This window comes from Heloderma suspectum, chromosome 6, assembly GCF_057233095.1.
Source record: "Heloderma suspectum isolate Gila_16-S chromosome 6, 16-S_ref, whole genome shotgun sequence".
Lineage (NCBI taxonomy): Eukaryota > Metazoa > Chordata > Lepidosauria > Squamata > Helodermatidae > Heloderma > Heloderma suspectum.
Window position 1 is genome coordinate 43,633,647 of NC_139463.1, and position 142,488 is coordinate 43,776,134.

Sequence of the window (142,488 nt, forward strand, 5' to 3'; positions counted from 1 at the left end):
AGGATGAGTGATAACTTTATCAAATAATCTTCCTTTGCAAACAGTGATCCTGAGCGATCAGAAAGACTGTAAAGAAATTGACTCACGTGTGGTATATTTGGATTTGTTATTGTTCATTGTTACTTTGAAAAATTCAATTAAAAAAAGATGGCTTTCTCCCAAATATGCCTACCTGAATTGTAAGACTCCCTTTGGAGGCCCTGATCCATGTTCCCCCAACCAAGCAAAGTTAGGTGGATGACTACTTGGGAGAGAGACTTTTTGGTGAGGGCACCCTGGCTTTGCAATAGCCTCTGCAGAAAGCGTCACCACCAAATTCAGGGAATGCGTATGAAAACACGTTGTGGAGATGGGGCAGATTTTACACTCGGTGAAGTTTCTTTTGCCCTAATGCTTGGATAGGATGCACTTAGTACTGCCCCATATTCTGCAATGTCACTCAGTGGTGCTTGTTGGTTGTCGCTCACCTATGTATACCCATCTTTGTTTTTCCCCCTTTGCTTCCAGAGGGATGTTTCCACCAGCGATTTACTCCGAGCTGGCTATGTGTCAAGGTTGTTAGGGATACATGACGTCGTGGCCATCCAGCAGCCACCCCAGGGCTTATCAGGGAAAAACCGGGTTTCCTGAGACTGCTTAAAGTCCAATCCTTCTCTTTTAAGTCAGGTTCTCCCCAGTACCCCAACCCCCACATTGACCTCGGGTATGCTGGCCCTGCCCAGGGGTGTGCCTTTCACCGTGACCCTGGTCAAGGGGTGTTTCCCATCCCCACACAAACCAATTAGTGTCTCCTCAGAAATAACTCCCATTGTGCTGAATGAGGCTTGCCCTCTGAATGTCCACATCAGTACCTACAGAGATCCCCCTCAATGGACATGGCACAGTTTAAAGCCCAATTCCCTAATTGCAGGATAGCACAATTTCAAGGCTCCGATTCTCCTTTGCTTGGTTTATTGCCTTAGGAAGTAACTACTTTGACCCTTTGTTATAGAGATCCTGCAGGTTAAAACAGGGCCTGGTTTCTCGTCTTTGTGTTGTCCCCCCGCCCTTCCCAGCACAAGCATGTGTGTGTCTACTCAGAAGTAACTCCCATTGTGCTCAGTGACGCTTGCTCCTGAAATGCACATGCATCTGGACTTTCAGGGAAAAGGAGAAGGGGGGGGAGGAGGGAAGTCTCTCTTATTGGTTGAGCAGCCCCTGCCAGTCAGATGACAATCACTCCAACCCCCACCCCCACCAGGAAGTATGTTCTGTGAAGCGTTTTTACTGGTGCAGAGAACCTGCTTGTGGAGCCCTACATGGACCAAAGCACAGCAAAGCTGATTCTTTAAAAAAAAATAAAAATCCTGTACTCCTCCATTCACTTCTCCTTCTGTTGTCGTGGAAACACAGCCCAGGCCTCTTAGGGCCGAGTGTTCCTCCCCTTTCCTTAGTGTCAGATATGTTGGTTGCTAACCATGCAAATGGGTCTGAGATGAAGGTGAGGATTGGTGTAATAGCAGCTGAGGATCCTTAGGCAAGAGGAGGAAGAATGGCGCAGGCCCAGATGAAACGTTGCAGATTTCCCAAACACTGCTTGCTATCTATTCTCTTCTTAGCAATCAGGCAGTACCTGGAAGTGGGACTGTAGATTTTCTAAACCAGCACAATAGTCAGAAGTAACATTTCTTGAAGGTAAGTAGAGAGCGAGAGCTTATTTCCTAATAAACAAGTCCTTTATTCCATTTCTTTCACAGCTCAACAGTGGACAAGCACAGTTGGGACAACACAGCAGCTACCAGAGCCACTGTGGCCTCGGGGAGAGAATCTGAATAAAAACTTCTGAATGGGCAAGAGTTAAAGACACAATGATCACAGATCCTCCCGGTCTCAGCAAGAGGAAAGAGAAGGTGGTGGTGGTGACTAAATGGGGAACTGAATCCCCACCCCATCCCCCAGGCAGGGCAGGGGAAAAGAAGGTCTGTTGTCACCTGGCCTTGGATGACCTTTTAAAGCAGGGGTGGGCAGACTTCAGGCTTGGAGCATTTACTTCTTCCAAACCCATTTTGTTGTTGCTATTGCTAAACCACTGGGAGTCCAAAACCCTTGCCCCAGTCATCCAGAGGTCTACCAGTGGGTGCTGATCTACCTTCTGCCCACCCCTGCCTTAGAGTAGGGGGTCAGCAACTGGTGACCTCCGGACCAGATCTGCCCTCTACCCCACCCTGAGTGGCAAAACTTGAGTTGCAAGAAGAGGACAGGAGCTTGACATGAAGGCAGTACAGCACAGAGCTTCAACTTCCCATCCGTATCTCCCTTTCACACCCTCCAGCAAAGTTCGTTGCTGACCAGGGCCTTAAAGCTGAGGAATCGAGAACGAAAAATCAGCACAACATTGGCTTAAGAGTGGAGAAAGGAGGAGGTGATGCCACTACAGATAGAGAGAGAGAGAGATCCAAAATGGACCTTCTGGGTTCCTTGGCACAATCAAAGAGCAAGAGCAGCACTGGGGGTCCTCAGGAACGGCAGCTGACCCCAGAGCATGCCTGCAACTTGATTAGCCTCTGGTTCATCTGCTCCAGCACCGAAGGGTCCACAGTCTTGAGCACATTGAGCAGTTGGTGTGGGTCTGCAGTCAGATTGTAGACTTCGACAAAATTCTGCAAGAGACAAGAGAAGGTTGGGGCAGTGGTGAAGAGAGAGAATCCTCCCAAGGGGAGGGGCAGGAGTCACAAAATCCTCAACAACTACATGAGATCGGAAGCAGGGCTGCTCCACCAGCCCTGCTGAAGGACAACCCGCTTTTCTCCTCTTCCCTCCCCCTCCCTTTTTCCTTTTGTGTCATGTCTTTTTAACATTTGCAGTCTTGTTTTTATTGATTGTATGTAAGCCATGCTGGGAGCCTTTTTGGCAAAGGAGCAGGATAAAAATGATGAAACACCAGATAAAACAACGACAGATAAAAAGGTAGTTACAACAACAACGCATCTGGAGGGATGATACTTGAGAGGGGTGGATGATCTTGGCCAAATATGGAAAGAATCTAGAGCCAGGGCTCTGTGCTGAGGCTCCCAGAAGTCAGTGCTGATTCCAGCAACGGAAAGGACTGTTTTGAAGAGCTCCTGATTCCTGCAGCTGAAACGCGAGAGCCACCTCAGTCCCCAAAATGGGCAGTGCAAATGGGTCATCCTTCCTCTTCCTCTCCCCACACTCTGCCTGACAGTAGCATGCTGAAACACCAGCCCCAGCAGGAGAAATTTGCACAGACCGAAAACAAGCCCAGTTCACGGCAAGGGGACACAGCCATCCTCAAGGATGTTCTATGGAAACTAATGGCGGCATGTGGCTAGACACTGCCTCCTTTGCAGCGGCTGTCCTGCTGTGCTCCGCGTAGCCTGCCCCAGAAGCTCACTGAAGGTTCCCCAGGGAGATGAGCAGCAACGAATACTGTGCCAAGTGCCTAAGAGGGAAACGGCATAACCTTCCCCCAACCCTTTTCAGGCTACTGGCTGAAGGGTGCTGAGCTCCCCAGCAAGAAGACGAGGATGCAGTGACGAAGCAGCCATGGCATGTCTCAATGTTCCATTCGCTCATGTGCTATAGCCACATGTCCGTTAAGCAGAGAGCTCAGCACACACTGCTGTGGGCCTCTTCTGAATGCACGCCTGTCTTCTCCCTCAAGCTGATCCAGGCCAAAAGCAAGGGACATCAGGCCTGGCCACTGCCCCCTGTGAATTACATGCGCACCCTAGAATATGACCCAGAGGCCTCTGCTATGCGCAGAGGTTCCTCAGCAAACAAAATAGGCATGAACAGGATTCCTTCAGCGTCGGCAAGGTTTGCGAACAATGGTTTTGTTGCACCATCCCTCGGTGGCCCCTGTTCCCAGCTCGTCATGAACTGGGACAAAATGTGCAACTTGTTCACTCCTTCTATTTGGAAGGGGGGGGGGGGCAGAACATGGCCAAGCATACCTGGGCATCAGCAAATTCACAGTACTGCAAGTTGATGGAGCTCAGCGTGCGCACACAGGCATAGGTGTTATTGAAGGCATCCTCACACACACAGTCAGGGAAGCATTGCTGCCAAAGGCAGAGAGGGAGAGGGGGAAAGAGAGAGATTTTGTATGAATGTAACATCTACCCAAGACCTTACAACGCTCCCTCTAATAGCAAACTCAGCTGGTGGGTGCAGATACAATTGTAGCCAAAATGGAGCCATTGAGAAATGAAGGGGGAACCCCAAGGGGAACCCCAAGGTTTGCAGAAATACAAAAAGATATTGCGGGGGGAACTGCCCCCCAAAACAACCCAAGGACAGCGCATGTTCAGTGTCTGCTGGGGGGTGGGGGGAGAGGATGGAATGGCTTTCAATGCATTGTTACGGGCAAAGTGGATAGTTCTAATAAACACTAGCAATTGTGGGCATGGACCCAAGAGTGGGACATAATCTGGATCAATGAGTGTGCAGGGAGCAAGAGCGCAAGGCGCCGGCATGAAAGAGGCCAAGAATATCGCTTCCCTCAACTCTGTGGGAGGCTAGGGCTTGGCCCTTTATGAAAATGCGGGGAAGGGCTGGGAGAAGAGGCCTATTTGCATAGGCAAATATCAGGCCCAGTGAGTCAGAGGGCAAAACTCCCTAAGGCAGAATGATGCAACAGAGAGACCACAGCCAACGCAACCTGTGAACACTTGAGTTTGGGACAGCACATGGGCAGGACTGTGTTTTTATGCTGCACAAGGCAGCCTCTGTTCAGAAGTAAAGCTAGGCAGTGTTTACTATTACATTTGTATGCCACCCTTTCTCCATGGTTATCCCCCCTCCCACCAGTCCATTTTATTTACACAACAACCCTGCGAGGTAAGTTAGCTGAAGAGATTATGACTAGTACAGGGTCATCAAGTGAGCTTCATGGCTGAGTGGGGACTTGAACCCAGGACTCTCAGGGCCCAGTCTGACACTCTAACCACTACACTACACTGTTTTAAAAGCTCCTTGGAGCCGGAATCTGTCTGGGGCTAATAGCCTTTGCCCTGGAATGGGCTGTGTTGAACCTCTTTCACCCTGAGGTTCAATTCAATTTTGGGGAAGTGCTGGGGGGGGGGGTGGCATTCCAGCGTGGGGCAAGGCCGGGGCAAAAGGCAAACAGGGGAGGGGCCAAAAATATCAGCATATTTTAGGGTAAAGCTCTTCCTGCCTGTAACTGAGCCTTAGGAGAGGCAGTTCAGCCTTTTAGAAGGGCGTGGGGGGGAAACTGTGCAGAAACCAGGAAAACACCAGATGATTGGTGGGGGGGGGGAGAAAGGGGGGGCAGAGGAAGGAGGCATGGCCATCTGGGGAACCACAGAAAGCTGGACTGGAATTCCAGGCAGGCTGGATTCAGCCTGCGGGGCTGAGGATTGACAGCCCTGCCCTGGAAGCGCCCTCCTCTCCTCTCAGCTGCTTTGGGCTGCTACAGTTGTGCAGCAGGAGAAGGAAGCATTCCACGCCTGCTCAAGGGCATTCTCCTTTTCTTCCCTCTAAATGCTAAAGGGAGGGGCGGGGAACCTTTTTCACTACAAAGGCCCAATTCAACTGCAGAGCAGCTCTTGGGGGGCTGCATCCAGGGTTGGGGAGGGGGGGCTGAAGGCAAAGGGGGCAAAGACAAAGGCAGAAGGGGCCTGGCCACCCCCCCCACCCCCCATAGCAGCATATTTTGGCTTTAAGCTCTTCCTGCCTGTAACTGAGCCTTAGGAGAGGCATTTCAACCTTTTCGAATTGGAGGGAGGGGCTGCAAAAAAGCCAGGGGGTGGGGGGAGGGGGTGGGGCCAGGGGGATGAGGCGTGTCCCCCTGGAGAAACCCCAGAGGGCCAAATTGGGATCCCAGGTGGGCTGGAGTTGAGGCTCCCCACCCCTGACCTAGGGCAAAATGACTCTTGCCCAAAGGCCCATGAAACTCCAGAGCTGGCTTTGCACACATGCACGCATGGATGTGTGCACATGCACACACACATTGCAGGCCGCCGGTGTGACTCTTCGCTCTTGGGAAAGGGGAGCCACTGCAGCTTTGTGTGAAGACTTGCTCGGTAGTCAGCAATGCCACAGAATGGCAATAGTCCGTTCCACAGAAGTCACATGTGGAGATCTTGCGGCTGTGTGTGGGCAATGCCTGGTGAGGTGTTCAGAAACCTGGAGAAGGCGCTGAGCAGGACTGGCCCTTTGCATAGCTCCTGCCTCCTTTTCATGATTAGCAAAAACCGAACTCAAAGGGCTGGTCTTAACCTTTTACAGCTTGGGGCCAGGTCACCTGAAGGATCGCCTCCCCGCATATGTACCTACCCAGACACTGAGGTCCTCATTGGAGACCCTGTCCAGGTGCCCCTGCACGTGAAATCTGGCAGCTGGCTACCAAGAAGAGGGCCTTCTCAACGGTAGCACTCCAGTTGTGCAATGCCCTTCCCAGAGAGGCTCGCTCTACCCCTAACCCGTACTGTTTTTGGCACAAGTCCGCAATACCTGACGGAGCGCCTCTCCTGGCATGAACCTACCTGTACACTACACTCAGCATCTAAGGCCCTCCTCCAGGTGCCTCCTCCAAGAGAGGCTCGGAAGGCAGCAACAAGAGAGGAGGCCTTCTCGGTGGTGGCCCCTCAATCGTGGAAAAATCTCCCTGATGAGGCCCATCTGGCACTAACATTGTTATCTTTTTGGTGCCAGGTAAAGACCCTTCTCTTCACTCAGACATTTGGCAACATATGATGAGGTTCTAATCAGGTCTGGGACTTTTCTTATTGTTGATTGTTTAAAACTGTTGTAGATATATGTGTCTCTGTGCTGTCTTTGTATAAGTTAGTAAGTAAGTCATTTTTACAGCCTTATAATATATTTTAATGGGTTTTAATCTTTGTAAACCACCCAGAGAGCTTCAGCTATTGGGAGGTATAGAAATGTAATAAATGAACAACGTCAAAACTGTTTTAAAATTTACCCAAATCTTTTAATGGCCTGCTGGGGCTTTTACAGACACGATGGTTTTGGCTTTTTAAAGTTTAAAGATTTGTTTTGATTTTATTGGTTCATTTTATATTGTGATTGTATTTTTATTGTTTATAATGTTTTAAAAAATTATGTATGCTGTCCAGAAAACTTTGGTTGTAGGGCAGCACAGAAATATCACAACTAAGAATTGAATTATGCAAAATAAGCAAGGCTTCAACATTTATTTGATTCATCTGATTTTTTAAAACAGGCATCAGGTTTTCATACCCCTTTAAAAAACAATATTATTAATCATTTTTAATACAAGCAAATCTGGGGGCAGGAGGGAAGTGCCATCTGAGAAGAGGCATGCCTTCTCCTGATCCAGACAGGATGGGATGCCTCTTCTAAGATCATTTTTAGGCGTGGCAGCGGACACGAAGACTTCTTTTACAGAACTACCATTTTCTTCTCATGCAAATGAATGCAGATTTAGTCAATTAAAACTCGTATGGATTAAGTGACTAAGATTTCTTTAACAAGGTGACAGCACTAAAAACAAAGCAGATATATGCAATATTTTTTTTGGGGGGGGGGCTTACTTTATATGGTTCATATGGATGGCAGAAGCCCGCTTTGCTTGTTGCAGAATCTGAACAGTTGTTAAAAGTGCAGACTGTACACCTCTGTGCCCAATAGTGTCAAGAGATTCCCAGGCACAAACACCTACCGATACTCCTGGTCCCAAGGCAGGACAGTGGGGTTCTTGGCCAGTGCAGCCTTCTCCAGTGTACTCCACCAGGAAATCTGACCGCCAACCGTTACTGTGCGTCTTGTTCACCTGGAGCGAAGGAAACACATTTCAAGAAGCACCCCTTGCTGGAATGCTGCCCCCGCCTCTCTGCCATGGCCTCCAAACTTGCTGTCCAAAGGTTTAATTTATGGCAGAAGCTCTCAAACAGTGGTCCACGGCACCCCCAGGCAGGCATCACAAGAACGAGCTGGTCAAAGACCTGGCACTGCTCTGAGCTACAGCCCGAGAGGTGCATCTGAACCAGTGGCTTCTGAGTGGCATACCCAGAAATCCCAGGGCACCTCAGAAGAGCCCTCAGGCAGTGCTGGCTCCAGGGTTTTGAGGGCCCTTGGGCAAGCCACCCTCAACAGGGTCCTGCCCTCAATGAGGCAACCTTCTCACCACCATTGTCACCAGCTGCTCTTGCTCTTCCTCCTCCTCCTCTTTCTCAACACGGACACCCCCTGCTTGTTCAGCAAGGAGGGAGCCAGTAGTCCGTGGCATCTCCTGCTCCTCACCACCAGCACCACCACCGTTGTCTGGACCAGAGCGAGAGGCAGATTGCGATGGTGAAGAGGGGGAGAATGTCCAGGGCGCTCTTGTCAGTGTGGCCCTGCTGGGCTGTGGGCCCTCAGCAGATGCCCGACCATGCCTACCCTTGGTGCCATCAGGGGTTCCTCAATAAGAACATCAGTTCTGACAGATTATTTCCCTCAAAGGCAGCTCCCCCTGCTACTATCCCATGCCAAAACACAGCCTATGGGGAATGCTAAGGGGTGTTCTACCTTTGGACTTCAACTCCCAGCATTCCTGACCCTTGGCTGTGCTGGCAGGGGCTTCTGGGAGCTGAAGTCCAAAAAATCGGAAGACCTACCATCTGCCCATTCTTTTCCTAGAGAGTCCACTGAATCTATGTAGGGGGCCCAGGAAGTCTAGCTAAAACCAAGTGACAAGGTTCCCAACCTTTTTGGACCAATGGGCACATTTGGGAATTTGAGACAACGCTGCGGGCACCACCACAAAATTCCTCTCAGTGGATCGCTGTTTTGGCACCTACGTGTTGCGTGTATGGATCTTAGGCTGCGTCTTATTCAGCAAAAACGCTGTGCCTACTGAACACTGCAACATCTCTTCAATAAGGGATTGCCTAATTCGGCTCATAGCTGGCGGCGCAATATGGCTAATGCTCCTTTTAAATCTATGTTTTGGCAATGTCCAGTAGTTGCTTCTTTGGGGGAGGAGGCTATTACAAAGGTAATTTTTGTATTGGAACAGTCTTTAATATTCACTGAAGTAAATCTTCACTCTTTTAAATTATTTACCTGCTTCATGGAAATTACCCAACAGTCAGCGTAAATATATTTTCCACACCCTTTTGACAGCTAAACAACTGATATTACAACATTGGAAGGATAAACACTCACCTCCTATAATGCAATGGATTGAGGACCTTACAATGCTTTCAATATTTGAATGGGTGGCATATAGATGCCACCTTCAAATTGATACTTATACGGATATTTGGTCTGCTTTTGCTGAAGCCTACGTATAAATGCTAGAAAGTTACATACATTTCATATGTATTCATTGCTATGGATATATACAAATCCATGTAGAGTATTAAAACTGGAAAAAAATAAAATTGAAATAAAAGTTTGCGGGTACCCGCAGGTGCTATGTTGGGGACCGCTGTCCTATGAGAACTGCGCATGCATCCTAAAACAGTCCTAGAATGCTCTGTAATACACACAAGTTCCTCAGCAGGGTTCTGAGCAAAAGGTTCATAAGAAGAAATGTTGTTGCCAAAAGAATCTATGATGGAAGGTGTAGGCCAGAACATCTGGAGGGCCACAAGCTGCCCACCCTTGCCCTAACGTTTGAACATGACTTGTCTGCAGGAGTCCTTAGAACAGCTGTTTTAATTAGACCCCCCCACATACATTATTCCAATGTTCAGAACAGGTTATTACCAACAAGGGCAAGAAGGACTGCCCATCCATGGAGGTCTGAGATATATTAACTCCTGCAATGTCCAGGAAGGTGGGTCCCAGATCAATGTTGAGGATGGATTCCTGAGAGGGAGACAACATGGGGAGGAGTGAGAGAGGCAGTCCAGACCATCCAGTTCAGTGTAGTGGGGTTCCCCTACTGACATGACAAAATTGAAAGTGTACCCCCCCCCCCCCGCCAACATCAACACCTGTCTCCCTGACACACTGGCCCAGACAAACCACGGGTTGTTTATGAGCTCGCAGGGAGCGAGCAAGCATCCCAGCTCCCGCTTGCTCACTTCTGCTTTTTGAAACAACCCACTTCCTGGGTTGTTGTCATGATGTGTGAACGCAGAACTCTTGGTTGTTTAGGGTTAAACAACCCAGAGTTTTAACTAGGGATGTACATATTTTATTTAATCTGTTCCGTGTGTGTTTCACAGATTGTCAGAAGTCTTGCGTTCTGTCGTCTGCTCACTGATGGAACAGGAATTTTTTCCCCCTTTTGGAAAAGTCTGCAAAAATGTTTGCTGCAATGTACGCAACTTTTGCTGGTGTGCAATATTCTGTGTATTTTTCTTAGCTCAGCATACAATCAATGAGCAGAGCACACAACAAAAGAGTGCTACACAGCAAAGGCAGAAGAGAGATCAGAGATGTGTAAAACCTTGTATTACTTGTTTTAAAGAATGGCGTACATAGCATATTTTCCAGTAATTTTTGTATGACTAAATTTGACTAAAATTTGATTAAAATATGACTAAATTTGCATACAGTTCCAGAAAGTAAAAAAATGGTCCACAAGTCCACGAAATCTGAGCGACTCAGAAGATGCTAGTCTTCTGCGGAGTCTGCAGGTCGAATTCATAGAAATCCAAAGTCATTTGGATCTGTTCTGGATTTCTCTGACATCCCTAGATCCATGGGGCATTCCTGAGTTGTTTCGAAAACCTGATTCAAAGCAGAAGTGGCAAGAAAGTGGGAGCCAGGGTGCTAGCTCGCTCCCACACCAGTTCCTGGGCTGTTTAACCCAGGAATGGGTGTTATGTGCAAACCAGGTCACTGCCTTTCTTCATTCAACAACTACAGTCTTTGGGTTTGGAACGAACCCAGTTATTATCAATTTCAACTTCCAGATTGTGACCATGAAACCAGCCATGGCTTTGAATATAAAATATCCACAGAGATAGAGACTACAGCTGTGCCTGCAATAACCCTCCTGCAAAGGTGTGTGGCTGAAGCAGTCAGAGACTTATAGGGCAGCTCTACTCACATGCAGGAAGCTCAGACCATTGGTCCATCTAGCCCAGTATTGTCTACATTGACTGGTAGCGTCTCTCCAGGTTATCAGACAGGAGTCTTTCCTAGCCATCCTGGAGATGCCAAGGGTTTAACCTGGGACCTTTAGCATGTAAAGAATTGGCTTATGAACCAATCATAAGTTGCAGGCCTAGGAACACACAACACTGCCTTATATCAAGATTCATAGTTGGGCAACACCTTTATTAGGACCATCCAAAATCCCATAAAAATGTGCAAGCTTTTGAGGGCAAAAAACAGGGGATGGTGGTAAGAAACAGAAAAGTTCAAACATTTGGCCAGATATTATGAACCTGTGTATTTCGCCCAAGGCAACAGGAAGATGAGAATCACAGCCAGACTTAGTGTTTTCAAAAATGGAGATCAACCACTGTTGCTTCTCTCTCCCAAAATGCACTGCTGGGTCTAATCTGACGCTTGCAACACCTACCACTGACTCATTCAGTCAGTCAGTCAGTCTGCAAACTCCATTTTGAGACTGGGCCTATCTACATTACAGACCTCTGGCCAAATTTTTGGACCTTTCTGTTTCTCCCCCCATCTCCTGCTCTTTGTACCACCTGGCCTGATGAAGAATTCTGGAGAACTAGAAAGCTTGTGCATTTTTATGGAATTTTGGTTGGCCCTAACAAAGGTATTCCTACAAGCTAGGCTTCAGCAGTATGTGAACCGAGAACTACTGGAAGTACAGCTGGGTTCCAATGAGGCAGAGGAACTAGAGATCAAATCGCCAACATTCGCTGGATCATGGGGAAAGCAAGAGAATTCCAGAAAATCGTCTATTTCTGCTTCATTGACTACGCTAAAGCCTTTGATTGTGTGGATCACAACAAACTCTGGCAAATTCTTAAAGAGATGGGAGTACCAGACCACCTTACCTGTCTCCCGAGAAACCTGTTCGAGGGTCAAGAAGCAACAGTAAGAACCGGACATGGAACAACCGATTGGTTCAACATTGGGAAAGGAGTACGACAAGGCTGTATATTGTCGCCCTGCTTATTTAATTTATATGCAGTGTATATCATAAGAAACGCCGGGTTGGATGAATCACAGGTCGGAATTAAGATTGCCGGGAGAATTATCAACAACCTCAGCTACGCAGACGATACCACCCTAATGGCAGAAAACGAAGAGGATCTCAAGAGCCTCTTGTTGAGGGTGAAAGTGGAGAGTGCAAAAGCTGGTTTGAAACTCAACATTAAAAAAACTAAGATCATGGCATCTGGCCCCATCACTTCCTGGCATATAGAAGGAGAAGAAATGGAAGCAGTGACAGATTTTATTTTCTTGGGCTCCAAGATCACCGCAGACGGTGACTGTAGCCATGAAATTAACAAGACGCTTGCTCCTTGGCAGGAAAGCTATGGCAAACCTAGACAGCATAGTAAGAAGCAGAGACATCACCTTGTCGACAAAGGTTTGTATAGTCAAAGCTATGGTTTTCCCAGTAGGAACATATGGCTGTGAGAGCTGGACTATAAGGAAGGCTGAGCGCCGAAGAATTGATGCTTTCGAACTGTGGTGCTGGAGAAGACTCTTACGAGTCCCCTGGACTGCAAGGAGGTCAAATCAGTCCATCATAAAGGAAATCAACCCTGACTGCTCATTGGAAGGACAGATACTGAAGCTGAAGCTCAAATATTCTGACCACCTAATGCGAAGAGAAAACTCCCTGGAAAAGACCCTGATGCTGGGAAAGACTGAAGGTAAAAGGAGAAGGGGTTGGCAGAGGATGAGATGGCTAGATAGCATCACCGATGCAATGAATATGGACTTGAGCACATGCTGGGAGAGAGCGGAGGACAGGAAGGCCTGGCATGCTATGGTCCATGGGGTCACGAAGAGTCGAACACGACTTAACGACTGAACAACAACAACAAACAAAGGTATTGCCCAACTATGGATTTGGGATTTTTTTCCCTCGTGGACCAGCATGGCCATCTTTGTTTTGTGTATCGCTTATCTCAAGTTAGCCCATAGGCTGCTATTTCCAGCTGGCAACAGCTCAGAGAGCTTTGGCAGTCCTGTTGTAGCCAGAGTCCCATTTAGTCGGAGCTGCCAGGGGCGCACCCTGGGCCTTTCTGCATGCAAAGCGTGTGCTCAGCCACTGACTTACAAGTCCTCCAGCTGAGACACTCACGTGGGCTGGGGGGGGGGGGGAGGCAGAGAGAAAGGGTTGGAGATGCACCTACCAGGTGAGTCTGATTTGGCTGGATGCCTGGGCCTCGCACCAGCAGCGGCACCCGGATGTCAAACTCGTAAAGCTGCCGCTTGTCAATGGGCAGCGAAAACTGTCCTGCGTGGGAAAAGAAAGTTGCTGCTGTGAATTTTCAGCTCCAAAAGGGAAAATTATTACCTACAATAGTTATCTACTGAAAATTCAGGATCTAATGCCTTAGTCTGCGTTTTTCCTCCCTCCCAATCCCTTTTCCTATTGTGTCGTGTCTTTTAGATTACAAGCCTTGCAGGCAGGGCCTGTCCTATTATTGTTTGTAAGCTGCTTTGGGAGCATTTTTGTCCAGAGGGCAGGTAAAAACGTTGTGAACATTTTTGTTCGCCCCAGCATTTTACCTGATTTCATTGCTTCTGCTGGTTGTATAGCTTTATTGTTTGCTGCCTCTCCATTTTTATTGTTATGGTGGGTAATTGTTTTGTTTTTACGGTATTGTACTTGTAATTTTAAATTGTTATGCCTGCACACTGCCTTGGCATCTATTTTGGTTGAAGGGCAGCCACAAGTTGCCTACCTCTGCTGTAACCACTACACCATACTGGCTCTCACTGGATGCATCACTGGAAAGGAGTTGGGAGTGGCATCCAGGCCACAGATCCCTATTTGGATTGACATGCATTCCCAAATTTCTCTTAGGAAGACTTTTCCTCACCTTTTGCTTTTCTTTGGCTCCTCATTTAGGCTCAGAGATGGAGGACCAGCTCTGCCAGCAAATCTGGGCCATAATCACAGCTGGGCATTTAAGGGCCTTTTCGGTGATGGCCCCCCGATTGTGGAACATTCTCCCCACTGAGGTCCTCCTGACACCAACACTGTCATCATTTTGGCACCAGGTTAAGGCTCCCAGGCATTTGACAGTATATGATGGGGATTTTAATGTCAGTTGTCTTATCAGTTGTGGTATTTTATTGTTATTTTTTTTAGCTGTTTGAAATTGTTTTACATTTTTGTATGTTAAAAGATTTTGTATTACATTTTTATCATGTTGCATTTTGGGTTTAAATTTTTGTGAACCACCCCGACAGCTTTGTTTATTATTTTATTATTACATTCATATCCTGCTTTTTTCCTCTTGCCAGGAACCCAAAGCAGCTTACATGATTCTTCTCCTCTCGACTATCCTCACAACAACCCTGTGAGGTAGGCTGAGAGTCAGTGACTGGCCCAAAGTCACCCAGTGAGCTTCATAGCCAAGTGGGGACTAGAACCCTGATCTCCCGAGTCTCAGTCCAACAGTGTAACTGCTACACCACACTGGCTCTTAGGCAGTACAGAAATGAATAAAATGCGGAACTCTCCCTATTCCCAGAAATTAAGAAACCTTCCCTTCCAGCTTTCTTTTCTTTTTTCTAAAGTACGTTTCTAGACCCTTTACTTACAGAAATATTAAAAATTGTGTACAGATCATTCTACTTAAATGTAGAATGTAAGTATTAAGCAGGGGTTGGACTCGATGGCCTTGTAGGCCCCTTCCAACCCGAATATTCTATGATTCTATGATTCTAGTTAACCTGCTTCCACCATCCAGGGTTCTGGCCAATGAGTACAAAGGCAACGGGAGAACTGGCACTAAATTCTTTGCCGCAGTAAAATTTAATTTTAAAAAACTGAAAATTAACGAAGTGTGTTACAAAATGTTTAATGTGAGCCTATTAAAATTACTTGGCCATCATCCAGCTCCCCAAAATAAGCACTTTAAAAAGCCCATGGTTTTTAACTGGAGAATCAAGCACATGATTAAAATCTTCCCCACTGAAACAATGGGTTTTTTAAGTGCTTAGGCAGTGGCTACATTGCTGCAGGCAAACTGGTGCCCTCCAGATATTTTGGACTATACCTCCCCTAAGTCTCTGCCAATGGCCAGGGATTATGGGAGTTATAGCCCAAAGCATCTGGAGGGCTTCAGCCCTTGATTTTAGCTTTTTTGCCATTTCACACTGATTTACAGCGAGCCCACACTTCCTTCTTCCTCTAGGACAATTCTGGCTATAGGTCCCAAGTCAGGGATGGGCACACTTGTGGGATCCACTTTGTCTTTTACTAGATCCCCAAGACCCACCAACTGCAGCCTGGTGCAAAAGAAATAGGGGTTATTCACACAACATGCTAACCCACACTCAGTGGTTGAGTGTGGGTTGTTTGTTGAACTGTGGGTTGTTTGTTGAACTGTAGGTTAGTGTGTTGTCTGAACACAGCCAGGGTGGCTTGTTAACCATGCAGTGTGGTTTGTTAACCACTCTGAACAACCCAACAACGCATGGATTCTCAAGGTGGCTTATTCGAGAAAAATAAGCCACCCTGCATGGCTGACAAGCCATCCTGGCTGTGTTCAGACAACATGCTAACCCACGGTTCAACAAACAACCCACAGTTCAAATCAACCCACAATTACTACTGAGTGTGGCTTAGCATGTTGTGTGAACAGCACCAAATATTTAGAATCAAATAATTTCAAGCCAAGAAATTTGTTCAGAACTGAACACAGCTTGCAGTCCAGACAAAAATCCACTTCTGATCACTCCAAGCTTTCTTCATTTCAATTGTATAATTTAGGAAAGCTGGGGGAGGGGGGAGAAGAGTAATCTTTTGTTGCTGGGATTCAGAAATCCTTATCAACCTAAAGCAAACCGCCCAGAGACCTACGAACAGATCCTGCTCTACCTTCTGGCCTAATCACATCTCACCAGCTGCCATGTGAAACAGGTACAGGAGGTTCTGCCCAGCCCTCTTCCACTCCCACCACAACCCCCAACCCACAAGGTCTCTTGACAGCAGCAGGCCTTGGCTCACCTGTGTGGTAGCCATGATCGGACGTATAGAACACGTATGTGCTGTCCAGCAGGCCAAGGGTCTTCAGTTCATCCAGCACCTTCTCCACCATGTCATCTACAGACAACAGAGTCTGCCACCTGCAAGCAGAGATGGGCATACTATCTGCCTGCCCGCACATCACAGGGCACCCAGCTCACACAGACCAACACAGCCAGATAAACACAGACAAGCGCAGCACTACAAGTCTGTGTTTACATATTACTGATCCTGCAATCAACCCCATCCACAAAGAAAAGAACTTAAGAAGAGCCCTTTTGGATCAAATCAAGGGTCCATCTAGTTCAACTTTTCCTGACCTGGGCCTTCCAGATATTTTGGACTACAGCTCCCATCATACCTGACCAGTGGCCATGCTGGCTGGAGTTGAGGGGAGTTGTAGACACAAACATCTGTAGGGACCCAGGTTGAGGAAGGTGGATAGTCCAACATCCAGTTCTAACAGTGGCCCATCAGATGCCTTCAAGAAGCTCATAAGCATGGCATGAAAGCAATGGCCTATTGCTTTTAATAATTATTTTTAGGGCAGTGTGTTCCAGTGGCTAGAGCACTGAACTTGGAGACCTGGGTTCAAACCCTACCTCTGCCCATGGAACCCTGTGAAGCCTTCTGTAAATCACTTGGTCAGCCTCAGTTTCCCCACTTGCAAAATGGGAGACGGAGACCCACCTCACAGAATCATTGTTAAGGCAAACCACAGTCAGGAATGTTAAATCCTTTGCATGTAAGAAGCCCAGTTTAAACTGTGACTTACATTAATCACAGTCAGTTATTCTGCTTCAGGGGTGCATACCTGGGGTTCTCTCATTTTAGCCTCCCCCAAATGCTAAGCACAATTAACACCTGGAGAGCTTTTTGACTGAGCAGAGATCTGAACCAGAGTCTCCCTGGTCTGAGAAGATGAACACTCTTCTAGCCACTGCACCGCATTCTTTGGCAACAGCTGGCTGGTGGCGCGCAGGATAAATCCCTGCCTAATGTCCCTTAGGTTGCCTGTTCAAGACCCACTGCAGGCTAAGGTCCCGACACTGCAGTGAGAAGAGGTGGACAGGGAAAGGTTCCTCCTGTGCAAGCACCGGGCCATTACTGACCCCTGGAGGGACGCTGCTTGCGCTGGCGTTTTCGTGGCAGACTGTAGCGGGGTGGTTTGCCATTGCCTTCCCCAGTCGTGACCACCTTTCCCCCAGCAAGCTGGGTACTCATTTTTCCGACCTCAGAAGGATGGAAGGCTGAGTCGACCTGAGCCGGCTACCTGAGATCCGGCTTCCGCTGGGATCGAACTCAGGTCGCAGGGATAGTTTCGGTTGCAATACTGCCGCCTACCATTCTACTCCACACGAGGCTCTAGAAGAGGTGGAATGGTGTCCACTACTGCTGTACAAGATGCCTCACAGGGCTGCGAAGCTTTGTTAGTTAAAGATCCTTATTGGATTCATGCTTTAAGGGCGCAATCCTATGCATATTCAGACAGAAAGAAGGTCTTACAACTCCCAGCATTCCCTAGCCAGCCAAGTTGGCTGGGGAATGCTGGGAGCTGTAGGACTTCCTTCTGTCTGAACATGCATAGGATTGCACCCTAAGAAACAAAGGGCTACAACAGGGTGTTGATCTGGTTTGTGCCCGAGGGCCAAATTCAGTTTCGGAGAAGCTCTCGGTGGCTGCATCCCTGTGGTGGGTGGAGCCAAAGGCGAAACAGGGCACAGCCAAAGAGGGAGGGGCCAGAATACCCCGAACACCCGCACAGTTTGGCTTAAAGCTCTTCCTGCCTGCCACTAAGCTGTAGGAGGGGCATTCCAACCTTTTAGAACAGGAGAAAAAACTGCAAAAGCCAGGAAGCAACCAAGCAACAGGCACTCGGTGAAAGGGGGCGGGGCCACGGGAGGGGAGCACGGCCATCTAGAGGTCCCCAGAGGGCCAGCCTGGCACATCAGGCAGGCTGGATTTGGCCCACAGACCTGAGGTTCTGCACCCCTGGGCTATAAACTATAAACTTCTTCCAATCACAGTTCTTCCATTGAGGCAGGTTGGGATCCATTCAAGAACTCGGACCCTCCCCGCTGAGAACAGACATGCTACACCTAAGCCCTGTTGCCTCCACGGGCCTCTTCCCGTCCGTCTCTCCTAATTCCTTCTGCCAAAAGATTCCATCAATATTTTCTGCCCCTTGGCTCCCCTTTTAGGCGGCTCCAGAGAAATTGCTCCCGACATGCCCCCTGCCCCATTCCTGCCAGCGGTGTTCTGAATCCCTTCTTACCGTTGCCTGTATACATTGTCCAGGAATGCAACAGATGCGTTTGACATGGGAGTCTTCGCTTGCCTTACCAACCAATGCTTGTCCTATGAAAAGAAGAGGAACGTGAAGGCTAGATGCACAGACTCCAGATGGCTCATTGAGAAGAACTGGGGGGCTCAGAGATTACACTGATATCTTCCCCGCACTCCCGTTTCTCTTCCCATCCCTGCTGTGGCCTATACCAAGGGCTCCCCAACACAGTGCCCATAGGCACCTGAAATTATTTTTTGTGTCATTCCCCCCCATTTTTTCAATATACATACATAGATATGTATGAAATTCATGTAACTTTCTAGCAGTTATACATGGGTTTCAACAAAAGTAGACCAAATATTCAAGTAAGTATTCATTTGAAGGTGAGCCCGCCACCCATTCAAAAATTGAAAGTGGTGTAAAATCCCCAATGTAGTGCATTATACGTGAGTGTCTATCCTTTCAGTGTTGTATTATCAGTCTTTTAGCTGTCAAAAGGGTGCAGAGAATCCATTTACATTATTCATTTGTTAATTTCCCTGAAGGAGGTAAGTAATTTAAAAGAGCGTGTACATCAGTGAATATTAAAGACTGTTCCAACACAAAAATTACCTTTGTAATAACCTCCTCCCCCAAAGAAGCAACCACTGGACATTGGCAAAACGTATGTTTAAAAGGAGCATTAGCTGTATTGCACTGCCAGCAATGAGCCGAATTAGACAATCCCTTATTGAAGAGATGTTGCGGTGCCCAACAGATACGAAACAAAAGTTTTTGCTGAATAAGACGCAGCGTAAGATCTATAGACACGACAGGAAGACGCCAAAGCGGCGACCCACGGATTAGGCATTTTGTGGTGGTGTCATGGTCTCAAATTCCCAAATGTGCCCACAGGTGTAAAAAGGTTGGGGACCCCTGGCCTATACCCTTATCCTTAAAAACATGTATTGTAGGGTTGGTAGGGAAAAAGGACCATAAGAAAAAGAACCGGAAATTCATGCATTCATGTCCAGGATTTGAGACGGTTTATGCATGTTTAATCAGTACAAAGACACGGACTAGGGGACACTGTTGATTTCCTGATGTATTGTTCTTTTGTGATATGAAACTAAAAACTAATAAATAATTATTTAAAAAAAGAACATGTATTGTGAAATGTTTAAAAATTCACAAAAAAAGAGAGTCTGATTAATTTAAAACACATGTGACATTGCAGATGTAAAGTGATGTTCTGGTGCCTGTCCTTCCCTGTCCTGATGCCCTTCAGATCTGTGGAACCATGTTGGTAGGGGCTGATGGGAGTTGCGCTCCAAAAGATCTGGAGGGCACTCTTTTGCTGACTGATCTGGAAGCTTAGAAGGTATCATTATGGGGGCCTCCTCCGGAGGATCTTAAGAGACAGTTAAAAGAATGCTGGGCCTATGTCACATAAGGCTTTATGGGTAGACTTTCCCATCCTGGTGCCCTCCAGATGTGCTGGATTACATCCAGCGGTGTAGTGATGGCAGGTCGTGCCGGGGCTTCGCGTCGGCACTTTTCTTGAAGCCAGCCCCTAGCTGGGTCACAGTCTGCTAGGGAAGGAGGAGGGAGCAGAGGGAGTGCGACAAAGGGCGGGAGCGAGCGAGAGGGGGAGCCTGAGGGAGCCCTGCAGCCTCCTCTTGCACCCCCCCTTCTCCTCCTCAGCTCTTGGCTTTTCCGCCCGTCCCAGCTCCGTGGCTGCGCGCCTGGCGCTGCCCTTGTCTCCTGCAACACCAGCCACTCGTTCAGGGCTGCTGCTGCTGCTGGCCATGGCAGCAGCAGGAGGGTGGGGTGGGGGAGTGCTGCCACCATTATTTACTTATGGGGCAGGGCAGGGGGCTGGTTTGTGCCAGTTTTTAGGATTTATCACACAATCCTATGCATGTTTACTCAGAAGTCAGTCCCGCTATGTTCAATTGCCAATTGGGCTTTCTCCCAGGTAAGCGTGCGTAGGACTGCAGCCTTAGCTGCCTTCCCAAGATCTCTGTAAACTTCATTTGAAATAAACACCCATCGGAGTGCACTGTTAATTCTTGAACATTAATTTCTACAGTAAGCAGAGTTGCCAATTGCAACCTGCTCTGTCAGCTACACTTTTTGGTACAAAGTTGGCATGTCCCTGGGCAAACAAGCCCTGGTGGAGGGGAGGGGAACAGAAAAAAATCAGTTGGGGGGAGAGGAGAAAGAAGGTGTGTGTGTGTGTGTGTGTGGTTCAATCCAGTTGGGTATGTGGACGTTTCTGTTATGGGATGGGAGAGGTATAATGAAGGAGCTTAGGGAAGGTTAATGGGTAATGTTGGGGTGCTAAGGGAGTGTGCAAAGGGGCTGTTTAAATGAGAAGGGATCTGTCCATGAGGGTGGAGTGGAGAGGGTGAAGCTTCCACAGAGCATCATATTTTGAAAACCTAAAATGTTTGTGTGTGAGTAAGTGAGTGAGTGAGTGAGTGAATGAATGAAAAAGATTAACACCCCTGCATTTTTTCTTGGATGTCCAATTGAAATACCCCAGCCTTACTTTCAGCTGCACTGTTTTTGGATCCCAGTTGGAGGCTATATATCCTACAAGGCTATACAATCTTAGAAGGGGCGTGGCTGTGAGGGGGCGTGGCTGTGACTGTCAGAAAGGGACCCTGCACTTTTGAATTTGCCACTACACTACTGTTACAACTCCCAGCATCCACCAGCAAGCATGGTTGGTTGGAGGATACTGGGAGTTGTAGGCCAACACATCTGCAGGGCACCAGGTTGGGGAAGGCTGCTTTATCGCAGGGATGGGGAACCTCTTTCAACCCAAGGGCCAAATTCAGTTTTGGAGAAGCTCTCGGGGGCCGCATTCCAGTGGTGGGCAGGGTCAAGGCAAAAGGGGGCAGAGTCAGAATACTAGCATATTTTCACTGATAGCTCTTACAAAGCCTTTACAGGAGGCATTTCAACCTTTTAGAATGGGAAAGAACCTGTGCAGAAGCTGGCCAAATGATTTGTGGTCAGGAGAAAGGGGGCGTGGCCATATGGGGATCCCCAGAGGGCCACCCTGCGACCCCAGGATAGATTCTAACTAGGACATTGCAGCGTTCCTACAAAAGACAAGGAATCAGCACAGAAGTTGGAGTACCAATGTAATATACGCCCAAATAGGGCCTTATTCTGCCAACAGGTCATTCAGCCCACTGACCACCTCGGATGCGCTGGCACTCACGTTCCCGTGGATGTTGAAGCTTCCACTGCGTGGTGCTTTGATGGTGCTGTAGGCCGACCTATAATGGGGGGCTGCAGTCCATGGGGAGTGTGAGGCAGGCGGGGCTAACACCATGAGAAACGGCGGGCGAGAAAACTTCTGCAGGAACGCCAGGCTCCGGTTGGTCTGCAGCAGGGAAGAGATGGGGGGTGGACAGAGAAAGAGGCTGACAATGGGAGAAGGTGGAGAAAGACCTATGCAGTGGCAGTACACTATATATATATATACACACACACACACACACACACACACACTATATATATATATATATAGAGAGAGAGAGAGAGAGAGAGAGAGAGAGAGAGAGAGAAAGTATATATATGGTGGGGCAATGTGTACTGGTGGGGGGAGGGGGAAGCTTTGTCCCATATATTAGATTTCTGTAAGAGAAACAATGGTATGTTTCATATTCATACATACATTACCTCCAAAGTAAGTCCTATCAATTTTGATGGCGTTAACTTGCAAAGCAAGCATGCATAGAATTTAAGTTTCCAGTTTATGATTCAGCTGTTGTTTCCAGGTGCTGGCAGAAGCATGTGGTTTTTTCTGCCTAGTGAATAATAATAGTAATAATGGAAAACCTATTTCATTTGCCCCAGAGAATTGTGCGTGTGAAGAGGCCAGTCACCTCCATTTTCCATTGCCTTTAAATGCTCTCCTTCCCCTGAATTCCATCTCCTACAGCAGGCTTCTCCAACCCAGTGCCCTCCAGATATGTTGGACTACAACTCCCAGCATTCCCAGTCAGCACTCCCATTAGCCATGCTGGCTGGGGGTGCTAGGAGTGGCAGTCTAACACATCTGGGTTGGGGAAAGCTGTCATGCAGATTTCCTCACAGGCTGGGTGGGAAGGAGCTGTGACAGAGAAGCACAAGCCGCGATGCCAAAGTAAACAAGCCAGCTGTTTACTCTGGAAGGCTGCTCTCCAAAAAGAGGGAAGTGAGAGCCAGAACAGGGCGGGGGGGGGGAGGGAGTCCTAGAGATCCTTCCTCTCAAAAGGATTGCTGAACATCAGTGGCTTGGAAGGGTTTCTTCCCCACTCTCCTCCCCATGATAGGTAGAAGAATGAGCCAATGAGAAACTGCTATTTATTTATATTAACTGACTATACTAAAGGAAAACCTGAGAGAGTGCCTTCATAGAATCATAGAATAGTAGGGTTGGAAGGGGCCTATAAGACTGTCGAGTCCAACCCGCTGCTCAATGCAAGAATCTAAGTCAGAGCATCCCTGACAGATGGCTTCTCCCTTATGAACCTGCCCGGTCACTGAGGTCCTAAGAGGGCATGCTCTTGGTGGTTCCGCATAGACCTATGGCCCGATTGGAGTCCACCTGGAGAAGGGCCTTCAGTGTGGTGGCCCCCTTTCTGTGGAACTTGCTACCTCTGGAGGTCAGGAACGCGCCAACACCTGCTGTTTCCAGCACCTCCTGAGAACATCTTTATTTCAGGAAGCCTTCCTTAACTGACCAGTCACAGGTTTATCAGAATTCTGTTTCTTTTTAAAAACCAATGATAATTTTAAACATGGAGTTTTGTTCTTTTATCTTATCTTGTGTCTTTTATCGTTCGCAGCTCCAGACACTGTATATAAATGTTATAAATAAATAATAAAACATTCTGAGAATGGAAAAAGGTGCTTTCCTTCAAGTCATTGGAGCGGTCTAGCTACTTGTGAGGAGTGTAGCAGAGGGGAAGCTCAAAGCCAGAAAGGGAGGCGAAGCAGAGGAACTCACAATGAGATCAGTGAGATAGTCTTCTTCATAGAGCTCCCCATGTTTTTCCTCGCGTCCGTTGGCCGAAAGGGTGTAATTGTAATACTTGGAATTCCCCACCTGTGAAAAGGTTATTGAGAACACGGCTGCATTTGAGTCCAGTCACCCTAACCACAGGGGCCAACCCAAGACATTTTGGTGCCTAGGACAGAAATCCTGGATAGCCCTCTGGATAAGGAACCATTTGCTCTGTGATAGAGCACCCGCTTTGTGCACAGAAGGTCCCAGGGTCAATCCCTGGCATCTGCTGTTCAAAGGACCAGGTAGCAGAAGATGAGGAAGAGTTCTTTCTCTCCCCAAGACCTTGAAGGACCACTGTGGAAACAGAACGCTGGACTAGACAGGTCTCTGGTTTGATCCAGCAGGGCTCTTCTTATGTTTAAAGAAGACAGCAGTGGGCTACATGGACCAATAATCCAATCGTACACGACAGCTTAAGAACGTTTACAAGCTGAATATGAGCCAACAGTGTGATGTGGCTGCAAAAAAGGCAAATGCTATTTTGGGCTGCATTAATAGAAGCATCACTTCCAAATCCCGGGAAGTACTAGTTCCCCTCTACTCAGCACTGGTTAGGCCTCATCTGGAGTACTGTGTCCAGTTCTGGGCACCACACTTTAAGAAGGATGCAGACAAACTGGAGAGGGTTCAGAGGAGGGCAACAAAGATGATCAGGGGACTGGAAACAAAGCCCTATGAAGAGAGACTCAAAGAACTGGGCATGTTTAGCCTTGAGAAGAGAAGACTGAGGGGAGATATGATAGCGCTCTTCAAGTCCTTGAAAGGCTGTCACAGAGAAGAAGGCCAGGATCTCTTCTTGATCATCCCAGAGTGCAGGACACGGAATAATGGGCTCAAGTTACAGGAAGCCAGATTCCGGCTGAACATCAGGAAAAACTTCCTGACTGTAAGAGCAATACGACAATGGAACCAATTGCCTGGGGAGGTGGTGGTCTCTCCCACACTGGAGGCATTCAAGATGAGGCTGGACAGCCATTTGTCAGGGATGCTCTGACTTGGATTCCTGCATTGAGCAGGGGGTTGGACTCGATGGCCTTGGAGGCCCCTTCCAACCCTACTATTCTATGAATCTATGAAACGTAAGAGCCCTGCTGGATCAGACCCAGGGTCCATCTAGCCCAGCATTCTGTTCCCACAGTGGCCAACCAGCTGTCGACCAGGAAACCACAAGCAGGATGTGAGCGCAACAGCACCCTCCCGCCCACGTTCCCCAGCAACTGGTGCACATAGGCACACTGCCTCTGGTACTGGAGGTAGCACATAGCCATCAAGCCTAGTAGCTTCTTTTATTTATACCCCAGCTACCAAATCTTTCTTTAAAAAAAAAAAGTCCCAAGTTCTCAGTATCACAATATAGGTTCAGCTTCATCTCCCCCCCTTGGAAGAAGCAGGCAAGGTAGGGCCCGCAGATTATCATCTCTCAGCATAAGACCACCTAGCCAGCTTCACAGCTGCAAACAGAGGTGAACCTGGAATTCCCACATCAAGGCTCAGCCAACCAGATGTTTTGGGACTACAACTTTCCTCACTCCTGACCACTAGCCATGCTGGCTGGGGCTACTGACAGTTTGAGTTCAACAACTTCTGGAAGGCCGTGGCTTGCCCACCCCTGCTGGTCTACCCCATGGATCTCAGCGGATCATCCTGTCTGCTGGGAACTTAGAAGAGGGAAGAAATGCAGGAGTTCAACCGCGCAGGAATTTTGAAACATGGTTGCCGATTACTGTCAAGAATTTCTCCTTGTCAGACCGCTGGTAACTGCTAAAGTTACGCTGCTTCATCTTTTTGAACCTAATGACCCTGGATTCCTGCACAAAGACCTTCTTAAGCAATTGTGCACAGCTGCAAGGTCACATATTGCTCATAATTTGAAGTCTCCAAAGCAACTAACAAAACAACAGTGGGTTGATCAAATCTGGGAGGCTATGACTATGCATAAACTTAATCAGCAAGTGCAGCAAGCAAGGAACTCTAATTTTAAGGAAGATATGATGGCACCACGGTTTCCATTTATTTCCTATGTTAAAGCCTTTCAAATATTTGATCTGATTCCAACCAAGTATTTTTTCTGAGTAACACACAAAATAACAGACACTTGCACACTCCTTTTATATGCTGCATAACTTGTATTTTAATTCTTTCATGAGACAGCGAGCTCCTACTTAGGCAGTTTTACTGCAGATGTTCCCCTTGCATATCGGTGATAGACTAAGAAATAGAATCATAGAATAGCGGGGTTGGAAGGGGCCTGCAAGACCATCGAGCCTAACATCCTGCTCAATGCAGGGTTCAGCCGGAATCTGGCTTCCTGTCACTTGAGCCCATGATTCCGTGTCCTGCACTCTGGGATGACTGAAAAGAGATCCCAGCCTTCCTCTGTGTGACAACCTTTCAAGGACTTGAAGAGCACTATCCTATCTCCCCTCAGTCTTCTCTTCTCAAGGCTAAACAGGCCCAGTTCTTTCAGTCTCTCCTCATAGGGCTTTGTTTCCTCATCTTCGTTGCCCTCCTCTGAACCCTCTCCAGCTTGTTTGCATCCTTCTTCAAGTGTGGCACCCAGAACTGGACACAGTACTCCAGATGAGGCCTAACCAGTGCTGAGTAGAGGGGAACTAGTACTTCCCGGGATTTGGAAGCTATGCTTCTATGAATGCAGCCCAAAATAGCATTTTGTAAATTTCTTCATTTCTTTAGTGATCTTGTTATATTATGTATGTTCTTCTTTTTGTTGCTTTTACTTTTTAAAAACGTGATTTCACAATAAAGTTTCATGGAAGATGGGAAGAATGTCACGTACTCACCAGACCGAGCCAGTAGGACCAGCCCAGAGGGATATGTTGAACGCCTCCTGCTTTGGTGTCTCCATACTGTGAAAGAGGTGAATTGCCAGTTAAGGTGCTGCAGGCTCACACATGATCTTAAAAGTAAGGCATGATGGGGTGGGATCAGGAAATAGACCTGATCTATACAATACCTCCCACTTTCAGAGGGAGGTAGATGAGGAGAACACCAGACACTTGCTCCTATTCCAGCTGGACTCGTCCTGCCCCCAGGGCCATCTTCCACCAAATGCCCTGTAGGAAGGATCCTCATGGTTATTTCTTCAATGTTTGTTGATATTGTTTACTGTGATTGTATTGTTTTTATGTTACTGGTAAGCCACCTTGGAAGGATTTGTACCCTGAAAGGCAGCATCTAAATAATTGTAAGTAAGGGAGCAATCCTATGGCCCCTAGACAGTGTCTGTGCGGGGCACAGGTTATTTCAAATTCCTGGATCGAAGACAGCACTACAACCTCAGGTCCAGGAATCTGCACTCCAAACCCCTTCCCCTCGCAGCTGGCATGGAAAGAACTGTGCCAGCTGCCTCTCTGAAGTTGGAGAGGGGGTAAAGTGGGCAGGGAGGGGAGGGGATTGGAGAGGCTGGGATACGAGCTACCCTGAAGCAGGGAGGGGAGGGGATTGGAGAGGCTGGGATACGAACTACCCTGAAGCAGGGAGGGGAGGGGATTGGAGAGGCTGGGATACGAACTACCCTGAAGCCTCTCCAGCCTCCTTCCCTCCCCCTCTGAATCACCCCAGCTAGACAGGCAAAGAAGCCCATCTAGCGAAAATGCAGGGCGGGAGGAGCGGCAGAGGCGACGATCGCCTCCCGCTCTGCATTGGTTGACCATACGCCTCCAAGTTCAGAGGCTTATGAGCATCAGGATAGGATTGCACCCTAAATCAATACTATTTGGCCATATACCTGCAGAAGTTAAACTCTTATTTCGTTGATTTATACCCTGCCTTTCCACCAAGAAAATGGCACTCCAGGCAGCTGACAATAATAAGAACCAATATTTAAAATAAAAACTTGGTTGAAACACTCATAAAACTAATACATTAAAATCACACGAACAACACAAGAATAAAAAGAGCACCCAACACAACCGAGCAGCTTCCATGCCAAAGGCCTTCTCGAATAAAAACTTCTTTGCCTGCTAGCAGAAAGACAGCAGGGGGAGCCAACGTAGCCTCCCTCGGCAGGGAGCTCCACAGCCTGCGAGCAGCCACAGAGAAGGCCCTGTCTCACCTTGCCACTGAATGCACCTCTGGAGGTGGCACTACCGAAGGAAGGGCCTCTCCGGAAGATTTTAAACCCAGGCAGGCTCACATGGGAGAACAAGGTCTTTCAGGCAGTCTTGTTTACCTGGTTGAGATATTTGCCAGCATAGAAGGTCTGGTAGCCTTGCTTCTGCAGATAAACCGGGAAGGTGTATGGCTCCTGAAACTTCTGCCAGGCAGGACTGCTGCAGTTGCCCTCCAAAGAGTTGTTCCTCACCAGATGGTTGTGGGGGTAACTGCCAGTAAGGATGCTACTGCGGCTGGGGCAGCACAGTGGAGTGACTGCAAACTGAAGCCAGGCATGTCAGTTCAGGCTGTCTGTTCCTGCTCATCCCTTCCTTGCCCTCCAAATTAGCATCACCCTCCCTGCCACCCCCAGGGAGTGGGGGCTGCTCCAAGCATCTTCCTGGACCCAAAATGGCTGTCACAAGCATCCAAACAGCAGCTGTTTGGAGAACCTTTTCTTCAAGGAAAAGGCTAAACCTGTGGCCCTCTAGATGCTGTTGGATACCAAGTCCCATTAGCCCCAGCCAGCACAACCAATAGCCAGGGATTATGGGAGTTGTAGTCCAACAATATCTGGAGGGCCACAGTTTTCCCATCCCTGGGCTAAAGTCTTTGGGGCTTTTAGTTTAGTGGGGTGAAAAGAAAAAGATAAGAAAACAAGCTAGCAGGTTATAGCACTATGTACAGCACAAACAGGAGGGACAGGGGGACATTTTTCTCTATTTCTCTCATGAAACGTGGGGCCACCCAATGAAACTTATTTGGCAATTGGTTCAGGAGAGAAGGAAGAACTTCTTATCAACAGCACATAATATGCAGCACAATCCTACATATGTTTACCCACAGGTAAACCTCACTGTGTTCAATGTAGCTTACTAGCTAAGTGTCTGTAGGGCTGCAGCCTAACTTATGGAATCCATTGCAACAGTTCCCAGAGGGGCAGCTGTGTTAGTCCGCAGAGCGCATTTAGTCTGGCAGTATTTTGTGGACACTGTGGATGAAAGCTTACGGCTGGGGTCTCCAACGTGGTGCTTGTGCACACCAACGTGCCCCTGGACTCTTCTTTCGGAAACCGCCAGGCTCCCTATCCCTCCTGATTTTTATTTTATTTCTTAAGATTTTTCAAATTATTATTTTTTAAACTGGGAGGCTGGCATGCTGCAAAGCAGAGGCTGCCCTCTAGCACTATCTTTATTTGGATTCAGAAGAATGATTTTGTGTTATGGAGCTCAGATTGCACCTCTGCCTTGTAACCGGGTTCTTGAGCAAGTAACTTTTCTTTTAGTCTCACCAGTTTGCCTTCTGGGAAATGAGTGTTTTGTAATTGGCCGTGCCCTTCATAGCAGCCATTTTATGAATGGGCAAGCCCCACCCTCTTGGCAGCCATTTTGTGAGACTGCTTATGGCACTCCCTGAAAATTCCAAATGGGCCCACTGATCCAAAAAGGTTTGGGGCTTAAGGCAGAATAAATTTGTTAGTGTTTAAGGTGCTACAAGACTCTTTATTGTTTCTGGAATCCAGTGTTGCAAGAAGAGGTGAAGCAATGCTAGCTTTCACGGTCTTTTAAGAAGGTCTAGACAAATTCTTGAAAACCATGCCTATCAATGGCTATTAATCATGATAAATGGAGCCTCCATGTTTAAATGCAGTATAGCTCAATGCCAGACAAACAACATGGGGATGGCATAACTTTCATGCTCTGCTTGTGTGCTTCCCAGAAATATCTGGCCAGCTGCCTATGGGATACAGAATGCTGGACTAGGCAGCTCTTGGTTTGATCCAGCAAGGTGGAGGCGGGCAACATGTGGTCCTCCAGATATTTTAGGCTACAACTCCCATCAGCCCTAGCAAGCGCAGCCAACAGTGAGAGATCATGGGAGATGTGGCCCTCCAGATGTTTTGGCCTACAAGTTGTTCACTCCTGCAGTTCTTACTTTCTACATACAAATTGCAGAGGGGGTTCACCAGGGCTAGACCATTTCGTACTACTGGTGAATTTACTACTGATTTACTACTGTCATTTTCTTTTATCCATGTATGCTGGAATTGCCCTCTCCCAGCACCACCCATGCTCAGGAAGGGGGCTGCATCCTTCCCCCCTCCCTCCACCAGATTTCAATGACACTGAGTAGCATTATCGGGATACTTACTGCGTTTGCAAAGGAGGCACCTGACTGGCCAATCAACGACTGTGTCTTCTTCATGGGGGTCTGAAAGTTGAAACAAACACTCACGTCAGGCCGCAGTCTACACACTGAAAACAAGCCTACCAAAAAATACTTACTAGCCCACCGGCCCACACATGCTGTTTTTAGTCATTTGCAGAGACACCATGTAGGGCAGAACTATATGGGGGGCGGGAGAGAGATAGCCACCCACCAGGCCCTCCGCGGGCCGTATTTATTTACTTACAATATTTATATACCGCTCCACATCAAAAGATTTTGGAGCAGTGAACAGCAAAGATAAAAGAATAAAACACCATGTTAAAACAATTGAAGCATTTTAAAAAGAAAAAAGTTCTGATAAGACCAAATTTAATAAACTGCGACTGGTCACGCAAGGAGGGCTTCCTGAAATGACAATGTTTTCAGGAGGCATAGGAAGCAACGCAACGTTGGCACCTGCATGGCCTCCAAAGGCAGGGAGTTCCACAGGAAGGGGGCCACCACACTGAGGGCTCTTTTCCTGGTGGACCCCCCAGCCGGGTCATTGATCCATGTGGAACCACCAGGAACATACCCACCATATGTCAGTTGGTGTGGCCCTGCCCAGTGATGTCATTGCCCCACCCATTTTAGCCTTTCTCTGTGCAGAAAGAGCTACAGAATTCGGTACCTCTCTCAGTACAGAAAAAGGGACCGGTGCTGGGAAGCAGGGCCAGCCCGAAACGTTTTGCTGCCTGAGGCAAAGGACAAGATGGTGCCCCACTCTCCCAGTCCGTGTACAGAACTCTGTTTCATTGTAGGGCCAGCCTTGCTGGGAAAAGCAGCTGCTGTTCCCAGTGCCAGCAGAGTTCCTCCCACCTCTCTGTCTGCATCCCCACAGTTATCTCCAGTCTGAGGTTCCCCTGTGCACCATTCCCCCTGGAGGAATCTAAGCGTTGCCCCCTGGAGAAACCCATGGCTCTGTGGGCCGGACTAGGGAGCCTGGTGGGATGGATTGCGCCCACAAGCTGGGGGTTCTGCACTCCTGCTTTAGGCCATGGCGGGCAACGAGTGGGGGGAGGAGGAATCACCTTTCCCACTATATGTTTCAGAGCATATCAGGCACACCTCTCTCTCCAATGATTATGCAGAATTAAATATATATTTAATTTATATAAATATAAATATATATATAAAACAAACATTCTTAAGTGTATACCCTGATATACATATCTAATTTAAGTTTCAGAGCAGACTTTTGAACCTGGCTGAGAATCCGAATTCACTGAAAGCTCTTTGCCCCTCAGTCAGAAACTCAAAATGGCAATCTTTGCCAATTGAGGCCTAACACTAGCCTAGGTCTTTGACAAATAGGTCATGACCCTGGCCTGAACCACTGTTATTTTTATTTTTTAAAAGAGAATAAGAGTGAGAGGAAGAAAAGCTGAAAGTTGGGTATGTATACCATTAAAAAATTAAGACAATTTCGATCTGAAGTCTCCTTTCTTAAGTGACAATATATTCTCCCCCTTTCCTCAGCCCCATGACTGACAGTGATGTCAAGTAACACCGATGCAACACTTGAAGGATCACCTTCCCCAATAGCGACCACTCCAGAATTTAAGATCAGTTGGGGAGGCCTTGCTTATTGTGCCCTTGAGGAATGTAGCCTGTGGCAGGGCCATTTCAGTGGCAGCGCCCCAGCTGTGAACTCTCTTCCAGCAGAGATTTGGCTGTCTCCCATGTCGCTGTCATTTTGGCACCATTCAAAGACCTATTTATTTGTGCAGGCTTTGGGGGAATAGGAAAGTGCTCTATTCATGCTGTGCATGTGTGCGTTGACTGATTGTATTGATGGTTTTATTGTATTTTATTATATATTTGTGATTTTAGAGTCGTGGTTTTAATATTGCTTATGTGGTATATTGTGTTTTGTTAGCTGCCTGGGCTCTTTGAGGGGGAAGGGCGGGATAAAAATCAAATAACTAAATAGCACTGCTTTAGTCCAGATAAGAGAACGGAAAGTTTATACGGACTGTTTTCAGAGAGTGCGCATGCCAACAGCGCAACGCGGGTAGCCATTTCCCAGACGCTCAAAGGTCTGGTTCTTACAGTATTCTCCCTTTAAGAAAAGGCTTCAAAGCAGGTGGATTTCAACCCACAGTGATTCAGTGTCAACTGGCACAAGTCACCGCAGTGAAGGTCAGTCACCGCGTATCTGTGGTCAGTCCTGCTGATGGCACTTGCTCAAATGCTGTTGCTACAGCAACTCTCCAATGCCATCTGGCCTCTGCCTGCCATGGCTGTCGCCGCCCAGAATGATTTAGAATTAAAAAGAAAGGAAACTGTTTAGGACGTTAGTGGTAAACTGTGGTTTGAAAGATGCCAACTTTTATTTGCTGCTCCAAAACTGTGGGAATATTTCATGAAAGCCAAAGGCCATCAGACATATGAATTACACATCATTTGTGTAATTAACTCCAACAACAGTCAGAAGACATGCCTATTAGCACCATCTAAGTCCTGCTGTTTTAGCCGAGGTGGCGTATCCTCCCCCCGGTCACTACAGGACTACTCAGAAAGAGATTTGGCTTATCCCCCTCTCTCCTTGTAGGTTCCTGCCGTTCTTATTCTATTATACGATTGTTATTGATGCTTCTTTTAAAATTGTAAATTGCTTTCTGAGGTCCACCTGAGAAGTGGTATATAAGTACCATAAATGAGAAACTAAACTGCTGAAGGAAATGTTGGAAAGAACAAACTTGAGAAGCCCAGCTTTTATAGGCCTGAACCCCTCCTTCCATTGCATCACTTCCTGTATGTGAGAGAGAGGCCAAGGCAAGTCAGTAGCTGGTTTTTAAAAGACATCTATCAGGCATGTATTGCAGTAGGAACCAAAATGTTACGTGACTGGGAGCATGGAGGGAAGCAGCCACTCTGCCTGAGGAACATCAGCAGAAAATTGAAAACTCCAGCAGTGGCAGTTTTGAGGTCAGTGTGTTCTGGTAAACATTGCAAAACATGCAGTTTGCTTGTTCCACGCCTCAGTCTCCTATGGCATCATTTCATAACGTGTGCAGCAGTGAATATCACAATGGGAAATCGATCAAATAAAATGTGAAACTAAGTCCACACTGCTGCCAGGTGAAGCCAAAATCCTCCCCTTGTTCAGACAACCAAACGTGACCCAGAAGCTTATAAAGAATCCTGACCTTTCCACATGAGTGCCTCCATGCATATCACCCATGTGGGACTATTGTTCTCTCCTTAGGACAGAGTCAGGGCTCAGGTTGATCCTACTTGACATATTCTGGATTCATGGTTAACCAGCCCTTTAGGACAGGGGTAGGCAGTCTTCAGGCCTGCAGGATCTACTTTGGGTTTTTTTCCTAGAACTCCACCAACAGGAGCCTGGTGCAAAACACATCTTCGATTAAAACATTCTGAGCCCAGGAACTTGTTTTGAGTACCACAACTGAACAGAGCTCACCATCTTTCAACACAAAAATCCACTCCTGGTCACCCCAAGCATTCTTCATTTCAACAGTATAATTTGGCAGGGGGTGGGGAGGTGTCATTTTGTGGCTGCAATTGTTAAACAATTGGGAGTAAAAAATCTTTGCCCGTCTACTGCAAATCACGCAGAGGTCTACCAGCTGTTTTGAGCCACAGGATCTGAAGTTGCTGCCTGGAGGAAAGAACATGGAAGGAAGTGCTCCCGGGCATGTGCACCCCACCATGCACCCCTTTGGATCGGGGCCTTTGTCCTTTTTACTGAAACACACTAACAATAGCTAGTTGAAAAAACCAAGGTTGCATGGAAGTGCTATGCAGTTACTTTTGAGCAAAGTTCACTGGAGCTTACTTCTATGTAAAATATAGACCAGGTTCAGGCTGCAGTCCAATGTACACTCAGATGGGACCTACTCTATAGGCCAGTTTGCAGGATCAAACTGCTCACCGTGGCTTAATTAAGCCATGGTGGGCTGTGGCGTTTGCGGGTGGCCATTTTGAATACTCAACTTCAAGGGGATTGCTGTGTTGTCCAAACCAGGCAGGGGTGGGTTGTCTGAGGATTAAACAACCCCCTCATAACCCATGGCCTGTTTTAGGGCTATGCAAGGCTTGCTTAACCTTTGCACAACCCACCCCCACTGTGTTCTGACAACACGAGAAGCCATGGTCATGGCTTGAAAAGCTGCCCATCACATACCATAACCCACCATGACTCATTTAGGCCACAGTGATCATGTGAACCAAGTCTACATGTTAGTTTGCAGCCAAAGGGCCTGTTTCCACGTAACACTAAGCCACTGTGGGTTAATTAATTTGCGGGGCTTTGCAGTGTATGCCAGCTGCCATTTTGGAAATGCAAGCTGTGGTGGGCGGCTGCCATGGCTTGTCATGTCATGCAAACCCGGGTGTTGTGGGTTATATGAGGGTTCACCCTCACATAACCCACAACACCCAGGTTCACACAACATGACAAGCCACAGTGCCCACCTGCCACAGCTTTCATATTCAAAATGTTGGCCAGCATGCACTGCGATTGTGAGGTGATGATGTGAATCTGGTCAATGAGTCCTGTGGCCCCTCAGTGACTAGTTGAATGGCCTTCTGGGATATGACTGATCCTCAGATTTCCCACTTACTAATTATTTCACCGCAGAAACTGCCATTTGAAACATCTGGCAACGTCTTTATGCAACCATGCCGATTTTAATTCCTGCACAGTGCAATCCTATACACATCCACTCAGAAATAAGTTAGTACTTGGATGGGAGACCACCTGGGAATCAGGCTTCCTGCATTGAGCAGGGGGTTGGACTCGATGGTCTTATAGGCCCCTTCCAACCCTACGATTCTAAGATTTGATCTAAGTCCTACTGAGTTCAATGAGACTTACTCCCAGGTAAGTGTGTATACTGGATTGCAGCCCAAGGGCACAATCCTATGCATGTTTAGGCAGAGGAAAAGGCCTACAACTCCCAGCATTCCCCAGCCAGCCATGCTGGCTGGGGAATGCTGGGAGTTGTAGGCCTTTTCTCTGCCTAAACATGCATAGGATTGTGCCCTAACTGTATACTGGCTAGGGAATACTGGGAGTTGTAGGCCTTTTCTCTGCCTAAACATGCATAGGGTTGTGCCCTAAATGTATATTGGTCTACTTTGAAACGACATCCTCCATATACTTAGTGGTGAGAAAAATGCTCTTTGCACATGAACCGTTTTGTGTTGTCATTAGTTTCATCACAGTTAGGCACCCTGTCCCAGAGCTGAGCCCTGGCATTCAAAACAGGCTATAAGACAGAGTCCGGACAAACATTAAGGGTGCAAGCCTATGGAGATAGTCGGTAGCCTCCAAAATCGGAGGCCGCCGAGTATCCAATGCAAGGCGACAGGAGCACAGAAGCGGTCCTCGCCTCTGTGCTCTGGCCGCCCTGCATTTTTGCTAGATAGGCGATTCTGCCCACCTAACTGCGGCGCCTTGGAGTGGGAGGGAAGGAGGCTGGGGCGAGCACAGGAAGCTGCTAACAGAGCATCCCTGGTCTCCTCCCCTCCCCGCCCTGAGGACCACCCCCTTTTCCCGTCTCCACACTGTTTCTGAGTGCAGAGACGTAGCCAGAACAGCCAGAACGGTGCTGGCTACAAGGGGAAGGGGGACAGCATGGTTTCTGGGCTACAAGGTCGGAGCCCTGTTTCCAACCTCAGATCCCATAAACAGAACAATCCTATGCGCCCTCCGCCCCTGATGCTGTCTAGGGGGTATAGGATTGCTCTCTAAGTCCTGAACCACACCTTTTGCTTTTGCTGTCTGGGGTCTAGCTAACAAATCTATATTATTACTACTACTACTACAATAATTAACAGCATTATTAGTAATCATATCCTGAAGCTGGTGGTGTCGCTAGGACTGCACCTTGGGCCCAAAGTCCAGGGGCTCACAGGCCAGCCCCTGCCCCCAAATGACCACCCAGAAAGCGGCAGGCCACGAGCACAGCAGAAGCAAACTGCATTTTATTCCTGTGGTCGTGAAGGCGCTACGATTTACAAGTGCAAAATTGCACATGCTCAAAGTATTTTTTTTAACATCAGGGTTGGCAAACATTTTTGTTAGTCTCACATCTGGAACCGAGAAGCAGCTGTAAAGCATGGGATAGCGGTTTGGCTGGGGGGGTGGGAGAGAGGTGCTAGCTCTGTAATATACGGGCTATCTAAAGGGGCTGCCAACAAGATCCTCCAGCCCAGGGGCCAAGCCCACCGGGCCGCACCGCCGTCCAAAGCGGGCCGGCACCACTTACCATCCCCCCGAGCTCCACGTCCTGGTCGTCGGTCAGGATGAGGAGTATGTTGCTCTTGCCCCGGCCGCCCCCGCCGGCGTCTGCCCGCCCCGCAGTTGGCAGCAGCAGCCAGGGCACGAGCAGAGCCCAGAGCGCCCCGGGGTTCGAAGAGCCCCCCATGGGAAGGGCTGCCAGCCCCAGCCGCCGCCCCTCGGCCAGCTCTCAGCGCGGGCACCCGGGGGCTCGCTGCAAGCCGCCGACGCGAGGCAGAGGGGAAGGTGGGGACTTTCGGGAAGTGCAACTTCTCCGCGGGTCACATGAGAGCCTTGCAAACTCCACCTGCCTCCGGGGCGCTGCCCGCCCCCGAGGCCAGGAGGGGCGAGGGAAGGACCTCCCCGCCCCCGCGCGCGCCCCCTCTGCTTGCAGGCGCCGCCGGGGGCCGCTTTCAGTTCTGCAAAGAGCCCGGCCGGGGGCAGGCCTCGGCGCGCAAGTGCCGCCCCCGGGGGCTTATTTGCGTAAAGGGGCGGGGCCCGAGGAGGGTTCGCCGTTCCGACCGGACGCGGCGGCGGCGAGCGAGCGCGCCGGGGAAGAGGGTGTCTGGCGCGTCTCTGCGTGCTTACTCGGCAGGGAGCTTCGCGTGCAAGCAAGCAAGCGGGCGCGCGTGCGTGGGAAGTACAGCCTCATCTTCCTGATCCTGCGCGTGTTTACTTGGGCGTGCATGTTAGCTGGATCAGACCGAGGGTCCGCCTAGTCCGGCATGCTGCTCCCACGGCGGCCAGCCAGCTGTCTGGGAGAAACCCGCGAGCGGGGCGTGAGTGCAACAGCACCCTCCCGCCCATGCTCCCCCGCACCTGGTATTCAGAGGCGTATTGCCTCTGCTACTGGAGTTCTGTAGCGTCGTTGTTGTTAAGTCGTTCAGTCGTGTCCGACTCTTCGAGACCCCGCGGACCATAGCACGCGGGGCCGTCCTGTCCTGCGCTCTCTCCCGGAGCGTGCTCAAGCTCATTTCATTGCATCCGTGATGCTATCCAGCCGTCTCATCCTCTGCCGTCCCCTTCTCCTTTTGCCTTCAGTCTTTCCCAGGATCAGGGTCTTTTCCAGGGAGTTTTCTCTTCGCATTAGGTGGCCAAAATATTTGAGCTTCGGCCTCAGTATCTGGCCTTCCAATGAGCAGTCAGTGGTTGGGGCATAGACTTGGATTACTGCCTGTAGCTTTGACTCCCAGGCAAACGCATGCGATCGTTTGGGGCGATTTGCAGGACTATCCCGCTGCTATTTATTTATTTATTTATTTATTACTTGGAAGGAAGTCCTGTTCAGTTCGACAGGTCCTTCCTTTTAATGGGAGAATTCTAGCCTTCATTGCACACCTGGGCCTCTGATCAGCAGCCTGAACCTAGGCATTAATTAACTAAGGGCGCGATCCTGTGGAGATAGCTGTCGGCCTCCAAACTTGGAGGGTGATGACGCTCCAATGCAAGGAGGTGCAGCACGGAGGCAGTTCTTGCCTCTGTTCTCCAGCTCCCCTGCATTTTTGGCTAGACAGCTGATTTTGTGCAGAGCAGGGTGTGTGGGGGTGGCGCATTGGAAGCTGCTTAATGTGGGTTCTGTGGTCCCTTCCCCTCCCCTGAGACTGCCCACTTTCCCCCCATCTCTGCGCTCCATCTCTGAGCACAGAGATGTAGCTGGCACGGAGAGAACCGCACCGGCTACGAGGGGGTGGGGAGCACATTTTCAGGGTTCCCAGAAACCAAAAAATCCTATAGCCATCTAGGCACTGTCTAGCGGCCATAGGGTTTCTCCCTGTAGAGGTGAAGTTTTTCCCTGCTGGAGGAAGACATCTGCCTATAAATACTAGGCTGTGGTTTAAGGTAGAGGAGACAGGTTTATAACAGGAAATCAGTTTTTAGCTGTTCATTTTAGAAGGACAGGTGTAGCAGTCAAAAATACTTCATTCCTCTTGATTGCATTTACACAGGGCTCTGTCCACCACCCCACTCCTAGCTGTACCTGTACCTGTGCCAAGATCTTTGATTTTTATTGTTCAGCTTTGTGGGGGAAGGCCTTGACCTGCCGAGCTTGTGATGTTGCCACTTCCTGTGAAAAAAAAGCGCCCGCATCGAGGTGAGCCCATGCGGCCAGCTGACCAGGAGCATCCCGTGTGCTTCCCCGAGGTGGTGCTCTGTCTGGTAGAGAAGAGGATGGGCGCGAGCCGCAAGGCCTTCCTCACTACTCTGGCCCGTCACAAGGGCTTCTGCGTGGAGGATGCCAAGAGGTAAGAAAGAGCTGACAGACAGTCATCCTGACTGACTCTCTGGTGGGTATCAGGGCCCTCAAGTGAGAATGGAAAGCAGGACCAGGAAGAAGGAAAAAAGATGACCGTCTCTCACAATTTTTCAGTTTACTGGCCAGCCAGTTTACTGGCCAGTTTTCTGGTCAGAAGCTTTGGTGGTGGGAGTCCTCAACCTTTTTTGGGCCAATGGGCAGATCTGGAATTTTGAGAGTGTCATGGGTGCTCTCACAAAATGGCTGCTATGGGGGGAGCTTGCCCATTCATAAAATGGCTGCCATGCTGGGCATGGCCAGTCATAAAACACTCATTTCCCTGAAGCAAACTGATGAGGCTGAAAGAAAAGTAACTTGCCTAAGAACCTAAGAGAAAGGCAGGGGTGGAGTCTCAGGTCTAAACCAACAAAACCACTCTGTAGAAACCACAGCTTTCTTCATGTGGAGCTTTTATCCTGCAATTGAGATTGCTCCTTCACGCAAGTTTGCGGGCTCTTTACATGACTCCGTGAACCTCCAAGGCGTCTCCTGCACTAAATGCCCTTTGTCCGGTTTTTAAATGGATCGCAGGGAATGAGCTATCAAATTACTCTGTTGTGCTCTGCTTGAGTTCCCTCCATGAAAAGAGGAAAAGCTGCAAGAAGAGGAGCGAGGTCAATGAAAGATAATGGAAAACTCAGATACAGGGAGAAGGAGGGGGAAGGGGGAAAGGAAGCGGGTCAAAAAGGGTGTTGTTGTGATCCTGCATTTAAAATGGAAGCAGAAAGCCCCGTTTCAAATGCAGGATTTTAGGCAGGTGTATAGATGCCCCAAATAAAGATGGTGCTTGAGGACAGCAATTTGCTGTGCAGCATGCTAGCCTCCCTGTTTTTTTAAAGTGTATTTAAAAAAAAAAAATCGTAAGAAATAAAATAAAAATTAGGAGGGACAGGGAGCATGGTGGGCACCAAGAGGAGGGATCTGCAGGCACATAGCTGCCAGTGTGCACCATTTTGGAGACCCCAGTGATAGAGCAATGAAATGTTTGGCTGCACAGAAAATTGGGGCTTAGGGCAGAATCCTAGGGGGAATGCTGGGAGTTGTAGGACTTTTTTCTGTCTGAACATGCATAAGATTGCACCCTTAGGCACTCCTGCAAGAACGTGAGGCAGTAGGGCATTTAGGGTTGGGCCTGAAGCCAAAGTCCAGGCCCCACCGCTCAAGGCCCCTGCAAATGACCACCCGGAGAGTGACAGGTGATGAGGGCAGCCCACACTAACTCTGTTTTATTTCTGCCATCGTAATGGTGCTATAATTGAAGTGAGTTTAAAGTGCGAAACTCCACATGCTCAGAGTTGTGTTTTATTTGTTTTTTAAATCAGAGTTGGCACAAACCCTTGTTCTAACCTCAGAAATGTAGAAGGAGTGGTAAAGCATGGAATGGTGGTTGAGAGGCCGAGGAGGTTAGCTGTGTGCTTCACAACTGAAATAACACACATGGCCATTTAAAGGAGCCCCCTCATGAGACTATTAAGTCTTAAAATGACCTAGGTGTACCACTGATCAAAAACGGCACTATCTAAGCTGGTGGCTGTTGCTACATCGTGCGGAAAGAAATTCCATAAGGGCACAGTCCTATGCATGTTTAGACAGATAAAAAGCTTACAACTCCCAGCATTCCCTAGCCTATCTGGGGAATGCTGGGAGTTGTAGGCCTTTTGTCTGTCTAAACATGCATGGGATTGGGCCCTAAGTGAATTTGTGGACTTTGCAACTGCAGGAGTGCTTTGGCCGTTTGTCCAGTCCACAATCTACATCTCTTCACGATTGTATAAACACCAAGCTGTAACTAGCAGGACTCAAGACCTGTTGGGTTCATAGGCAACCTCTCTGTGAAGCGGCTTCTTAGATGGTGGATTTTCTGCACAGCTTGCCGTGTGGAAGATGGACACCTCTGACCCATGGATCACAATCTGCCAAGAACGTCTCCTGCACATGCCCAGGACATGAAAGAGTGGAAGCATTTCAATGGGGCATGTGGAGGAGAACTCCCCATGGGTTGTGCCCCATGTTAATTTGGGGGAGAATATTTTATTTCCACCCACCTTGGGCAATGAAGTATTTGGAGTCAACCCCAGCTAGGTCTTGGCCTGAGTTCCATTTCCCAAAGAAACCCAACCCAGCCCTGTTCACTGTACTGGGTTGCATGGAGGAGGGCTCCACCAGTAGATGGAGTCCAGGTCTTTATCTTGTCCTCTTTTTTCCCCCTTCCATGTGGCACCTCCCCTAGTGAGAGAGTGACCCATGTGGTGTCAGAGGGCAACTCTGGGGATGAGGTGGTCAAGTGGCTGAAGAGGAACGGGAGCTGCTGCATGGATGCTGTGGGGACTGGGCCAGTCCTTCTGGACCTCAGCTGGTTCACTGAGAGCATGAGTGCAGGACGGCCAGTGGAGATTGAACCCAGGCACTGCCTAGAGGTAAGGAAGGAGCCTTGCAAATACTTGAAGGGAGTATCCTGGGTTCCAGCAGGATGCATACAGGGGTTCATCACACAGGGGCAGAAATCTGCATCAGTACAAGAACTTTCTCCATCTGGGTTCATTGCGGGATTAGATCGAGCTCCTTTACACAGTTGTTTCTATCTCTGTATATTCTGTTTCTTACCTTTTCACAGGGTGGCTACTTTTCTGCAAAAAGCCATTATGTACACACTGGGGGCATCGTGAAATTTCCTCCCTGGTTCCTGCCCCTGTCCCTCCTCTTGCAGATTACTGGTGGTTTGGTTGTGATTGACACACAGTGTGGGTGGGCAGCAATCTCCACCGAACTGCCTGAACCCGGCCCCCACAGACACCGGTTTCCTGGCGAACTGCTAGAATGCTGGCATGCCGGCCATTCTGTGTTGTGGAGTAAGCAACCGAAGGGAGCAAAAGTGGGTGCGTTGCATTTAGTGACAGCATAGTGGCAAGCCAGCAGGTCAGTATACTGACACACCCAGCATCCCGACATCACTGCAGTCATCATCGTGACCGCACTCCCAACAACTCCAAACAAAGCAGGTTTTTCACGTTATGGGAGAAGTACACAGGCAGGCCATGGCTCTCCTCTTGCGCAGGCTGAAAAAATACTGCGTTTTTTCTGTCTGGGGATAACACGAGATAGGTGGGGGAAATGGCGGGGAAATCACTGGAGGATTACGACGTCGCGTAATGGACCTGCAAACTTCCGTGAGTGACCAATCATGAACATGCAATAAATTGCAAGTGTAGAGATGCCCACAGACCCTGGCTTGTCAGTACAGTTTATTTAAATGTATATCCTGCCTTTCTGGACTATGTCCCCAGGGCAGCTAAAGAAAATGAAAACATCGCTCCCTCTAATAGCAAACTTGGATGCTGAGTGCCGACAGCTATGCAGCTAAAATAGGGCCACTGATAAACAAGAGGGAGGTACGCTTGGGGGAGCCCCCAAATTTGCAGAACTATAAGCAATATTTAAGGGAAAGAAACATGCAGGCATCCCCCCCCCCAAACCTCCACTCCAATGAGCATGGGTGTCTGTTTTGGGGGGCAGGACAGAAAACCATGGAGGATGAAAAATGGAATGGAATATCCTGGAAGAAAGAGTGACTAGCTAGAACCCTGAACAAGAGTACTCCACAGAGCAGCACTCTGTTGCATGTCCCACTTGTACAATTATAATACAATGAAATACAATCTCAAGGACAGCAATATCAAAACATATAAAGTGAGCAGATAAAAATTAAAACAAAGACAAACTACAGCAATTGAATAAAAATAGTTGCCATCTTTTTTTAATCGGTCCTGGCCTTGTTCCTGTATTCCTTTCAGCTACCCTGATGCACAGAAATTTAGCACGTTAAACTTTTTTCTGGACATGGAGACAGAAGTGATGGGAAAAGCTTAACCTTGATTTCTATGTGCCGCATTGCTGTAAAAGGGAGGGCAACGAGACCAGGCCAACAAAAGGCAGCAACTCGGTCTCCCAAGTAGTTGTCTTTCGATGGTTGCTCCTAGGTGTTTGTCCTGGTTAGCTGGGTTTCTTCTTCCTCGTGTGTTGATCTGCTTCTGAGACACATAGAGGGAGGCACAGTCTGTACTGTATCCCAGGTTTGTTCCTGTTTGTGTGGAACTTTCCTTCTCCCCTTTTCCTACCACCCCCAGTTAGATTGTGTGTATGAATGGCAGGGTACAATCTTTTGTGCAACTAGAAACGCCCTACCGACCAAAGAACTGGCTTCAGAAAAGCAGGCGAACACACGGTGCCCCTGAAAGACAGCTGCCTTCCCAAAGATAGTTCCCCGATTATTATTTTTTTCCCATGTCTTTGGGAAAGGGTGTGACATTTGCAGGGGCTCTGAGCTGTGGGGTCTCTTTGTCATACTAGGGTGTGGCAAAGAGACAGAGTGCTGGGTGCTGGCTTCTCTGTCGGCACTGGATGTAAAGTTTCTCAACTGTTCTGAACTGTTGACATGGGGAAGACATGTTGTCATCTTCTGTGTTTTGTTCAGGTGACTGCCCATGCAGAAAAGCTGGAAGACAAGGGCCAGGTGGCAGCGTATGCCTGCCAGCGCCGAACTCCACTTGCACACAACAATCCAATGCTCACGGTAATTTGGCTCACCCAAGCTCTGGTGACTGGAACAGATGGAGCTTGGCCTTGGGGGAAAGCAGCAAAGGAGAAGGCTGCCAGGATGATGGAGGCCTGACAGGGCCTGCCCAAGGCATTTTGGTGCCCATGGCAGAGAGTCCAAGTGGCGCTCCACCTCAGTTATTATGGAGTACCGTTACCTGCCAGGATGTTCTCCTGCACAAGCCCCATTGAAATGAATGGGAATGATGCAGGAACATGGCTGTGCTGCTCACAGTGACTGAATTACAGCTGATTCCGGACTTTCAGTAGGATGCATGGTAGAGTCATTGCAGGATTACATACCCCAGGGATGCAAGGAGAGGGATTGAACTGCCATCACCTTTACTGCCCATGTTGCAGTGCCATGAAAAGCGGCCTGACGTGCAACAACAACAAAATGGGCGGGGGGGGGGGTAGCTTTTTTAGGATGGTGGCAAGTGGTACGATCTCACCAGATGATTTTGCCTGACTCCTCTTTGCCTGCTTTTAAGTGGCGTTTGAAAACAGTATTATTCCAGCTGGCGTTTTTTAGTAAGGGCCTGGCTTGGTCAGCTTCTGCTGGTGTGTTGTTGTTGCTTTCTGTAACCTCTTGTAAGCTGGTTTGAATTGGCTGAGAAAGGCAGCATATCAGCTCTGTAACAAGTAAACAAGTGGTGGTAAAAGTTTTCTAGGTTAATTTTTTCAGGCCAGACTGCTGTTGGAGGTACAGGAGAAAGAATAGTAAAAAAAAAAAAAAAAAGGAACGGAAAGGTGGCAAACAGAATCTCTCTTTGTGTTCCAAGCTAGCATGTCAAGCGAAAGTCTTCTAGCCTTCTCCCTGATGTGCTAGCTTTACACACACAAGGAGCTCTTGGTGTGGGGAATATTGGATGCACTCAAACATGAGACTTCCTGTATGCAGATAGTGAGGTGGTACAGCCCTCTTCTGAGTGTTAGAGTGCCCCTACAGGGATTATCCTTCTCACTTTTTCCTTTGTCAGGAAGCTCTGGAAACTATGGCGGAGGAGGCACACTTTTGTGGCAGCGAAGGACGCTCCCTGGCCTTCACCAGAGCTGCCTCTGTGCTCAAGTCCTTATCCTGGACTGTCAGGAGAGCACAAGAACTGAGCTCCCTTCCCTGCATAGGGGAGCACTCCAAGAGAATCATCCAGGTGATGTAGTCCTTGAGTCATATTACCCGTGCTCAATACCCCCAGCCTCTGCCCTCCTCTTCTTTTCAGCCTGCTAATGAAAGGTTTGCTTGCTGAATTTGTTTGCCACAATCTGTTAAATGCATAGGAGCCCAGTAAGGAAAAAAGTTGGCAACGTAGGCTACACAGTGGCACATGTGTAAGGCTGTGTCTAGGCCATGATTCCATAGAAGTGCAAAAAAAGTAGGCTTATGTTGGTTGAGAATTTCAGCTCCCTGAGGATGTCAGCTTTTCTTTTTAATAAGGGCTAGAAATTTGTTCCTTTGGTTGTGGAGCTGTGCTTAGAGAAGGGCTGTAGTTCAGTGGTAGAGCAGCTGCTTTGTATGCAGAATGTGCCAGGTTCAATCCCCGGCATCTCCAGGTAGTGCTGGGAAAGGCTGTTGTCTGAAATCCTGAAGAGATGCTCCTGGGCCTGTGTAGACAATGTTAAACTAGAGAGGAAAGTGGTCTAATTTGGTTTAAGGGAGCTTGCTGTGTTCCTAAAGGGGTGTACAGTTTCCTTTGTGTTTTGCTTAAGACTGAAATGCCGGACTTTTCAACGCGTTGCCCTTTTGCTCCTTTAAGAGTTCATATGTTTTTGATCTCTTCTTCATACAGCGCGGCTTCTAGAGAGGCAGGCCCATCCTTCAGGCTTATGTGCCAACTCTATATCAGTCTCTCTCTCTCTCTCTCTCCCCTGCCCCCAAACTTATGTCCTTCAGATGTTATGACTACAACTCCTGGCATCCCTGTCCATTGGCCATGCTGTCTAGGGCTGATGGGAGTTGTGGTACCAAATATCTGGAGGGCACTGCATTGGAGAAGGCTGGACTATACGCAGCCCAAACAGATGGGTGACGGCCATGAATGGATTAGGCACACATAATGGAAGGAGAGACGTGGTCAGTTTGTCCAGGCTAGAATCAACTAGTGAACTGTTCCCAAGCATTTACATTCCCTTCCCAATAACTGTGACCTGTCCTTGAAAAATGACCCCTGTCCTGCTCGGATCAGGCTTTTTAAAAAGCCTGTTTGCAATGGTGCAATTGGCAAGGGGAGTGGAATGCAGGGAATTTCTGCTGTTCTCTTGATCTAAAATAACAAGGGGGAATTCCTCCAGGGGGCAGGGAAGCTAAGCCCCGCCCCCTGGAAGAACCCCAGCAGGCTCCGCGGGCCTGATTGGGCTGGAGGTATCACATCCCTTTTCTACGTACTCCTGCAGTCACTTAAGCTCTGTCAAAGTAGGGCAGATCCTTTCGTTCTCTGTTTGATGTAATAAGAGAGCCGAGGAGTTTGGAAGTACCTTGTCTCCTCTTTTGGAGCCTTGAGTTTGTTGTTTCTAATAATTCAGTGTTTGGGATTATTTCAGTTCGTTCTCATAATACTGGTTTTGTTTATAATAAGTGTATCTTATTCCTCATTGAAACAATTGTCTAAGCAAGTCAGTAAGTTAATACGAATACCCCTTACAGGAGATACATTCTTAAGCTGGTTCATGCTTCTGAGAACAGTTTTTCCCTTGCTTGTTCGTTGCATTTAATGCCTTTCCGTTTCGGTTTCTTGCAACTGAGCTGCTCAGCTCCTGTGTTGATTGTCTGTCTTGTCTCCCAAGCAGGAGGTTCTGGAAGATGGCATGTCAGTAGAGGTGGAGAGAGTTCGGCAGTCTGACCGATACCAGACTATGAAGGTGTGTTGGCAGTTCTTGGATGGTGTGATCTGTGGCCTGATGGATGCAGCTGGGTATTGGGGGATGTATATTGGAACTCGGGCAAGTTTCTTGTGCCCTGTGGAAACCTCGGATCAGCATTCTGCATATGTCACAATTATGAGAAAGTATTGGGAAAATTTCACTTCCAGAGAATCTTGGCTTTCACTTCTTTATGTTTATTTGTTTAAAGCAATGTTCTGGCTCTTAAGGCTGCAAAATCACGCCTGACCAAGTATGGTGAAATCTCAGAACCCAAAGCAAGAAGGTTTCCAGCAGTTAGAGTGTGGGGCTGCCACGGCCTGCATAGTTCATTGCCTCCAAACCCTGTCTAGCAATCCCAGAAAAATTATGCAAAGTGGGAGCAAATTGAGTAAAATGTCCTCAACCTGCATAATTTTTTAAAGGTTGGAGAGTTCAGGTTTTAGGTGGAGAACTTAGATTGCTGTGGCACAGAACTTTATTTTATATTTACTGTTTGTGGGGGCGGGGGGGAGCAGTTCTTAGAATCTTCTGGTTCAGTGTGTGTGTGTGTGTGTGTGTATGTATATGCACGTGCATGCGTATGCACACACACACACACACACACACACACCCTCTCCCTTGGAATAACTGCCACATGAAGCAGCAGTCTGTACAGCTTTGTCCAAAGATCCGCAAAGGAAAAGAGAACTGGGACACGGATGGGGGAAGGAGGTTGTTTCTCTGCTCCTGTATCTGGTGTTTGTGTCTGTTCCTATTGCCCTCTGGTGGCTCCCTGTATAGTAGGAAGGTGTGGGAGTCTTGCAGTCTTCGGCTGTGTACAGATAACGGCTTTTCAGGGACTTGAGACTTGCAGTGTAGACTGTCCATTTTTTTTGTGCGTTCTTCTGTCATGGTCACACCAGTTTTGCAGGTGTTGACAGTGTGATCATGTGTAGTTCTGGAAGAATGTCCAGGCACTCGTATATTTTGGTGCAGCTGAGATGTGCACCTATTGAATGGATCCCACAATGAGTAAGTCACATTTCCTTCTGCTGCCTCACGTTGAGAGCACTTAAAAAAATTGGAAAACAGTTTTTAAAAATACTAATATGTAGGGGAAAATGAGTATGTAATCCGTCAGTGTAGTTACAGCAGAATCATAGAATAGTAGGGTTGGAAGGGGCCTACAAGACCATCTAGTCCAACCCGCTGCCCAGTGCAGGAATCCAAGTCTGTGCATCCCCGTGGGCTTGAAACTTGAGAGCACCAGAAGCTCCCAGAAGTCCACTCAATTTCTCCTCTTCACCGACTGCTGCCTGCGTGGTCTGTTTTCGCTGATTGAGGCTCACTTCCTCAGGACTACCTCAGTCATCGGAGTGGTGAAATTGACACGACCGGTTGGCTAGCCCTATTGTTAGACAGGGTGACATTTGGGGGGTATCATTAAGGGGCAACGAAATGGCTAGTTACTTAGTTAGAGTTTTAGCATTATGGTGGAGAACCATTTAGACAATTATAATTCCCATCAGCCCCAGCCAGCATGCCCAATGGCCAGGAATTATGGGAGTTGTAGCCCAAAACATCTGGAGGCCATCAGGTTGCCTACCCCTGACTAAGATGTTCTTTCTCAGGCACTAAAATAGGCTATCTCTGCACCAAGCTGCACTGTACCACTGCCTCCATTACATTTGTACATTCATCGTGCTACCAATGCTGGGTCAGAGCTGGTGCCACCCGCAGCTGTCACAGAGAGGGGAGGTTGCTCCCATTGCAGCCTCGGATGCTTAACTCCCATGCTTCTGGCAACAAATCCGTGCTTATAAACCAGTCGTGCAGTTTGCTCCTTGGGGGGCTAGGCTGTTAAATAGAAATGGAATGTTCTTGAAGGCATTCTTCTTGCATGTTTTTTCACACTCGAGGGGCTGGAATTTGGTACCCCGGTCCATCTGGTGTCAAAAGCATGTGCACGCGCACACACACACACACACCCAAGCATGAAGAGCATTCTTCTCCCAGAGCAGAGCATTTATCACAGAAACAGCCCAGCCCTTGGGAAGGGATGCCCTGTCAGCTCCAGCAGAAATACTGGTGTAGTAACAGCCATACTGTTTCTGTGGATAAATTCCCAGGTTCAGTGAAGGTGTTTAGCTGTATGTTCTTGCCTACAAAGTTCTAAGGGGGTTGGGACCAGGGTCCCTGAAAGACCACTTTTATTTTATTCATTATATTTATATCCTGCATTGTCACCAAAAAAAGTGTTCTGGTAGCTGACAATAGTAAAATTCCAGTAAAAACAGAACTACAATTAAAACAAAAACAGATTATAAACACAATTAAAGCACATCAGTAAAAAGAAATAGGGCCCTCTCTTGCATTCCCACTCATTTCTCTGCCACCTTGAGTGCCATTTTTTGGTAGAAAGGTGAGGTATAAATCAAATAAGGGAGCAATCTTATGACCGCTAGTCAGCAGCTAGACAGCCATAGAATATGTGGTTTTCTGGGAACTGACCATCCCCCCTTCCGCACTGCCTTGCAGGCAGCTTGGAACAGCCCTGCGCTCATAAGAGGAGTGCAGAGCAGCCAAAATGGGGCATTCCAGGGCGGGGAGGGTGGAAATGCCAGTACGACACATCTTATATGTCATCTAGCAGCCTCCTCCCCCACTCCACCTTCCCGTGGCTAGCTGCAAATGCAGGGCAGGAGAAGTGCCGAGGGAACGATCCCCTCCGTGCTTCTGCCCTGCATTGGATAGGCTGTCGCCTCTGAGTTTCGAGGTGGCCGCCTATCCTCATAGGATTGTGCCCTAAATAAACAAATGCCCCTCCCTTAAGAGTAACATCTGAAATGTCCTCACTGGCTGACGATCAGCGGGAGGCTACTAGGATCACGGCCTTTTCAAGGGTGGCACCAACTTGATGCAATGCCCTCCCCAAGGAGGCGTATGTAGCCCTGATGCTGTTTGCTCTGATGCCAGGTGAAAACTTTTTTCTATAGGTATTTAGGACCATTTGCAGCTGTTTGGATATTTTTGTGTCACTAGCTATTGCTGATTTGTGTGGTCTTTCTGTTGCACCTGCTGTCTTTTGAGGGACGGCCGTTTTGACTTTGCGAGGGATGGTGTTTATATTTGATTGGTATTTGCTGTTGTATTTGCTATGGCATGTAAGCTGCCTTCCTCAGTGAGAAGAGCAGTAGTAGCAGGCGCGTTTCTGTGAAAGGAGGCCTCTGCTGCTACAGATCCACCCCTGCAACGTATGTGTTCTAGGATGCACCTCTGGTACATGGAAGTTGATGGCGAAGCATCTTGACCCTGGCCAGCGGCATGTGTGAATGGAGTGGAAGCTGTTGAAATATGCCCCAGAATCCTTTCCTGCAGCAGATGGCAGTGATGTTGCAATGAATGCCGTTTTTACTCTACAGCTGTTCACCAAGGTCTTTGGTGTCGGGGCAAAGACGGCCAGCTGGTGGTATCAGGAAGGGCTGAGGACACTCGCTGACCTGCATGGACGTCGCACAAAGCTGAAGAAAGAGCAGCAAGCTGGTGAGTACTCTGAGCAGGCAAGAGGGGCTGGGCTGCAGAGATGGCCTGCAGTGGGGAAGAAGGAAGCCTGTGTTTGAGGATCCTGAGTGCAGACAGCGACATAGTGGTGGCTCTGTGACGAGGTGGCTGTTTTGGGGCACCATTAAGAACGTGAGGAGAGCCGTGGAAAAGACCCAGGGTCTACCTAGTCCAGCGTTCTGTTCACACAGTGGCCAACCAGCTGTCGACCGGGAACCGACAAGCAGGACAAGAGCGCAACAGCGCCCTACTGCCCATGTTCCCCAGCAACTGGTGCACATAGGCTTGCTGCCTCTGGTACTGGAGGTAGCACATAGCCATCCTGACTAGTAGCCATGGATAGCCTTCTCCTCCAGGAATTTGTCCAACCCCCTTTGAAAGCCATCCACATTGCTGGCCATCACTATGTCTTGTGGTAGCGAATTCCATAGTTTAACTAGTGCTGGTGAAGAAGCCCTTCCTTTGATCTGTCCTGAATCTCCCACCAGTCAGCTTCATGAGATGACCCCGAGCTCTAGTATTTTTAGCAGGGGAGAAAAATGTCTCCCTATCCACCTTCTCCATTTGTTGTTCAGTCATTCAGTCGTGTCTGACTCTTCGTGACCCCATGGACCTTTGCACGCCAGGCCTTCCTGTCCTGCGCTCTCTCCCGGAGTGTGCTCAAGTTCATATTCATTGCATCGGTGATACTATCTAGCCATCTCATCCTCTGCCGTCCCCTTCTCCTTTTGCCTTCAGTCTTTCCCAGCATCAGGGTCTTTTCCAGGGAGTTTTCTCTTCGCATTAGGTGGCCAAAATATTGGAGCTTCAGCTTCAGTATCTGTCCTTCCAATGAGCAGTCAGGGTTGATTTCCTTTAGGATGGACTGATTTGACCTCCTTGCAGTCCAGGGGACTCGTAAGAGTCTTCTCCAGCACCACAGTTCGAAAGCATCAATTAATCGGAGCTCAGCCTTCCTTATAGTCCAGCTCTCACAGCCATACATTACTACTGGGAAAACCATAGTTTTGATTAGATGGACCTTTGTCGGCAAGGTGATGTCTCTGCTTCTTACTATGCTGTCCAGGTTTGCCATAGCTTTCCTCCCAAGGAGCAAGCATCTTATAATTTCATGGCTACAGTCACCATCTGCGGTGATCTTGGAGCCCAAGAAAGTAAAATCTGTCACTGCTTTCATTTCTTCCCCTTCTATATGCCAGGAAGTGATGGGGTCAGATGCCATGATCTTCATTTTTTTAATGTTGAGTTTCAAACCAGCTTTTGCACTCTCCTCTTTCACCCTCAACAAGAGGCTCTTTAGATCCTCTTCGCTTTCTGCCATTAGGGTGGTATCGTCTGCATATCTGAGGTTGTTGATAATTCTCCCGGCAATCTTAATTCCGACCTGTGATTCATCCAACCCGGCGTTTCTCATGATGTACTCTGCATATAAGTTAAATAAGCAGGGTGACAGTATGCAGCCTTGTCGTACTCCTTTCCCAATTTTGAACCACTTGGTTGTTCCATGTCTGGTTCTTACTGTTGCTTCTTGACCCTCGTACAGGTTTCTCAGGAGACAGGTAAGGTGGTCTGGTACTCCCATCACTTTAAGAATTTGCCACAGTTTGTTGTGATCCACACAATCAAAGGCTTTAGCGTAGTCAATGAAGCAGAAATAGACGTTTTTATGGAATTCTCTTGCTTTCTCCATGATCCAGCGAATGTTGGCGATTTGATCTCTAGTTCCTCTGCCTCTTCGAAACCCCACTTGTACTTCCGGTAGTTCTCGGTTCGCATACTGCTGAAGCCTAGCTTGTAGGATTTTGAGCATCACCTTGCTGGCATGTGAAATGAGCGCAATTGTGCGGTAGTTTGAACACTCTTTGGCGTTGCCCTTCTTTGGAATTGGAATGTAAACTGACCTTTTCCAGTCTTGCGGCCATTGTTGAGTGCTCCAAATTTGTTGGCATATTGAGTGCAGCACTTTAACAGCATCATCTTTTAGGATTTTAAGTAGCTCAGCTGGAATACTGTCATCTCCGCTAGCTTTGTTGTTACTAATGCTTCCTAAGGCCCACTTGACTTCACTCTCGAGGATGTCCGGCTCAAGTTCAGTGACCGCACTATCATGGCTATCAGGGACATTCAGATCTTTCCTGTATAGTTCTTCTGTGTATTCTTTCCACCTCTTCTTAATCCCATCTGCTTCTGTTAGGTCCCTGCCTTCTTTCTCCTTTATCATGCCCGTCTTTGCACAAAATGTTCCCTTGAGATCTCCAATTTTCTTGAAGAGATCTCTAGTCTTTCCCATTCTGTTGTTTTCCTCAATTTCTTTGCATTGTTCATTTAAGAAGGGCTTCTTGTCTCTCCTTGCTATTCTCTGTAACTCTGTATTCAGTTGGATATATCTTCCCCTTTCTCCCTTGCTTTTCACTTCCCTTCTTTCCTCAGCTACTTGTAAAGCCTCCTCAGACAGCCACTTGGCTTTCTTGCATTTCTTTTTCTTTGGGATGGATTGAGTTGCTGCCTCCTGAACAATGTTACGGACCTCCGTCCATAGTTCCTCAGGCACTCTGTCTATCAGGTCTAATCTCTTAAATCTATTCCTCACTCCACTGACATTCATAGGGGATATGATTTAGGTCGTACCTGAATGGTTTAGTAGTTTTCCCTACGTTCTTCAATTTCAGCCGAAATTTTGCAACAAGAAGCTCACGATCTGAGCCGCAGTCAGCTCCAGGTCTTGTTTTTACTGACTGTATAGAGCTTCTCCATCTTTGGCTGCAAAGGACATAATCAATCTGATTTCGATATTGACCATCTGGTGATGTCCATGTGTAGAGTTGTCTCTTGTGCTGTTGGAAAAGAGTGTTTGCTATGATCAGCGTGTTCTCTTGGCAAAACTCTATTAGCTTTTGTCCTGCTTCATTTTGTACACCAAGGCCATGCTTGTTATCCCGGTGATTTCTTGACTTCCTACTTTAGCATTCCAATCCCCTATGATGACGAGGACATCTTTTTTTGGTGTTAGTTCTAGAAGGTGTTGTAGGTCAGCTTCTTCGGCCTCAGTGGTTGGGGCATAGACTTGAATTACTGTGATGTTGAATGGTTTGCCTTGGATTCGTACTGAGATCATTCTATCGTTTTTGAGATTGTACCCCAGTACTGCTTTTCCCACCCTTTTGTTGACTATGAGTGCTACTCCATTTCTTCTAAGGGATTCTTGCCCACAGTAGTAGATATGATGGTCACCTGAATTAAATTCGCCCATGCCTGTCCATTTGAGTTCGCTGATTCCCAAGATGTCGATGTTCAATCTTGCCATCTCATGTTTGACCACCTCCAGCTTACCTTGATTCATTGATCTGACATTCCAGGTTCCTAAACAATATTGTTCTTTACAGCATCGGATTTTCTTTTCACCACCAGACACATCCACAGCTGAGTGTCCTTTTGGCTTTGGCCCAGCCGCTTCACTCTTTCTGGCGCTACTTGGAAATACCCTCTGCTCTTCCCCAGTAGTATATTGGACACCTTCCGACCTGAGGGGCTCATCTTCCGGCGTCTTATCTTTTAGCCTTGTGATACGTTCCATGGGGTTTTCTTGGCAAGAATACTGGAGTGGGTTGCCATTTCCTTCTCCAGTGGACCACATTTTGTCAGAACTCTCTGCCATGACCTGTCCATCTTGGGTGGCCCTGCACGGCATAGCTTATGGCTTCACTGAGTTACACAAGCCCCTTTGCCACAACAAGGCAGTGATCCATGAAGGGGACCTTTTCCATACCATGGATAATTTTGTACACCTCGCTCATGTCTCCCCTTACCCTCCTTTTTTTCCCGGCTAAACAATCCCAGCTGTTGTAACCTTCTCTCATAGGGAGATGCGCCAGCCCCTTGATCATTTTAGTTGCCCTTTTCTGTACTTTTTCTAGCTCCACAATATCCTTTTTTAGGATCAGAATGGGAGGTGGACAGATTAGACTGACTGGCCAGCATCTTCTGGAAAGTTTTCCTTTCGTTTCATCAGACCTTGTACAGGAAAATGTCCTGGTTAGGGTTGTCATGGCAATCATTTGGCAGGCCAAGTATTGTCAATTGGCCGCTTACTATTTTATTGGAGTCAGAAATTGCAGGATGCAACCACTGATGTTGCTTGGATAATTGGCCTGCTGGCTAGTCAGTATAACTGCCTTTTAAAAATGATTTTTGTGTTCTAATAGTTGCTGTTAACTCATTTTCTTTTTAATTTTCTTCTAAAGAAATTTAACTGTCAGCTGGCCGTTGTGTTCCACAATAAAGGTCAAAGAGGACAACTGTTCGGTGAACCATCCAGATTTTTTAGAAACCCTTACTTAACGTTGTTAAAAAGTTATAACTTGGTACATGTTTTTTTGAAGTTAAGTTGTTTCACGAAACAACCAAAATTTTTGTAATTGGCATGAGTATCGAACCAGTTGACTAAAGTATCTCTGTTGTTCTGATAAAATTAGAACATAATGCTATGCATGTTTAGACAGAATAAAGTCCTACAACTCCCAGCTCTTCCTTGTATACTGTTGTGATTTGAAATTGTTTTTAATCATGTATTTAAATGTGATTTTTAACATTTACGTGGGAACTGCTTGAAGATTACTCATATTGAGCAGTATATATTAATAAAAATAATAACCCAAAATAGGTTTATACGTTGTTGCCCCTGGCTGCAAACTCCTGATCGAGTACTTTTGGGGGAGTCACAGGTGTCTGCTTGGAGGTTACCTGAGCCCTTCCAAAAGCCATCAGCCAAACGTTGCCGCTAGGGCAAGAGCAGGAAGTGGGAGGTGTCCTGGGAACACAGGAAGTGGTTCATACCAAGTCAGACCATTGGTCCATCTAGCTAGGTAGCCTCCAGTGGAGTTTGAATTTCTGGGGCAGTGAATCCGGTCCGGGTTTCAGTTAGAACTCTAAAGGAACTTGGCAGCTCGGATAGCTCCTTTAGAGTTCTGACTGGTTCTGAGACCTGGAGCGGATTCCCTGCCCCACTGACACTGCAGCCACCAGCCTCCACTGGTAGCATCTACACCAGGGGTGGGTAATGGCAGGCCTGGAGGCCAAATCCAGCCCTCCTGGGATCCCAACCCAGCCCTCTGGGGTTCCCACCCCTTTTCCCCAAACACCAGTCCTGTGATGGTTTCCCAACTCGTGTGCAGTTTTGTCCCCATTCTAAAAGGTTGAAATGCCTCTCCGAAGGCTTTGTTCCTGGCAGACAGAGCTTTAAGTTACAATACCTTGGAGGGGGGATGTTTTGGCCCCACCCTCTTTGCCTTTGTCCACTTTGCCTTTCTCCACTGGCATGCGGCCCCCGAGAGCTTCGCCACAACTGAGTCCAGCCCCGGGATTGAAAGAGGTTCCCCACCCCTGCTCTGTGCTGACTGGCTCTGGCTCTCCAGGATTTCAGTGGGAGTTTCCCATCCCAAGCTGGAGATGCCAGCGGTTGAACCGGGGACCTTCCTTGTGCAAAGCAGGTGCCCCTCCCAACTTATACTGAATGGAGCGGAACATTGTTTCTTCCCACCATCTCATGTCCCTGCTCCTCCTGAAGTGCTGGTCTGTTGCCTCCTGGTGATGGGCTCATTTCCCTCCTCAGGACTCCTTCATTATAAGGACCTCAATACCCCGGTGGAGCATGCTGAAGCAGAGGCCATTGCCCAGGTGGTGCGAGAGGTGGCCGAGCGGTGCTTGCCTGGGGCCTCCGTAACTCTGACTGGTGGCTTTAGAAGGTGAATTCTTTGGGGTGATGGATTCTTGACAGGCGTGCTTGGACTCCTGCTCCCAGAAAGCGCTCGTGTCACTCCCTCTCATCTCAGCAGCTCCTTTCTCCTCCAGTAAGGTCACGTTTTCCTTCCACTCTCTCCAGAAATGCCTCTAGACTGCAAATGTAAACCAGAACCTGTTTGACCATCGTGTTGCAAGGAACCTTGGTGGGTGCCCTGGGAAGACGCCAGGGATCTCCCAAAGGAAGTTATCAGCACCCTTCCAAAATGACAATTCCCAGGTTTTTGGGGGGGAGATTGGGACCGTTTAAAACTGCTTCCGAGAGGGGCTTGTCTTTGTAGCGGTAATATGTCTTCTGAATCTCTCTGTTCCTGATGGGGAATTACCCAGAACACAGGTCTTGCTGCAGACCAGGGGAGAATGGCAGTGAGAGCACAACTGTCAGATTCTGATGCTGGCGGGAACAAAGAGGATGCCTGTCCCACTCTGCCATCCTCCCTTGAACCCCAGCAGGTAGATGTGGAGTGCGGAAATCATAATACTTGTGGGACCGTTTGATTCAGCCAAGTGGGCAACCTGTGACCCTCCAGATGTTGTGGCTTACAACTCCCATGATCCCTCACCTATACTGGCTAGGGCTGATGGACGCTGTGGCAGTCCAGATATTGTGACTTACGAACAGGGGAGGCTGGTGGCTCTGATGTCAGTGGGGCAGTGAATCCTGTCCGGGTTTTAGTCAGAACTCCAAAGGAGCTACCCCAGGTGCAAAGCACAAATCTTGTGAAGCCCCTTGGAGAGCTCCTTTAGAGTTTTGACTGGTTCTCACTGAAAGCCAGAGCGGATGCACCGCCCCTTTGACGTCGGAGCCGCGAGCCTCCGCTGCCGCCAAGTTGCCCTTTAGCAGAGCCAAACAAGCAGGCTTCTCTTCACATTAAGTGGGCAAGCTCGCTCCAACTTGGATCAAACCTCAAACTCTGCACATGCCAATAACTGGAGCACCCAGTAAGAAAATAGATCTCTTAAGTTGGAATTGTTGGGGAGTATGGACACGGAGCTGGAACTCAGCCGCCCCGGGCTGGACAAGAACACTGCATAGCTCACAGTTTCGTGTGGGCTGTGCTGAGCAGGAGATCAGGACTCTGCTTCCTTCTGCCTTCTCTGTGACCCATTAGCTGCTGCTTCATCTTCCCCCACAGGGGAAAACTGAGTGGCCATGATGTGGACTTGCTCATCACCCACCCTACAGAAGGCGAAGAGGTGGGACTGTTGAGCAAAATCATCAGCTGGCTGGATAGCCAGGTAGGAGCAAATTCGGGTTCAAATGGGAAGTTCTGGAAAAAGAGGGATGTTTGGATGTGTTAAAGGACAGTAGCAGTTACTGGGGAAATTGCACGCAAAGCACTTTGAGCATTCTAAAGCAGCCTTCCCCAACCTGGTGTGCAGTAGATGACTTGGACTGCAACTCCCATCATCCCCAGCCACCATGGCTCCTCCCTCTCCTTTGGCATGGTGATTGTCCCTACATTGCCTTTGGAGGAGGCTGCCTGCTGCAGCTCTGCAATGTCACTGCTCTGGGCCATCCAATGTGTGCCTCGATCAGTGACTTTTGCAGACGCTCAGGACGTGGCTTCTTGTGCAGCAGGGAATTCTTCCTCCTACACACTCTTGAAATTTCAAACCTTTGGGGGATGCAAGAGTGACATGTGCCTCGGTCATCCGATGTTTGGAAAATGCTTAACTATATAAACACTGGGTGTTACTAACGAAGGGCCTGTTGTGTCCCTCCCTCCCTCCCTCCCTCCCTAGGGCTTCTTGCTGTATCACAGCAGCCGCAGAAATACGTTCCAGTCCTTCAAAGAAGACGACCAGGACGTGAGCAGCAGTGCAAGCGGAATGGACCATTTTGAGCAATGTCTCTCCATTTTCTGCCTTAGTGACCATCCTGGGGGCATTCAAGGAGGCGCTGGGGCTCAGAAGCCTGAAGCGTCCAGCTTCTGGAAGGCTGTAAGGGTGGACTTGGTCATGACCCCCTACAGTCAGTTTTCGTTCGCTTTGCTGGGTTGGACCGGCTCGAGGGTGAGTTCCACTAGTATCTTGTTTGTGATTGGTGTCCTCTGTTTGATATTAGTTACTGAACGTGTTTTCATACCATTTGGGAGCAGCTGCCTAACAGCCCATCTTCCCTCTCTCCTCCTCTCTCCGGCTGCCTCCCAGAACTTCGAACGGGACCTGAGGCGCTTCTGCAAGCAAGAGAAGAAGATGACTCTCAACAGCCATGGCCTGTATCACATGGAGCAGGTACTTGGCTTCCGGGGAGGAGAAGCTCAGGAGTAAGATGGATCTCCACCTCGGAAGGCTTGTGGCTTTGAGCTTGGCCCGCCTTCAGGGAAACGACTTCTTCTGGCAGGGCTCGGTGGTGGTTCTGGTGCCCCTCAGGATGGCAGCAGCCTGAGCTGGTTCTCCCACTGTGTTGCAGCCTTGTTTGTCTTTGCTTCGAGCTCTGCGCCCTCGGTCTGGTGCCACAGCACCAACTTAGGAATGGGTGAATCCAAAACAGATGTCTGGAAAACGGGGGTTCATAATGCCAACCTCACCACATGATCCCTTTCTTATTCCAGACTCTGCAGTTGTGCCACATGTCGGGGTCTGGCATGGAATGTGGCATTCTTTTCTTCCTTTCTTGTAAAGGCAGGTTTGTAGGCCTTTAAGGCTGCTAGGTTAGCCTGGAATGAATGTGGCCTGTTCCTGTGAGATGTCGGAAGCAGGAGAAGAGAAATCTTTAGAGTTGTTGGAGTAATGGGGCTGCAGAGGCCTTGTCAAAGAATCATACAATAGTAGGGTTGGAAGGGGCCCACACGTCGAGTCCAACTCCCTGCTCAATGCAGGAGTCCAAGTCAAAGCATCCCTGTCCAGCCTTGTCTTGGATGCCTCTAGTGTGGGAGAGCCCACCACCTCCCTTGGTAATTGGTTCCATTGCCCTTCCTCATCATTAGTCAAAACTGAATCTGCCCCCCTCTCCATAGGTATTCTGCATACCTGAGGCAGAAGCAGAACAAATTGTGCAAAATAAGCAAATGTGTTTATCACCTTTAAAGTTGCATAATTTATACGGGCCACAGAACTTGAGTCACCTTGATGCTGAATTTCTGTGTGTCTTTTGTTTTTAAGAAAGAAGTCTGCAATGCTCTGTCCCAAGGGGGGCGGCGGGGGGGAGGTAGACAGGATGTGAGCAAGTAACTTCAATGAAGCAAACTTCATTTGTATTCTTTTGTGTTTTAAATACTCTTCAGAAAATATTTCTCTCTGCTGCCTCTGAGGAAGAAATCTTCCAGCATTTAGGTTTGGAGTATATACCCCCTGAAGAAAGAAACGCCTGACCCTTGTCGCGGGAAGAACCTTCTTGGTCCTAACTGAATTCACGACCTCATTCAAAGGAACGGGACCGTCTCGCTCATGGTTTTCCCCTCAACCCATGCACACCTTTTCATGAACTTTGGAATCATTTGTTTCTGTCAGTACAAATTAGAGCCTGTTGTCTTTTTTCCACAGATTCAGAAGTAGGCATGTTGGAACAGAGATTGCAACTTACTTCTCCGCATGGTGTATAACCTGTTCCTGAATGATGCCACATGCCAGTGGAACTTCAGAAAATTAAACAAGCACTTCTTTTTCTACATCTCCCTCATTTGGTTTCTTCTGTCTGGGTTTTAAGTCCCACACCAGGCACTCTTGCACTCTTACAGCGCTGCAAGCAAAAAGGGATTAGTCACAGCTGCTCTTCTTGGTAAAAGATCCCGTGTTTGAGCACTGGAATTTCTGGTTAGTATCCAATGTTAGTCCTATGTAGAGTAGACCCATTGAAATGAATAGGACTTAACGTGTGACTGACCGAAATTCAATTCATTTCAATGGGTCTACTCTACGTTCAAAGGTTTCTGGTAGCAAGGCTGGAAAAATAATCTGTGCCCAAGAACTTGAAAAGCCAGTCAGAACTAGCACTCTCAACTCTTCCCCGCTGCCCCGGTAGGATTTCTGTCTCCATAACAGCTGTGTGATAGGCAGATGTTCAGCTTTTCATGGCATGGAGTAGCTATTAAAGTCACAGGACATCAGCCAGGAAAAAAAATTGGCAATCCTATTCTGTTTTTATACCTTCCGTAGCATCATGCCTTTTGTTTGCCACCTCTCCACACATCAGCTGTGTTCACACATCAGAATAAGCCAGCATTCTAAAGAATTTGATGTATTGTGTTTGTGAACATGGTTCACGGAACCAGGTAGTGTGCTGATGCATGCTGCTTGAATGCTCCTGCTTGTCTTCTCCTACAAGCAGGGGCAGCTGAACAAACCACAGAACTTCTATCCATGGCTTCTTCTTTGTGATGTGTGATATGGGAACTCTGGCTTGTCTCTCTCAAGACAAGCCACTGTCATAAGCCAAGAACAAACCATGGCTTATAACTCTGGCTTGTTTCTCTCCTGACAAGCCAGACTTCCCGGTTTGCACGTCATGATAAACCATGCATGGAAGGTCTGCAGTTCATTTAGTGCTTCTGTTGAACCTTTCTGGATGGTGGGCACATCTGGCAATTTGAGAAACTGTCCTGGGCACCACCACAAAATGGCTGCCAGAGGCAGCATGGCAAAGGACACATAACTTGCCCAAAAGACTGAGTACAGGCAGAGGTGGGTCTCACGCCCAACACCCTAAACAACTCCTTTGAACTCTGTTTTCAGCACCAGCAGAAACCTGTTTCTGTTCAATGATTCCTGGGGTAAAACAAAACTGGAGAACATCCATCTCTTTATTCCACTGGATCATTTTGAAGTCTTGGGATGATGAAAAAAATATATATGTGGTTTAATTCCAAGATGTAGCCCTACATGGTTTGGCCCTGAATGTGGGCCTTCCTCCACGGTGAGTTTTAAGATATATAGATGCCTGCAGAGATATCTGAAAGATAGTCTCCAAAATAAATGTTGTGACGGCCCACATGCCTGGCAGGGCTGAAATGTGTAGGGCTACTTCTTGGAATAAAACCACATATATTTTTTCAACATCCTGGGACTTTGTCTCTTTATTCCATCGTAGGGAAGGACTGTGTTGCTTTACTGATTGCATGTCAGGAGCTCCGGAAGACTTTTTGGCTGAGGACCGAGATAAAAATGCTTCAGAACAAATGTGTGTGTGTGAGGAGAGCTTCTTCTCCTTCAGAAGGCAGCTCAGTTATTGTAGGGAGAGGGGTATGTGTGATACGTTTCCAAGCATTATGTGCCAGAGCTGCTGAGAATCTTGGGAGATAACATGGTGACTGAAATTGCCGCCACTCATGCTGGAGTCCAATTGATGCAATGGTGCTGGCATTTTCCTGATGGGGTAAGAGAGACGGCACCATTCCTGGAAACAAGTGTTGCTTTTTCTACTTCCAGAATTTGGTTGTTCAAGTTTAAGATCTTCAAAAGGCATTGCAACTGAGCTTATTTAAGGCAGACGGCTATATGAACTTGCCATAAGGTTTTGCTTACATATAAGAACAACAAGAGATTGGTTTTATACGTCTGATGAAAGGTTGGTTCTATGGGCCTAGTTGAGTTAGAGTGAATTTCGGGATGTGATTATTTGGTAGCAGAATCATTTGACTTTGTAAAAGAGAAGTTTATGGGAAATGTTTGTGGTTAAAACACCTTTTTTTAGACAAGTTGCCAAGCAGAGACTATAGAAGCAAGATGCTTAAGGAGAAGTTGGGGACTTTTCAAGTTTCTTAATTCAAGTTTCTAAGATGGGAAGCACTTTGATTTAGAGTAGGGGACTTAGAATAAGATAGACCACCTTATAATAACTAATCAGCAAGCTTAAAATATAAGGGTTACCAAGTATTGAGATTGGCATAGTCAAGGGTATAAAATGGCGCCTCGCCTCAGATGCCATGTTCTGCCTTCATTCAAGATTCCTACAGATCTTTTCCAACCTGGTACAAAGGGTCTTTGAAATAAGACAGATCCTTCACCACTGAATATAGTAAACTAATTCTATTCCTGTATTATGAAAGGTGTGTGTGCTTGTTACCTTTTAAAAAATAAATAAAAGCATTCCATTTTGTTTTAAATAATCTCTGTGTGTATGTCAGTGCATCTCAGGATCAAGGCAGCCACTTCTAGCCCACACCAAATTTTAGTAGAGAAAAAATTAAAACCTGTCATAATTTTAAACAGCTGCTTTAAGGAATAATCACCAGTACATTCAAATTCCTTACACAATTTGTTGCCCTTGAAGAAGAAGCTTATTGTTCCAAAACGGGTTGGGCTGCACTGGCACCTTTTGAGATTTTTATTTTTACTTTGAATTCTTTCTGTCTTTGGTGCCTCCTTTTAGGTTTGCTATTTTATTTATTTTTACTGGAGAAACTTTGCAGTGGCCTTTTTGGTTAAGGCAAACTGACCGTGACCCTCAGTAAGTTTCCGAAGCCTCCCCAGCCAGCCACCTGAAAGGCTGGAGAGGGTACACTGCCATCTTCTTTCCAGTGGTGGCAGCTACCAACAGCCCAGCGGAGGCGAAAGTAGGCATAGGGGAGACGTTACATTGGTTAGACACTGCTTTGTTGGGCGTTGCAGTCCGGTGAGCCCACCTGCCTCCCTCTCGGTTTGCTCAAGGCCTGTGCTGTTGCGTGACTCCCTCGCTCTGTAGCTCTGCTTCCGTGAGTGGAACCAAAGTCTTCGTGCCATGCCTGGTTCCCCTTCCACTGGGGGACTCTGCCCCGTCAGGTCTGATCAGCGTTTGGCACTCTCCTTCTGCTTGGCCTTCACAGGGGGTCTTGCATATTTCATGGTGGTTCCTGCGCTGACCCTGCACCCTTGGCATCTTGACATAATCTGCTCCCTTCCTCCCAAATAGATTATTCATGGTATCGCACGTTGAACATAATGGGATGGAAGTGATGGGTTTTCACTGCAGTGGGTGCAGATGTCTTTTACTTCCCCTTTCCTCATGTCACCTAGTTGTGAAAGTTTTTCCACAGGGTCAGCCAGAGTTCAGCGCCCTTCTTGGCCCCGTGGGCTACCTGTGTGGTGTGTGGATGGGCAGGAGGTCTGGCTGACAGTAATTTGAGGGGTATTTGTCCCACTAGAACCACCAAGAGAAGCCCAGAGAACTTAGAGCTAATTAGAATGGTAGCAGGGATTACAAAACCTCCAATTGCTATGTAAAATCTACTCAGCTTGCTGTCCTTTTGACCTACTTTCTGGGGCTCTGCACATACAACCATTTTTTGGCAGGGGTTATAACCTGTATTTTGTTACCTTTGAGAGGACTATGCAATTGTGCAGCAAGAAGGGGTCAGCATTACGGAAAGAGATGAGGCCTTCAAACTGGTACTTTAAACTGGAATTTAATGTGCCCAGTGTATGGCCTTCAATGGGCCAAAATGGATCTTGCTCTCTATTATTTCACTTAAAAAACTGCAACATTAGCTGTAGCGAGAGCTACCGGTAGAAGGGAACAGCTCCTTTTAAACCAGCCTTCCCCAACCTGTTCTCCAGCTGTTTTGGACCCTAACTCCCATCTTCCCCAGCCAGCATTGGCATGATGGGGATTGTAGTTGGACACATCTGATTGGCACCAAATTTGGGGAAGCTTGAAAAGAGTAGGATTTAGTGTTTGTTTTCATTACCTTGGTGTCACACCTTTGCTCCAAGGAGCACAGAACATTGTAAGTGGGGTTCCCTTGCCCTTACCCATACAACAATCCTGTGAGGTAGGTTAGATTGCGAAAGGATGCCCAGCTCAGTGTCACCCAGGGATCTGCTTGGCAGAGCGAGATTTGAACTTGTGGATATCTAGTTGATGTCTGATATTCTATCAGCAACACAGGCAGGATCTGTGTTCTGCCATTTCTGGTACAGACACTCCTGAAGCATCTATTGAGTGCTTTTGATTTCCAGTAGTTACAATTGTTGTCTCCCCATGGTCCTCCTACTTTGTCGAGAGCAGGGGCGAACAACTGGTGGCCCTCCAGATGTTTTGGCCTAAAATTCCCATGATCCCTCACCATTGGCTATGCTGGCCATGGCTGATGGAAGCTGTGTAAATGCCCACCTCTGGGCTAGAGTTTGCAAGGCCTGAATGATGCTGAAGTTAAATGCCTGCCTTATTGTTAGTGATCATTTCCAAAGGAAGTGAATGAATATCAGTGGAGGTTGGTGGCTCCACTGTCAGTGGGGCGGTGAATCTGCTCCAGGTTTCAGTCAGAACCAGTCAGAGCGCTAAAGGAGCTTCGCACCTTGGATAGCTCCTTTGGAGTTCTGACTGGAACCCGGAGTGGATCCACTGTCCCACTGACAATGGAGCTACCAGCCTCCACTGACAAAAATGTATATATTCATTGGCTTTGTCTCTGGAGGGACCTTTTACAACTTAGGCCATGGTGGTAAGATTCCTCTGTAATCTGCTTTTGTCATTGATTAACTTCCTGCTGTTTTGTCCTGCCAGATGGAGGGAGACAGGGTTAGGTAAACATCTACTTAACAATACAATATTGAATTACTGCTTCTCCATTTTGCTCCAAACATCTTGTCCTGAGAAACATGTTGGTGAGACTTAAAAAAAACAAGCTGCTGCATTTTGAACAGCATTAGAGCTAATCACCAGCACCACGTTCTCTTGCTGCATTTTGCTTGTTCTGTGCAGTCAACTCCCTGACACAAGGACAGTGTATTCAAAGGCAAAGTCTTTTGTATTTCTGACCCTGGTAGTGGAAGGAACGCAGGATTTAAGAGGTACAAATGAACGGTGCTGGGACTCTTCTAGTTTAGCACTAGCTATAGAAGGGGCTTAATTTTAAGCCAGGATCAGCCCTGGTGGGACTGTATAAAAACCCACTCTACCCTACTTTTGTGTCTTCTAGAATCAATAATCTGAAGAGTTTTAAACTGATTTCAAAAGGGGTTAGACAAACCTATGAAGAATAATCATGCTGCCTCAATGGAACCTCCATGTCCGAAGGCAATATTCCTCTAAATACCAGATGCTAGGGTCAGATAGTTAAGAATAGCTCTCTAGGTTTAACTTTGTTTTAATTTTTACATATGCTTTTGTTGGCCACTTTGAGAACTTCGTGTACATTGAAATCACGGTCTTGTGTGTGTGTGTGTGTGTGTCTGTGTGTGTTTATATATTTTCGATTATGCGTTTCCTGTTTTGGGGCAATGCTTAAGAACACACTCCATATATGGGGGGGGGAGGGGGAAGGGAGGACATCTTCAAATAGAGGACTGTCCACTGTAAAGTAGGACACACAATCACCCAACTGGCTTGTGAAGTTTCAGAAGTGTCAGGCTGCTCACTGATGGAGACAGAATATTTGGACCTGGTGGCCTTTGAGTCTGATCGAGTGTGGCCACTCTTAAAGAGTTCAACTTTGCCCCCTCCCTTCACCTTGTAAACAATGGTGAACTGGTTCAGTCTAGGATCCCTTCCCCAGCATTATTAAATAGTTCTGCATTCTCCAGCCCCTGCTAGCTTCAAGGTTAATTAGCTATTACACCCTCAGTCCCCTTTTAAGAGCATCTCTGAGTGCCAGAAAGCCTGAATGCTCTTTGTATACATTATTTAAGAGACATATAAATTCCTTGCCACATCTCTGTATGTTCCCAGTAACATCTCTTACAGCCAGAGCCCCCTGGGCTGTGCACCAACGGAGATCATTCCAAGTGCAAGTAGCAAATGAATGAGCATAGAATCATAGAATAGTAGGGTTGGAAGGGGCCTACGAGACCATCGAGTCCAACCCCCTGCACAATGCAGGAATCCAAGTCAGAGCATCCCCGACAGATGGCTGTCCAGCCTCGTCTTGAATGCCTCCAGTGTGGAAGAGCCCACCACCTCCCTAGGTAATTGGTTCCATTGTTGTATTGCTCGAACAGTCAGGACATTTTTCCTGATGTTCAGCCAGAATCTGGCTTCCTGTAACTTGAGCCCATGATTCCGTGTCCTGCATTTTGGGATGATGGAGAAGAGATCCTGGCCTTCCTCTCTGTGACAACCTTTCAAGTACTTGAAGAGTGCTATCAGATCTCCCCTCAGTCTTCTCAAGGTTAAACATGCCCAGTTCTTCAGTCTCTCTTCATAGGGCTTTGTTTCCAGTCTCCTGATCACCTTCGTTGCCCTCCTCTGAACCCTCTCCAGCTTGTCTGCATCCTTCTTAAAGTGTGGTGCCCAGAACTGGACACAGTACTCCAGATGAGGCCTAACCAGTGCTGAGTAGAGGGGAACTACTCTACCTTGCAGCTCTACCTCTCGTTCAAATCTTCACCAAGGTTGGCCGTAGAATCCCTGTCCAAATGTCTGGAGACGGTGAGTGGCTGGATGGGGAGGAATAAGCTGAAGCTGAACCCTGACAAGACCGAGGTACTTTTGGTGGGAGACAAGAGGAGGCTGCGGGATGTTGACCTGGTGTTGAATGGGGTACGGCTACCCTTGAAAGACCAGATCCGCAGCCTGGGGGTCATTTTGGACTCCCAGCTGTCCATGGAGGCTCAGGTGTCAGCTGTGAGCCGGACAGCGCTGTATCCACCCCATCTGATATGGCGGCTGCACCCCTTCCTTCCCGACCATCTGCTCCCATCGGTAGTACATGCCCTGGTCTCCTCTTGTTTAGACTACTGTAATGCGCTCTACGTGGGGTTACCCTTGAAGACAGTTCGGAAGCTGCAGCTGGTACAGAACGCGGCGGCTCGCCTGATTAAAGGCAGCCGCCAGCAAGATCACATCACTCCAGTGCTGAAGGAGTTGCACTGGTTACCAGTTGTTTTCCGGGCCAAATTCAAGTTGTTGGTTTTGATCTTTAAAACCCTATATGGTTCCGGCCCAGCCTATCTTAAGGAGTGCCTCCAGCAACACCAGACAGGCCGCTTAACAAGATCAGCTTCGGATGGCCTTCTCCCTGTCCCATCAGCCAGGACAGCTAGACTGGTGGGGATGAGGGAGGGGGCCTTTTATGTGGTAGCCCCCACTCTGTGGAACTCCCTCCCTAGGGAACTCCGCCATGCCCCCTCTTTAATGAGCTTCCGTCGTGCATTAAAAACGTGGTTGTTCAGGCAGGCATTTGGGATGGGTTAGGGTATTTTAGAAAACGTTTTTATTGTAGAATTTTATTGTTTTAAACTTTTATTATATGCTATACATCACCCAGAGTGGCTGGGTGACCAGCCAGATGGGCGATTAATAAATTTAATAATAATAACAACAACAACAACAACAATAACAACTAGTACTTCCCGGGATTTGGAATCTATACTTCTATTTATGCAGCCCAAAATATCATTAGCCTTTTTTGCAGCCACATCACATTGTTGTCTCATATTCAGCTTGTGATCGACAACAATTCCAAGATCCTTCTTGCTTGTAGTGTTGTTGAGCCAAGTATCCCCCGTCTTGTAACTGTGCATTTGGTTTCTTTTTCCTAGGTGCAGAACTTGGCATTTATCCTTATTAAATTTAATTCTGTTTTCTGCCCAGCACTGCAGTTTATCAAGATCACTTTGAATTTTGTTTCTGTCTTCCAGGGTATCCCGCCCAAGTTTGTGTCATCTGCAAATTTGATCAGCATTCCCTGCACCTCCTGATCCAAGTCATTAATAAAAATGTCAAAGAGCACTGGGCCCAGGACTGAGCCCTGCGGTACCCCGCTCATTACCTCTCCCCAGTTTGAGAAGATCCCATTGATAAACACTCTATGAGTCCGATCTGTAGCCAGCTGTGGATCCACCTGATAGTTGTTTCATCTAGCTCACTTTGAGCTAGTTTACTCATCAGGATATCATGTGGCATTTTGTTGAAAGCTTTGCTGAAGTCAAGGTATATTATGTCCACAGCATTCCCACAGTCCACAAGGGAGGTTACTTGATTAAAAAAAATGAGATCAGAGATGGCAGGATTTGTTCTTGACAAATCCATGTTGGCTTCGAGTAATCACGGCATTGTTTTCCAGGTGCTTACAGATTGATTGCTTTATAATCTGCTCCAGAATTTTTCCCAGGGATTGATGTCAGACTGACTGGTCTGTAGTTCCCAGGTTCCTCCTTTTTACCCTTTTTGAAGATAGGGAGAACATTAGCCCTCCTGCAGTCATCTGGCACTTCCCCCGTCCTCCATGATTTCTCAAAGAGAATAGAGAGCGGTTCTGAGAGTTCTTCCGCCAGTTCCTTTATTTCTCTAGGATGCAGTTCATCTGGCCCTGGAGATTTGAACTCATTCAAAGTAATGAGGTGTTCCTTGACTATATGCCTATTGATCTCAAGCTGCAATCCTGCCCCTTCAGCTTGTACTTCGCCTTTGCCTGGGGGGTCATAGACCCTCTTTTGGGAGAAGACTGAGCCAAAGTAGGAATTGAGCACCTCTGCCTTTTCTTTGTCAGCTATTATCATTTTGCTATCCTTATTTAATAGCTGAACCACCATTTCTTTTCTCTGTCTTTTACTATGCACGAAGCTGAAGAAAGCTTTTTTGTTGCTTTTAGCATCCCTCGCTAACCTCAGCTTTAGCCTTCCTGACGCCATCCCTGCAATTCTGTGCTACCTGCCTGTACTCTTCCTTTGTTGCTTGTCCTTCCTTCCATTTCCTATATGTGTCCTTTTTTGTTTTCAGGTCATCTCTAAGCTTTTTGTGAAGCCACATTGTCTTCTTCTGTTGTCTTCTGCCTTTTTTTCTTGTTGGAATTGTTTGTAATTGTGCCTTTAGAATTTCCTTTTTAAAAAAACCTCCCACCCATCTTGGACTCCTTTTCTCGTTAGAGTCGCTTGTCATGGGACCTTACTTATTGTTCTGAGTCTATTAAAATCAGCTTCCCTAAAATTAAATTTATTCTTAATTAGACTCATATCCTGCCTTTCCTCCAAGGAACTTGAGGGAGTGTACATGATTCCTCAGATCATTTTTATCTTCATAACAACCCTGTGAGGTAGGTTAGGCTGAGAGAAAGTGTGTGTGGCCCAAGGACACTCAATGAGCTACAGGGCTGAGTAGGGATTTGAACCTGGGCTTCTTAATCTGACATTCCTGGGCTTGTACTGGTTTTTGTAGGTTACAGCTCGAAGCTCAATAGAAAGGTGCAAATCCACTATAAAGCAGAAGACTAGGAACATGGCACACAAAAAGAACACAAGTGCTACGAAGCAGCCTCCATGTCACATGGCTGAAGTTGGCCCCTCATTCCCATTCCATTAATCAATGCTTCTGACTGGAGGTCACGCTCAGGGCCAGCCCTGTCATTAGGCAGAATGAGGTGGCTGTGTCTGGCAGGAGCTTTTGAGTGTCGTGAAATTAACTTAGAGCATGTGCTGCCACACAAGATGTTGGGCACTAATTTAGATGGCTATGAAAAGGGATTAGACAAATTGTTGGAAGATGGCTCTGTCCATGATAGCTAAACAGAACCTCTATTCTGCCTCTGCATACAGGTCCGGGAAATGGGGGGAAAACAACAAGGAAGGGCAGCTATTGGGTTTGAGCCAGAGTTACATATTTCTATACCTCCCAATAGTCAAATTTCTCTGGGTGGTTCACAAAAATTAAAACCACAGACTACAGCATAAAACAATATAAAATATGAAAGCTTAAAACTGCAATATAAAAGTACAACCAGAATAAAACCTAGCAGCAATGGATGGATTTAAAATACAGATTTAAAACAGCAGAACTAAAATGCTGGGAGAATAAAAAGGTCTTCACCTGGCACCAAAAGGAGTACAACGTGGGAAGCCAGGCAAACCTCTCTAGGGAGCTCATTCCACAGCTGGGGTGCCACAGCAAAAAAGGCCCTCTTCCTGGTAGCCACCCACCTCACTTCCTTTTGCAGGGGCTCCCAGAGAAGGACCCCTGAAGATGATCTTAGGGTTTGGGCAGGTACATATAGGAGGAGTCGATCCTCCAGATAACTTGGCCCCAAGCTGTTTAGGGCTTTGAATGTTAACACCAGCACTTTGAATTGGGCCTGGACATGGACTAGCAGCCAGTGAAGCTGGAAAAGTACTGGTGTAATATGATCTTGCTGGCCAGTCCTGTTAATCTCTTTACCCTGTTTTGGACTAGCAGAAATTTCCAGACCATTTTGAAAAGTAGCCCCACGTATAACATGTTGCAGTAATCTGGACGAGAAGTTACCAGAGCATGGATAACTGTAGCTAGGCGATCTCTTCCAGATAAGGGCATGGTTGGTATATCAGTCTAAGATGATAAAGGATGTTCTATGCCACCAAGTCCACCTCTGCCTCAAGCAACAGTTCTGGGTCCAAGAGCACTCCCAAACTATGAACCTGACCCTTTAGGGGGGAGTGCAGTTACCTCCAGAACAGGTTGAACATCATCTAGCCAGGCAGACAAACCACCTAATAATGGTATCTCTGTCCTGCCTGGATTGAGTCTCAGTTTATTGGCCACGCCCAGGCACTGATTCAGAACAGCCACTGCCTCACCTGGATTTTATGAAACAGAGAGGTAGAGCTGGGTGTCGTCTGCATACTGATGGCACCTCAGTCCACCCCTCCAGATAACCTCCCCTAGCAGTTTCATGTAGATGTTGAACAGCATAGGGGATAAAAGAGCCCTGTGGAACCCCATGGCATAGCTACCAAGGCATAGAGCAATAATCCCCAGCACCACCTTCTGGTCATCCAAGTGCCTCCAATTCGTAGCCCAAACAATCTATCCAGAAGGATGCCATGGTCGATGGTGAATCAACAGGTCACAATCCCCCTGTCCCTCTCCCAGCGAAGGTCATCCCACAGGGTACCAAGGCAGTTTCCATTCCAAAACCAGGCCTCAAGCCCAATTGAAATGGATCTAGATAATCTGTTTCATTCAAGAGTGCCTGGAGTTGTTCTGTAACTACCTGCTCAAGCACCTTGCCCAGGAAGGGGATGTTGGCCACTGGCCTATAGTTGTCAACATCCTCCTGGTCCAGGTCAGGCTTTTTCAGGAGTAGCCTGATTACCACCTCTTTTAAAGAGGCTAGCCCCACTCCCTCTCTCAGGGAGGTATTTACAACCTCCTGGACCCAGCCAGACATCCCTTCCTTGTTTGATGCAGTAAGCCATGAAGGACAAGGGTTGAGCATACAGGTGGTTGCCTGGACTTGGCCAAGCATGTTGTCCACATCCTGGGGCATCTATAGCTGAAACTCATCCAAGAAAACTGGAACAGATGGCACTCTGGACACCTCTACTAATGGAACTGCATTAATCGTGGTGTCCAATTCATTACAAATCTCAGCGGCTTATCTTCAAAGGGCCGTGCAAACTCGTCACAGCATGCTACCAAGAGTGCCACAGTTTTCTCTCCCTGGCCCAGAATGTAGCAGGGCATGAACCACTTGGAAAAGTTCCGCTGGATGATACTGAGAAGGTGCAATGCTGGTGGAAAAGAACTGTCTCTGCCATCCTCACTGCCACAGAGTGGGCTCGATAATGAGCTCTAACCTGTGTTCGATCAGACTCAGCATGAGTTTCCCTCCAGCTGCATTCTAGCTGTCTCCCCTCTTGCTTCATTGCCCTCCACTCAGGTGTATTCCAAGGAGCCGGCTGGGCTCTGCTCAGAGGGAGAGGGCACTTGCATGTGATCGTGTCAACTGCCTGAGTCATCTCTGCATTCCACAGAGTAGGGATGTACGAAAGTCACTTACCTTTTCGCAGCTTTGATCCGCGGTGGGGGGGAGGCGCTCTGTCCCTCCCCCCAGAATCCACCCTGGCTGGCTCTGCTCCACGCCGGCTCTGTGGAGCCGCCGGCCAGGACCGTCTGCAGCCGGAGTTCCGGCCATGGCCAGCTGCTGTGGCTGCAAATGGCAGCCGCCATAGTGGCCGCCATTTGCGTCCTGCCAGACTGCCGTGATAGGCTACCTAAGTATTTATGTAGCCTATCATAGTAAAGGCAGCTACACAGATGGTGTAGTGGCCGCCTTTTGCGCCCCTGCTCTTTGCTGTGATAGGCTACGTAAATACTTACGTAGCCTATCACGGCAACCTGGCAGGACACAAATGGTGGCCGCTACGGCGGCAGCCATTTGTGGCCACAGCAGCCGGCCGAGAGACCAGCTGCTGCTGCTGCTGCTGGAGCCGCCACCGCCAGAACATCCGCCCCAGGTAAGCTTCGTCCCGAGGGGATTCCAGTGCATTCGGCCTCACTGAAATCTGTGGCGGAATTCTCCGCCATCCCTACCACAGAGCAACCTGGGCTTCGACAGGAGCACCAGCCGTACTAGCAGGAAAATCACCCAGAGCCCTCTGGAATCCATCAGAATCCATTAGCCTCCAGGGGCATTTTAATCGGTCCCCCACCCTTACAGAGGGGAAAGGCCACTGAGAGTCTAAACCTCGATAGGAAATAATAGTCTGACCATGATAAGGGGAGAGATGTTTATCCCCCCACTTTCAGATCACCATCCTCCTGCCCAGTCGAGAAAACCAGATCAAGTGTGTGTCCTTTCACGTGTGTTGGGCTGATGACATGTTAGGACAGCCCCATGGTTGTCATGGAGGCCATGAAGTCCTGAGCTGCCCCAGATACAGCAACCTCGGCCTGGAAGTTGAGATCCCCCAGAACCATCTTCCTAGGGCTCCTCAACACCAAGTCCGAGACCACCTCCATCAGCTCAGGCAGGGAGTAGGGGTGCACGAAAGAGTTCAGGCCGGGGGGGGGAGGCTTCCCTCCTTGCCCGGCCGCGAAATAAAAAGTAAAAAAAAAAAAAAATGCCCCTGTGATAGGCTACGTGACGATTAACGTAGCCTATCACGGCTAGATCTGCAAAGTCAGCCGTGATGGGCTACGTTAATCGTCACGTAGCCTATCACGGGTGACTTAAAAAAAAAAAAAGCGTGTATGCAAATGGCGGCCCCCATAGGGAGCCGCCATTCGCGTTCCTTATTTGGTCGCTGTAGTCTACGTAAAGATTTACGTAGACTACAGTGACCAAATAAGGAACGCGAATGGCGGCTCCCTATGGGGGCTGCCATTAGCTGTATGGGTTTTTTTTTTTTTTTTAAGTCACCCGTGATAGGCTACGTGACGATTTACATAGCCTATCACGGCTGACTTTGCAAATCTAGCCGTGATAGCCTACCTTAATCGTCACGTAGCCTATCATGGGGGCGTTGTTGTTTTTTTTTAACTTTTATTGGAATGGCGGCGGCGGCAGCCGGTTGAAAGACCGGCTGCTGCCTCTGCCTCTGTCGAAGACCTGACGAACCGCCGCCGGGACCTGCCGCCGGGAGGGACATTCGGGAAAGGTAAGTCCCATCCCGGGGGGGGGGTGTGCGGGGTGCAGGGGGGGGGTGCGGAGAATTTCTCCCCGAAACTACTTCGGGAGGCCGAACACGTTGGCACTCGGCCCCCCGAAGTTTCGGGGAGAAATTCTCCCCCATCCCTAGCAGGGAGTCTGAAGGGCAGTGGAGTGGACGCTACACCAGCAGAATCCCTGATCTGTCCCAGGTACCCAATATAAGATACAGATAGTCAGGATCTGCACTTGAATGAACAGGAAGCCTAGAAAGGGAGATCGTGTTCCTATAGACCATGGCAGCGCCCCCCCCCCCCGACCCTCAAGTCAGTGTTGTTGCTGCACTGAGCACCCAGGAGGGCACAGCTGGGGGAGAGTAACCACTCCCAGGTGCCCCACCCAGGCCTCACTAATACATACAAGGTCACCCCCTCATCAAATCATGGATGAGGGACATTTTGTTTTGGACCCACCTGGCATTCAGCAGCAGCACCACCACCAGACCAGGGGCAATGCTGGTAAGGCTGCCAGGAACCATCTGACTGGGGGAAGAACCAGAAGAGGGGATAGATGTAAGGTATCTAGCCCCTCTCCTCCTCGACTGGCTTGTTGATCCCCCAGCACCAGGCCTCCCCTTACCCATGACCACAATTATGCGACTTAGTCATACTTAGAGTAGATATTGACAAAATAATAGATTTATAGACAAGTGGGCCTTATTTGTAATGTATTGATGTAACAAGAATCAAGAGAATGTGCAACCTTTGTGTTACTGGGAACCTTGTGATATATGCTGGTTTTGATGGTAAATTTGTTTATACTCTGTAAATTGTTGATAATACTTGGTCCAACTATTTGTATACTTTTGTACACTTTTATCAGCACTGTAAAAAGAAAAAAAGAGTAGATATTGAAATTAATTGTGCTTGAGTTGGTCATGACTTGTTGTTCAGTCGTTCAGTCGTGTCCGACTCTTCATGACCCCATGGACCATAGCACGCCAGGCCTTCCTGTCCTGCGCTCTCTCCCGGAGCGTGCTCTAGTCCATATTCATCGCATCGGTGATGCTATCTAGCCATCTCATCCTCTGCCGTCCCCTTCTTTTGCCTTCAATCTTTCCCAGCATCAGGGTCTTTTCCAGTGACTTTTCTCTTTGCATTTGGTGGCCAAAATATTTGAGCTTCAGCTTCAGTATCTGTCCTTCCAATGAGCACTCAGGGTTGATTTCCTTTAGGATTGACTGATTTGACCTCCTTGCAGTCCAGGGGACTCGTAAGAGTCTTCTCCAGCACCACAGTTCAAAGGCATCAATTCTTCGGCGCTCGGCCTTCCTTATAGTCCAGCTCTCACAGCCATACGTTGCTACTGGGAAATGGTCATGACTACTGTGTCCCTTGATTTCAGTGGATCTATTCTATGTAGGGCCACATCTGGATCCAAGCTATTGTCTTTATGCCCTACTTGTGGGGCACCTGGGGGCATCCAGCTTGTCACTGATGAACACAGGATGCAGGATGGACTAGTATCCTGCAGGACTCTTATGTTCCTTGAGCTAACAAATCCCAAAAGTATGTGTGGGGAAGGAGGGACTGGAGCCTTCTGATATGCCTTTGTTGCACAAAATGCTAGTTTCGCCCCCTGGAGGCTAGTCCAATTTGCCCCAAAGAGGAGAGTCAACTTCAGGCTGGGTCCAACTCGATTTTATTGTTTGCAAACAGTTCGACAAAGGAGCTCACGCTCAAAGCAGAGTCGACCCTGGGCAACCTCCGCGCTACAGTTTTATCACTTAGCTTGCATTCCTCAGCCAGCGTGTTACTTTTGATTAGTTGCCAGCGGTTTGCTTAGCAACCTTATCTTAGGGTTACTGTCTGCTCATTCCAGGCATGCGCAGCTCTTACAGTACTATGTGCTGCTTAAGACACATACAATGGCTTTTAGGTTACATTTTTACTACACCTTTGTTGGGAGCTGGCTGAGAATCTGAGAAGAGGGAGGGGCAAAAGATTGGTGGGAAATTCCCAGATTATATCATCATAACTCTAATATGTAAAGGCTTCTTTAATTATTCAGTGCTCTTCTGGTGAAATGCCAGCTACTTCTCGGAGTGTGTTTGAGGTCAGCAGATTATGAACTGTGATTGAACCTGTTACAATCATCCACGCTGTGCATCTCCCAGGATGGTTTGGTGCTGCCTAAAGTTAGGCTGACCATACGTACCGTTTTAAATGGAACAGTACCGTTTTTTTCTTATTTCCCTACCGTCCCGTCATTTTAATATAAATGTAAATTTTGTCCCGTTTTTAATTTTTTAAAAAAAAACTGAACGCGTTTATCGTAAGGCTCTCTGCTGCAGTAAAACTACTAGTGTGACAAAAGAGGAAGGTCCATTTCCGTTATCCAGCCAGGGCCAGGCTGATTGCGCTAGCGACGCTGCAGTGTCTGCAGTGGCGGGAATTCAAGAGGCGTCGCTAAGCCCCATTTAGCGTGTGGGAGCCAGGAGGTCTTACTGTTATTTCTACCATCATTCCGCCCATAGAGATTCTCTAATAAAACTTTTATCGTCTTACTTTTTCATGAATACGGAATATTACATAACCCCGTCCCGTTTTTGTCATCCCAATATCCCGTTTCTGTCTCAAGGAAATATGTTCAGCCTAAGTGGAAAATCCAACCGGCACCCAGCCCCCCCAGTCATGAGCAAGGTCCACAATCCACTGGGCAGTTGTCTAGCGCAGGCTGCATTGTGGGCTCAATATACAGAGTGAGAATACGAATGTAAGCATGCAACCACACAGGCCTCCTTCTCCCCTTCGTCAGTGTATCGGCGTGAGGTCCTTACTGCCTCATCATTGATCTGCAACTGGCTGAAGGTTACTAGTCTCCAGTTCCTTAGTTGCATGAAACGTGGGAAGTTTAATGTTTTGTGAATAATATTTAAATGAACCTGCACCCAAATTAAGCTTAGGGCTACCCCATATCACATCCCTCCGTGATCAGAAATCTTTGGGTTGGACACAACTCAATGCCATTTGATAGCGGACGCTCCCCTAGACGTGTGGGTGTTTCATTTGGGGTGGACCAAAGCTTATTGTAGGGTGCACAACCCCAGGGCATTATTTGTCATTGCCATCTGGGGTCATTGTGAAAGAATGTGTATTGTGCAAACATGACTGTTTTGATTGGAGGTCATTCTTGTTTGTCTTGAAGAGGACAGTCTCTCAGTCACAGATATATATGATATGGGGTAGCCCTAGCCTTCATTTTGGGGTGCAGGTTCCTCTAAACATCAGGGGCTTATTCAATTTACCCCTTTCAAAATTTTGTGCAAATAGGAACTGGGAACTAGTAAGCAACTTCGTTGCAACTGGTGCATGGGGGTCAGGACTAACAAATGCAGCAGCCTCCCCCAACCCAGCTACAACCCCCATTATCCCTAGCCAGCTTGAGAGCTGGCCCTGCTGTCTGGGGATGATGGGACTTGCAGTCCAACACATCTGGTGGGCTCCAGGTTGGTGGAAGCTGCACTACTGGGATGCAATACAAATATATAGTAACAACAATAACAGCTAAGAGGTGGGTCCCAAAATGTGTGTTTGGGCTAAAGGGAGGTCCGAGGTCGAAAACAGTTGAACACTACTGCTCTAAATAATCTTTACAGGTATGTCAATGGCACCATCATTACATGAGATTAACACGTCCTAGGAATATAGGAAGCTGCCTTATACTGAGTCGGACCCTTGGCCCATAAGCCCTGTATCGTCAGCACTGACTGGCGGCGGTTCTCCAGGGGTTCATGCAGGAGTTTTTCCAGCCCTACCTGGAGATGCCGGGGATCGAACCTGGGACCTTCTGCATGCCAAGCAGGGGCTCTACCACTGAGCTACAGCCTCCTACCCTTATACTTACTAACTTACAATAGTGTACTCTAGATGAGGAGTAGTAGTATACTCTAGAACTCTTTCTGCCAGAGGGCTGAATTGAAATCTGAAGAAGCTATCAAGGGTGCATTCTAGTGGTGGGCTGGGATGAAGATAAAATGGGGCAGGGCCGAAATACCAAGAATGCCGGCATATTGTAGATGAAAGCCTTCACTGCTAATAACTATGCCTTAGAGAGATTTCAAATTTTAGAATGAGGAAAAAACCTACACAAAAGCTGAGAAACCACCAAACGGCCGGTGGCTGGGGGGGATGCATTGTACACTGCACTGAAATCCTTGGAGGAAGGGTAGGATAAAGATGTGATCACAGTCTGGATGTTGAAAACTTATATTATTTATTTATTCATTCACAACACTGGTAGACCGTTCCCCACCCAAAGAGATTCTGGAGTGGTGAACACAAGAAGTACAATGGTACAAAAGATTAAAACAGCATATTAAAATTGTTAAAAACAGAATGCCAATAAAAACTGTGGCTGGTCATTTAAGGAATGCCTCCTGGAACAGAACTGTTTTCAGGAGGTGCCAGAAGCAACGCAGTGGGCTTCATCACACAGGGCTAAAAATCCTGCAATTTACTGGGGCTTCTGCTTCCAGAATCTTTGTGGGATTACATTAGGTCCTTTCCACATGGCTTAAAAAAAAACACTAAACTTCTATGTGTTTCATTATAAAGCCACTAAGTGGCGCTGTTGTTTTATTTGCAATAAAAGCGACTTTAAACAGTATAACCTCATTTATATCTACTCCACGGTGGGAGGAGGGAAAATGCCAGATTTTCGTTGTCATGGAAAACAGCGCAATAGAGCTCACAAAGAGTGGGAGGTTCCCTGGGGGAGGGCTGCGTCATGTACAGGACCCGCAAACTTCTGTGAGTAAGCAATCTCCACAGCAGGATAAAAGCCCCGTGTGATGGAGCCCAGTGTTGGTGTCTGCCTAATCTCCAGGGGCAGGGAGTTCCAAAAAACGGGGGCCACCACACTGAAGGCTTTTCTCCCAGTGGACTACAATCGGGCCGTAGGTCCATGTGGGATCACCAGGAGCAAGCCCTCTGATGACCTCAGTGACCGGGCAGGTTGGAGAAGGCGCTCTCTCAGGTATCCTGGTCCCGAGGTGTTTAGGATTTGTATACTAGTACCAAAACCTTAAACCTGGCCCGTTAGGTTATATGAAGTGAGATTCGAACTGGGAGCGCCCTCTTGGCTACACCAGGTGTGCATCTTAGGCTCTCTCCATTCTTGGCTCTGAGCATTCAGGGCAGCTCCCCCCCCCTCCCATCGTTTTGGCCCCTCTGCTACAAATGTGCTACTCTGCAAGCATCGGCTTCGTTCTTTTTGCACCTCGGTTGCTCAGACCACCATTATGTGGCTTGTTGTTCTCCCTAGTACCACCCCCTGAAGAGTGCAATACACTCTCTCTCTCTCTCTCTCTCTCTCTCTCCCCCTCCCTCCTGTAAGGGAGGAGGAGGGCAGGGCAGGATGACTGCTTAGAGAGTGCCGTGGGCGGGCAGGAGACGCAGTACAAAGAGGCTGGGCACAGAGAGAGAGAAAGAAGCGTGCAGCAGCTGATCTAGACTGTTGCTTCCGCTGGAGCACTTTGCTTGAAGCTTGACAGGTAAGAATTCTGGAATGGGGATTAGGAGGCAGATTGGGAGGGGAACTTTATGGGCTGCACTGAACCTGTTTCTCCCATAAAGCTACCAGATTTGGCTCCTATTGACTTTTTACCTAATGCACCACCTAAACATTAACCTCTGGTTTTGCAAACATAAAGGCTCTTAATTTTTTGTTCTCTGCTGGCCAAGGGACGCATGTGGTCCGGTTTGGGCTGGAGATGGAACTGAATCGATCACAGAGTTTACAGCCTCCAAAATGGGGAGGAGAAAAACATAACCATTTGCTTCTCCCTCCTCTAGCCCCGATGCATCTTTCAAGAGGCTAATCCAGTTTGAGAGATTAATCCAATTATGCCTGCAAAACCACTCCTAGATCCCAGCTCAAGATTATTATAAACTGCAGACTACATTCCTCCCAGGGTTTTCCCTACTCCCCCCCTCTCCATTTGTTTAACACCCTGCCTCATGAAGTGTTCTGGAGAAAGCTTGCTCACTATTTTGAGACATTTTAGTTGGTCCTAACAAAGGTATTGCTCTACTGTAGATTTGGATGTTGCTGCTGTTAACTGAGAGTCAGAAAGAAAGAAAACCTTGCAGATCATCATCCAGTGATCTACTAATAGATCAAAATCTACCTTCATCCCTGCTCTAATTGACCTCATAACTCTACCCCCGCTCCGTGTGTGTATGTGTGTGTTTAATTGCTTAGAATATATGCTTTTATCAGCAGCTTGATATGCAGAAATAAGATGGTAAAGTTTTTCTTACCAGGGACATAAACATTATTACGGGCTAATATGTGCAGATCACGTTGCTGTTAAAGGCGGTGGAGCAAAAAGAGAAAAAAAAATACTGAGGCACAACATCCCCTTCTTGCTAATTAATATGGGGCACAATCCACAGGAAGTTTTCCTGGGTGAGCTTAAGCACTCCTGTTGAACTCAATGTGGGGTTGAAAGTGCTTAATTTTGGGTGGGTCACACCCAAAGACTGCTCTTTGAAAATATCTGAACTGCTGGTTGCATTCTGATGTAGTTCACATTTTTGCAATGCTTTGAATTTTTCAAGCATCATAGATGTATTTATGAAAACACATGAAAGTCATGTATTGGGGAATAAGATCCTTTTGGAGAACAGAATGACATTCAAATCCTAATTGGACTAACTTCAAATCTGTCCACTAGGTCAGTTCTTCAGTGCAAGTTTTAAATCCTGATTTGCAAGAGTGAATGATCTGACTGTACCTGTCTGTTTTAACCTTTTCCTTTTGTCTGTTGTGGAACTCGTACCTCTGCCATGTCTTGATGCTGTGCCTGAAAGAAAAAAACTCAACCCATCACCTGGAGCCAGTAGATGTTCAGTAGGTGTGCCAATTTAAAACTACATCTTCCTCCATCACCCCCGCCCCATCAATGTCACCTCCTCTCGAATATCCCCAGACCCAGAATCACTGCCCCCTTATTGAGCCTAAATCTTGCTACTGTCCTGGAAGCAGTGGCGAATGGTGGGTGAGAGAGGATCGCTGCACATAAGCAGTTGATTGTCCTGGGTCTAGGAAACAGCCCTTTGCTCTGTCATCCAGACCCATTGGGATCTTTTGCTCTATAGCTCACAGCAAAAGACTTCTTTATATGGAGAGCTACTCACAGGAGAACTGAAACTGCAAAGGCTGATAGAACTTCCCCGGTCAATGCCACACAGGGAGGCTTGCTGCTAAACGGGTGGGGCATGGCTCTTGCCCATGATAACTACCAGGTGACCATCATGCATGTAACATCATCTTCTAGCAGGCTACAGGAAGCATACCACTCCCCTGCTAAAACAGCTTCACTGGCTTCCAGTCAGTTTCCAGGCACAATTCAAAGTGCTGGTCATGCCCTATAAAGCCCTATACGGCTTTATCTGAAAGACCATATTCTCCACTATGACCTTACTCATGCCCTGAGATCTTCAGGGGAGTCCCTTCTTGCGGTCCCGCCACCACCACAGACACGGCTGGTGGGAATGTGGGAGAGGGCCTTCTCAGTGGCTGCCCCAAGGCTCTGGAACTCTGTTCCCAGGGAGGCAAGAGTGGCACCCTCCTTGGTATGCTTTTGCAGGCATGTAAAAACTTTTTTGTTCCAGCAGACCTTTGGGGATAGCTAGCCTGGACCTGTGAGGATATGACAGATGGCTACTATGGTTATATTTCTTGTTGTCTTTTAACTTTTTGATATTTTATACAATTTTAATATTATTGATGATTTAATTATATTTTTAACTTTTGTATACTTCTATTTATAGGTTTTAACTGTACAAGTTTTAATATTGTAAAGCCACCTTGAGTCCCAGTATTGGGAAAAAGGCAGGATATAAAAATATTATTATTATTAATGGTAATAGTAATAATAAAAATAAATTATAACAGCAGTCTTTAACCTCTCCAGCGCCAGTACAGACCCTAAATCCCCAGTGTGCAAGGTGTTTTTCACTTTTTACCACCTGGTCTGCAACTTCAGGGCCCATACTGTGCATTGAGCAAAGGCTAAAGGAAAGAACGTTTGTTCTGCCAACTGACCCCGTCTTGCAAGAGGTAAGAGAAAAGCAAGGGGCTCTTTCACCCCTTCCTCCTCCACATGTTCACGAGGAGAGGCTTTGGTGGAAAGGAACCTCCCTGCCCTGACACCGGCCTTGTCAGCTTTTCACTCCAGCTGGCCCATCTGAGCTCCCACTCAGGACTGAACGGTTGAGAGGCATAACGGGAGGCAGAGCCTCGACTGCTGATCATGCCAGGGAGGAGCAAGCGACAAGATTCCCTTGCCGGTGTTTTGGCTTGGAAGAGAGTGGCAGAGCTGCCTATAAGTCCTGAGTAGGCATGGGAGGCCCTCGGGAGCAGGAGCTACGCAGAGCGTGGTGAGGGAAGAGGGAGATTTTCCCATCTGTCTCTTTCAGGCAGCATTTCCCCAAACGGGCCCCCCCAGATGTGTTGGACATCAACTCCCATCATTCCCAGCCAGCATGATGTGAATGATGGGAGTTGCAGTCCAACACATCTGGAGGGGCCCAGCTTGGGGGAAGGCTGCTTTTGGGTGGCCAGGTGCAAAAGAGGATAGGGCACCTGAACCCATAACGGTGATATAAAAGGGGATTTCAACGCTGACATCCTGGGGTCGTCCCATGAGCCCCTAGCAGAGCCTACTAGTATTTACTCATTAAAAAGAGCTTTACTCCATAAGAAAAAAAAGTCCATCATCATCATCATTTTAAAGTCTAGCCCGGCACTGTGAGCAGTAATGGGTGGCTGGACCAAACAGCCAGGTTAGTGTCCCACAAACCCCTGACATAGCATCACCCTGGGGCATTGTGGGAATTGCAGAGCAGCTCGGGCCAGCCACCTGATGCTGCTTGCAGTGTTGCTTAGAGCACTGCTGCCACGAGCTACGCTTGAGAGGGCCCACCAGAGGTCACTTTGCCCAGCCTCCCCCAGTCAACCCTGGCACCAGCCCTAGGAATTTTGGCAGGTGGGAGAACACCAGCTGAAATTCTGCTCTGCCAATAAAAGCAAAGGATTGCATGTCCTCATTAACATTTTGGCCTGCTTTCTTGCCCCGGCCTTCTGAGGCTTGGGAGAGCTTTGCCCTTGCTTTCCACCGACATAGAAGGCTATCTGTGCTGCTCCAAATCCCTCTCCAGAATTCCTTCCTTCTGCAAAGCTTTTGGGAAATCATGCTCCCTGCCGCTCCTCTCCTGCCTTCCTGGAAGACAGAGAAATCTCGTGTCCCCTTACATCTTAGCTCTGGTTGCCTTGGTAACACCCTGTACACCTCCTGCCCACTCCTGGGACCCCAAACGTGTCATACCCTATCATTAGCAAGTGTTAGGAAGTGGAAATCATTCCCCACCGGAGGGATCTCTCATTAGAGCAAAGCAACAAGACATCCTGAAAACAACTTCCAGCGAGGGCCCAATGCCTTCAGTCGCTCAGCCTCGGTTGCTAGTGCCCCCGCCCCCGCCGGGTGGCAGCAGGAGGGAGAGGTAGGTCATGACGGGCCGGGGCTGACGTGGCATGGATGTGGATTGGGAGCTCATGTGCTGGAAGCCAGCCCCTGCCCTTCAGATGTGAGGGGAGCAGCCCTAGTTCCGTGACAGGGCACCTGCTTTGCATGCAGCAGGTCCCAGGTTCAATTCCCAGCTGGTAGGATTAGGAAAGACCCCAGCCAGAAATACCAAGGTCAGCTGGGGCTGATGGGAGTTGTAGCCTACCCATGGTGTAGAACAGCCTTTCCCCAGCCTGGCGCCTTCCAGATGTGTTGAACAACAACTCCCAGAAGTTCTGCCAATTGGCCATATGCTGGCTGGGGCTGATGGGAGTTGGAGTCCAACAACATCTGGAGGGTGGGGATGTACAGATTGTATAAAATCTGCTCCGTCTGTCTTTCGCAGATTGTCAGGTGCCTTTTGTCCATTCACGGATGGATTCAATTTTTTTTCCTTTGTAAGAGGGTTCACAACAATTTATTTATTTGTTTATTTCATTTATAGCCCGCCTTTTTTCCTCCTTAAGGAACCCGAGGCGGCTTACATGGTCCTCCGCCTCTCCATTTTATCCTCACAACAACAACCCTGTGAGGTAGGTTGGGCTGAGAGTCTGTGACTGGCCCAAAGTCACCCAGTGAGCTTCCCTGGCCGAGTGGGGACTAGAACCTGGATCTCCCGGCTCCCAGTCCAACACTCTAGCCGCTGCACCACACTGGCCCTCATAATTTACATACGTATTGTCCCCCATTCCATTCAACTTTTCACCACGTATATTTACCAGTCTCACCAGAAACTTCTGTACTTTCCTATGAATAAATATGTGTACATTTTGGGAAGGTGAAAAAATGATCCGGAAGTCCACGTACTCCGTGCGGCCTGAGGAGGTCAGTCCACAGCAGATTCCACAGGTTGGAAATCTGAGCTCATTTTAGTCTTTCCAGCATCCCTACCGGAGGGTCACAAGTCGGCCATCTGAGGGGTAGACCAGTCTTTCCCAGCCTGGTGCCCTTCAGGTGTTTCAAACAACTCCCAGCAATTCTGCCCATTGGCCACATGCTGGCTGAGGCTGCTGGGAGTTGGAGTCCAACATTCTGGAGGGCACCAGGTTGGGGAATGAGATTGGAGATAATACTGAGCCACATGTCACTGCAGGCAAGGTGGCTTGCCTTCCTCTTAGTTCCTCCTAGGCACAGCCAGTGTGGTGTAGTGGCAAGAGTGTTGGACTGGGAGCTGGAAGATCCGGGTTCTAGTCCCCACTCGGCCATGGAAGCTCACTGGGTGACTTTGGGCCAGTCACACACTCTCAGCCCAACCCACCTCACAGGGTTGTTGTTGTGAGGATAAAACGGAGAGGAGGAGGATAATGTAAGCCGCCTTGGGTACCTTGCAAGAGGAAAAAAGGTGGGATATAAATGCAATAATAAATAAATAAATAAATAAATAAATAAATAAATAGATAGGTGAATCTGAGCAGCTAGGCAGGTGGGAAGCAAAGCTGCTCTCGGCATTGTCAGATGCTCAAACCTCTGCGCCAAACCGAAAGATGGTGTTTATTAAAGGAGTAAGGGGCACAAAGGGAAAGCAGAACGGGTACTTGAAAATAAGCAGATGGTCCAAAGCTTGCAGCACTAAACACTCGGAGGCAAAATACACACAACGGGGTCAGCCTAGGAGCTGCAGCACATCACAGAGCAATGCTGCATGATCAGAAGAGGTGATCAGCCTACCTGGTTCCCTCTGTATGTGTTGGACTGCAACTCCCATCAACCCCCAGCCAGCATGCCCAATTGCCATGCTGGCTGGGAATTGATGTGAGTTGTAGTCCAACACGTATGAAGGGCGCCAGGTTGGGAGACCATCGATGGCAGCAGAATGGGATTTGGATCGGATCCACAAAGGACTCCTATACAAAACCCATTGGGAGCTGTGCATGAACCAGGTAGCTTGTATCCCATATTAATCAGTGGCTTGCTGGGGTGTTGCTAGATGTAGGCCCATGGGGCACCAGCCCCAAATCTATTCCACAGAGCCCAGAGTGTCCCCTGGCACCAACGGAAGGGTTTTTTCTCTCAACTTAATTGTCATGCAGAAGGCAATTTTCAAGCGGCATTGCAGCTGGGGAGGGAAGGGTTAACGCTCTCCTTCCACATGCAGCAACACCCCCCCCACAGGAATTTTTTTTTTCTGTGCATGGCAATTAACCTGGGGGGGGGTGTCCATTGGTTTGGGATGATCTGGCTCAGGGTGCAAATTAATGAAGAATTTATTTTGTTTGTAGAAATTAATTGGCTGCCTTTGCCGCCTATGAAATTTAAATACATCCTTGTAATTATTTCTAAATGTGCATGTATAGATATAAGTATATGCAGATTTCATGTGGATTTGTGTCCTACAGGCCTGGGCTTTGAATCTTTTAGGGTGCAATTCTATGCAGGTTTGGACAGAAAAAAGTCCTACAACTTCCAGCATGCCCCAGCCAGCCGAGCTGGGAGTCGTAGGACTTTCCTTCTGTTTAAACATGCATAGGATTGCACCTTTAAATGCCTAGCAATGCCCAGCAGCCTTGACTTTGCAAAAGGCCGAGCAGTTGCAGTGTTAAATTTGCTAGCACTGCTTGTGGAACCGGAGGTGCTCCCAGAGGCTTACAGCAGAGTTCATCAAACCGTTTAAAGCAGCCGTATGGCACCGAGTGACGTCACATCGAGCCCTGGAGAGGAATTTAGACAGGTGCGTGCAGCAAGAAACCTGGACTCTGGCCTCCTGAGTCTCATTTAGGAGGAAGAGAAGAGATGGGGCACCCTTAAGTTTGGGGGGGGGGGAGAAGAAAGGTCCATTATCATTGGATCAACAGAGAGCAGCCCAGCCTAGCCTGCATGTGGAATCCACAGAGCTGGTCCGATCAGGACAAAGGCTGAAGACCTCGCTGCAACTGGCAAATTTTGGCGTTGTGTTTAGCCTGTTTGTCTAGGATTGGGGGGAGCCAGGTTCAAACCCTCATTCAGCCATGGCACTCATGGGATGACCTTGGGCCAGCTCACTCACACACCCTCTCCTTTTTTTCCCCCCTAGCCTCCCTCACAGGCAGGGGTGTTGCTGGTAGCGGCTGGTGCTCATTGGGGCTGGTGGGGCAGGGGGCAGGGCAGAGACTCACTATTCAACCGAGACAGTTGGAGGCGTGCATTGGGGCAAACGGGCCTGGTTGTGGGGGGATTTCTCTGCCACAAGTGGGTGGGGGACAGGCAGAGGGCTGCTGCCCCATTTGCCCCAAATATAGAGCCACTTCTGGGTAATGCTAGGCCTGGGCCCATGGGCCCCCAGCCCTGAATCTATTCCCCAGACACCTGCATCTCCATCAGTGCCCATGGAAGGTTTTTTCCTCCTCTAAATAGCCATGCAGGGGTCCGTTCTCCAGGTGGGTTGCACCTGGGGAGGGAAGGGTTTACGCGCCTTGCCACATGCTACAATGCCCCTCCAACCCCCAAGCCTGGCAATGAAGTGTAGGAAACGTCTTTCCAGTGGCGCTAATAGATTTTCCCAAGGCTTAGCTGCTCTGTGTGTTGATTTCCAGAGGATCACAGCTGGGGAGGGGAGGGAAGGGTTACCCTCCCTTCCCTGTGCACCCTGCCCCCCAGCAATTCATCTTAGGGAAAAAAGCCTTCCATTGATGCCAATGGCAAAATTGGGCCTGAAGGCTTTTAAGTGCCTAGCAAAGCCCCTCCTCACAGGGTTATGAGGATATGAGTGCCCAGAGGAAGAACCACGTAAAGTGCCCAAGTTCTTTGGAGGAAGGACCATATATATGTATATATGTATGTATGTACGTACGTACGTACGTACGTACATACATATGTACGTATGGGCAAATTTTTATTCAAAACCACCTGCCCTCTTAATATCTCCCCAGCACAAGCTTCCTCTTGCTGCAGTTGTGGGAGGAAAACCTAGGAAGCTGCCGTATCCTGAGTCAGACCCTGGGTCCATCTAGCCCAGTATTGTCAGCGCTGACCAGCAGCAGCTCTCCAGAGTTTCAGGCAGGAGTTTTCCTGCCCTACCTGGAGATGCCAGGGATAAAACCTGGCACCTTCTACATGCAAAGCAGGGCCTCTGCCACTGAGCCACAGCCCCTCTGTTGCCTTTACAATGGGGCCAGATATGTGCATTTCCTGCAGGCTCCCTAGACAGGATCAAGCTGTAGAAAACAGCAACTAAAATGATCAAGGGGCTGGAGCAACTCCCATATGAGGGACGGTTACAACAGCTGGGATTGTTTAGCCTGAAAAAAAGGAGGGTCAGGGGAGACATGATTGAGGTGCACAAAAGTATGCATGGTGTGGAGAAGGTGGCGAGGGAGACATTTTTCTTCCTCATAATGCTAGAACCCAGTGGGGTCATGCCATGAAGCTGATTGGTGGGAGATTCAGGACAAATAAAAGGACTTCCTCACACAGTGCAGAATTAACTCTGGAATTCACTACCACAAGATGCAATGATGGCCACCAATTTGGATGACTTTAAAAGGGGGTTGGACAGATTCCTGGTGGAGAAGGTTATCAATGGTACTACTCCTGATGGCTATATGGTACCTCCAGTATCAGAGGCAGTACACCTGTGTACAACAATTACTGGGGAACATGGGCAAGAGGATGCTGTTGCACTCATGTCCTGCTTGTGGGTTCCTGGTCAACAGCTGATTGGCCACTGTGTAAACAGAATGCTGGACTAGATGGACCCTTGGTCCAGCACAGTTCTAATGTTTCCAAGCTGGAACAGATACTCTAGGACTCTTGTGTGCAGTTCCCACATCTGGGGCTGCCCTAGCAGCTCTCCCATTCTTATCAACCACCATCAATGGAAGGGCACTACGAGGGCACAACCCAGGTTCAGAAAGACCCACTGACATCAAGGCAATCTTTGTTCATCCTTCCCCGATCTGGTGCCCTCCAGATGTGTTGGACTATAACTCCAATATTTCCCCAGCCATTTATGAGCTGGGGGAATATGGGGAAAGCTGAACTAGTTTATCCCCCAAGCCCCTTGCCAGTAAACATGCATTCATTGGGCTTATTGCACTTTAGAACTCATCCTTCCTTCGGAGATCAGGATAGCATATATGGCTTCTTCCTCACAACACTCTTGTGAGGCAGGCAAGGCTCAGAGAGACTGGCACAAAGTCATCCACTGAGCTTTATCAGTTTGTCGGGATTTCAACCTGGGTCACCCCAGTTCTAATCCAGCACACTATCTGCTACACCACGTTGTCCTGAAATGAAGGGAGGCTGTGCAGCAGTTGCCCTTGCCATATTGCTCCTTTGGGACCAAGGATTGCTTCTGTGAGAATCTTGACATGCAGCAGTTCCTACTCGGTGCCTTTCCCTCTCCAAACCCAGGCTCTGCCCTCCTAAATTCTGCGCTCAAAACGATGGAGATAAATAAGGTTTGGTGAAGAGCCAGTGTGGTGTAGTGGCAAGAGTGTTGGACTAGGAGCTGGGAGATCCGGGTTCTAGTCCCCACTCGGCCATGGAAGCTCACTGGGTGACTTTGGGCCAGTCACAGACTCTCAGCCCAACCCACTTCACAGGGTTGTTGTTGTGAAGATAAAATGGAGAGGAGGAGGATAATGTAAGCCGCCTTGGGTTCCTTGCAAGAGGAAAAAAGGCGGGGTATAAATGCAATCAATCAATCAATCAATCAATCAATAAAGATAGATAGATAGATTGTGCCATCACTTTGCCATGGGCAGGACTGTCTGTACGCTAGAATTTCATGCAAAACTCCACCGAATTCCATGGAAAACCCCAAATGCAGCACTCTAAGACTCTCACGTTTGCAAACTACAAAGACATGAACCAACCAGCGTTAAACATCTTTACATTATAGACTTAACTCTTCTATAGAAATCAATACAATTCATACCGAAAAACAGGCGATTGTGAGTCATATGTAATTTTTCCCTCAACATTTAAAACAAAATGTAGCAGCAAGGGCTGTAGTGTAAGGTGAAAGACACATGGGGGAGTAGAGGAGCTTTTCATTGCTCTCCAGTGGTTTTTCCACCAAATATCCACTCCCACCAGCCATTTCCCCCTCTATAAAGGAAAAGATCTGGGCGCCTATACTGTCCTCCCTGCACAATGATGATTTGGTGGGAGATTTTAAGCCGCCCAAATTGGAGGGAAATGGATTAACAGCCCCCCACCCCCATCCATCTTCCACTTGACTGCAACTTCTGCTGCTCATCTTTGCATGCAATTTGGCTCTGAAACGTGCTTCACTTTGGCTGGCCTGAGAGTCAGGTTTCTAGGCCTTACCACAGTGAAGATGTCGCCATACTTTTGCTTTGAAGTACAATGCCTGCTAGAATTCCAGAAGCCAGGAAGGCACTCAGATTACTGGGGGCTTCAGTTTCTTGTCCCTCCCCGTAGCTAGCAAAATTAAACATTTTCAAACTGTTTTGCATAATTGCATGATTTTGCAAAACAAGTTCAGTTATGCAAATTTGCTTAATTTATGTAGAATTCAGTTTATCTTGGCACTGCATTTTGAAGAGCCTTGACATACAATTTTTATATATAGCACAAGAGTACACCCATCCATAATACAGGGACTTCGGGCATAAAAAAAACCAGTACACAATAAAGTGACAAGGAACAGATGATCACCGAGAGAGAGAAAAGTCCCATCTGACAAATAACACAGCCTTTGACAGAGTCTGCACATTTTCAGATTTGTCTGTCTTTAGCCTTTTAAACTGAGATTCTTGGGAATCCAGTTCTCTGGCAGATGCCCAATTCCATGTGCCATAAGAGAAAGACTATTCTCTCCATGCAATAGAGCTCTGTTGAGTGTGAGAATGTGCACAATGCAGTGTTCTCTATATGCACACTCCACAACTGAATGAAACATGTGTATCACACATATATGGGCACACACACCTGTCTGTGGAAACTCTAGAATTGCAAGTCTATACCATGGACAGATATGATAAAGAGAGGGTGTAGGTTAGGGATAGGGGAGAATTTCATTCAGTTCGCATTCTAATGTGAACTTACCTAATTTCACACCTTCAGACCACTTATACAAACCAAAAATCAGTTATCCTTTGAATTTGTACTTCTCTGGATTTTGCAATGGACTTCTCCAAACAAAAAATGCATGTGTTAGGGAAAGTGATATTAAACTTGCATATTAGGAAATTTGCTTGTAAAAAATGTGTATGTTAGGCAAAATACATATATTAGGAGAAATGTGCACAAAAATGCTTGTGAATTTTCATGCAAACTTTTTAAAAAAATCCCCAAAGATCTGGACGAACCAAACTTAAGAGCGGAGCTATTCTCAAAGTTCAAGACGAGCCAAGAATTATAAAGTCAGAGAACCCATGATTGACAGATTTACCCATCTCTAGTGTAGGTAGACTTTGCATCCCAGCACACCCTGCTAACGCACATACACCATAGTTGCCTTCCACATAGGAAATGTGGTAGGTAACTTAGTGCAACTTGCTGCCAGGCAGGTGGAAAGATGGAAACAGTATGCAAATACAGCCCTCCCAGAAATATGAATAGGTTTTGCAATGCCCTTCATTATGCTTACTAAGAACAGTCTGTGTGGAATGTGTTTTGCTCACTCCACTTTCTTCCCATGTGCATGCACCTCTGCATTGTGACTCAGGTGCATATTTGGCAACAGGAGTGCCACCCATTTTCTAAGGCCAGCTGTAAAACGCGAAATCTGGGCTCTGTTCCCCAATGCAAAGAATGGCATCTAAAATCTTGTGCATAGGATTTCTCACTCACTTTCTCACCCTTTTAAACTTTTGGGTGGTTCATGTTTGTTACCAGCAGTATGACTGTAATGTCATAGTGAAATATTTTAATTCTTAAAACATAGATTACTTCACAGAACACATAGGGTTGACTGCAGACCCTTAGTAATGGGACTTAAATTAGTCATGACATTAGTTCCATTGATTTCAATGGGTCTACTCTAAGTATTTTTATCTATTATTTACAACATTTATATATCGCTCCACATCTAGACAGATTCCAGAGCGGTGAACAATAAAATATGAAAAGGTAAAAGAATAAAGCTCCATATTAAAAATAGTTACTTTAAAACATAGCTGGTTTTCAGGAGGTGCGGGAAACAACATGGTGCTCCAGAGGCAAAGAGTTCCATAGAAAAGGGGCCACCACACCGAAGGCTCTTCTTCAGGTGGACTCCAATTGGGCCATAGGTCCATGTGGAACCACCAGGAGCAAGCCCTCTGATGACCTCAGTGACCGGGCAGGTTGGTAAAGAAGGTGCTCTCTCAGGTATGCTGGTCCCAAGTTGCTTAGGGCTTTGTACACTAGTTGTTGTTGTTGTTGTTCAGTCGTTCAGTCGTGTCTGACTTTTCGTGACCCCATGGACCATAGCACGCCAGGCCTTCCTGTCCTGCGCTCTCTCCCGGAGCGTGCTCAAGTTCATATTCATTGCATCGGTGATGCTATCTAGCCATCTCATCCTCTGCCGTCCCCTTCTCCTTTTGCCTTCAGTCTTTCCCAGCATCAGGGTCTTTTCCAGAGAGTTTTCTCTTCGCATTAGGTGGCCAAAATATTTGAGCTTCAGCTTCAGTATCTGTCCTTCCAATGAGCACTCAGGGTTTATTTCCGTTATGATGGACTGATTTGACCTCCTTGCAGTCCAGGGCACTCGTAAGAGTCTTTTCCAGCACCACAGTTCGAAAGCATCAATTCTTCGGCGCTCAGCCTTCCTTATAGTCCAGCTCTCACAGCCATACATTACTACTGGGAAAACCATAGCTTTGATTAGACGGACCTTTGTCGGCAAGGTGATGTCTCTGCTTCTTACTATGCTGTCTAGGTTGGCCATAGCTTTCCTCCCAAGGAGCAAGCGTCTTTTAATTTCATGGCTACAGTCACCGTCTGCGGTGATCTTGGAGCCCAAGAAAGTAAAATCTGTCACTGCTTCCATTTCTTCCCCTTCTATATGCCAGGAAGTGATAGGGCCAGATGCCATGATCTTCATTTTTTTAATGTTGAGTTTCAAACCAGCTTTTGCACTCTCCTCTTTCACCCTCAACAAGAGGCTCTTTAGATCCTCTTCACTTTCTGCCATTAGAGTGGTATCGTCTGCATATCGGAGGTTGTTGATAATTCTCCCAGCAATCTTAATTCCACTAGTGTACACTAGTACTAATACCTTAAACCTGGCCTGGTAGCAAATGGGCAGCTAGTGCAGTTCCCTCAGCAAAGGAGTTGTATGCTGAAAAGGGGCAGCTCCTGACAACAGTCGAGCTGCTGCTTTCTGCACTAGCTCCAGTTTCCGGGGCAGCCTTAAGGGTAGCCCCACATAGAGTACATTGCAGTAATCTTGAGGTTACCTGTACCATTGTGGCCAAGCTATCACTGTCCAGGAGAGGCTGTAGTTGGTGAACCAGTTGAAATATGACTAAATCTGAATCCAACCCATACTTTGTTGGTACAAGATGTGACAATGTCCACCAGTTGAGATAGCTTGATGTGGAGATTAAGCAAATTCCTGGAAAAGGATAGGTTTCCCAACCGCTATTAGCTGTGCCTGTGATAGCTAACTGGAACCTCCAAGTTCAGATGCAGACTATTTCTAAATCAAGTGGTGTTGAACCTCTTTCAGCCCAAGGGCTGAATCCCATATCAAGAGAAGCTCTCAGGGGCCGCATTCCAGTGGTAGATGGGGCCAAAGGCAAAAGGAGTGGAGCCAAAAATATCAAAATATTTTAGCTTAAAGCTCTTACTGCTAGTAAGTAAGCCTTAGGAGAAGCATTTCAACCTTTTAGAATGGGAAATAACTGCATGAAAGCTGGGAAACCACCACGATTGGTGGGGAGGGGGCCAGAAAAAAGGGGTATAGGCTATCTAGGGAACCCTGGAAGGCTGGATTTAGCCCAGAGGCCTGAGGATCAACACCCCTGCTTTAAATACTGGATGGCAGGAACAGAGGAAGGTCATTCCCTTCAAGCCCTGGTTGTGGGCATCCTGGAGGCAGCTGGCTGGTGGCTTTCAAAAACAAAATACTGGACTAAAAGGATCCTTGATCTGATTAAGCAGACCTCTTATGTTAATCATATATATTATGATTACAATTAGCAACATTTTTCATCCTTTCTCCTCGTGAGAATTCTTCACCTTCCATATTTTATCAAGGGCAGAAGCCATTAGAAGCCTGCATCAAAGATTTGAGTGTTCCAATTCACCTCTACACCTCCTGGCCAGGTGCACGTATCCTGCCCCCCTACCCGGTCAGCTTCAGTTCCTCCTCTAGGCCCTTCTAGTAGCTCTGCCCATCTGTGATCAAAACAGCTAAGCCCAAAGCCAGAAACACTCCTTCCTACCCCTAACCTTCTCAGACATGAAAGGGAGCTCACCCCATCACTGACGGATACTTCACCACCAAAATCCCAGAGGACTCTGCAGTCTTCAGAGGTAGGAAAAACGTAGTAGGATCCAGAACCAGCTTGACTGGCAGCAATGTAGGTTTCATTTTAGATAGCAGCGGCTACACTGTACATGCTACATGCGCCTGGGTTTTTGCACCCATTTTAGAATATTTCTCTTCTTACACTTGTGTGTTTAGATTATAAACATCTACAGACAGGCCTGTAATCTTGCTTTGTTCAGCACTTTGTGAGCCACCTACTGATATTCTCATTTTCCCAGGTGGCAGCAACTTCCTTGAGGCCGTTGGTCAGCAAAGGTCCTTTTGTTGAAGCGGTTTGGGAGAGGCACATTGCTGGAAGTTTGGAGCAGCAGAATTCAAAACAGGAACAGGCCCAGAGGCCATTGTGGATGGAAGTTGCTTTGTAAGAGCAGTCTTCTGTAGCAGAATCCCTTCATATCCAGAAGAGCTGTAAGTGGAGAGGGCCCCACTCTTAATAAGCCCAGATATGGAGTGAAGAATAGCAACACACAATCCTCCAACCCTATACGTTTGTTCAGCTGCTTCCCTTCTCAAAGCAGACTCGGAGATGGCTAGAGCCTGCTTGCTGCTCCTGCTCCTGAAGATGTGTGGGATCCATACAGAGGAGGAAACAAGGAGCCCCTGGGGCTGGGAAAGAAATGACTCTCAGGTTGTGAGTGAGGATTGGAAGCAACGGTTGCCCAAAAGTATAATCATTGGAGTGCGGAAAGGAGGCACCCGGGCACTGCTGGAGATGCTGAGTCTGCACCCCCAGGTGGCGGCCGCCCATTCCGAGGTACATTTCTTCAACGTCGAAGAGAATTATCGTAAAGGATTGGGATGGTATAGCCAACAGATGCCAGTTTCACAGCCCACTCAAATCACTGTGGAGAAGACACCCGGCTATTTCTCTTCCCTCAAGGCCCCAGAAAGGATCCATATGGTAGACAGCTCTATGAAGCTCCTCCTGATTGTGAGGGACCCTGTGGAAAGGTTGGTGTCTGATTACACCCAGATCCTCCACAACCGCAAAGCTCGGCACAAGCCCTATCAGTCTCTGGAGCAGATTCTGAGGAGGGGCCAGGAACTGAACACCAGGTACAAGGCCGTGCAGCGTAGCCTCTATGCCCTACACCTGGCTCGGTGGCTGGAGTTCTTTCCCAGGACACAGATTCATGTGGTGGATGGGGGCAGCTTAATCCGGGAGCCGCTCTCAGAAATGCGCCACGTGGAACACTTCTTGGGACTGGAGCCTTACCTAGGCCCAGACAACTTTTACTTCAACCAGACAAAAGGCTTCTACTGCCTTCAGGGAAGGGGGCATCAGCATTGCCTGGACCAATCCAAAGGGCGACCCCATCCCACCATAGATGAATTACTGCTGGAACAACTCTGCACTTACTTCAGCGAGCACAATGAAAACTTCTTTGCCATGGTGGGACGGACGTTCAACTGGTGCTGAGCCTTGCTTTGAGGTTTACTGGTGATTGACTGAGATTGGGGAATTGGGGAATAGGAGCTCCAGGTGTTTAGGAAAAGGACTTTCTGTGGTAGAGGTCTATATTCTGTTCTTTCAAGTAAGCTGGAAACTGAGCTGTACCACTGTGTCACACACAAATTTACAGGGAAGCAGCAGCAGAAAGTAAGGATAGCTGAGCTAGGATGTCAGAGAATTCAGCCATGGATCTCAGTGAGGCCGAATGCCAGTGCATTCAGCCCCCCGAAATCCGTGGTGGAATGAAGCCCCCCGCCCCCCTGCAAAAGGCGTGTGAAACAGGACACCTACCTGCTGCCGTTCGCGCTGACTTGCGAATGGTGGCTGCAGCTGCGGCCACCATTCGCTTCATTGCTATAGCCGTGATAGGCTATGTAAATACACAGCCTATCACGGCAAAAAAAGAGGGAACGCAAATGGCGGCCACCGTAGCCGCCACTATTTGCGTTCGTTGTTTGTTTTTGTTTTTTGCCGTGATAGGCTACGTAAATATTAACATAGCCTATCACGGCAAAATACAGGGATCCAAATGGCGGCGGCTATGGCAGCTGCCATTTGTGTCCCTGCAGGCTGCCCAGCGGCTCTGCAGAATGTCCATGGAGCGGAGCCGGTCGGAGAGAATTTCAGGGGGAGGGATGGAACGCCTCCCCCCTACTGCGAATGTCACCCTTTGAAAAGGTAAGTGACTTTCGTACATCCCTAGCTGAGCCCACTTGGGAATGTTATACTCTTAAGCCTCGTTCAGGCCAAGAGCTGAATTAAATTTTGGAGAAGTTCTCAGTGGGCCATGTTCCAATGGGTGGGGGCAAAGGGGTGGGTCAAAACATCAAAAACACCGCCACATTTTAGCTTAAAGCTCTTACTGCCACAAATCTTAGGAAAGGTATTTCAACCTTTTAGAATGGGAAAAAATTGCACAAAGCCAAGAAACTACCAAACGACTGGTAGTCAGGGGAAGGGAGTGGGGTCAGACTGGGAACCCAGGGGGGCCAGATTGGGAACCCAGGGGGGCCAGATTTGGCCCATGGGCCTGAGGTTCAACACCCCTGCTCTAGGCCATAGGAGATACAACCCACAACTTGCTGGGGTTCTTTTCCCAGCAACTGTGTGATGAACCAAAAGATGAAAAGCCATATGCTCTCTCTCTCTCTATATATATATATATGCTCTCACTATATGGTGTGTGTGTGTGTGTGTGTGTGTATACACCCCCCCATATAGTGAGAACATATGATATATATATATAGAGAGAGAGAGAGAGCGCGCGCGCGCGCATATGGCTTTTCATCTTTTCGTTCATCACACAGTTGCTATATAGTGTGTGTGTGTGTGTGTGTATATATATGTGTGTGTGTGTGTGTGTGTGTGTGTGTGTATATATATATATATATATATACACACACACACACACACACATATATATATATACACATATATATATATGGAAACAATATAGTTTCCCTATATTCCCATACAACACAAGCAGTTTGCAGGAACTGAGTCCTAACCCTTCTGTTCCAAACACTTAATCCTCAACACCTGTAAGCTAAGAGATTCTATTTGCGTTCAACAGAGGGCAGCAGTTCTCCATACAATAAAGTTCTGCAGTACTCCAGGTTCTGGTTTATTGAACTGGATACATGATGACAGGTAGAATCCACCCACTTGGGTAGCCTGTCTTTATTATAACCGTATGAAGTTGCCTTAAAGAGTCAGATCACTGGTTCATCCAGCCCAGTCAACTCTTACTGGCAGCAGCACTCCAGAGCCTCAGGTGGAAGACTTTTCCAGAAAAGATACCGGAGATCTTTTAACTAGAAATTGAACCCAGGACGTCCTGCTGAATAAGCTTACTTCCAAGTAAATATTTCAGGATCTGGCTGCAACCCACTCTTGCAGCACCCATACCCAAGAGGAGACACAAAAACTTGAGACATCTAGTATTTAAGTTAAACAACACAGAAGGAACAAGAAGACATTAGATTAGATTCTGGAACCCATGGGCAGCCCATTGCCATCCTAGCTGCTCCTGTGGATTTCCAGCTTACCTCCTTAACTTTGCCAACTTTCTGTTCGGGAAACACAAGTACAACTACAGCAGGGGCGATACAGGATCAGATTGTTAAAGACTAGTTCAGGCTGGGGCCACACCAGCTAAAGAACCCAAAAATTTGAACTGAAGTTTATATACTTGCACACATATTTCCTTGATGCCTGTTTTAGGAGGGCAGACCAAGTCTTCTGAACTAATAAACAAAATCTCTATTGCTGGTTCTTTCATGCAAAAAAAAGATCATACAGACAGCATGCTTAGTACTGAAGGCTGCTGTTGCCAGTTCCAATCCCTACGATGCTGAAGATTTTGGTATCAGGAGACAAGAGAAGCCTCATCTGCCTTCCAGCTGTTTATCAGTCTAAGTTGATCAGTTACAGAGGAGTGACATTCTCAGTAGTTAATAAGCACCCTCTATCACTATAGCTTTTGTCATTATACTCTATACTCAGCCAATGAGCATACTCATTTTCTGTCTTCCATCACTGTGCAATACTAATGTGCTAGTAAAGGGACATCTGAAAACAAACAGTGAGCAAACCAGGCCCAATTCTCTGGATTGTTTTGTTACCACATTCAAGCCAACATAAAGCTAAGGCCTTATTAGTCCTATACCCTTGCTGGTACCAGCCACCATGGAATGAGCAAGTATCACCCCAAATCCCAATCTAAATTCATAAGGGCTATTACATCTCACCCATATTTCTCGTCTTACCTGGCAATTTGACAGCTGTTTTAAAAAGGATCATTCTTGAAACAGGATATAGCGGACAGGAACACAGTGAACTGAAGTCAGAGCAATCCTGCAAATTAGTCCTAGACTGAAACCATAACCCAGTTTATATAGAGGCATGCATCATTTCGCCTGAAAGATTTCAAGCAAATGCAGGTTTATAACATATGGGATTATGCCACTCTGATTTGTCAGCATTATGCATGAAATTGTACTGTATGAAGCAGTCCTAACTAACAGCGGAAAGACCATTGGTTCTCAGATCTTACGCTGATGCGCAGCCAGCTCAACAACTACTACATAGGGGTCAAATCACATTCTGGCAAGGTTGCCAGTATAACCAAGGCAGTGTTGCTGGTTTAGCATTTTGTTACAGAAAACCTTGTTCATTACAGCAAAAAGCAGCACTGACTAAATCAGTAGTTATAGCACAAAGCAGCATTGACTAAACCAGTAGTAATTGTGCTGATTCAAGAATACAGCAGAATTCAATGCAAAGCCAACCAACCATAGGCAAATCACCAGCAGCCAAAGATGTTGAACATTTCTTGCTAGTACACATAATGACTCAGTTCGCACAATTAGTGTGTTAACTGCTTGGCAGCTTCTACTTCACTAAACAACTCAAGAGTTCTCAGGTTTTTCTCTGTCTCATTCGAACCTGGAACTCTTGCACTGCTGAGGGAGAAACAACCCAGAGTTTTAATCCAAGAACACATAATAGAGAACAACCCAGGAATGGGGTGCTCCTCGGTTGTTTAGCAAAGTGGGAGTGGGCCAGCATGCTCACTCCCGAACAACCCACGGTTAACAAACTAAGGGTTGTTTAATCATGTGACTCGGGTCACTGCCACACCTTTCTGTGAGATCTTTCCTATTACCATATTCATGCAGTGCATAGCTCTTTAGAAAAAGCTTTAACAGGCGAAAACAACTGTATAAATGTTGTGCTGTTAAACATTGTATATTCTTCACAGTTAAATTAAATTCTGGACTGATTGCCTCATACAGCTACCACAATAGCCTATATCAATCAACAGGCACAAGAAAACAAAGTTAACCATAAACGTGGCCACATTAAAGTCTAAAATTTGTAAAGATGTTTATTTTAAAATTCTTAATAGAATTTTAGGGCACCAACCTTTACTGCACTGACCTTTTAACACCAGAATGACACACAAGAACAAGTTTTGTAAAAAATGGTTTTATCAGTTCCATTTTTGTATAAAACACATGGGAGAAACCTAGCCAATCAACACACAAATTGCTGCCACATAACAATGTACTTTTTTCCCAAACTTTGAATCTAAAGAACATACAAATGTTTTAAGTCTACAGTCAATTGTCTATGTTCTTCCATTTAACTATTTCTTTTAAAAAATTCCACATATCCCCATATTTCTTCTGTCCCAGTTACAGTACAATGACAGGGAGGAAGAGGGCGGTTTATAATTCCTCTCTATGCAGTTTTCTGCTGTCCCTTCTTTCCAATCAGAGACTTGTGGATGTGAGGAATTACACCTGCAAAGAGAATAGCGGATTAGGAATGGAGCATATATAATACTGAGATTTAGCATTCAGAAGTCATATTTACTTGTCTACTTTTGAATATAAATCCTATACAAATGTATTTATTTAATCCAAAGAAATGCATCAAATAAATAAAATAAAAGGGGGGTTAGAATTTTCCTTTTGTTGGCTTTTACTTGAAAGGTTTTTGTTATATATGCCGCTTTTGTTACTGGTTCATTATGAAATGAATTTATGAAATTGTTACACTGATAGAATTGGGTATTTTATATTGTAAGCTGCCTTGGGAAGACTGCAGTCTTAACAGGTGGCTAAGAAATGCATTAAATAAATACATATATCGAACTTCAATTTAAGAAGTCCCACTTAAGTAGTGGGGACGAGAACTGGGAAGTACCTATATAGCTGGCTTATACTGAATGTCATTACTCAGATTTACTTTGCTCACTGCAGAAACAACTACATTGGTGCCATGCAGTATTACTATTTATTTGATCCATATCCCAAATTTCTACCCAAAAGATGGCGCTCAAGGTGGCTAACAATAATAAGACCAAGATTTTAAAAACTTAATTAAAACAATCATAAATGAATAAATTTAAAATACAATTAAAAAAACACATATACCATGCTCCCTTGGGGGAAAATATAAACTGGATTTTCTTCTCAGATTATGTTTCCCTCATAGTACCAAGATGGATGTGAAGATGTATTGGTACATGTTGTGAAGTGACTTTTAGTTCTATTCCCTGGCCTAGTTTTGGAGCCCTAGTTAAATAGTTAAAAAGCAGGGAAATCTAAGAAAATTATTTTGAAAAAAGGTGTTCATGGCAGATGGAATGTTCTCCGTGGAAAAGGCATCTGCATGAGATCTGTTCTGTACTTCTGTTGAGATGAGCATCATTTTGGGAACCAATTGGTGCTTAATAAATTAGCATATTTCAAAAGAAAGACACCAGATTAAACTAGCACTACAGCAATGACAAACGTTCAGAATCCACCACTATCAAATTTACTTCTAAATCAATGAACTAAAAGCGATACTAATAAGTATGCCTATTAACAACTGTGACTACCTCATGTGGTGACAACAGCACTAACACACCACAGTGTGCTACAATACCAAAGTATGTTACATACAATAGCACTACCCATACTACAAAGTAAATCAGTTGTGCAATGTCCTGACAAGCCACAAAGCTACTTTCCTACACACCCTCACCTAATCACAAATCCAGAGAATGAGGGGAACAGTAAGATTCTACTAATCACTTGGTAGAATGTTATAAATACACAATTTATCAAGTAATTACATGGATATTGTTAAGTTCCCCCTTGGTAAACACTCAACTGCCTACACTCACCGCCTCTAGCTTTTATACCTGTGTAGTCACTCCAGAAGCTCTGACACTACATACCTCCACCAGCAATGGTAGCTTTAATAAGTGAATCCAATTCCTCATCACCACGAATAGCAAGCTGCAAGTGACGAGGAGTGATACGTTTTACTTTGAGATCCTTGGAGGCGTTACCTGCCAACTCCAAAACCTGTTGGAAGAAATAGAGCTTCATATTTCAGTCTCTTAGGAAAACATCAGGCTTTTAAAAAAAGTTTAATTGCTGCAAATTGCAACATGGATTTATTTTCTCATATATTTAGTACATCAAGGAAAAACCCTAAAACTAAAATTTCTTAAGGAATGTCAGTTTAAGTGTTAGAAGTGTAGTAATATTGCTGCAAACTTAGAATAAATGGTGAACTTTTATCAAAATAGTTTTGATTTAAAATATTAAATATATAATATGGACAATTATAAGCCACAAACAAATCCCATATTTACACTGCTGCAACCCTATGAGAGAGGGTTACAACAGCTGGGATTGTTTAGCTTGGAAAAAAGGAGGGTAAAGGGAGACATGACAGAGCTGTGCAAAATTATGCATGGTGTGGAGAATGTGGATAGGGGGACATTTTTCTCCCCTGCTAAAAATACTAGAACCTGGGGTCATCCCATGAAGCTTATTGGTGGGAGATTCAGGACAGATAAAAGGAAGTACTTCTTCACATAGCACGTAAACTATGGAATTCGCTACCACAAGATGTAGTGATGGCCACCAGTGTGGATGGCTTTAAAAGGGGGTTAGACCAATTCCTGGAGGAAAAGGCTATCACTGGCTACTAGTCTTGATGGCTATGTGCTATCATATCAGAGGCAGTGAGCCTATATACACCAGTTGCTGGGGAACATGGGTGGGAGGGTGCTGTTGCGCTTGTGTCCTGCTTGTCAGATCCTGGTCGACAGCTGGTTGGCCACTGTGTGAACAGAATGCTGGACTAGATGGACTCTTGGTCTGATCCAGCGTGGCTCTTCTTAAGATACCCAAATTGTTATGCAGAACTGGTTCCTTGTTCCTGATAAAAAAATATTGTTAACTACAGCTAAGATACTTGCATCAAAAACTTGGTAAACTCCAACTATTTCTTTGATAAGTGAATGGGTTTCTAAAGTCTGGCATGTAGCTTAAATGTCTAGACTCCATGAACTTGTTAAGTTTAAAAAGAGGCAAAAACAAAAATGTGTGAAGTAAAATACCCTCTTACATATTTTTGAAAGCAATATATACACGTGTATATAATTGTTTTTTCAGTATCTTAGAAATAATTATGACTGACATAGTAATTATATTATTGTAACAGATAATGGACTAGAATCATTGAATTTAGTCATATTAAGAGTTAGACCCACTGAAATCAATGGAACCTAAGTTTAGTCATGACTGATTTCTATGGGACTACACGGACTAAATCTGGATCCAACCCATTGTAACAATCTTCTTTTCTTTTCTTTTTTTAAGGTTAATAAGGAAAAAATGATATACAGTCCTTCTCCACAACAGCCAGGCACCTAAAAGCTTGATGCTACCTCCTGAAAATTTGATTCAGGAGGATTTACATTTACAAATATGACAGATTACAGCTCTTAAACATACCAGTGTAAGGCAAGTATAATTCTGAAAGTTTCCATATACAGCTGCTAGATTAAATAACCTGACTAGTTTTTAAAGAAGCAGGATATTTTTAAAGGGGTAAATGGAAATGGGCACAAAGCAGCAAGTGATTGGCTTCAAGTGGAGAACAAATATCACTTCCAAAAGTTTCATGGAAGGCTTGCTTCCATACTTGGGGTCCAAATGGATCACATGTTTAAAACTGCAAATAACTCCTTCTAGATCAGATCAACTGGTGTCCCTGATGAGCTTCTGCTTTCTCCTAAAGTACATGACAGTTCATTTTGTTGAGACATGCATGTTGTTATTTCTTTACTAGTTCCTGGTAAGTCCTACTGTGTGTCACACACACCATCCTAATTAATGCACACAAGAATCAGAGAAAACACTATCTGAAGACTGTGTTGGCCATAAAGCTCTTGCAATATTATTTGATTTTGGCCACCAGTACACAGCTCATAAAGAAGGCAGGAGCAGCTAGGTTTAGGTTATACCAATCCAGAGGTTCCTACCAGGCACAGAAAAGATTAGTCCATTATCAAGGCCTTAGATTATGTTCAGATCATGTGATCTGACGATATTGATTTTTGGAACCTACCTCAGCAGTGAGGTATTCGAGAATTGCAGCACTGTACACGGCAGCTGTAGCACCAACCCGTCCATGGCTTGTGGTACGAGTCTTCAAGTGTCTGTGGATACGGCCCACTGGGAACTGAAAGTAGAAGGACCTGTTCAGCATATGTGGTCAAAGCCAGCTATGAGGCAGTGCTCCTCCAAAAGCAATTAACTGACAGTCTGGTTCTGTGAACTATTTACAGAGAGACAGGGTGCATTTACTACAGGCAACTCTTCTATTAGTGCTATAGTCAGGATTTGAGTTACAGTTTTTACAGACTAGCCATTCAAGTGCCAAGTCACACACAGTTCCTATGTTGCTTTATCTCAAACAGGAAACTGAAAGAAGATGGTGATGTAATCTGCTTTCCAGAGTGCAAGCTAGGTTTCATAGCTCAGATATCCCTAGCAAACCAGCACTGACCTCCATGAGGACATACATAAAAGGAAAAACAGAATTTCAGCACTTAAAAGATTAAAGGATGCACTATAAACTTAAGGCAGCATAACAGTTTCCAGAGTGTATATGAAACTACATTCCTAAGTTAATAAAATCCAGTGTCTTTCAATGGGCAGTTACTGAACATTTCTAAGTAGTGAAAAACACACAGTAGAGTCCCAACTGTTATACCTAGTATAAATTGTTTTTTATAACTCACAGGAGCTCATTTTCCTTAATAAAATAAATCTGTTTTTCATTGAAAAAAATGTTTCAGAAAAACCGATGTTTTGTTAACCTTTAATTCTTGTCAGGAACAGCAAGACAGCCTGCATATTAGGGGAGGGGGTCTTTCTCCTCAAAGCCACTTTATTACAAGCCAGAGGAAGAACACAGAAAGCTTCAAACAAGTTAAAAATTCCTGACCATAAACAGCAAAACCAGTGAAGAAGTGGAGCGAGAAAAGGGAAAACCTGATTTAACAGTCAACAGGTCAGATGTTGGAATAAGGGAATAAAGAATATGGTGTTAGGAAAGGTCTCCTAAGAGCTCAGCCAACACTTGGAAAACTAAACCCAGTTCATTTTCCAAGGGCCCCTAAATGAGGACAAGGGAGGTCAGGTGGTCCCCCTGTTCCTGACAAGATTTATAAGTAATCCAACAAAATGTTCACATTTCAGTCAGGAACAAGTTGACATCCTGAATTTAAGGCATTTACAAAAGCAATGGCCGAGGAAAGGCCCCCAGAATATATCCACAGCTAAAGACTGGCAACTCCTCTAGAACCATCTTCCCAAAGGAAGCCCAGCTGTCCTCTTTAGTGACTTGTAAATGTATGGACTGTCATCCCAGGCTCTAGCTCTACAGATGTCTACCAAGTGAATATTGCCCAGACTACAAAGGCAGTCATCCCCTCTAGTACCCATTCCCCTGATGCTTTTAATACATCGATTATTGCAGCTATGAAATTTCTTATCAAAGTTGAGTTTCACACTGTTACCAAGAGATCGCTAGCAAAAGGAAGAAATATAATACAGCAAAACCCCTTGGTACAGTCAATATAATACTTCAGGCCCTTTCTGATATCCAGGATTTACCAGACCTTTTCCCAATTATCTTTTGATCTGGGCAAAAATCACAGTAGAGAGCTTCTGTAACCTACAAAGGACAGTTTATCTCAGGGATAACTGAGGAGCAAAGGCAGAACAAAAGCTTCTCCTCAAGCTCAGGGAAAAATCACAATAACTCTTTTGCTACTCAAAGAATGTTCAGTTACACAACACATCTTCCTCATGTAAAAGCTACCAGGAACAGTCTTCCAAGACAAAAGCTGTATTTATTTCTATTTGTAAATTTATGAGTTGCCTTTTAGCTCAGGTAGGGACCCCAAGGCAACTTACAGTTAATGCATACAACCATTTTAAAACTTGCCACTATAACACTGATAGTCGCTGCCTGTCACATGAATGTTGGCCTTATTGCTCTGATCCAGCATCTCCTGAAGGAAGCTTAAAATATGGGGTATTTCTACTTGAAGAAGAGATATAGCATTTCTAGACTACCAGGATATGAATATCTGGGAGGCAGCATCGTATCCGGATGCCTTACATGAAGCTAAAAGAATAGAGAGCAGCTGAACCAAATAGTCCAAGAATGCTAGTCTGTGCCTTTCAGTCCCCAAACAACTAACTGAAGACATCCTGGCTCTAGATGGTTAAGTGGAACTAGATCAAGAACATTTGGGAGCTTCCAGGAAGGCTCAATTGGGAGAGATTTAACTGCTGGGAAACATGGCTTGTAGGACAATAGGGTGCCATTAGGGCAACCTTTCCCAGTTCCATTCATATCTTGTAGAGAGCCTCGTGATCAAAAATAAAGCATATAGAATACCCTTTGGCAAAGGAATTGTGAAAGCATTAAAAGTTTCTGCTGACAGGAACACTAGAACAGAAACCCTGGGGTCTGATGATTTTCTACAGAGGTCAAAGTCCATGACTGGCACCCTAACTTTTTGAACCAGTTGTCTGAAGATCTTACAGTTAAAAGCACATTCACTGGAGACTTCTGTTTAAGCAGTTAGGAACATAGGAAGCTCCCTTATACCAAGGCACACCATTGGTCCACCTAGCTAGTAATGCATTAGCTGGGATGGGTTTTGTACCCTGAACATGTTCCATTTTGACATTTTTTCTATGCCCTAGTAACTGGTCATTTAGAATTGTGTAATGCATTGTACATGGGGCTGCATTTGAAGACTTCTCAGGAATGCCAAACACTGCAAAAGAAAGTGCAGCTACGAGGTTATGAATTGGGACTGGTTTTAGGGAACACATCTCACTAATACCTAAACAGCTATACCGGTTTCCAGTCCATTTCCAAATGCTGGTTACAACCTATAAAGCTCTGAGCAGCTGGGAACCTGGATGCTCAATCTTCTTCTGCAGGAGCATGCCTGAACCCTTCCTTCTTCATCTTAGGCCCTCCTCCAAGTGCTCCTGCCACCTGAAGTTAGGCAGGTAATGACTGGAAAGAGGGCCTTCTTGGTTGCGATCCCTCTGATATCAAATGCCCTCCTCAGAGAAACTCAGCTGGCAACAATTTTGATGTCTTTTTGGTACCAGGTGAAGATTTTTATTTGTTTTTTGCCCAAACATCGCAGTATGTAAAATAGCAGGTTTGGGAGCTGTTTATAACTTCGAAGAATTTTAATGGTTTTTGCTGCAGCTTATGATTTAATTTTTTCATGATTTTATTGTACTTGATTTTAAACTGTATGCCACCCTACGGGTCCTGTTACTGCAGGGTGGCAGATTGACAACGTACATAATAAATAAGGAGCCTGGCCTAAAGATTGCCCAGCTCCCCTCAGCCAAGTGAAGCAATTCCTAATCTATGAAGAGGGGTTCAGTTTATGGCATGGGGAGAACTGCCGCATGAATCAGAGTAAGCAATGCTACAAGACCTCTGCTTCTTGCCCCTGCACATACTTTGCCTCTTATGGCATTACTTAGAGACAATGCCTATAATGTGAGGAGGAAAAATCTACCCTGGATGAACTCCAATCCTCATGACTCTAGACTGACTGCTTTTTATCCTTTTGCCTCTTCCTCTTGAGCCATCCGGTTCATTAACTAGGCAAGAGCTTCTAGATGGATCTACAACTCCCACACACACGATGGGCTTAAGGGGCCTGAAAGGCTGGCTAACAGCTGAATCATGTTCCTCCAAGATGGTGCACACTGTATCTGAGGAGTTCTAACATGCAGGTCACTCAGAAGTAAGAATGGGCAAAAGGAGATGCCACCCCAAGATCCTTGGGCTCCAATTCCTGATCACACCCAGCCATCAATTAGAGGGGTGGAGAGGGAAAGCACTGTTTAGCTTTTCTCAACATCTCTCTGTGTCCCAAGGCAAGAGACTGAAATGTCTCTCATGCATCTTTCCTGAATCTGGGGCCACCTTGAGACCCACAAAGGCAAAATTGTACGTGACCCAGTACACCTAACTAGGCTAAGAAAGAGAGCAGAGGGAGAGAGAAAAGCTCAGTTAGCATGCTCTGCTATTTTCTGCTTACAATTAAACATACTTTTAAAATTTAAGTTGTTGCTAAGTCAGCTTTGGAGAGCACTATGTAAGATCTTCTGTTTCTGTAGAGGCAGGGAATTAACTGGCTGAGAGAAAGCCACCACCACTACCCATTCCCCAAAAGTAATTTTTTGTTCTGCCTCCTCTTGTCCGGACAAGGAGACTTTCCTGGATGTTCAGGATGTTGTCCTGCTCCTGACTGAGAAACACAGTTAAGACCAATAAAAGACAAGCCACCAGTTACCTAGTTTTAAAATACTGCTATATGCCAGAGATAGAATAAGTAACTCCCAGATTTATCTAGGAGTTAGAGGAAGACACATGAATATAAATATGTGTGAAATAAATTAAAAACATACCTGAAGTCCAGCTCTTTGTGAGCGAGACACTGCCTTTGCCTTGGCCTTTCCACTGTCCTTGCCAGCCTTGCCTCCAGCCTAAATAGGAAAACAAAAGATGAACTAGAACTATTGCTTAACACATCAGGAAAAAGAGATTCCAAAACACCTATCTTGTCACCACTTTTAAAAATGCTTGGCTGCTGGGATAAACATTAGTGGTGCCACTTCTCCTCCTACCAACTCAAACATGTGGTCTTGATGGTATGGGATATTTCAAATACATGTATGCTTTTCAGGGCAGGTATTCAAGTTTCCCCTGTTAAAACAAGAGCAATAATATTTTGAGAGAACATTTTGAAAAAGGTGAATACAAGCAAAACCAGGCCTTACATAATCTATTGGGCAACAATTCTAAGCATTAATACTTCTGGACACTTACTTTCAACTAACAGTTAAACTTTCCTGAATGTTAACCGTACCTGCTATCAAAAAGCCTGTTTAAATAAATGCCACATGCATCTTGCACAAAACCTTAATCTGTATTTTAATTTGCCCTGCCCTGAATTAATTTATACTTTCACCCAATTTGTTTTGCTAAACTAGTTTATCTAAAATCTATATGCTTGATAATGCACTAATCAGAAAAAGGGGGTTGTGTTAAGCCATATGGGTAGGTACTGGGTTAAAACTAACACCAAAATACCAAATGAGAACTTTTCCATTTTCACAACGCGTTACTGAACAAAACTTAAATGCTTTTAAAAGCATGACTTGTAGTATTTGGAAAGGCCTTGGAAAGCAATGAACACTCAGGAGCGGTTCACATACATGAACCAGCTGCTTATTTTCTATATGTGATAACTTCAATGTGTAAGACTGCATGAAGGAACTTCCATGTGAAACGACAATGCATGGACACGACTTGCAATCGCCAGCAACCATGTCCATGATTGTGGCAGACCCAGAAGTGCCACTGCAATTATGTAAATGACAGCTTTTGGATGTATTCATATAGAGCCCAGTTCATGTGGAAGCATGTCCACCTGATGTCATACATACATAGATCATGTAAAGATGGTAAGTGGCTTGTTCAAGCATACCATTTTTATTGGCCCGCAGTTTTTTTTTTTAATAACTGTCCAAATACTCCATAAATCAGAACTGCAGATCAGCCTTACAAATAAGTACAAAACATTTACTAGCCCACTTACTAAACTGTCTTAGGGTTGTGGAATTTTAAACAAATTACAAGGTTGGTAGGAGTGGCAGGAACAAGTCCCCTGTCAGAGCATGGGTACTAATCCTCCCACATTTAAGCCCTACTACACATGTGTTTATTCATAAGTACTATTTACTCAAATAGGATAAACTCCCAAATAAACGCTTAAAGTAACAATCTTAACTTTCCAGGACTTGATAGGCTCATGGAAAATAAGCTTCATTTCAGCAAGGGAGAGAACCCTACCCCTAGAACTCATTAGATCAATAATCATATCCAGAATACTCCATGTTGAGGCATTTTTATCTGGGAAGTTCCCTACACAAGCAATGGGAGCCAACAATCAACAATAAACCACAAATACATGAAAACATTTCAGAAGACTTTAAAAGGCCTAAGAGAATAGGCATGTCTTAGTCAGGCACTGAAAAGATAGCACTGTGGACACCAGGGGAGCTTTCCTTGGGAGAGCTGAAAGGCCACTACCAAAGAAGCCCTCTCTCTTCTTGCCATCCTCCAAGCCTCAAAATGAGAGGGCACTTGAAGGAGGGCTTCTGTGGATGACCTTAAAGTACAGACAGGTACATATGGAAGGAGGCATTCCATCACAAATTAAATTATGTCCTAATTTTTTTCCTCAAGTATTTCAGGTCAAATACTTGGGGTATATTGAGACAAATTAACATGGAGTATTTGTTGTTTACAAATACAAATAAAACGAAAATGCTGAATTAGATTACACTCTAGGGCATCCAAAAATCAGGGTGGAAATATCTGCATACTGCACAATCATCTGTTCGCAACCTTTAAGATATGGATAGGTGTGGCATGATAACACCTGCAAAGACTGGGAGTCTTGCCTACTGTCTGACATTTGAGCTTATTACAATATTACCTGATTGCAGTTAATATCCTGTTAATGTCTTCTCCATGCAACTAAAAAATTAGGCTATAAATTGTATATCCATGTTTTCCAAAACATGGAAATTAGATTTGAAGTTCTGTTGAGTCAAAAACCATTTCTTATATGCAGGCAGCTCTATGTGTTTTTCATGCTCTAACGTGACATCTCTGCTCAATTAAGATCATCTGAGGCTCTTCCATATAGTCTTTCCATTTTCTTGTAAATAATATGCAGTTAAAAATGTCTCACAAATTACACAACAGTAGACTATAACACTGAAGGCGACAACATCCTAAATCAGTCAATTACCAATCTTACATATGAACTGGTATATCAACCTGCAATGTTGCTGTAATACAGAATTTTGTGGCATCTGCAAATGATCCCATCCTAAACCCATGAAGTAGTAAGATATGTTCACAAAACAGTAAACTGTTGATACACTCCTAAACTTGTTGATTCCCAACTGTTCTCCTGAGTTCTTTGCAACACTGCCTAGGAACTATGCTGAAGACTGTATAAGTTGCAAGAAAAACAGTCAACACACCTAGAAACAAACTCGCGTGAGATTACACTAATGCCACAATACTAATGCATGCAGGATTAGTAAATTAACCAGTTGTTCATTTCTGCAAGTAACCCAACTTCAGAAACCTAATATTTTCAAACTTGCGTAGAAGACAGATAGCATGGCTTGAAGTAAACTTGTAATGCAAGATTTAAATGTATTATTTTATTTTCAAGTGACATATGTGACATGGGAGCCCTGAGCAGAAAGGCCTATTTCACTACCACGTTATGGGTATACTCAATTTTGGGAAGTTTGTTATGCAAATTCCTGCAGTCAAAACATCTTTCTACTGGACATTCAACTATAAAAGTATATGAATATCCTTTAACAAGTTATATTATGCAATGCGTTATATGTGGGGCTGCATTTGAAATGGTCTGGAAAATTCAGCTGGTCCAAAATAGGGCAGTGGGATCGTTCATGGGGACTGGCCACCATGATCATATTATGCCAGTACTTTTCCATCTGTATTGGCTGCCAGTCCATTCCGGCCCTATTCAAAGTTCTGGTGTAATTGCTTGGGAGCAGGTTACCTGAAGGATCATCTGTTCCTGGACCCTAACATCGTCTTCAGCAGTCTTTCTCCAGGAGCCCCTGCCAAATGAAGTGAGGTGGGTGGCTACAAAGAAGAGGGCCTTTTCTATTGTGGCACCCCAGTTGTGGAATGAGCTCCACAGAGAGACTAGCCTGGCAACCACGTTGTAATCTTTTCAGTGCCAGATGCAGACTCTTTTATTTTCCCAGACATTTTAGTCTTTCAGTTTATATTGCTTTAAATCTGTTACTATATTTAAAATCTTTGCACAGCTGCTAGGTTTTATTGTTATATTATAGTTTTAAATTTATGTTTTACAGTGTTGTATTTTATGGTTTTAATTGTTGTGAGCCACCCACAGAGGTTTGGCTATTGGGCATTATAGAAATGTAATGAATAAATACATAAAAACAAGCTAGGGACATTAGACTTTGAATAGATGGTAAACAGATCAAGTCACTTGTTGGATGTCATCAGATGACAGAAGCAGGAATGAAGTTCGAATTTCCTATTAGCCCACCCACTGGAAGATATTCCCTTATTAAGGTTTAAGAAGAAAAATATTTAACAGAATTCATGTTTGGAAAACTAGAGCTGTAAAGCAGAGTTGTAAGCATAAATGCTGTCAAGCCCAAGGGTATTTTCAGAAATGAAGCTCAGAATCCATCTTTAATCTGGGATGCGATACTTATGGTTGTTGACAACTTGGGAGAGTAAGTAGAAGCGGCAATTTTTCAAAAGCAACTTCTACATTACCCGATGTAAGATTGACATTTGAATGATGCGGCCAGAGGTAAGCAGAATAACCAATTTGCAGCCCCATCCTTTGCCAGTTTTTGCAGAAAGTGAGCCCAATGACACTTAGTCCCAGCTAGGCAGACACTGTTTCCATGGGGGTAAGTCCACTGAAATCAGTGGGGCTTACTTCCAAGTAAATATAAACAGGTTCACACTGCCTAGCAAGGAGGTCTGCAAGCCTTTCGGCGTCATTCGGCAGGTGCCCGGTTGTGCAAAGTGCGCGTGTAAAGGGGAAGCGGGAGAGTCACTTCCAGAAGTGGCAGGCAGGGGCTCCAGAGCGCCAGGCTGTCACAGCGAGAGTCGCCTCTGGCAGGACCCGTCAGACTCAAGCTGAAGCCCGCGTGAGGAAATAAATCCGCCCCGGCTTGACGTTTATACAAGCATTACGTTGCTAGGAAATCTCTGCGCAGATCCACCAGGGAAAGGCGAAGAAGCGACGCGCCGGCCTGATGGCAGCGCTTGGCAGCCACCATCTACAACCTCTGGCTGGCAAATGAGGAAAGCGTCGAGGCCCTTCGGCGTGTCAATGACATACACGCCGGGGCTCTTGCGCGCTGTTAACAACGGGAGAAGCCCGCCCGTCTGTCAAGATGCCCACCCGCAAGGATCCCCCGCTGAAGCGGAGGCAGACTTCACACGTTACGCAAGTCAGAACCCAGGTCTTCCACCAAGCGTGACACCCCTCCAGCGGGGAACTGCTGTACCCCAATATCAGACTCCCCCGCGTGTGTGCCCCTACGAGACACGCGTCGGACGCGTTCACATCTCACTTTTTCAAATAGGCGTACACCCAGAAGCGTAACGCGTAGAGGCCCCGAGGGAGGCGGAGCTTCCCGAGCGCCTCGTAAAATAAGAGCTGGGAGTCGCCAACGGCGTCTTTTTTCCTTTCCTCCTCCCAATAACCCTTACAAATTCGGGTTCGAGGTCACCCGTCTCTATCCCATGACAGGCACGGGCTCGGCCTTGCGCCGCTAACGCTAAATAAACAAGTCCAGGACACCGCAAGAAAAACAGAACGTACAACTCGCTCGGACTCCCTCCTCCAGGAGCCAGACACCCACGGCCGGCGTTAGAAAGAGGTGGGAGCCCCGCAGGAGCTTCCCGCCTGACGTTCCGGGGTTTTCCCTTGACACACTTTGCTTCGGCCCGTCCCACGCCACTATTTTTCTCCCCCCTCACCATGGTTCCGTCGCTGCTCCTTGAGGTCCGGTCCCGATTCCGAGCTAGAGCCGCCTCAGAAAGTCAAGAGACAATAACCCGCCTAAGCGCGAGGAGGGAGCCTGGCCTGCCGCGGCCACCCCGAGCCAATCAGGGCAAACTATGCTAGTTTGAACCTCCCGCCTTGACCAATCCAATTACGGCTTCTTACTTCCTCGCGTAAGCTCCACCCCGCGGCCCGTTTAACGGCTGTTTTTTTACCACCACCAACCCCCCCTTTCCTTTGCACACGGCACGTAAGAGCGAGAAAGGGGGGGCGGGACGAAGTGTCGCTTCGCACAGAAGGGAAGTGTAGAATGGCAAGCCTTTGGACCAGTGACAGACAGAAGCCATCGTACAGTGGGTGGTACCAACGGAGTAACTACACTCCGAACCAATCACAAGCAAATATAGTTTCCCGCCCATATTGTCTCCCCCTCCCCCACTTGTTTGTTTGCGCGGAGAGAGAGAAAAATGGAGTCTACGGCCTGAGGGAGGAGAAGAGCAGTTATTTGCCCCATGTTCGCACGGAGGGCTCAGTGTGTCTTCCAGACTATGTACCGCACAAGTCGATGCCCGTCATAGAAATAACAGTTCCTTCTATGCGCCTAAACTAACGACCTCAGGAGGAGGCGCGTCCAGTTCTTTTTCCCCGCCAAAAACTGTCTCCACAAACGGCAAAAACATTCCCCTGACGCGCTGGAGGAGGAGGCCTTGTGGGCTCCTTCCCCGTTCCCGCAGCAGACTCGATCCCGCGCTTGCTTACTTGGAAATACACCCCACGGAGTTCACTGGGACCTCCATCTGAGGAAACGTACATAGGACGTAGGGACGCTACCCTAATCGCTGTGCCCGCTGTTGTTTATAACCCTGTTCGTGTTTACTCGGAAGTATGTCCCGCTATATCCAGGGAGATTTACTCCCTGGGAATGTAAAAGGTGACAGCTTTACTACCCAAATCCTATTTAAACGTTTAGTGAGGAATCCCATTGAGGCCGGCGGGCTCTGTAGTGGTTACGAGACTGAGCTGGGAAGCAGGAAATCCTGGCTGAGATTTCCCCTACCTCAGGCACACGCAAACTTGCAAGAACATCTTAATTTCCGTGGTTATTCAGTTAAATATAACACTTTTCCATACGCACATCATGACAACCTGTCATGCCAATGATGAAACAAAAATTAACTAAAACAGCAAATAATTCACTAAAGCCAATTCATTTAACCAAACTGACTAAATCGCAGCCTCCTATCCCATATCCAGAGCTGGATATAATTTATTTTCTTATTGACAACGTATGCCAATGATAAAATAAATAAAAACAGTCAGTGAGCATATACCAAACCTCCAATTATAAAGTTTGGCAAACCCTCCTCAAAATCGACAGGGACAAGCAACATCTCAACTGGGAGGGGGAGTAATAATACAACAACTAAGGGCACCATCCAGTGCACGTTTAGACAGAAAAAAAAAATCCTACAACTCCCAGCATTCCCCAGCCAGCATGGGAGCATGGCTGGCTGGGGAATGCTGGGAGTTGTAGGACTTTTTTCTGTCTACACATGCATAGGATTGCATCCTAAGCTACCTTTCAAGGTTGTTGTAAAGATTTCTGAGACAATTAACGGGAAGCGCTTTGGGCACTCAGAAAAGCCCTATGGGTTGGATTCAGACTTAGACATATTTACAGTACACCCATAGAAATCAATGGGACTTAGGGAGGGGATGTAGCTTAGTGGCAGGGTACATGATTTGTATGCAAAAGATCTCGGTTTCAATTCCCTGCTTCTCCAGGTAGGAAAGAATCCTGCCAATCAGTGTTGACAATATTGGGCTAGATGGAACAGTCTGGCTCGGTATAAAGCAGCTTCCTATGTACATTAGTGATGACTGACTTAAGTCTCATTATTTTCTGTGGATCTACTCAAAGTCTGATCCAGCACTTCTTATGTTCTTAAGCTAGTTCTCTTGCTAGAGTTATTGGAAGCTAAGCCGCACAATGCAGGACAAGGCCCAGCCGCCAATTCAGCTGGGTCTGGTGTTCCAGACTGGAGTTGTATTTTCTCCAGATATCACAAGAGTGACTGGAGGCAGAGAAACTTAAGAAGAGCCCTGCTGGATCAGACCAATGGTCCATCTAGTTCAGCATCCTGTTTCCCAAAGTGGCCAATGAAATGCATCTGGGCAGTGCTGGTTTTGGAGGGCTTTTGGGCAAGGCACCCTCAATGGGCCCCCTACCTTTGCACCTCTGTCGTCACCAGCTGCTGTTGCTTCTCATCCTTGTTACCACTTGCTTGCTTGCCGGGCAGAGAGCCAGCGAGCAAGTAGGCAGTGGCATCTGCTGCTCTTACCACCACCATTGTCTGGGCCAGAGGAAGAGGCAGAACTCGCAGGTTGCAATGGTGAGGAGGAGGAGCAAGTCCAAGGGACTCTTATCCATGGGCAACTGCTTCTGGGGTGTGGGCCCTCTGCCGGTTCCTGGCCATGCGTACCCTTGACACCGACCCTGCATCTGGGAAGCTCACAGGAAAACAATAGCCCTCTTCCACTATTGCCCCTCCAGTGAGTCATATTCAGTGGCATACTCCCTCTGAACCTGCAAGTTGCATTATACCTGTGGTGGCTAGCAGTTGTTGATAGACCTCTTCTCCTTCACAAGGTTGTCAAGTACACCCTTTTAAAGGTGTCCTTACTGGAATTTGCTGGCCAAAATGACTGGTACATGTTGATTCATAGTAAGGAAAGCTCATATTTCCAGATTCTCTTTCTCTCAAAATGCTTTAAAGATCGCTCACTGAGATTTTGATCTTCCAAGTGTAACAGATATTTGCCCCAGAAGCCCAATTTGCATTTTTATTTATTTATTTATTTATTTATTATATTTTTATACAGCCCAATAGCCAAAGCAATCTGGGTGGTTCACAACAATTAAAACAGTAAAATACAAAACAATACAATATAGATAACATACAATATAAAAATTTAAAATTACAATATAAAAATAAAATAATTAGCAGAAGCTAGCAGCAAGACATTTACAATACAGTACCAGATAAAAACAAACTAAGGGCTGGCTGGGGAATGCTGGGAGTTGTAGGATTTTTGTCTGTCTAAACATGCATAGTTTTGCACCCTTAAAAACCTAAAATGCCTGGGAGAATAAAAAGGTATTCATCTGGTGCCAAATAAGTGCCAGGCAAACCTCTCATTCCACAACTGGGGAGCCACTGCAGAAAACGCCCTCCTCCTAGTAGCCAGCCTGCGCTAACTCCTGCACCAATCTGCATAATAGGGTACCTTACATGGAATGTTAAAAAGTGTGTGTGTGGCTACTTTGCAAATATTAATTAAAAAAAGAGTTATTGGACTTCTACATTTTTCTCATAAGCTGCAAAGCTCTTCTAAACTACAATTTTCATTAAAAAGCAATGGAATATTAAGATATATTCTTGTATTAAGTTTGAATCACTTTGATTCTAACAGAGGCATTCTGACAAGCATTTGTGCAGACATGCTATAACTTTTCACTGACCTAGGAGCCTGCTATGTGAAAGATGACATTTTCCTAGCTAAAGTCAAGAAAAGCAAGGATTCCCATCTAAAAGCAGGAAACATACGTATTAGATAAGAAGAAAGGAAAAATAACTGCTTACTGGGCTATTGTCCACATGTCTGCTTTCATATAGTTATGATGCAAATAAGTGAATATAAAATATTGTTATAGGTAAACAGGACCTACAAAAGTGAGGCAGATGTTATCCTGCTTTGAAGGGAAGCATGTCTCAGCATTGCTGACAAGTTATAAAGTAAATATATTACTCCCAAGCCAAAGCTGGGAACTTTGGAAAAAATAATAATAACAAATTGTTAAAGAAACTCCATTCTGAGGAAAGGGATCACGTAAGCAGTGCTAATAAGAAATCAGATAAATATGAGAGCCAGAGCACACAGACCTCAGGACCTCAGAGCACACTGATCTTCACAGAACCAAACTTCGGTTCTCACCAGGATATACCATCTGTCCTCAGGAGAGAACAAAATACCTGTTTCATTGATGTCTCTGATTTGCTACAAGCTCAGAAATGTCACTGGGTAAGATGCTTTAATCCTTGTAAGAAAAGGCAATGATCCTAGAACTAAAATTAAAACACCTTTAAACTGTGTTTTGTTTGTAATAATGATGTGTTTTTATCTATGTTCAATGCTATTATATCAAATGTAAGAAATGCTTAAAATGTTAAAGCAAAAGATGAAAAGCCACACCTTGATCTCAGTGTCCTCTGTTTAAACATTCTGTGTGTTAATATCAAGAAGTTTGTAAACTTACAGTTTCTGTGGTAACACTTTGTTCCTGGAATATGGCATGGGATATGTTACCTCCTAAGCCATGATCAAGCTAAATACAGAAATCCCATATCATAACATACCTAGGCAAGGACAATTCTGTCACACAAGCACCAAGGAGAAAATTGTAATGACCTGTTTCATACTTCCATAAGTGATAGGACATTTCAGGGGCAGCCAGTTTCCTTGTCAGACAAGAGTACTGGAAACGGATAATATCACAGTATCTGTAATATTTATTTATTTACATATCTTCTGTTTAGAAGTTTTAAAACAACAACAACCCAGACTTATTGTCAAGGCCTGAGGGTGGCTTACACCCAACAGAATTAAAAACAAAATACAAAAACCAAAAGACACAAAGCAACAGATTGCTAAAATGGCAGCTGCAAATGCAATTTTATTTAGTTTATTTAACATACTTTTAGGCCACCTTTATGGGTAGAACCCAATTCAAAGGGTTCAGACATTAAGGGCGCAATCGTACGCACATTTAGACAGAAAAAGTCCTACAATTCCCAGCATACCCCAGCCAGCCATGCGGCATGATGGGAATTGTAGGTCTTTTCTCTGTCTAAACTTGCATAGGATTGCACCCTAAGGGAGCAATACTAAGCTTCTGGAGAGGGGGGATGAAGGACAGTTAAGTTGCAGACTTCCCCTCTGCCAGCATAAAGGGCGGTCTGCAGGTGAGAAAGTGGCCTGACACTGGAGGCCTCCTCACTGCTCTGCTGCCATTGCAGCTCCCACAGCAGTAGGGGGTGGGAAGGGGCATGTTGGAGGTGGATCGGGGGAGGCCTTGGAGCTGCAGGACTCTAAGCCCCCCATTCTTCTGAGATGTGCCCGACAAAGCAGAAAAACTATGCCAGCCCTGGTGTACTTATTTTTCCTTTCATTGAAACCAACAGAAGGAAATGTTTTTAAAAGGACAACCAAGAACAAAAAAGTGGGAAGCCACCCCCAATACATACACACACTTGGTAATCTTTGGAAATGGCAGTTCCTCTGCAATGGACTCTCTCCCACCTCCTGCCTCCATATGACTCCTTTGCTTGGCTACAATCCTATACACTTGCCTGGCAGTAAGCCACAGAGGCATTGGACTCAGTGGGGCTTACTTCTAAGTAGACACGCATAGGGTTGCACTTTAAAAGTCATTGTGGGTATGTGTGAACAGGAGGAACTTCACCTGGTACCTAATCATGTATTTACACACATTGAGCAGTGGGGAGACAAGCACAGTGGGAGAGACATGCACTTATTTAAGGCACGGTGGGTTGCAGCACCTGCCGGCCACCCTTTTAATATTCAAGCTGCAGCGGGTTGTCACTGTGGCTCATCGTGTGGTGTGAACCCAGCGAAGGGGGTTTATGCGAAGGTTAAACAACCCTTGCATAACCCTATTAAAGCCCATGGGGTAGGCAAGGGTCGTTTAACCCTCACATAAGCCACCCTTGCAGAGTTTGTATGACACAATAATCCATGCCATGAATATTCAAAAGGGTGGCTGGCACAAACCTCAACCCACCATGGCTTAAATAAACCACAGTGGGCTGTAATAACCTTGCAAACCAGCCCTCCATTTCTGGTTATCTCCAGCGCAGATTTACTGAGCCCCAAAACTAGGAGCCACCAGCTGTCAAAAGTTATTAGTGCCCGTTGAAAGAACATGAGCTATACAAAAGCTTAAAGAAAACATCTTCCTTAATTTCACCATAATGATACATTTCAAAGACATATTGTTTTGGTAAAATATCAGCTCTTTTGTTAAAGTTCAGAATCCTTCCAGAAGGTATATTTGTGCAAGTTAACAAAGTTTCCATACCAAACAGAAAAGTAAACATTTAAAAACGAATGCAACAAGTACTATCAGTACATATATGACAATTCTTGGCTATGCTTTCCTTTACATAGCTGGCTGGGGAATGCTGGGAGTTTTAGGACTTTTTTCTGTCTAAACATGCATAGGATTGCACCCTAAGGCTGCAATTCTATGCACACTTACCTGGGAGCAAGATCCACTAAATACATTGGGACTTAACTTCTGAGTAAACTTGCATAATTCCTCTATAAAAAAACACATTAAGGATGCAAACCTATGTACGTTTAGACAGAAAAAAGTCTGACAACTCCCAGCATTCTCCAGCCAGCCATTGCGCTTTTAGGGATTCACAGCGCTGTCTACAGAGATTTAGAACATCTGAATTGACACTTGCAGGTCCTAAGGTAGGTAAAAAAAGAAGTTATTTCCTCCATTTGCAGGCTGCATCTAACACCCCCCCCCTTTTTGTAAAATGAGGTAAAGTGTCCACAAAACAGTTTGTAAACTTCATAGAACCATAGAGTACGAAGGGGCCTTGTAGGCCATCTACATGCAGAAAATCCAGTGCAGCACCCCCCACAGCAGATGACTGTTCAGCCACTGCTTGAAGACCTCCAGTGAGGGGGAGCCCCCTCCATGTAATTGGTCCCATTGTCAACCTGCTCTTACCATCAAGATATTTCTCCTCATCAGTGCCAGGTTTTTGCGGGGGGGCATGGGCAAGGCACCCTCAGTGGGCCCCTCCTTCAGTGAGTCTATCTTCTGCTGTTACTTGTCCTCTTCCTTTTCATAATTCCTACCACTTGCTTGCTTGGCAGGCAGAGAGCTGGTGACCAAGTAGGCAGTGGCATCTCCTCCTCCTACTCACCACCATTGTTGTCTGGGCCAGAGTGAGAGGCAGGTGAAGAAGAAGGTTGCAACAGTGAAGAGGAGGAGTAAGTCTGGGAGCTCTTACCAGTGGGCCCCTGCTGGGGTGTGGGTCCTTGGCAGGTGCCCAACCATGCCTACCCTTGACACCAGCCCTGCTCCTAATGTTTAACCGAAACCTATCTTCCTGTAACCTGAGTCATGCCCTCTGGGGCAGCAGAGAAATAGGTCTTTGCCTTCTTTGGTGTGAAGCCCCTCAGGTATTTGAAGAGTGCAGCATGTCTTGCCTTCTCCCCTGGCCCTCCGTCTCCTCTTCTCCAGATTAATAAATCTAGTTCCTTTGACACTTCTTCATAGACATTATTTTCTGTAGCTCTGATTATATTCATTACCCTCCTCTGAACCCATTGAATGCTATATGCCACCTGAGGGCAAGTAGGGTAGAATAAAAGTGGAGCTATTACCTCTTACAACTTAGAAATGGTATTTCTGTTAATGCAGTCTAAAACTTCACTGAGTTTTTTTCTGAAGCTGTATCGTACTGCCAACTCACGCTCCACTTACGACTGAGTACAATCCTTGCACCACTTTCTTTTCGGATATTCCCCCATCCTACGCCTATGCATTTTATGTAAAGATTTGGTGAGCTTAAATGCAGAACTTTGCATTTGTTGCTGTTGAGTTTCGTTTTGCTAGTTTCATCCCAGCTTCTAATGCTATCAAAGCCGTTGTGTATTTTATTCCTGTCTTCTGAGGGGGCCTTAGCTATCCCTCCCAATTTTGTGTCATATGCAGATTTGGTAAGGATTCCCGCCATCCTTTAGAAAAGGTGCTATTGTGTGACTGACCACCAGAGGGCACATCACACCATTTCACAAATTTGATCAGATTGTGCTTCTCTGTCTCTAATTAATGGTGGTTGTGATTTTAAGTGGTAGTTTGTAAGCTACCTTGGAGACTTTTCTCTACGTGGAAAGGTGATATATAAATCTTTTAAGTAAATGCATATATACATGCCCCAAAGACACTCATCTGGGGGACCATAAAAAGTGGCAGAGAGGCAGAAGCGTTCCAGTCAATAGTGCCCTGTGGGACGTTTTCCTGAAATGAACAACTCTGCTATTAAGTAAAGTACTTTCTGCTGAAATGTGCTCCACTCACATTAGTTAGCAGAAGGAAACAAAAGTTGCCACTTAAGTTTCCCACCACTTGGTTGGCACCGATACATCTCCAGACATCTTGAGTATCTCCTTGTAAACCAGTGTTGGGCCCACCCACTTAACATATACGAATCAAGTCAAAACATGGGTCCATCTAACCCAGTATTATCTGGGTAAGGACCATGGCATTGTGACAGAGCATATACTTTGCCTGCAGAACGTCCCAGGTTTCATTCTGGACTTCTCCAGTTAAAAAGGATCAGCCACTAGAGGATGCTGTATTCATGTATTTTCCATTCAAGATACTCAATTGGCATTGCAAATACATTACAAATGCCACCAGAAAGTTTTAGAAACATGGAAAGGTGCCTTACTCCAAGTTAGGCCATTGGTCATCTAGATGGATACTGTCAACTGGCAGCGGCTCTCAGGGTTTCAGATAAGGGTCTTTTCCAGACTCAGCTGGAGAAGCCAGGGGCTGAACCTGGGAATATTTGCAGGCAAGGCAGGTGCTCTGCCACTGAGCTAGAGCCTTTCTTGTAAATACGGTCAACAGACTTTCCCTAAGGTGTCTGCCTGGGGTGGGTTAACTTGTTGCAGTACTAGGGTGCTTCCAGACAAGGCTTTTATTCCGCCTTCACCCTGCCTCATTCACAGAAGTTTTCACATGGTCCAGACATCAGTGTCTTCTACTCATGACCCTCCCGTGTTTTCTTACTGCTTCTTCCGTCTTTTTTCCTTAACACAGAAAATCTATTAAGGAGAAAAAGATGAAACAGCACAATACCTTCTAATTGTGATCGCCTAATGCCTTCTCACTGAAGGAGCAGCTTCTCCCATAGGTTCCTGCCCCGCTGCTAAGATTGTCTTTGGATGCTCTTTGGGGGCTGCCTCCCACAATGGTGCGGTGGGTGGCTACCAGGGAAAGAGCCTTCTCTGGAATGGCCCCCCATCTGTGGAATGCCCTTCCCAGGAAGATCCGCCTGGCATCTTCACTGCATATGTTTAGATGCCAGGTTTGTTGTTGTTGTTGTTGTTCAGTCGTTCAGTCGTGTCCGACTCTTCGTGACCCCATGGACCATAGCACGCCAGGCCTTCCTGTCCTGCGCTCTCTCCCGGAGCGTGCTCAAGTTCATATTCATTGCATCCGTGATGCTATCTAGCCATCTCATCCTCTGCCGTCCCCTTCTCCTTTTGCCTTCAGTCTTTCCCAGCATCAGGGTCTTTTCCAGGGAGTTTTCTCTTCGCATTAGGTGGCCAAAATATTGGAGCTTCAGCTTCAGTATCTGTCCTTCCAATGAGCACTCAGGGTTGATTTCCTTTAGGATGGACTGATTTGACCTCCTTGCAGTCCAGGGGACTCGTAAGAGTCTTCTCCAGCACCACAGTTCGAAAGCATCAATTCTTCGGCGCTCAGCCTTCCTTATAGTCCAGCTCTCACAGCCATACATTACTACTGGGAAAACCATAGCTTTGATTAGACGGACCTTTGTCGGCAAGGAGATGTCTCTGCTTCTTACTATGCTGTCTAGGTTGGCCATAGCTTTCCTCCCAAGGAGCAAGCGTCTTTTAATTTCATGGCTACAGTCACCGTCTGCGGTGATCTTGGAGCCCAAGAAAGTAAAATCTGTCACTGCTTCCATTTCTTCCCCTTCTATATGCCAGGAAGTGATAGGGCCAGATGCCATGATCTTAGTTTTTTTAATGTTGAGTTTCAAACCAGCTTTTGCACTCTCCTCTTTCACCCTCAACAAGAGGCTCTTTAGATCCTCTTCGCTTTCTGCCATTAGGGTGGTATCGTCTGCATATCGGAGGTTGTTGATAATTCTCCCGGCAATCTTAATTCCGACCTGTGATTCATCCAACCCGGCATTTCTCATGATGTACTCTGCATATAAGTTAAATAAGCAGGGTGACAATATGCAGCCTTGTCGTACTCCTTTCCCAATGTTGAACCAATCGGTTGTTCCATCTCTGGTTCTTACTGTTGCTTCTTGACCCTCGTACAGGTTTCTCAGGAGACAGGTAAGGTGGTCTGGTACTCCCATCACTTTAAGAATTTGCCACAGTTTGTTGTGATCCACACAATCAAAGGCTTTAGCGTAGTCAATGAAGCAGAAATAGACGTTTTTCTGGAATTCTCTTGCTTTCTCCATGATGCAGCGAATGTTGGCGATTTGATCTCTAGTTCCTCTGCCTCTTTGGAACCCAGCTTGTACTTCCGGTAGTTCTCGGTTCGCATACTGCTGAAGCCTAGCTTGTAGGATTTTGAGCATCACCTTGCTGGCATGTGAAATGAGCGCAATTGTGCGGTAGTTTGAACACTCTTTGGCGTTGCCCTTCTTTGGAATTGGAATGTAAACTGACCTTTTCCAGTCTTGTGGCCACTGTTGAGTGTTCCAGTTTTGTTGGCATATTGAATGCAGCACTTTAACAGCATCATCTTTTAGGATTTTAAATAGCTCGGCTGGAATACTGTCATCTCCGCTAGCTTTGTTGTTACTAATGCTTCCTAAGGCCCACTTGACTTCACTCTCTAGGATGTCCGGCTCAAGTTCAGTGACCGCACTATCATGGCTATCAGGGTCATTCAGATCTTTCCTGTATAGTTCTTCTGTGTATTCTTGCCACCTCTTCTTAATCTCATCTGCTTCTGTTAGGTCCCTGCCTTCTTTGTCCTTTATCATGCCCGTCTTTGCACAAAACGTTCCCTTGAGATCTCCAATTTTCTTGAAGAGATCTCTAGTCTTTCCCATTCTGTTGTTTTCCTCGATTTCTTTGCATTGTTCATTTAAGAAGGCCTTCTTGTCTCTCCTTGCTATTCTCTGGAACTCTGCATTCAGTTGGGTATATCTTCCCCTTTCTCCTTTGCTTTTCGCTTCCCTTCTTTCGTGAGCTACTTGTAAAGCCTCATCAGACAGCCACTTGACTTTCTTGCATTTCTCTTTCTTTGGGACGGATTTTGTTGCTGCCTCCTGAACAATGTTACGGACCTCCGTCCATAGTTCCTCAGGCACTCTGTCTATCAGGTCTAATCCCTGAAATCTATTCCTCACCTCCACTGTATATTCATCAGGGATATGACTGAGGTCATACCTGAACGGTTTAGTGGTTTTCCCTACGTTCTTCAATTTAAGCCGAAATTTTGCAAGAAGCAGCTCATGATCTGAGCCACAGTCAGCTCCAGGTCTTGTTTTGACTGACTGTATGGAGCTTCTCCATCTTTGGCTGCAAAGGACATAATCAATCTGATTTCGATACTGACCATCTGGTGACGTCCATGTGTAGAGTCGCCTCTTGTGCTGTTGGAAAAGAGTGTTTGCTATGATCAGCATGTTCTCTTGGCAAAGCTCTATTAGCCTTTGTCCTGCTTCATTTTGTACACCAAGGCCATGCCTGCCTGTTATCCCGGTGATTTCTTGACTTCCTACTTTAGCATTCCAATCCCCTATGATGAAGAGGACATCTTTTTTTGGTGTTAGTTCTAGAAGGTGTTGTAGGTCTTCATAGAACCGATCAACCTCAGCTTCTTCGGCCTCAGTGGTTGGGGCATAGACTTGAATTACTGTGATGTTGAATGGTTTGCCTTGGATTCGTCCTGAGATCATTCTATCATTTTTAAGATTGTACCCCAGTACTGCTTTTCCCATCCTTTTGTTGACTATGAGTGCTACTCCATTTCTTCTAAGGGATTCTTGCCCACAGTAGTAGATATGATGGTCACCTGAATTAAATTCGCCCATGCCTGTCCATTTTAGTTCGCTGATTCCCAAGATGTCGATGTTCAATCTTGCCATCTCATGTTTGACCACCTCCAGCTTACCTTGATTCATTGATCTGACATTCCAGGTTCCTAAACAATATTGTTCTTTACAGCATCGGATTTTCTTTTCACCGCCAGACACATCCACAGCTGAGTGTCCTTTCGGGTTTGGCCCAGCCGCTTCACTCTTTTTGGCGCTACTTGGAAATACCCTCTGCTCTTCCCCAGTAGCATATTGGACACCTTCCGACCTGAGGGGCTCATCTTCCGGCGTCATCTCTTTTAGCCTTGTGATACGTTCCATGGGGTTTTCTTGGCAAGAATACTGGAGTGGGTTGCCATTTCCTTCTCCAGTGGACCACATTTTGTCAGAACTCTCTGCCATGACCTGTCCGTCTTGGGTGGCCCTGCACGGCATAGCTTATGGCTTCACTGAGTTACGCAAGCCCCTTCGCCACAACAAGGCAGTGATCCATGAAGGGGATCATAGCTGCCCCGCTGCTAAGATTGTCTTTGAATGCTCTTTGGGGGCTGCCTCCCACAATGGTGCGGTGGGTGGCTACCAGGGAAAGAGCCTTCTCTGGAATGGCCCCCCATCTGTGGAATGCCCTTCCCAGGAAGATCCGCCTGGCATCTTCACTGCATATGTTTAGATGCCAGGTTAAGACCTTCCTTTTTAAGCAGCCATTTCATTTATTTATTTATTTATTTCTATACCACCCAATAGCCGAAGCTCTCTGGGCGGTTCACAAAAATTAAATCCAAGCAACACACAATAAAACAATTTAAAATATACAGAACATTAAAACCACAATATAACAATACAACCACAATAAAACCTAGCAGCAGTGCAGGAGTTTAAAATACAGATTTAAAACAGCAAAGATAAAAATTTAGAAAGCTAAAATGCTAAAATGCCTGGGAAAATAAAAAGGTCTTCACCTGGCGCCGAAAGGAATACAATGTAGGCGCCAGGCGAACCTCACTAGGGAGCTCATTCCAGAGCCGGGGTGCCACAACAGAAAAAGCCCTCCTCCTATTAGCCACCCGCCTCACTTCCTTTGGCAGGGGCTCACGGAGAAGGGCCGCTGATGATGATCTTAAGGTCTGGGCAGGCACATATGGGAGGAGGCGATCCTTCAGGTAACCTGGCCCCAAGCCGTTAAGGGCTTTGAATGTTAACACCAGCACTTTGAATCGGGTCTGGAAATGGACTGGCAGCCAGTGCAGCTGGAAAAGTACTGGCGTAATATGAGCTCGCAGGCCAGTCCCTGTTAACAATCTTGCTGCCCTATTTTGGACCAGCTGAAGTTTCCGGACCGTTTTCAAAGGCAGCCCCACATATAATGCATTGCAGTAATCCAGACGAGAAGTTATCAGAGCATGGATAACTGTAGCTAGGCTATCTCTGTCCAGATAAGGGCGTAGTTGGTATACCAGCCTAAGCTGATAAAAAGTGCTCCGTGCCACTGAGTTCACCTGTGCCTCAAGTGACAGTTCTGGATCCAAGAGCACCCCCAAACTACGAACCTGATCCTTTAGGGGGAGTGCAACCCCCTCCAGAACAGGTTGAATATCACCTAGCCGGGCAGACGAACCACCCACTGACAGTACCTCCGTCTTGTCTGGATTGAGTTTCAGTTTATTAGCCCTCATCCAGTCCATTACCGTGCCCAGGCACTGCTTCAGAACAGCCACTGCCTCACCTGGTTTTGATGTAAAAGAGAGGTAGAGCTGGGTGTCATCTGCATATTGATGGCACCTCAGCCCACACCTCCGGATAACCTCCCCCAGCGGTTTCATGTAGATGTTAAACAGCATGGGGGATAAAATAGAGCCCTGTGGAACCCCATGGCACAATTGCCATGGCACAGAGCAGTAATCCCCCAGCACCACCTTCTGGAATCGGCCATCCAAGTAGGAGCGGAACCACTGTAGTGCAGTGCCTCCTACTCCCAGCCCAGACAATCTATCCAGAAGGATACCATGGTCGATGGTATCGAAAGCCGCTGAGAGGTCCAGGAGAATCAACAGGGTCGCACTCCCCCTGTCCCTCTCCCAGCAGAGGTCATCCCACAGGGCGACCAAGGCAGTTTCCATTCCAAAACCAGGCCTGAAGCCCAATTGAAATGGATCTAGATAATCCATTTCATTTAACAGTGCCTGGAGCTGTCCTACAACCACCCGCTCAAGCACCTTGCCCAGGAAGGGGATGTTGGCCACTGTTAACATCCTCTGGGTCCAGGTTAGGCTTTTTCAGGAGTGGTCTAATTACTGCCTCTTTTAAAGCGGCAGGCACCACTCCCTCTCTCAAGGAGGAATTTACAACCTCCTGGACCCAGCCAGACAACCCCTCCTTGTTTGATTTAATATTCATCTTTAATATTCATCATTTCATCTTTAATGTTGCTTCATTAATTTTAATGCTGGCTCCTCAACGTTTTTTAAATTAATGTTTTAAATGTTTAATATCGTATTCTGTTGATACTTTTATTGTATTAATAGTAATAAACATGTTTTGCTATTTTGTTGTTGTTTGGTTGGTTTTATAATTGTAAACCCTCCTGTGGGCATTTGTCAGTTGGGCAGTATACAAATCTAATAAATAAATAAATAAATGCTAGTGCTAAGAGCCCTCCGTCTGTCAGCATCCGCAGAATGAAGAAGACAGAACAAAAACAAGAAAGGAGAGGAGTAGGCAGTGCTCAAACAAATTCCAAGAAGACATGCAATTTGTATTCAGTTGCTAGTGGACGGAGGACAGGATGGACGTATGGCAGCTACTTGACAATTACAGTCTGCTGCCAATCAGATTTTTCTCCCCACAAAGGATTCCATATGTAGTCATGTTACCATTAATAAAGTTTTGTATGGCAGATTAGTTTTTTATTCTAATGAGTACTATTTTAAAAAAAATATTGTCTTGAGAATATTTTATAAAATGTTGGCTTTGTTGTTATCACAGTTGATGACATTTGTCATCACCCCGATGAAGATTTCATTGAAATGCATTGAGCAGCTTAATAAAAATTAAATTTCTTCTTAGCTCCTTGTAAGAGGCTGTGCATGGGTGGAAATTTGGCTAGCCTCACTACTCCACCTAAAATTAATCGCAACATTCCCAAAGGAGCTGGGAGCTGGTTGTCTTGTGCAGCTAATGACCCCAAGCTGCAAAGGGAAAAATATAAAACTGACCAAGGACAGAAGGAAGGGGATGGTGGAAGGAGGAGAAAGCAAGGGTTTGAAGCCATACAACAGACAGGCAAGTTTTGTTTTGAAAGACAAAGGGCGCGATCCTATGGCTGCTAGTCAGCGGCTAGACGGCCATAGGATAAGTTGGTTTCTGGGAACCAACCTCAGAGCCCACACTCAGAGGTTGGTTCCCTGAGGGCTGACCTCCCCCCCCCCCCCGCACCACCTCGTAGGCAGCGCAGAGCGCCGTGTTCAGAAGAGGAGTGCGGAGTGGCAAAAATGGGGCGTTCCTGGGGGCACGCCGGGGCGGGGAAGTTGGGAATGCTGGTATGACACATCCTATGTGTTGTCCGGCTGCTGCTTCCAGCGCTCTGAGGTCCCACAGCTAGACAGCTGAAATTGGCTGTCTAGCCACGACAGCCAGGCTTTCGCTCCTCACCACTCCTCCCGCTCTGCACTGGATAGGCGGTTGCCCTTGGGCTCAGAGGTGACCGTGGACCCAGGTAGGACTGCTCTCTAAGGGTACAATCCTGTGCACGTTTAGACGGAAAAAAGTCCTACAACTTCCAGCATTCCCCAGCCAGCCATGCTGAGTGGGGAATGCTGGGAGTTGTAGGACTTTTTTCTGTCTAAAAGTGCATAGGATTGTGCCTAAAGCTGAGAGCCAGCGTAGTGTAGTGGTGAGAGTGACGGACTGGGAGCCGGGAGATCCGGGTTCTAGTCCCCACTCGGCCATGGAAGCTCACTGGGTGGCTTTGGGCCAGTCACAGACTCTCAGCCCAACCCACCTCACAGGGTTGTGTTGTGAGGATACAACGGAGAGGAGGAGGATAATGTGAGCCGCCTTGGGTTCCTTGCAAGAGGAAAAAAGGCGGGGTATAAATGCAATAATAAAATAAAAATAAATAAATAAAGCTGGAAAAATATTTAGCTTTCTCAAAGGGCTGGGAGAGACTAAACTAACTCTAAGAGGCATTATCTTTAAAGATTAGACTCCTGTTTGAAGACAACCTGCTCCTTTTGCTTTTTAGGTTAACTGATCCAGTTAGGTTAACTGGATTTTTGGTCTCCCAACCAGTCCCCAGCTCTTTTATGCTCAGCCTCAGGGCTAATCAATGGATCATTTCCTGCCTGCATGTATTTAAACCAATCAATGTATGCAAATAAGAAATGAATCCAGTCCAGTCCCCAGACTTCAGTAAGGAGTAGGTTACCTGATTGTTTGCAGTTGCAAACAATACTCCCATGGAACAGCCTAGTCCTAACAGCCTAATGTCCATACATGTCTGTTCTTGGAGTAGCATCAGGCTAGGCAATCTGGTTTCCTTCAGATGTTTTGGACTAAAACTCCTATAAGCCCCAGTCAGCATGGCCAATGATCAGGGATTACGGAAGTTGTCATCCAAAACATCTGGACAGCATCAAGTTGCTTTCCCTGATATACACCCCTGCTATAGCAGGGGTGGGCAACTTGGGGCAATCTGTGGGCCAATTCTGCCCCCCCCCCATGGGCAACACCCCTCTTCCCACAGCAGTGGCAAAAGAAATTTAAAAATTGGCAGTGTGCCACCAAAATCAGCAACAAGCTGCTACAGGGCTTACGAAGGACAAAATTAGATTGTTTTCAAGCTAAATTTTTACTTACTAAGCCTCTGTAGTGGCTAGGGAGGCTTCCTGAGGACCAGTCTAGCTTGAAAACAAATGAAATTTATGCTTAGTAAGCCTCTGTAGTGCTATGCTGCTGAATTTCAGCTGTAAACTGCCATTTTAATTCCCGCCCCCGACACTGGGGGGGGCATAGTGTGCAGCGGGGGACTACGTGTTGCCCACCCCTGTTTTATAGAATTGGGTCAACTCTGCCAACTGGCCAAATATTTTAAGGAGGAATGTAGTAGCTTTCAGATCCACTGACAAGAGACCCCTCAAAACCTGGCCGGCCCCCTTTCCCGACTATATGTTGCAAGAAGGCTCTTCCTCCGCTGTATCTTATATGCCTCAACTCCACAATGGGCCAGCTTCCCTATACTGGATTTTTGAAGCTAGGGGGTAGTATTAGTTCATTGACCATCACATTGACTATCTAAGGGTGCAGTCCTATGCATGTTTAGACAGGAAAAAGACCTACAACTCCCAGCATTTCCCTACCAGTTGTAGGACTTTTTCTGTCTAAACGTGCATAAGATTGTACCTTTAAGCATGCTCCATATGGCCCCATTTTTTCACATTGATCGGCATGAGAACCCTCCCTCTTCCCCGGGTTTGGTATTATTATATTTTCATCCTGCTCTTTCTCTAGGGAGCTCGTAGCAACATACATGCTCTCCCCTCCACACACCCAGTTTTTTCCTCACAACAAACCTGTGAGGTAGGTTAGGCTATAAGATAGTGACTCGCCCAAGGTCATCCAGTGAGCACTTCATGGCTGAGTGGGGATTTGAACCTGGGTTTCCACACTCCAAATCTGATAAACTAACCACTACACCATGCGGAGAAGGACATCTTTTGACAGGTGCCATGTCGTAATATTCCACACTTGACAGCTTACGAGATTTCATATTTGATGCTTGCCCAGAGCAATCAAGAAATGCCAATCAATCTTAAAGTACTTTAATTCGAGGTAAATTTTCACATTCAAAATATGAATTTACATTCTGCAAATCTAAGCAGCAAAACTCACAGCAAGTTTCACATTCTTGCAAATATTTGTTTGAACTTTATTCCACATCTTCATGGCAAAGTTTCTCACCATCTGCAGGAGGTTTCACAGATGCAACACAAGTGTATGCATGTCTACTTGGAAGTAAATCTAACTGATTTCAATGAGGCTTACTCTTAAGTAAGTGGGTATAGGATTGCAGCCTAAGAATATTTCAACCACAGACATAAACTGCTTTTAATCTGCATTTCCTCTACCCAGGAACGTTTCTGAACTGTAGTTCTGAGAGGCAGATTGAGGAATTTCTAAGCATATGCTCAGCACCTTACTATTGCTACAGTTTCTAGTATTTTTTAGGGTCACCATGGGTACTTCCAGAGGGGGCTTTTAATGTGCAATCACACTGCCTCATTCATGGAATTTTATGGAGGGTGGGGGGTTGTCCAGATGTTGTCGTCTTCATTTTGCAGCCCTTCTGTGTTTTCCCACCACTCCTTCCTTCTTCTTTTTTACCAGAAAAAACAGTTAAGGAAAAAAGACAGAATAACAACACAATGCTTTTTAATGGTTAGTGCTAGGAGCCTTCCATCTAGAAGCACCCAGTGTCAGTTAAAGTGGAATAAAACATAACTTTAGAGCAGCTTTCCCCAACCCAGTGACCTTCAGGTGTGTTAGACTACAACTCCCATGCTGGCTGGAGGATGCTGGGAGTTGGAGTCCAACACATCTGGAGTGCACTAGGTTGGGGAAGGCTGGTTTAGAACATCTATCTGCTCAGGCCAACTAGCTTTTACTTTCCCAGAGAGCTGAAGACGATGACTAGGAAAGAACCATACTGAGCCATCACAGTGGACTCCCACCTGTCCCACAGCTCTCCCTGCAGCTGACGTTGGCCTGTTTTGTGGAACCTGCCCGCATAACTCCAGGCTCATTCCATCGGCTGTCCTGCCAGACCTTGCCTGTGTGCCAGAGGGCCACACAAAAGGCTGCATTCAGGGGACGGCATTGCACCTGCCCCTCTGGGCGAGCGGCCAGCATCTGCAGCAATCCCCTGATGACATCAAAGGGCGGGATGGGGAAGGGAGCGAGCCCCAGCAGGAGTGGAAGTGAAGTTCTGGATTCGGCAGAAGGCAGGGGAAGCCACTTGTTCAACAGCTCCCTCAGCACCTGTTCCGTCGGCTCAGTTCGGTGTTATTTTCTGCTTTGGTATCTGAAGGCCATAAAACAGCCAATGGGACATGAAGGTCTAAGAGAATTGGGGGCGGTGGTGGTGGTGGGGATAACTCCAAAACTGTGAATGGGGAAGGCAGGTGGGACGGGAAAGAAGCCAGCTGCTCTTCAGCTCTGAGTGAGAGGCCCAAGCCCACTTTTCATCAGAGCTCCAAAATCTCTGCATGAGCACGCAGCTTTCAATTGCAGGGCTCGGCTCAAGAACCTGTTTTCAGTGCTGGGACCCCACCCTGGAATATGTAGATAAAAGGACAAGGTCCCCCTTTGATCATGCCCCAAACACCTTTCATTTACCAACAGGAATGGCCCAGGACATTCTGATGCCTGAGGCAAAGAACAACATGGCGCTCCCTCCCCCCCCCCCCCTGGCCGTTTCATGTACAAAAGCAGACTGAACAGGCAGTTGAATCTTTCTTCAACACTAGCTATGAGACAGCTCCTTGCATCGCCCCTGAAGGCACCAGGCTAGCTTAGGGGGGACAGGGTAGGCTGCATGGCACACTGTTGTCTCTGCCAACGCCTTGATGCTACCTGCCAGCATCTGCTGCATGAAGCAACTGCCTCACTCTGCCATATGGAAGGGCCGGCCCTGATAACCACTGAATCCCACACCTGGACCCTGTGTCTCTGGGATCAGGGAGAAGAGCATCCGGGCCAGGGGCAGGCAACCTAGTACCCTCAAGACATGTTGGACTACACATCCCATCAGCACCAGCTAGCATGGGCAATGGTCTGGGATTATGGGAGTTGTAGTCCAAAACATCTGGAGGGCACCAAGTTTCCTACCCCGATCTCAGGGACAGGGCATCAGATGTGGCCGTACCCAGGGCTCCAAAGTCAGGTATGTGTGTCAGCCAAAGAGCGCAGGTTTGGAGAAGGCTCAGAGGAGCAGGGGTGGGCAACTTCAGGCCCTTTCAGTGTTTCTGCCTACAGCTCCCATCATCCCTCCCCATTGGCTATGCTGGCTAGGGGGTTGATGGGAGTTGTAGGTCAAAACATCTGGAGGGCCACAAGTTGCCCATCCCTGCCACAACAAGCCTCAAACAACAGCTCCACAGTTAGGGTGGCCATATGTCCTCTTTTACAGAGGGCAGTCCTCTATTTGAAGGGCTGCCCAGTCTAAGTCTGGTTTAAAGATAAAGAGCCATCAGAAGGGAGAGCAGCAGGGGCCTTGGAGGTGCCCATCAACAGCACCTGGGCAGCGGACTGAGCAAGGCACACAGGTCACCTGGTCACAGTCTTCCACTCTATGGTGAGTTGTACTGCATTTCTTTTTCAATTATACTAATGATGTCTAAATTTGCATCTATACATATAAAGAAGTATATGCAAAGTTTGTGCAAATTGGTGTCCTCCTTTGTCCTTTTTGGTGAAGCATTTCCACATTCCACTTGCGTGCATTTGTGCTAATTTTCTAATGTGCTTTAGTGCGGGTGCGAATTAGCGTTAGCCCCCCGCCCCTAGTTTTTCAAAATGGGCCCGCAAGTCCATGGAATCTGCATGACTCGGGAAAACCAAGTCCACTGCAGACTCTGCAGGTCAGATTCATAGAAATCCAAATTCGTTTGAATCCACTGAGGATTTGTCCGACACAACTCACATTTCTATTCTGCCCCCCCCCCCCCGTTCCATGCTCCACAACTGGTTCTATATTCCCGATACTTTAGAAGAAAAAGCAAACTAAAACAAAACAAAAACCTGTGAATTCCATTGCTGAACTCTGCACGGTGTGAAGAAGTGCTTCTTTTGATCTGTCCTGAGTCTCCCACCAATCATCTTCATGGGATGACCCCATTGGGTTCTAGTAATATGAGAGAGGGAGAAAAATTTCTCCCTATCCATCACTTTACACTTGCTTACATTGAACCGCATTTGCCATTTAGATGCCTATTCTCCAGTTTGGAGAGGTCCTTTTGGAGTTCCTCACAATCTCTTTTTGTTTTATCCACCCTAAATAATTTGGCGTCATGGGCAAACATGGCCACTTCACTGCTCACTCCTAATTCCAGGTCATTTATGAACAAGTTGAAAAGCACTGAGCCCACTACAGATCCCTGCTGGACCCCACTACTTACTTCCCTCCACTGGGAGAATTTACCATTTATTCCTGTTCTCTGCTTTCTGTACTTTAACCAGTTACTGATCCATAAGAGGACCTCTACTCTTATTCCATGACTGTTAAGTTTGCTCAGGAGCCTATGTCAAAAGCCTTTTGCAAGTCCAAGTAAACAATGTCTACCGGATCACCCTTGTCTACATGCTTATTGACCCTTTCAAAGAACTCTAAAAGGTTAGCGAGACAGGACTTACCTTCGCGGAAGCCATGTTGATTCTTTTTCAGCAGGGCTTGTCCTTCTATATGCTTATGAATTTTATCTTTAATAATGCTTTCAACCAATTTACCCAGAAAAGATGTTAAGCTAATCAGCCTGTAATTTTCCAGATTCCCCTTGGATTCCTTTTTAAAAATTGGTGTTACATTGGTCATCTTCCAGTCCTCTGGTACAGAGGCTGATCTTACTGACATATTGCAATTTTTGCACGTTGCATCCTTTGCAGCCATGAGCTACCCAAGATTGCTTTGCAGTGCTCTCTGCAACCTTGCAAGGGATTGTTATCACTCCTGCTCAGTCCACATGTATCTGACATGCCTGAACCTGGCTCTGTCATCCTGTGCATGTGCCCTCTGATGATTGGAGAATGAGTCTGGTACTAGGAAAGCTGCTTCCCTCTGAAGCCCTGGGTTCTGTTTCTGCTATGGAACAGATATCTATTCACCCCTTATGAGAGGGCCTGTAGCTCAGTGGCTTTGCAAGGAGAAGGTCCCAAGTTCAATCCTGGCATCTCCATGTAAGTCAGGAAAACGCCTGCCTGAAACCCTGGAGACCCAATGCCAGTCAGTGTCAACAATACTGGGCTAGATGGACCAAGGGTCTGACTCAGTATTAGGCAACTTCTTGGGTTCCTATCAGTAAAGCTGGTTCAGGAATCGACAGGTGTGTACATATGCTAGGGCCCTTGGTCGGGACAATGGAGTGTCACTATAAGGTCCCTGGGAAGCAAAGACAGAGCTGAGACTTCAGGACATCCAAGAAAAGGGAGTTTATGAAGACGAAGTATCCAGCTTATGAATACTTTTTTACAAGGTACAAGTTCAAATCCTATTCCAAAAGGGAAGACAGAAGCGGACTGAGAGAGAGAGAGAGAGAGAGAGAGAGAGAGAGAAGAGCAATGAATGAGTCTCAAGACAAGGAAGCAAGGAATAACAAGGGAGGAGAAAGGGAGGGTTGTTACCGGTCCTTAATTGGATGAGAACAGAGATGGAGGGGGAATCCTCAATGATCATAGAATCATAGAATAGTAGGGTTGGAAGGGGCCTACAAGGCCTTCGAGTCCAACCCTCTGCTCAGTGCAGGAATCCAAGTCAGAGCATCCCCGGCAGATGGCTGTCCAGCCTCATCTTGAATGCCTCCAGTGTGAAAGAGCCCACTACCTCCCTAGGTAATTGGGTCCATTGTTGTATTGCTCTAACAGTCAGAAAGTTTCTCCTGATGTTCAGCCAGAATCTGGCTTCCTGTCACTTGAGCCCATTATTCGGTGTCCTGTACTCTGGGATGATGGAGAAGAGATCCTGGCCTTCCTTTCTGTGACAACCTTTCAAGTCCTTGAAGAACACTATCCTATCTCCCCTCAGTCTTCTCTTCTCAAGGCTAAACATGCCCAGTTTGTTGTTGTTGTTGAGCCAAATGATGAGTTAGATACAGCCAAGGAAAGACCAGGAACTCCCAGGATGCAGTGGGAACATAGGCTGATGGGGCTCAAAGACAGGAGTCCAGTGAGAGCTTCAAAAGAGACCTGGGCAAGGTGGATGCCACTTTCAAAAACACATGAAGAATTAACCCAGACAAAAGGAACAGAGTACCAAGGCTGGTTTCTGAAAGGGGCAGTCATAGAGATCTGATGGGTGGTCAAGTGCTAGGCAGAAAATCACAAGGTTCTTGAAATTGTCCGTTTCATGAGTTGCAGGCTGCCTGTGGGTGCTGAGCAGGTGGGGAGAAGGGGGAATTGTTTCATCACATCCAGGTGCTAAGACACTCTCTTCTCCAATTCAGTGGAAGGACCTTTAGGATGGGTGCCATCCTGACACACAGGCCTCCTCACTTTGACTACCAGCTTTTGCTAGCACGACAGCTCTAGATGGGCATGATGGAAGGGTGGAGATGGCAGGGGAAAGGGATACATCTCCCAGAGGGAGTCTCTCCTTTTGCACATCACCCTAAGAACATCCCCCACCCCTCACCCAAATGACCACTCTGAGTGCTTGTGCAGCTGGGCCATCCTCAGCTGCCCTGATTCCGGGTGGCTCAAGGAAGGAGAAACAAAACACAGCGCTTACTCCAGACTCGCTGGTTTGCATTCCTTAATCTGGGAGCTGCTTCCTCCAAGTCTGCTGTTTAAAGGAGAGGTGAGTGCCTTAGCATATCATTGGCTGGGTGGAAATAGAATAGGGCAAGCAATGGACCTAAGGCTCAGGCGGTGGAAAGAAAATGGGATTGATTAGGATTAAGAAGCAGAAAGGGAGAAAGGAATCTATAGATAATGCAGTTTAGGCTGTGTTTGATCCTATTCCCCTTCCAGGGGATCTTTATTGGATCAGGGGGGATAATACACAATATATGTCCTTTGCCAGAAAGAATTTCGTATTGTTTCAGAGTGATGGCAGATGTAACAATTTTAGAGCAGTGGGGTCAGTTTGAATGCCTTTTTGCCACGTTCAGTACATATGTACCCTTTTCTGTTATGGGAAAAACAGCACCACCTGGTTCTGCACATTTCCAGCATGATCCGTTTGAAACAGGGAAATGTCAGCTGTGTGGGGGCACCTATTGGATAGCTTCCATGATGCTGCCACACAGAGAGATTCCTTGAGCAGTTTTGCAACTGTTTAAATTGTTTGTGATTATATATAAGAAGAGGGAGAGGGAAGGAGGGTAAAGGGAACCATAGACATAGATATGAATAGCTGCACAGTCTGTTGCTTAAAAACAAAACAAAACCAGTTGTCGTATGAGGAAAGGGGAAAGACTGACAGATTATCCAGGGTTTTGACTTGCTGGAACATATATCTGTAATGCAAATTGAGAAGCTAGGCTAATATGCCATGGGAGAAAAACTGATGGTGACAACTCTGTCTAACATCTGACTTCACTCTTGCTTATGTCAATAACTTCCAAATACTAATATGGACAATATCCATAAACGACTAACTGTCCTATGTTCAATTTCACATATACAAGTCAAGGGGGCATGAGACCCTCGAGTGCTTGCACTGGTTCTCATTAGCCACTTGGATTGGCCACCAGGTGGCAGCCTTTCTCCAGGCACGACTCATCCGGGCTCTTTTGCGGAAAACAGAACATTCATTGATCTTTGTACCCTGGCTCAGAAATTACGAAGATCATAGATAGAGGCTATTTGAATAGGTTTCCATAGCGAATGTTCTGCCAACAGAAATCCCACAGGAGGCCTAGCATGGGTTGGCAGGTCACAGCTAAGGATCTGCTTCAGTGACAAACAGACTGGTTTTATGGGCCACGCCAAGGCCAGGCAAGGCCGGGCACCTGCCCAGGGCCCACATCCAAGCAGGGGCCCGCTAGCAAGAGCCCCCTGGACCTGCTTTCTCTGTTGCAGCCTGAAACACCCCTCACTCTGACCTCTGAGGAGGAGCGGGAGACACCGCGGCCGCCTTGCTCCCTGCCTGCCAAGCGAGCGAGCGGTGGCCATGATGAGGGAGAGGAGGAGGGCCACGAGCGGCGGGTGGCAACAGTGGTGAGAGGCAGACGCACTGAGGGAGGGGCCCCATGGGGGTGCCTTGCCCACGGACCCTTGAAACCCGGAGCCAGCACTGGGCTGAACAGGGGTTGGCATTCAAGGCAGATACCTGTCATGCAGCAGGAGAAGAACAGGCAAAGGAAGGCAGGATCCTGGCCTAGGGAACGTTCTGACTTGCAGGTAGCAAGTCACCAGAAACCAGAGGAGAGGTCGTCGTGTCGTCGTTGCCCTGCCTTTCGTCCAAGGTATGCAAGGCAACATACACTGTTCTCCCGCTCTCCCCTCCCCCTTTCATCCTCACAACAGCCCTGTGAGGTAGGTTAGGCTAACAGAGGGCGGCTCCCCCAAGGCCACCCAGGGAGCTGGAGCGCAGGGATTGACTACGGGGGGGGGATTTGAACGAGAGCCTCCCTAGTCCAGCACTTGTAACTGTTGTGCCACACGGGCCTTCAGCCAGATTCTCCATTTGGAATCCCTGTCCCTGAGCCTTGACATTCTGGGGTTTTATTTAGAAATCCTGTATAGGGCATGGAGTGGGGGGAAGAATTCCTGCCTTAGCTGCCTCCTGCCCCTGCTCCTTTTTCTCTCACAGCAGCGCTGTAAGCACCTCCTTGGCGGGCGGCCGTGTTCCCCAGCAGCAGCAATCCCAGGTCAGTCAGCAGCATCCGAACACCTAACCTGCTTTAAAGAGGCGCAGGGCTCCCCCCTTCCTGCATCCTCTTCTCTCCTCCCTCTCCACCCCCCACCCCCGCCCATCTACTCTCTAGCAAAGAAAATGCCACCCTTTTCAGCTACACTTCCCTGGCAGCATTGCTTGCAAGGAGAAGCAGCCCACACAACCCACCACCATGGGCTCTGTCTGTCCCTGGAGAGTAATCTGTTGGGGGCTGCAGGCCAGCAGTGGGTGGGACTTGGGCCATGCCACCACCCTCCCTCCCTCGATGCTTCCAGACGGAGGGGCCCCAAGCACTAACAGTCAGAAGGCTTGTTGTGGAGCTATTATACCTTTCTTCCTTAATGGATTTTCTGCGATAAGAAAAAAGATAGAAGAGGTGGGCGGAAAACACAGAAGGGTTATGAACTGAAGGTGACATCATGGAATCATAGAATAGTAGGGTTGGAAGGGGCCTACAAGACCATTGAGTCCAACCCCCTGCCCAATGCAGGAATCCAAGTCAGAGCATCCCCGACAGATGGCTGTCCAGCCTCGTCTTGAACGCCTCCAGTGTGGGAGAGCCCACCACCTCCCTAGGTAATTGGTTCCATTGTCGTATTGCTCTAACAGTCAGAAAGTTTCTCCTCATGTTCATCCAGAATCTGGCTTCCTGTAACTTGAGCCCATTATTCCATGTCCTGCATTCTGGGATGATTGAGAAGAGATCCTGGCCTTCCTCTCTGTGACAACCTTTCTTGAAAAGCGCTATCCTATCTCCCCTCAGTCTTCTCTTCTCAGGGCTAAACATGCCCAGTTCTTTCAGTCTCTCTTCATAGGGCTTTGTTTCCAGTCCCCTGATCATCTTTGTTGCCCTCCTCTGAACCCACTCCAGCTTGTCTGCATCCCTCTTAAAGTGCGGTGCCCAGAACTGGACACAGTACTCCAGATGAGGCCTAACCAGTGCTGAATAGAGGAGGACCAGTACTTCCCAGGATTTGGAAGCTATGCTTCTATTAATGCAGCCCAAAATAGCATTAGCGTTTTTTGCAGCCACATCACATTGATGGCTCATATTCAGCTTGTGATCTACAGTAATTCCAAGATCCTTCCCGCTTGCAGTGTGGCTGAGCCACATATCCCCCATCTGGACCCCCCTCCCCTAAAATTCTGTGAATGGGGGAGGGACCTGGCACGATAAACGCCTTGTCAAGAAGCGCTCTCTCTCTCTCTGCCACCCACAAGATGCCAGGGGAGACACAGACCACTCTTGCCACAGGCCTGAAACTGAGAGCTTGCGGGGGGCTTCTGAGGTCAGGCTGGGGCCATGCAGACCACTGACAGCCTCAGGTTGCCCTCGACTGTCCTAGTCAAACAGAGAATGAAGAGAGAGAAGGCAGCCACCCCCCCTTCTTTGCTGCTAAAGGTAATGCTGTTGGAGGAGAGGAAACATGCTCCACCAGACTTGTCCTTTGCACAGCAAACCACCCGTTATTTGGGCAACAACAACAGCAACAATAACAACAATAATAATGCAGCAAAACATAAAGCAGCAAACATCAACTTTCTCTCCTGCCATCCAGCACCCACTCCCACTCTTGCTTGCTGGCACCACCAGTTGCCTTGAGCACTGCTTGGTGGGATGGTGGGATAGAAATTCAACAAATAAATAACAGGTAGGACCTGCTACCGTGCTGCCCACAAGCCCACAGACGTGCATACTTGCAGACAAGAATGCAGAAAGTCTGGAACGGAGACCCTCTGTTTGCATACATAAAGGGTGTTAACCCTGGTGCCTTGCAGATGCTTTGGACCACAACTTCAGGATGGCTAACTATCAGAGATTATGGGAGTTGTAGACCAGAATATCTGGAGTTGGCTCCCTCTGGCATACATCATGGGTGGGCAACCTGGCATTTTGGCACATATGAACAAGAATTCACAGATGGGACAGGACTGACCCCCAGGATTAGTGGTTTCCTGGGACTTTACCACTTTGGGGTGCAGATAGGGTTGGGTGCAGTAGAGGCTGGTGGCTCCGATGTCAGTGGGGCTTCACATCTTGGACAGCTCCTTTGGAGTTCTGACTGAAACCCGGAGCAGATCTACTGCCCCACTGACATCGGAGCCGCCAGGCTCCACTGGGCGGGTGCATGTTTGAATGTTTCTCCTGATCTTGTCTGATCTCGGAAGCTAAGCAGGGTCAGCCCTGGTTACTGCTTGGAAGGGAGACTGCCTGGGAATCAGGCTTCCTGCACTGAGCAGGGGGTTGGACTCGATGGTCTTATAGGCCCCTTCCAATCCTATGATTCTACCTGGATACAGAAAAGCAGGATGTCAAGGAGAAGGCCTGGCTGAATTCCTCTCTCTGGTCTACTAGTTTTCTATGATTTGGGGGGATTTTTGTGGGAGAACAGTCAAATTTGCAAACCCCACTGCCTATAGCCAAAGTGGTACAGTCCAGGAAAAGCTCTACCATTTGTGCTGAATGAACAAACAGACACCTTTGTGTGTTCCCTTGGAGAGAGAATGTATCTCTGACTCCCAGCCAACCAGAAGGATTCTGTGTCAAAGGTTTCATTCACACATTCTAACGCAAGTCAAGCGGAAGAAGCTGCTACAGTTCGCACATTCTCAATGCCGGTGATATTCTGTGCTACGGGGCAGTGCCCATCCCAGCCCCCACATTGTGTATAAAAGGATTACACGGGACATATGTTTGTAGCGGCTTTTAGCAGTGTGTGAGATCCTTTTAAGTGCCTCTTAGCTGCTGTCCAATTAGATTTGGGTTTCTCCCTCCCTGGCTCTGCTGTTTTTATTTGCTACTTCATAATGTTTGTTGTTATTGGATTGGATTTTAGCGTGCTGTATTGTAAGCGGACATGAGGCCTGTTCTAGCAAAAAGTGGAGTATAACTGCTGCAGGTAAATAGAATGACACTTGTGCATGCCTCCAACTCCCAAAATCCTTCCCTCCCCAGAGAAAGGGGTGAAGGTATCACAAGAATCAGACGTTTGCCAGAGCATATGCCACACAATGTCCTACTGTGCTCTTACATGATGGGTGGGACTGCATGTGTGTGAACCCCAGTAAAGCTAAAGCAACTTCTGCAGTCAGCCTGTATGTATTTCCCTGAATTTGCATAGGCCATTTTTGACTGCAGAATTGGGGGAGGGGGAAATGAGCTGTGCTTGTAAAATTGAACTGCATTGGAAGGAAAGAAAGAAAGAAGTCATCTTAGCACTGTTCAATTGACTGTGGGTACTGAAAGGTGGGGGGACTACTCGTGGTGTTAATGGAAAAACTCACACATCCATCACGGGGGCTAAAGAATTTGATTAAGCTTGACTCCTTTTATTGCATGGGTTTTTCATAAATTTCTTCTGCAAACAGTAAGCAACCCACAAGACAACCACAAGATGTCATTTTGGAAAGATCTGGCAGACTGACTTACTAGAATGGAGCAGAAGGCTCATTCCTGGCGGTTATTCCTTTCGGTGATTTTGCATCTGTGCTTGTGTACTGACCATTTTGTTTGTTATGATTTTGTCTGAGGCCGATTTCTTGTATCCACTGGAACGATGTGATGTCTGTGACACCCACTGTATTTTCTGGGAGATGAAAATAAAATTATTAAAATAAAAGGAAGGGAGGAAGGGAGAGGGAGAGAAGAAAAAGAAAGAAAGAAATCTGATCTGGTGGAGGCATGCTGTGGGTTTTTTTTTTCTTTTCTTGTCACCAAGGGCTGTGGCGGAGAGCCTCCCAATTTCAGTACCAATTTCACTTGCCGCCTGGCTACAATTCCTGACGGCGTGCAGGCATCTGAAATCCTGTGGCAGCCCTGTATTCAGGGCCTATATCGATCATGTCCGTTAATCTTCTTCTCTGGCGCGTTCATTCACGGGAACGGCTCAGAACAGATGGAAGCGTGTCTGAGGGCAACTGAGGACACAGGCAGGGAAGGAGCAGACTGCCTCTGCTGTCTTTCCAAAGCAGCGCACCGCACGGAGTACGAGTGCGGATGTGTGCTGAGCATGCCTGCTGCTGCTGCTGCTGCTGCTGCCAAAGCTGAAGGACACAGCACAGAAATGTGGAGGTCTCCGCTTCCCCAGATAGCAAACGGAGGCCGGCTTGCCGTGAGACCCAAGTGCAGCAGCTACCTGGGGGAGCAGATTTGGGGAGCAGCAGAGCTGGAGGTGTGGAAAAAGCCACACAGGGCACAATCCGCTGGGAGGTTTCCCTTGCACAAGCTCCACGGCAATGGTCCGAGCTCCATAAGAATGGGCAGGAGCAGCGCAAGCGAACAGTAGGGCTTGGGTGGCCACTTACACATTGCCAAAAAAAGAGGGCAAACGAGGACACAGATTTGCATACGATGAGCAAGTGTTAATTTATGGGGAGAGATGCACATTGAGAAAGGCTTGCTGGGATTTAAATAGTAACCCAACCCATCTCAGCGTAGTAACATTGAGCTGTGTGCTCGGTCAACAGTGCTAACTGTGGATGAGCAACTTCAAGGCCTATCCTGCTGCTCTCCCTTCCTGGGGCACTTTATTTTTAAACTGGACTTGGACTTCACAGCCCTTCAAATAGATCATAGAATCATAGAATAGTAGGGTCCAACCCCCTGCTCAATGTAGGAATGCAGATGATGAGTTCAAAATAGAGGACGGCCCTCTGTAAAATAGGACACATGGACCCCCTAGCGGTGCTCTTGCATAGCTCCCATCCACTTCAGTGGGACTTGGGTAGAAGAACTTCTAGGGGGATTGTATGCAGTGGAGACTGGTGGGTCGGATGTCAGTGAGGCCGTAAACCCACTCTGGGCTTCAGTCAGAACCAGCCAGAACTCTGAAGAAGCTATCCAAGGTGTAAAGCGTCAATGCAAAGCACCTTGGATTGCTTCTTTAGCATTCTGGCTGGTTCTGACTGAAACCTGGAGCAGATTCACTGCCCCACTGACATCGGAACCACCAGCCTCCACTGATGGTATGCCCTGTCTTACTTAGAGGAAGGAGTGGCAATCACTAAATTTTCTGCATCGGCCCTCAAATGTCTTGGGTCAGCACTGCTGGCCCACACTTCTGCCCTGGGGAGCATCAATGCCACTGGACCAAGGCCCAACTCCATCTTGCAGTCCTGATCCATGGCAGCGAGGACCAACCATGCCACTCAGTGACCTTGAACAGCTGTTGGTAGCAGGCCTCTTGCTGCATCTGCCCAGGGAAGGGTGATTTCCCTGCTTACAGGTATCTCCTTGTAGGCGTGTTCCGGGGAAGTGGGCAGCAGCCAGCTTATCTTCAGCAGGTGAGCTGCAGAATAAACTGCTGGGTCTCAGCAACAGCAGCAACACATTTTAAAAAACATTTTAACTTTAAGAGAAACAGAGGCAGCAGGGGTTGAAGGTGGGGAAAGGTCTAGAAAGTAAAAGTAAAATAAAATTGGACCCCTGGAATAAGTGAAGCAAATATTTAGCATCCTTGGCCCCAATCCAATTCCTGTCATGATTTACCCAAGTAACAACATTGCTTCCAAGTTTGTTTATTTTCTATATCGCTAGCCTGCATTTCCTCAAGTCATGCAGGGCTCTCTCCCTACCCCTTTCAATCCTCACAACTACCCTGTGGAGCAGCAAAAACAAGAAAGAGACCGTGGCACTTTA

At 46.8% G+C, this 142,488-nt stretch overlaps 4 protein-coding genes, 1 long non-coding RNA gene and 1 other non-coding gene across 9 annotated transcripts; 3 read left to right on the forward strand and 3 right to left on the reverse strand.

Annotated features, from left to right (window-relative positions):
• Positions 1–1,698: 1,698 nt before the first annotated feature.
• Positions 1,699–36,331, reverse strand: LOC146340715 (N-acetylglucosamine-6-sulfatase-like). Of its 2 annotated transcripts, XR_014783752.1 has the most exons (14): positions 35,982–36,331; positions 29,683–29,742; positions 27,611–27,814; positions 26,220–26,285; positions 23,359–23,457; positions 21,583–21,747; positions 18,357–18,439; positions 16,064–16,182; positions 13,233–13,336; positions 9,700–9,801; positions 7,667–7,777; positions 3,954–4,061; positions 2,165–2,639; positions 1,700–2,008 (listed from the first exon to the last, which is right to left on the reverse strand). XR_014783752.1 is itself a non-coding variant. In XM_084804104.1 (13 exons), the coding sequence occupies exons 1-13, from the start codon at positions 36,138–36,140 to the stop codon at positions 2,496–2,498; spliced, it is 1,524 nt and encodes a 507-aa protein (XP_084660230.1). In that variant the 5' UTR covers positions 36,141–36,331; the 3' UTR covers positions 1,699–2,495. The 2 variants fall into 2 exon arrangements, 1 of the variants encoding a protein (XP_084660230.1); XM_084804104.1 differs by having other exon boundaries at positions 1,699–2,639.
• A 154-nt stretch (positions 36,332–36,485) lies between these two features.
• Positions 36,486–61,117, forward strand: POLM (DNA polymerase mu). 2 transcript variants are annotated; one of them, XM_084804105.1, is made up of 13 exons: positions 36,522–36,632; positions 37,939–38,235; positions 40,516–40,702; positions 42,757–42,855; positions 43,859–44,029; positions 45,663–45,734; positions 49,139–49,259; positions 54,886–55,018; positions 56,210–56,312; positions 56,820–57,089; positions 57,228–57,311; positions 58,304–58,832; positions 60,106–61,117. In XM_084804105.1, exons 2-12 carry the CDS (start codon positions 38,045–38,047, stop codon positions 58,388–58,390), a joined length of 1,518 nt encoding a protein of 505 aa, XP_084660231.1. In that variant the 5' UTR covers positions 36,522–36,632; positions 37,939–38,044; the 3' UTR covers positions 58,391–58,832; positions 60,106–61,117. The 2 variants fall into 2 exon arrangements, with proteins under 2 accessions (XP_084660232.1, XP_084660231.1); XM_084804106.1 differs by lacking the exon at positions 42,757–42,855 and having other exon boundaries at positions 36,486–36,621; positions 58,563–58,832.
• A 14,975-nt stretch (positions 61,118–76,092) lies between these two features.
• TRNAA-GGC (transfer RNA alanine (anticodon GGC)) lies at positions 76,093–76,165 on the reverse strand. The gene has a single exon. It is a non-coding gene; the product is annotated as a tRNA-Ala (tRNA).
• A 16,663-nt stretch (positions 76,166–92,828) lies between these two features.
• LOC146340718 (heparan sulfate glucosamine 3-O-sulfotransferase 1-like) lies at positions 92,829–93,748 on the forward strand. The gene has a single exon (XM_084804108.1). The coding sequence runs from the start codon at positions 92,855–92,857 to the stop codon at positions 93,746–93,748; it is 894 nt and encodes a 297-aa protein (XP_084660234.1). The 5' UTR covers positions 92,829–92,854.
• A 3,904-nt stretch (positions 93,749–97,652) lies between these two features.
• Positions 97,653–111,405, reverse strand: H2AZ2 (H2A.Z variant histone 2). The gene is made up of 5 exons (XM_084804107.1): positions 111,293–111,405; positions 106,105–106,182; positions 101,705–101,818; positions 99,516–99,645; positions 97,653–98,088 (listed from the first exon to the last, which is right to left on the reverse strand). The coding sequence occupies exons 1-5, from the start codon at positions 111,293–111,295 to the stop codon at positions 98,027–98,029; spliced, it is 387 nt and encodes a 128-aa protein (XP_084660233.1). The 5' UTR covers positions 111,296–111,405; the 3' UTR covers positions 97,653–98,026.
• A 24,479-nt stretch (positions 111,406–135,884) lies between these two features.
• LOC146340720 (uncharacterized) lies at positions 135,885–140,460 on the forward strand. Of its 2 annotated transcripts, XR_014784087.1 has the most exons (5): positions 135,885–136,419; positions 136,767–136,824; positions 137,341–137,426; positions 139,688–139,750; positions 140,220–140,447. It is a non-coding gene; the product is annotated as an uncharacterized LOC146340720 (long non-coding RNA). The 2 variants fall into 2 exon arrangements; XR_014784088.1 differs by lacking the exon at positions 137,341–137,426 and having other exon boundaries at positions 135,889–136,419; positions 140,220–140,460.
• Positions 140,461–142,488: the final 2,028 nt, after the last annotated feature.

Coding starts and splice junctions, on each gene's coding strand:
- H2AZ2 (XM_084804107.1), bottom strand. Junction 101,819..106,104: donor CACAAAGAGCTGGACTTCAG/GTATGTTTTTAA, acceptor TTCTACTTTCAG/TTCCCAGTGGGCCGTATCCA. Junction 98,089..99,515: donor AGCTACCATTGCTGGTGGAG/GTATGTAGTGTC, acceptor TTCTCTTTGCAG/GTGTAATTCCTCACATCCAC.
- POLM (XM_084804105.1), top strand. CDS start 38,045: ATGTTGCCACTTCCTGTGAAAAAAAAGCGCCCGCATCGAGGTGAGCCC. Junction 38,236..40,515: donor TGCGTGGAGGATGCCAAGAG/GTAAGAAAGAGC, acceptor CACCTCCCCTAG/TGAGAGAGTGACCCATGTGG. Junction 40,703..42,756: donor AACCCAGGCACTGCCTAGAG/GTAAGGAAGGAG, acceptor TGTTTTGTTCAG/GTGACTGCCCATGCAGAAAA.
- LOC146340715 (XM_084804104.1), bottom strand. CDS start 36,140: ATGGGGGGCTCTTCGAACCCCGGGGCGCTCTGGGCTCTGCTCGTGCCC. Junction 23,458..26,219: donor GGTCCTACTGGCTCGGTCTG/GTGAGTACGTGA, acceptor ACCTTTTCACAG/GTGGGGAATTCCAAGTATTA. Junction 7,778..9,699: donor AGTCCTTCTTGCCCTTGTTG/GTAATAACCTGT, acceptor CCTTCGCTCCAG/GTGAACAAGACGCACAGTAA.
- LOC146340718 (XM_084804108.1), top strand. CDS start 92,855: ATGGCTAGAGCCTGCTTGCTGCTCCTGCTCCTGAAGATGTGTGGGATC.